Genomic DNA, 139,468 nt, shown 5'->3' with positions numbered 1-139,468 from the left:
AGTTGACTGTTAATCGAAGGGTGATCTTCCTTTTTTTTTAAGCTTTAACTACATCCAGACCACTCGGCATAATGTAAGCGTGAAAAAATATTAGATTTACCTCAAGGAAATCCTTTTTCTGCAGAAAAACATTCTCATTGTATGCTGAAATGTAGATGTTTCTAATAGCAGTGCTCGACCTTTTGTACAAATGAAAAAATACGACGCCAAATTAAAACTACGAGTTTCACCCAGTATACCTTTATTTTTTTTATTCGCGCGAATACGATATAAAACATTAAAATTATTATCAACTTCATTAGTAAAAAATCATTTTCTACTCCTCTGCTTTCTGCTGAAAAAAAATACATTTTGTCTACGTTCGAAAAATTACACTTAAAAAACGGACTCAGTTCAACTGGTTTTGGTTTTGAATTTTAAGTGTTCGATTAAAAGAGAAACATGTGCGGGCATTTAAGCTGTAACGGTTAAAGCAACCTTCTATGTGAAATAGTTCAATATTCAAAGATAAAAACACTTATTTTCAATCTAATTTATTACTTCTCTAGAATGTTTGTTTCAATCGCTACGTGAGATCTTCGTCATTCTTTATCAAATTCCATGCTTTACGAATAATTTTAAATCGTATCATGCTGGTTAATGACAAAACATAGAAGCATGATCTTATTATTTTTTTTTTCGGCAAAAAGCTTTTTTGCGGTTTTTTACTACGCATTCCTTCAATGAATAGCTTTCGAAAAAGAAGGCGCAGTTGCTAGGTTTGTTGGGGTGTCAGGCTGTTAATCAGAATGGCGCCAATTCTAATCCGTGCCAATAAATATCTCTTTAATGTTTCTTTTTTTCCCGTCAGATGCTCACATGGGCAGGACTGTATTTGCCACAACCTGTTTTTTCACATGCACAGTTATTGCTTTTTCACGAGTCACTACTCAGCCCCTCTTTTAATGATATTTACGTTTGCATTAAAAATATGTACGACCAAAGTGAGCGATGATCAAATTATTATAACGTTGTATTCAACGAGGTTTTGTTGCTGATGTCTTCAAATTACATGCCTTCTCTTCTGCGCTTACTTTTTTCGGTTCTTCTTCATAATGTTCTTCCTTTGAAATTTTTAAAGAGCGAAATGCCTTATGAAACGATTCGAAGCACAGTTCGGAATTCCGCACGGGTCGACTAGTATATTTATTTATTTTAGAATATTATTATTTTTTTAATTTTCAGAAAATAATGCTCTACTAGAAGCGAAATTTACTAATACCACGATGAGTGGCAGCTGCCTCACGCGACTATACAGTGACTACAAAACCATAAAATATCTATGCATGTAAGTCAAATTATCAATTTTTAACTACTAAGTTTACTTTATTTTGTACTAAATATTTGATTTCTGGAAAAAAAAAATGACTATTTATTAAAACAAAAATGAAATAACTTGACAAGTAAAAAGTTAATAAAAACAGAAATACATTTTCCTATTGGTTTGACAAGGTGGAAAGGATTATACAGCATTCACAAAAGAAGAGATCAATACATTAATTAACAAAATTTTAGAAATGCTATAATTTTCACCTAAAAGAAAAAACTATAAAAGATAGCTTAAACGTTTTAAAATATTCAGCGTCGAAAATCTTATACACAAGACCGTTTCCCTCCTCCTCTGCTACCATTACCAAAGATTTCTTTTAAATTACCCTTTTCAGAATTCAATTTCGAAAGCTCTTTAGGGTCATCCCGAATCTCCTCCCTCTTAAGTAAGCCGAAAATAGATAAACATCTTCCTCTTCCTTTTTAAGTACAGATAGTCTAAATTTTCGATTTTCAGACTCGAGTTTCCGAACTTTTTCCGTGAAGTGCCCATTTCACTTAGCTTTACATCACCAATGACAGACAACAAGCTCAAACGCTTTTGAGGCTTTAAATTTGAAAGCACTTTCAAAGCAGTTCACACTCGCCTCCTTAATCCCAAGAAAGCCTAAAATACTATTCTTAATACTATAGCTTGGAAATTTTATCGATGGACACTGCTTAAACCTTTGCCTTTAAATTTACCAAAGATGGCATTGTTATCGAAATTGTCACCAATCACGGCAAACTTTCGTTTTTAAAATTATAATTTTGAAAACACTTCCAATAAGCATTCCCCTCGCCTCCCGTCCTCCCAATCAAAAGTTACTGGGAAATCAAACAAACGCTCTCATTCATCTTCAAACATTAGAAACATAAGTAGCAAACGTTGAACTAGTTTGGCATGTCTTCAATGTTATCATGCACAATGAAAATAGTGAAAGCCTGCACATTTTAATGACAGCTTGAATTAATTTTATTTACGAAATAAGTCAGGTAAGTGTTTAATCCTTGGGATTAAGAAAAAAAATCAACTATACAATGACAAATGAAATGAACGACAAATAAAGAATGCTTAAACTTTACCCTTAAACGACAACTCTCGCAATCAAACAGGCTTGAAAACTCAAACACGAGTTTCTGTTTCGGAAAAAAGATTTTGAATTTGAAAAATGCTAGTTATCTATCCAGTATTTTGCCACGATCTTTTCAACATCGATCCATAAAACATTGGTAGTATAATATCTGTAGAAAATTATCCGCAAGAGAAGAACTTTTCTACACTATCGTAGCAAACCAGTGAGAATGAAAAAAAAATACACTAAGATACTCATTGCACAAGGTTTATTTCAGCGTTTTTACAAACGTCAGTTAATGCGACTCTAAGTCTACTACTACTTTTTTTTCTCAACGTAGGTACTTAATTTAAAATAAATGAAAGAAAAAGAGAAATTTATGAGTTTTCCTTTTGGTGTGAATTGAAACTGGACTCGGGGCAGAAATATGACAAACCACAAGAAGTGACTTTTCGATCAAAATTTTGTTTATCATCATGACAGTGGATTATGTCATTTGGGAAAAAAACATATCTGGTTTTAATATTGCAGGAAATAGAAATATTTGTGTTTTTTAAAAGTTGGAAATTGGCCTACTAAAAAATGCACATCATGTGGCATATCAAATTCTTCTCCCAAGCCCTTCAACTATATTTATTACCTCCCATCTCCAGTTTTGTCGGTTTACACCTTTGAGGTTTTCACCAACTCGATTATCGTGGAACAAAGTGATCACGTGTTTCCCTATAGTTCTCTTATTCAGAATAGGGAAACGGCACCAGTATTTTTCTGTGTTTTTTCTTTAACTTTTCTACGTCTGGTGATTGAATATGCATCACTTAACAAAACTTTTACTTTCCAGATATACCGTCAACGCATCTAGTATTAGGTACAAAAGAAAATAAAAATTAAACTCATGGCCGACATATAGAGAGGAGCTAGGGGTTCCAGAGAAATGAGGCTTGAGTAAAGATAGGACTCGGTGGGGGGGGGGGGACCGAGACTGAAATGTATTGTAAAAATATATTGATGTTTCAAAGCTTGACAAAAATGGAAGAGAGCCCGCTGCCTGATGTGGCAAAAGGCCCTGTAGCAAATGTGGGGACCATGGTTAAATTGTTGATAACTTTACCTGTAGCTAACAGTTTGATTTTGTTCTTTTCATAGCTTATAATGCACTAATTAACAAAGGAATTCAAGTGGTTGTTTTAAAGGTTTGAACAATCTGAGCAAAGTTCAAGCCATGGGTAGGCTTTCATTAATTTTTTTCCTGTCTAAATCCTGCTTTGTAGCAGCACCCTCCAGATCTACTAAAACCAATCACGTACCACAAAATAAATTAGAGTTTCTCCTACCATTTGCATTAGTTATCTTCAAATTTTTCTTTTTGCCGCCTACACCTTTTTGCTTCTACGTTCTTCAACATTGTTTCGTTCATTTTTATTTAGTTAAGTAAAAGCCTATTTAATGACTGAAGAAACTCGGATGTTTCAATGAATGTTGTTATTATTCTAATGCCTCCAAACTGATTCGTCAAAATATTTTTGTGTTTCTTTTCATTTCACAATAGCGCTGTCTCTTAAAAATAATATTTCTCAGAAATCATAGTACACAGACGTTTGGAGTCCCCGGACATAGACAAAAGAGTTTCAAAAGAGTGACGCGGTTGAGACACCCTGCTCTATAATCCATATAAAGTTTCTCGTGCGAAATCTATGACCTTGAAGAAAATCTATGAGTTCCACTATCATTCCACTATTTTCATATTGATTGAGAGAAAACCTGAAAACTGATCAAGAATCTTGATGACGATCAGACAAAGTATCTGTAATATTTAATCAAATTTTTCCTCCTTTGCTCATTTTTTTTTTAAAATCATGATACGATAATTAAATGGCATATAGAGGAAAAGGGGGCTCATGTGAACACGGGGCACATGTGAACATGGTGTGTTTTACTAAGATCGCTTCAAGCAAAAAATCTGGAAAATTTTTCAAAATAAGGACAGTACCAGTTGTACCTCTTGGACAAACCTTCAGAGCAATGAACCATTTTATTAGTCTGTGGTGGCAACTTCTTAGTTTTAGTAGCTGCGGAAAAAAAATTTCACTGTTTTCTTCACGTAAAAACATTTTCAAAACTAACTACAGTGCTAAACTTAAGCATTACGAAACATTATATGAACATTCAGGTAAATTTATGGCAATGTTTGATTTTTTTTATTAAATTAAAAAGTCTTTATTTTTGCGAATTAGCTCTAAAGTAGACGATGGGGCACTTTTGAACACAACATATACGGGCACAAGTGAACAGTTCTTATAGCCGTTCTCCGTAATATTATTATTAGTACAGGATATTGTAAGTGTTGAAAAATATGTAAATATTTATAATTATTATTTTCCTATAATTAGTTTGTAAATTTATTGTTAACTGTTATTAATATTATTTAGTATTTATTTATTTATATTTATTATTTTTATTTTTGAATTTTTTTGCTAGTAAATTAATTAATTAAATTTTTAATTGAGTCAATAATTTAGTGTTTTTTAATACTTAAAGGAAATAAAAAGACACAAAATATTTTCATTTAATTAAAAACTAGAGTTCAAAATCATTTTAAAATACATTATCAAACAATGTATGAAGCTTAAAAGCAAAAAATATATATAGAATAACCCATACATAATAATAAGTTCTTTTTATTATGTAGTCATTTTCTAGTCTATTCAGTGATCAGAACACGCTACGCGGCTTTAGAATTTGACAGTGAGCAGTTACATGTTCCGAAAAAAATATTTTCTTAGTAAAACAATTACTGTACAATTGAAACTGATGCAGTATAGGTTACAAACCCTTCAACGTATTTGTTATTTAGGTATATGTTTCATATTGAAGAATTTTCCTTTAAAATGTTTTGCTTCTCCTGCATTTTTTACCCATGTTCATATGTGCCCTAAGCCTTATCACATGTGCCCCTCTAGAGGGGCACATGTGAACAACTGAAGACGTTTCTTAAAAATACCATAAAGTATAGAAATAATTTTTCAAAAAATCCCAAAAAAATCCATGACACAAAGAAAAGTTTATTCAATCATAAAAGCACTTTTGCTTTGAGAAATTGATAATATTTTTTGAAAAATAAAGAATTGAAAAAAAAATTGTTTACATGTGCCCCCTTTTACCCTATCTAAATCTTTTTTTTTAAATCGTAGTATCATTAGGATACACCTTCTACACAAAAAACAAATCTTTTTTCATTAGGCTTTTCAATTATATTCGAAATAAATCACTTACCAATGCTCCAATCAAAATTCTTCTTTCGTTATTCCTAATTAAAACAAACAAATAATCAACCGATGAAAAAATGCAATCACCACAACATGTCTCGACTATTAGTAAAAGCCGGCAAAACTGCAAACTTGTTCTCTCAGGAAAAATTGCTATTGAGTTAAGAAAACAAAACAGTAGGTCAAACCACCGAGATCGTCTGCGTTACTAAAAGACGTTTGGTCAGATGTAAGGAAAACGAGCGCGGCCCTGTTAGAATAAAAGATCGTCATGCAATGCCCTCTGGCTTTGATTTCCGGAAGTAGGGGAAAAATCTTTTTGATGATCTGACCATCTCACTTTCGTTTTTGTTTTCAATTCTGCTTAAAACGAGGGAATCGCAGACAGATTATTCTAATTCGTTTCTTTCAGCCGAGGAAAACGTGTTTGGGCTTTTTTTAAAAGGTTTTTGGGATTTCTCTGAGTAAAACTATAAAGAGAAGAGAACTTCTATTGCAAGCTGCGTAATTGTATTTTTCTTAAGATATATTTTGAAGAAAATGTTACTTTTCATTAATGTTTTTCTGGCAACAGTGAGCAGTTTTTCCACATGATCGTTGAATATGTAGGGTAACGGCACCAGTAACAGACAAGGGTCTAGTAACAGACAGTCGTAAATTTGGATTTAAATAACAAGAATTTTCGGAATTAAAACTGATGTTGCTGCGACCGATGAATACGGTGCAACCATCTATTGTTATCAGAGTGAATTTTATGAGCCAGTTGGTATTTACAAGGCAGTGGTGGAAGGTTATGAACAGCTACCACGAGGCTTCCCGGTGTTCCATGTTCATTTGAATTTAATAAGGTTTTAGGTCTAAAAATAAAAAACTTTTGCACATTTTATAAAGAAAAGGGTAATTCTGTTTATTACTCATCCTTTCCTTATCCTATCTGTTGCTGGGTATCATCAGATTTGTCGGTGTCTGTTACTGTGGTTCGGATCTTTTTTTCGAAATAGAGCAACTAAAAATAGAATTGTCTCATTCAGAGCATCCAGAAGCAGCCAAACCTTAGATGAGATGTAGTTGCATGAGAGGAAAATAGTTTAAAAAGTCTAAGCACATTAAAAGGCTCAGAAAACTGAGTTAACCTGAGAGCGATGTCTTAAGCATGTCTGTTACTGGTACCGTTACTGTATTTGTATCGGGGAGGAAGAGATAGAAATGACAAAGAATGAATATGTTCCTTACTCTGTGATTTGCATTCAGTTCTGCCATTGTTCAATGTTACGATGGTTATCTCAGTTCCAATGTGAGGGTGTTTATTAGGGTGGTTCAAAAAAACTTTTTTTCAGCTATAGTCTAGGACACCCCTATTTTTTTAGACTTACTAATAGCATTATGCAGTAAACGTTTTAGCTTCATACTCAAATTTTTAGAAAGTGCTCTATGACCCCTCAATTTAACATTAGCCGTAGCATTGAAAATGCCTCAAATTTAGAAACATTGATTTTCTCTTGCTGTTTTTTTTTTTTTTTTTTTGTAAATAATTATTTTATTTCAATGTATATGCATATTATTCGTGTATATTATAATATGCAGCATTGTTTTTTCAGTTCAAGGCATTTTTTTAACTCCCCTTCCTGTAGTTATGAAATTTGGGGGGGGGGGAGTTGAGCACCCTCTTTTAGTTGAAATAGGAAGCTAAAATTCTTCCAGCATATTACTGTCCACAAGTCTAAAAATATTGAGGGGTGTCCTGTTATCTAGGAGAAACTTTTTTTTCGTGTATTTTTGAATCACCCTAGTGTTTATATACGTATTCGGTTTTTCAGGAAATGAATTTTCTCCAATGAACAATCACATAAAAAAAAGACGATAACATAGTTCGAAACAAGTTGATCACTGATCAGCTTCTCCGATACTGTAAAAAAAAAAAAAAAAAAAAAAAAAAAAACGAATAAAGTCAATGTGTATGAGTTTTTATAGTTTTGTCATAAACTCGTTTTTTCTGAGTTATTGGATATAACGAGAAAATATCGATTATAATAGAAAATATAGCGGTTCCTCCACGCTCGCTTTAAGCGAGTGCTATTGCGTCTGGATTTTTTAGTTTTTCGAGAATTGTAGGCAAATAGGCTGTTGGGTATTTAATTGTAATTATGCTGTATTTTCCGCGAAATTTACTTCAGAAGCCTAAAATCGGGAAATTGCCAAGATATTGCTCCAAACATATCTAAATTTCTCTGAGAGTTCCCAATTAATATCAGAAATATAACTAGCATTTATTGGAAAAGTTTCTGAATTCGTCAAAAAGATTTCAGGTAAGTTTCAGAATATTTACTGACTTTTTGGGGAAACTTTCATGTGTTTTGCTTGATATGTTACTGGCAGAAAATAGGCATATTAACAGCTTATTATTTTCCAGAAACGCTTTTTTTTTTCTTTTTCTTTTTACTGTTAAGGAAAAACGACAGCAATTTATAATTTGTGGAATCGTTAACACCACGTTTTTTAACAATTCTTTTGCTCTTGCAGCATTTTCAACTTTTTCTAAAATCAAGTTAAATTGCCTTATCTTTACTAATAATAAAGCTGAAAGTCTGGATCTCTGTCTGGATGTCTGACGCGCATAGCGTCACCGTTCGGCCGATTTCAAAGAAAAGTGGCACAAAATTAGTTTGTTGCATGGAGGTGTGCACCTCGAAGCGATTTTTTGAAATTCAACTTTTTTCCTTTTCTATTCCAATTTTAAGAACACTTTATCGAGCAAATTATCATGACATGGACGAGCAAATTATCATAACATGGACGAGCAAATTACCATAACGTGGAAGAGCAAATTACCATAACGTAAATGAGCAAACTACCATAACATGGGCGAGAAATTAAACCTAACAAATTGACGACATCATCCATCATTTGTAAATTTCCAGGCGAACCAAATGACCTTTTAATTTACTACAACGGGCAAAGCCGTGCGGGTACCGCTAGTATTTTTTATATTTAAAGATATTTTGAAATGTAACAGCATCAAAATATTTAGGTCATTATATTGCTCAACTTGCTAAAAAAAAGTTTTGCAGGCGAACTCGATTGGCGAGATTACCCCCTCATCAGGGGCTGATTTCTTTTTTTCTTGCCATAGGTCACGAGTGGAGTTGGGGAAGACGGAAACAGAGGCAAAAATTCTACTGTATGAAACATTCCAAAAAGGTGGGTAAAAAAGATAGAACGATTACTGCGAACGAGTATTTCTCTCCTAGTTGCTTCTCATATTTAATGCTACTAAAATGCTAGATAATGTGAAAGGTGCGTAATTCTTGTTCTAAAATATCTTCATTGTTACAGGTTCAAATTCCATGAGCACAAAATATCATTTTTTTTTTTTAATTTAATCTACATGCACTGTAAATGATTTCTATAAAAATGCAGCAAAAAAAATTGAGAACCTCTTAAATTACGTAAGTACTCCTTCAAATGCAACGAATCAAATGTCTTGATAACTGTTTTACGGAAAAATTGTTCCCTTCCCTCACTTCGAAAAAGTACATAAAAACAGTAAGAATATGGAAAAAAGAGCATATTGACGTTACAGATTATTAAAAAAAAAAAAAACAGCAATAGTCCAGCATTTTGCTTAAAACTTGGAAGTATTCTTATCTCCATGCACAAGCACAGCCTAAATATGCCTCCTGGGAGGGGTTAACAAAAAGTTCCGTCCAGAACTAAATGAGCCTACTTTCCCGTAAAGCAGTATCGACTTTCTAATATCGAATCAATATTCTCAAAATTAGCTAAAATCGCAAATTGTTTCAAACGTGACTTACTAACTTGATTTCTAGAAATAAAATACTCCTTGCTCATCAGAAGAAATAGATGCGTAAAGAATAAATAAATAAACAAATAAAGTAGCAACCCCTTTTAAACAAAGCAGATAATCTATTTTTTCCATTAAAAAACATCTTTAATCGTTTTCAAAAAGAAAAAAAATAATGAAAAATAATAAGCTCATTAAAATAAATACACTGTCAAAAGTTTAAAAAAAATCGTTTGTTTCTCCTCTGTTGCCAATAAGTAATTAAAAGTGAATAAATGCACTTTCAAACTAAATAAAACAACAAAATGTCAACTTAAAGAAATGATTTTCATTATCAAAAAAACAATTGTCTGCTCATATCTTTATGTAGAAACATAAACGACTCCGAATTTCTCCGCCAAACACTAAATACATAAGTTAAAATAAAAACAAATCATATCAGCAATAACCATTTCAATATAAAAAACATGGCTGTTGATTCGGAGTCGGAATCAATCTCATTTTGGGCTAAAAGAGTCAGATTCGGGAGTAGAAGGTTTTTAATTCAAAGACTCGGAGTTGGAATCGATTAATTTCCCCTAAAATTCGCAACTCTGCAATGAGTGTGGGGTCGGAGTCGAACTTATTTTGGGAAAAAGATGTCGGAGTCTTTACATTTTTGAGAGTCGGAGTTAGTCATTTCCCCTCTGTGTCTAAATTTTTGCCGAAGCTACGAAGTTAGAGTCGGAGACCGACGAATTTTCGGGTACAGAAGTCGGAGTCAGATGCCCCAAAATTTTCGGTGTCGGAATCTGGAGTTATTCGTCAAGAGCTATTTCCAAAAAAATTTGTTTGAAGTAAATCCGCCTTAAGTTCAGAATCCATATTGACTTTCATTTTCCACGTAGGCGCTAATGTTAAGGGATTTGAACTGTTCAAAATTGAACGGAAATTTGTTCAAATCGAAAAGATATTTTCTATTATGGTCTTCATCAAGATCTTTTTCCTACAAAGTTTGTTTGTAGCAAATTCGCGTTTAAGTTTGGGATTTATATTTGTCTTGAAATTCCTCGTAGACGCTAATGTTAAGTTTTTTTGAACTGATCAAAATTGAACAAAAAGTTGATTTTAAAAAGGAAGTATGGGAATGTGGTGTCCTCGCCGAGATCTTTCGAACAAAAAAAAATTGTTCGAATTGGACTTTTCACACAAAAGTTCTTTTGCAGTCAGGCAGGCAGACAGACAGAAAGACATTCCGTCCCGTCTCAATACCGTATTTTCCAATTTTTAATTTTCGATATTTATTTAATCGTTTTATCTATTTTTGACATTTTTTTCTGAGCAATCACGATTGCTAATTGCTTTCATTTGACTGTCCGTGGCGTTGTGGTTCCTTTTTCAGCTTGGACCAGGGGCCTCTGCAGGTGCAGCTCCTCCCTGAATCCGCTTCTACTGAGTGGTTGCGTCCATGTCCTACACACGCACCCACACGCGCCTTCGTGCACACACTCACAGGTCTATCCGCACACACACACAAGCTTACACACGCACGCACGCCTACACACACATGCCTGCAGACACAGCTATAAACACGTAACTTTCCAAGAGGAAGGGCTGGCTTGAGGGGATAGGAGCCGTTTCTAGAAACATTTTAGGGTTCTGTAGTAACTCGTGATTGCGAAACACATTTCATCATTTAATAAATCACTTACGTAATCATTTGATAATTCATTCGTTCACATTCCTTCATTTAGTAATTCATGTATTTATTCATTTTTTTTTCTATTTTCTTGTTCATTCACTCTTTTCTTCACTCATTTATTATTCGTCATGTAATAATTAATTAATTTATTTAACTTTTCGTTTATTGTTCCATTATCTTTTCATTCATTCATTTAATCTTTTATTTACTGATTTATTTGGTCAAAAATAGTTTTTGTAGAAATTATTTCATTAGAAAAATATTTCATTTTTCACTTTCTTTGCCCCTTGGAAAAAAATTTCACTTTTCTTTGAAGACTCAAATTTACTGCGAAAAATTAAAAATACTGTTGTAATGCAAGTTTTAAACTACAATGTTCTTTCTTTATGTGCTGTAATTTTCAAAACAAATTTCCAGTTTGCTCACTTTGAAAAAGCTCAAATTTATTAACTATTTTACTTTGCCTCACATGTCCCTACTTTTACATACAAGATTATAAATAAGTCTCACTATGCATCGGCAGTCAGTTGTCGGTTGTGAAACAGGGAAGAACTGCGTTCTGTAGCTCTGGGATGAAAGGTTATTAGCGCTGTGATTTTCGCTGTGTAAATTGAAGTAAATACGTTATTAGACTTGTGTTTGCGCCGTTGAATGATATTTGAAAGATGTTCTAGGAATGATAATAAACATGTTTTCTTCTCTTATTCGTATCTTGTCTTTTTGGGTGATTTGTGTCGTCACTACCGCGCCAGGAAAGCGTTTCCGACCATGCATTACTATGTGGTTTCCCATCGTCTAGGTGTACTCTATGTGCCCTGAAAGTCTGTAAACGCTGTACTGATACACCCTGTAGAATAGGACCCGTGACTCTTAATGAAAAATCCACTTAAGTTTTACTCATACTCATGTGTTTTATTTATTTGTTATTTAAATAAAATTACATTATAAAAATATCAACTTTTTTTTAACGCTCATTCTTTTATCAACATACGTGAGTATTTTTTTTATAGAGATTGAAAGATTTCTGCATCAGATACAATTTACTGAAGAAATAAGTTGCAGCCCATGTAGTTTAGCGATCGGCCTTTTTTTTTTTTTTTTTTTGAAAAGTTTGTGGATTCTTATAACAAAAACCAGACTACAGATGAGGCAGTGAGAAGCAAAGAGGTGTAAGGGGTAAAATATAAAAAAAAATTTGGAGATAATTAGTACAAATGGTTGGTGAACCTGTCTTCTGTCTTGGGGCAAGATATAGTACTAGAAGCCCTGGTAGGTACTACTGTACAGCATGATTTAGAGAAACAAAATTGAACGAAAGTCTACTTAGGAGGTTATCTTTATACGCGTTTTACTTAAAACTTGAAAATGTCCTCTTACATCTCTTTGGTTCTCACTGCCTCATATGAGGAAAAAATGCATACGGTTACTTACCACCATAAAATATTACAGGCAACAAATTTTATCAAAATCTGAAGACAGAGATTAGTAAGCCTTTTTTTTCTCGGTCAATTGCGACTACGTTTTCGTATTACCAAACCATACTAGTTTTTATTCTTTATGAAAGGTGCCTAACTCCTGATCTGACTCCTAATTGCTATTTGAAATTGCCTTTATTTAAAAAACTTTTATTCGAATTCGTCAGAAACAAATTCAACTTAACAAGCATTTGCTGAGCAATCACATTGCTTATTGTTCTCACTTGATAGTTTCGATGTTCCTATGATTTTATTTTCCCTCCACTTCCCTCTGCAGCGGGTATACGCCCAAAATGTCGCGGGACAAAATGTCGCGGGACAAAATGTCGCGGCCAAAATGTCGCCGGCCCAAAATGTCGCCGGCCCAAAATGTCGCCAGTCCAAAATGTCGCCGGCCCAAAATGTCGCCAGTCCAAAATGTCGCCGGTCCAAAATGTCGCCGTCCCAAAATGTCGCCGGTCCAAAATGTCGCCGGTCCAAAATGTCGCCGGTCCAAAATGTCGCCGGCCTAAAATTCGCTAGTTCAATTTGTACGAAAAATTTAAATGTGCGTCGATACTTTCCAGCATAAAAGTTGCGAAAGAATATTAATTGCCTTTCAAAGTAAGTTCCTTCAAAAATTTCAAACGTTTTCTCCTGTCTTAATTCGTAAACATCAGATTAATTCCAGAAAATTAATAGTTTTCAGAAAAACATACGTTTTTCTGTATACTATTACAAACGTAAACTTGTGAAAGGCTGCTGCAACGGAATTCTCTTTCTCGTTTAATCTGATTAATAATAATACTCAAGATGTAACATAAAGGATCAAGATGTAACGCAAGGATTCAGACAAAAAATTGGTATGGAAGTAAAACTTAACTGTTCTAAACGCGAATGAAAGAATAGTGAGGTGCAATTTGAATATGGCAAGAGAATAGGCGGTTTGTATTTTTTGGCGTAATGAAGTAAAAACAAATAACTCCTTCACTCTAGCATATTATTACGGTAGCGACAGGTCAGTCATTTAGGGGATCAGGCGGAATGGCCCTCGACTTTGAATTTTTTTTTATATACAAGTGGGAGTGGTTTTTATAGCAATCCTTTGAAATTTGCATTGGTTATACATACGCCCGTTATCCTCCCTCTCCCCTTTCACTGGAAAAATTCGAAATCACGGGCCAGGGTGGAAATAAAGTAGAAAAGTATCTTAATGAAATTTAATTTTCTCATAGATTTATCAACATTACCCTAAGAACTGTAAAAAAAAAAAAAAAAAAAAAACTACGTTTTCAGTGAGATATACGTTGGTTAAAGTAAGATCAAAACTGCCGTGGGAACTCCCATCTCTTATGAGTAAAATTCTGAAATTACGTCGAAATGTTCACCGTCAAATGTTTTGAAATCAATGAAACCCGTAACTGCTAAAACAGGTGTCTTTCACTCAGATTTTTGAGAAACGACTCTACGTGATGACAAATATTTTCAATTCTCAACATTCATGAAATTTATATATTCGATAGAACATCAAGGGACAATTTCAGAACAGCTATTTTATTGCAGGTTTTCAAGAGGATACTTTCATGCATGCGAAGTAGCGCTTGTCAGCTAATCACATTTTCCAATTTTAAATAGAAAAGAAAAAATTTCATAATGTAGGGTGAAATAACTGATGTCAATGAGATTATTCAGATCAATTTTGACCTAGACTTATTTTTAAAATGAGTTTCAAAAAGTAATAGTTCCAGCTCAATATAGCTTGGTAATTCAGAAAGAAAAGAATATTGATAATAATAATAATAAACAAATAAGTTTTTCTCTCTCAGAAAAAAATGCTGTTTTAATTAGTGAATTTTTACTACGCAAATTATATAAGAATGCAAACTCAGTTTTTATTTAACACTCACGCTAGTTAAAGTGCTACAAAAATGAGAGGAATACACGGCTAATTTAGATTTTATTGATATCATGCTCAACCTCTCATATATAAATTCAGTATATTTTTCATTGTTTATTTAATTACACTGACTCACGTAAACGATTACGAAACTCAACTTAGAACGAAAATAAGGCTTGTTTTTCGTTTAATTTCACTTGTATACTACATTTTTGTATGAATCCTCGCATTACTTCTTGAGATATAGCAGTCACATAAAACGATAAAAATTATTCTGTGATCCATCCTTTTGGGATGACTGAAGCCAAAAATAAATGAGCAACTCGCCCTTTAAGATATACCTGTAGACCAAATTTTGTCTTAACCCTTGTACAGTAGACCCTCGTTTTACGCGGGGGTTATGTTCCACGGAAATACTGCGTAAATCGAAACCGCGTAAATTGAGACCTAATATTAGTGTCAAAATAGGAATTAGGTTCCGTAGATTAAAAAAAATACTTCATTCTAGTGATGACTAATTGTATAATAAGTTTAATGTGTACTTATATCAATTTTTATGCACAATATGCATAAAGAAAACAAACTAATTTCGTGTTCTGTTTATGAAGAAGAGCTGACTATGATAGTTTTTTGGTAGTCATTAAGAATTTTTCCTCCAATTCTTTGCTTAGCATTAACTCATCCATGATCACTTACGTCATTTCCATGATAGAATCTTCTTTCACTAACAAATCAGAAAGATCATTCCTGTTCGCATTGCCGCAACTGCGTAAAACCGAAACTCATCTGCGTAAATAAAATAAAGGTGTCAAATCTTCAACCGCGTATAATCGAAACCGCGTAAAATAAACCCGCTGAAAACGAGGATCTACTGTATTACTTTTTGAGATATATCAATCACAGATAATAAAAAAGAAAGGAAAAAACATTCGATTGCTCTACCCTCTGGTGTTATTGAGCCCAAAATCTGTCCCCCTGCTGCTTCCTAACATTTTATTTGATTCCATTCATCATTTTTTGAGCAATGACAGTCACGCATATCGATGAAAACGTTCAGTTACTCCACTATCTTGAACGAACTGACGCAAAACACCACGCAGCCCTAAATCATATATGGGTACTTGCGGGTATCGTTCGAATTCTTACTACAGGTTTTGACGTAGAATGTCCCCAAAAAATCGGTCACATACAAACGCACACTATTCTTGAAGAAAAGTTTAAAATAATTTATCGAACGTCAGAACTGAACGCCGTCAGAACGTTTTACAGTTGGCAGATAGCGAGTCACAAGAAATAAGATAACGTAACGCTTGTATTCTATTTGTTTGCTGAAAAACAGCCGAGAGTTGCGAATCAAAACGGAATAATCTTTTTAGAATTTATCATGAAACGCAGTTAGTCCAGTCCCATTTTTAACGAAGACATTCATTAAAGGCAGTAACCATTTATTCTGCAAATTTGGTGTTAACCATCATTTTTGTACATTTAAATTTTTCTTACCAACTGAATAAACGAATTTTGGATCTACGACATTTTGGCCCGACGACATTTTGGACAGGCGACGTTTTAGCCCGGCGACATTTTGGACCGGCGACATTTTTGATCGGCGACATTTTGGATCGGCAATATTTTGGACCGGCGACATTTTGGGCCGGCGACATTTTGGACCGACGGCATTTTGGACCGGCGACATTTTGGACAGGAGACATTTTGGATCGGCAATATTTTGGTCCGGCGACATTTTGGACCGGCGACATTTTGAACCGGCGACATTTCGGGTCGGCGACATTTTGGGCCGGCGACATTTTGGGCCGGCGACATTTTGGACAGGCGACATTTTGGACCAGCGACATTTTGAACAGGCGACATTTCGGCCCGGCGACATTTTGGCCCGGCGACATTTTGGCCCGGCGACATTTTGGAACGGCGACATTTTGGCCGCGACATTTTGTCCCGCGACATTTCGGTGGCGACATTTTGACCCCAAACCTCTGCAGCGCCACCGTCCCGATGCTACTCCTCTAGCGAAAACCGTCACCAGGTTGAGTCCATATCCCACACGCATACATACACACACCTACACATACACAACCTACACATACACACACACGCATGCACACAGACACAAACACACGCATACATACACACACCTACACACACACACACTCATTGCATGCACACCTACATACACACACACTCATGCCTGCACAAACACAAATACACACGCGTACATACACATACCTATACACACATACCCACACACTCATGCCTGCACACAGACACACACGCACACTCGTGATTGCGAAAAACATAATTTGAATTTAAGCAGTTAAAATTGAAATTATTATTGTTATTTTTTTTATTTTATTTACTTGTTTTTATTTATTTATTTATTTATTTTTCAGTTATCGCTTTTAGACGACAATGAGTTCGCAGGTATCTTCTTTTAAATTTTACCACCTGCAAAGCCGTGGCAGAAAACGCTTATTTTTCATATTTTTAGTATTGAAACATTCCCCGTTAAATCAACACAACGATTGAATGCAGTTGTTTCCATCAGTCAAAAGTACTACGTTTAGTCACTAAAGTTGATAGAATGAGCGAAAAAAAAAAAAGAAACATAGAGCAAGGAAAATTTGTTACTTTCAAAATGTTTAAGTTTTAATTATTTTTTTAAATGTACAATTTTTCAAATAAAGTTCGGTCTTTATGACGTCACAAGTGATGAACTTTGGCACGCTACTCCACTTGCGCACTGAATCCTTACTCTTGCTGTCTACCGCGTTTCCACGATATGATAGCTAAGAAGCGAATTAAACATTGCGCTCTACGCTTGTTATCAACCATATCGTTGCCAGTAAATGCAAGTAAAAGGAGTGAATTAAATATTGCGCGCGCTCTGAGCTAATGGCATCAGTAAATGGCACTTCATCAATTTTTATGTCATGTGCAGAAGCGTAAAAAATGAAATAGAATCTGAGCACCGATTAAAATATTTGATAAATGACCGGTAAATTTGTGAATCAATCCTACCCGCTCAGCTTTTATTGATTTTTCAAATGTACCGGTCATTTTGGCGATCTTACAGACTTTGCTTTCTTTTATACCTTTTAAAATACTTGCAGCGCCATCTGCTGAGGAACATTGTAACTTTTTTTGAAACTTTGTCTGAAAATTAACTGTTGTACCAAGCATAATGTAACAAACGGTATATTTCTATCGCTACCCGTTTAGTTTTATTGATTTTTCAAATATATCAGTCATTTTTGGATCACCCTGTATAAACTTTATTTAAACTTGGGTGTTCTGCCGTGCTGAGCACAAAATCGCATCAGAACTTATTTTCAAAACTGAGTTACAGTCACCAGGCGGTTCTTTGTCACATATTTCACCAAAATGCAATGTTTTATGGTCATTTGTGAATGGGAAATATTTATTTTAAATTTTTTGAAAAAGTTTTATCTGAATCAAGTACATGGAGTCACAAAATTTAAACGGCAATTTTTCATTTCAAACTCAGATACGACTTTTGCGCTTAGCATTGTAGTATTTGTGTTTACATATAAACTGTACAAATTTGTGGAAAAAAAAGTAATTCTACTGTTAAGATTCAAAAAACATTTGGGTTAATACAAGTACTGATTTTTGCTTCAAATGAACTTAATCCACAAGTTCTTCCAATAAATCATTTAATAACGTATTTTGTTGAGTGAAGCAAATGCACAAATATTTGCTATTTTTACAGAAAACTGTTTTAGGGTTAAAATTACAATTCACAAGAATTTGAAACAAAAATTCGTAAGTCATGACAGAAAAATTTATTTCAAAAATGTATTTACATTGTGTTATGCTTTGAATATACATTCTACATTTTTCACTATTACTTGTCAGTATGACGTAGTCACCCAAAAAGCTGAATTTAAATAAATACTAATAAAACGCTTAGTTAAAATAAAGACTAATACGAAAAAAGTAACTTTTTGAGTAATTATTTCAAAACAAGATAATGTGATATATGCGAGTATACATTTGCATAAAAATGATTTTGTGAAGTAAGTTAAATAATGATGAAGAACAAAATTTCATCATGTATTCATGAACATTGGTCACCCGCCCTGTCTAGTGGTCAGAAAAGTCTAACTCTGATGGGGAGGTCCCGGGTTTGAATCCCGGTTTTGGCATGATGTACTTTCTCTCTCTTGTCCATGTGCTTTCTCTATTTGAATGTGTTGTTATGCTGAGAATGGTTGCCTACCCTATAAACGGGTCTTTATGGCATTTATGTACTATGGAAGTCGGACTTCATACCAAATTACGGTACAGTTGGAAAAGTGAAGCAGCGCATCCCATATTGCTAGCCTAAATGGCACAATACAACAACAACAACAACAATTCATGAACATTAAACCTACTTTTGAATAAGGAAAAATATTTACAGGCTTATATTCACTAAAATACCAAAAAAAAAAGTTTGGAATTAACATCACAATAATAGATACAGCGAAACCCGGATTTTACGTTACAAGAGACTGGAGTAAAAAACGTAAAGTACGGGAATACTTAAACTACGGGATATACACTGAAAGCAAAAAGCCAATAGGAGAAAAGTAATGTCAATAAAGATGACTCTTTCAAAAGGTATAACATCTATGTTTTAACTTTGTTAATTTGATCCGAACCCTTGCTAACATCAGACGGCGACTGAGTAACGAAAGCCTTTTTGCAATTTTATACCATTTCTGAACAAAGCAAAAGGTTTTAAAATGTTTAGGTCAAAAATGTGTCCTCAAAAAAAAAAGTAGAAAGAAGAAATCAGTTTTAAAAGAGAGCAGTCAGCGGGATGCAGTTTTATGTTTTTATAGATTAACTTTCAACAAGGGGCCGTGGTAGCCTGATCGATAGAGTGTCGGACTCGGGGCCGGAGGGTCCTTAGTTCGAACCTCGATGGTCGAAGATCCACCGTCGTCATTAAAGGGGACTGGGCGACGTTAAATATGCTCGTGGTCTCAATGTCCTCCAAGTGAAACGATACCTCTGGGGTGCTAGCACCAGGTAGCTATTAGTTCCTGGACTAGTTCTAAATTCTCATTAACTGTTCGATCCGGTGATGGTGCTGCCATCTATCGGTATAAAAAATAATGGAGGCAAGGCACTTAGTATGCAGTCCTCGACATAAATACAGTTGCGTCAGTTGTGACTCGGAATCGGAAATCGGAAACTTTCAACAACATGGATTAGCTTTAAAAACAAGCACAAAAGGAAAAAAATGCTTATTTAAGAACTTTTTTGTTTTACTTATCGGGGGTATACAGGAAATTCCATTAATAACAAACTTACAATCTGGGTTAAATTAACATCATTAGTCTACGAGAAAACAGGGATCTGATGAAAAAAAGTTTTAATGGGGGGAAACGTAAAATCGAGGGACGTTGAATCGGGGTTTCACTGCGTTAAAATTTTCTTTCCCTCATCAGCTCATGACATTGGGAATCAATCATCTGAAATTTTTTCAGAAAAGGGCAAACATCAGGCAGAATTAACATCTCTGTGCTTCACTTAATTTATCAATACTCCTGGAGAACAGCGATTTTGTTGTTTTAGAACTCATTCGTTTTTGATCAACTTTGAGACTAAAAATGATCTCAATTTTCGTGCATCACGCGAAGGCTTTAAGCTACATAGGTCTTAAAGAGACAAATTTACAAAATATAAATATTTTAAAGAAAAGTAGAGCAAAATAAAAAAAAAATATGTAAGCAACAATTACCTGCATTGCTATAACAATAAAAAAAAAAAAAAGAAAAGAAAAGAAGAAAAAAAAAACCTTGTATTACTGATGAAGGCGGAATTATTTTGCATTGATCACTGAAAATTTTATTTATTTTTTGCTGTGATAATAAAATTAATCGAAACACGAAGAGTTTTGGGTATAATGGACGCTTTAGAAAATAATAAAAGTAAGCAAAAAAAAAAACATCGTATACTTTCGCTTAATAACTCTGGCGCTCCGATGTCCAGATTGGTACCCAATCCGAATACCTATTAATAACACATCTCATTCTTAAATTTGATCAATTTCTTTGTCGCCGAAACCATTTAGAAAATACTCTTAGCAAGGCTTGTGGGCTTTACTCCAAATTCTCATACAAATACAAAATTCATAACATAAATAAGCAGAATTCGCTTTAACAGAAATCTACAGATCAGTACTTGGGCCAGTAGTCGTCAAGGGGAACACCGGTGGTTTTACTGATCCAGTCAAGGTATTTCTGAATTTTTACGTACACTCCAGGCACACCAGGTTGTCCGCAGTCAATACCCCAGGACACAATGCCAGCTAATGCATAGCTCTTGTCTTTACGATAGCAAACGAGAGGTCCTCCGCCGTCACCCTGGAATGAAACAAAAAGAGAACAAGTTTTAAAACTGAATTTAATTTTCTTTTCATCATTTCATTTCACCTACTCTCCCTCCATGATCACTTCAACAGATCTTTAAGGGATCCTCTACAAATGATGTCACACTTGAAGGGGGGATTCGTGAAATCGGGCCAGTTCATGACAAGAGGGAGGGAAGAGGTAGCAACAAGAGTGACATATCACGTGTTTGTTCAATTAAAAACTTTTTTTCACAATATGTTTATGTGACATGTGACAAGAGAAGGGGAAGGAGTAAAAGATCAAGTATGACAATTTGTGACAAGAAAAAGAGGGGGGAAATAGAGTGACACCTAACATTTTTCTTTAATCAGAAACTTTTTTTGATAACAATTTTTTTAGCTGACAGGTGATAAGAGGAAAGGGGCGAGTATAAGATGAAGTGTGGCACTTTATGTCAAAGGGAGACAGGCGGTCAAATATGTTGCAAAAATATGCCACTTCATTTACGAACAAGCCGTAAGTAGAAATAGAGCTACCTTTATTTCCTCTCAGTTTGTCAAGTACCAATTCTGATCAATCAGTTGTGGCAGAAAAAAGCTGTCGGAGCGCTTATCGTTTATTCCGTCAGCTCTTAGTGCGAGGAATGTGTTTAGCACAAGACTCTTAAAGTCTTGCTTATTTGTGTGTCATCGACTCTGCCCTCTTGGTGTCTCGCTCTTTTGGGTCTATAATCAGGGGCGGACTGGGTCCCCCAAGAGGGCATCAACCTTGACTCCCAAAAGGTGCCAAAAAAATAAATAAATAAAAACAAAGGTGCACAGGTTTCTGGGTGAAAAAAAAAAGAGAGAGAGAAAGAAAGAAAGGAAAGTGAAAGCGCACACTTTCAAGGACGCAAATTAAGTAAAATAAAATGAAATCAAAACAAAACGAAAGCGCACAGGTTCGAGGGTACAAGGAAAAACCAGAGGAGCTCAGGTTTGAGGGCGCAAAAAGCGAAAAAAACAGCACACAGGTTCGAGGGCGCAAAAAAAAAAAAAAAAAAAAAGTGGCACAAGGATGGCGCGATGAAACGAAGATGCACATTGCACAAGTTTGAGGGTACGAAAAATTAATAAAAAAATAAATGAATAAAAAAACCGAAAGTACAACGTTCAAAGGAACAAATAAAATAAAACGAAAAAGAAAAACGTTCAAGAGGGGAGGGGCATTAAAAAAAAACAGAATGCGCACAGGTTTAAGGGAACAAAAAAAAGGGCGTTGCGGTTTGAGGGCGCAAAGGAAAAAAACGAAGGTGCACAAGTTCAAGGATGCAAAAAAAAAAAACGGCGAGGGCACACAGATTTGGGGGCGCAATAAAAAACGAAGACGCGCAGGTTCGAGGACGTACGAAAAAACAAAGGCACACAGGTTTAAGATCGCGAAAAAAAAGGAAGTCTACAGGTTTGACAGAGCAAAAGAAAAAAAAAGGTGGTGCGAAGAGGGCGTTCGAGGACTCACAGGTGAGAGGGCGCATCGGCTCGCGGGTCGATGGTCCGGCGGGCCAGTCTGCCCTCGTCTATAACGTAGACACATCTATTGAAAGGAGTCAATGTTCAACAAATAAGTCACAAGACCACCACCTCAACTCAAAGAGTCTCGAGATTGATTGGTAAAGCACGAAGACTTAACCCCAGTAAGCAAAATATCTTGCCTCAGTATTGCATAAAGGTTGACATGCAAGAAAAATCATATTGCATTAATGCTGCCTCAATGTTGTTATGTTACTCCATTTATGCTGTCAGCAGGCTGCCACAATACTGACTGACAAGGTGTATGCAGCATAATATCAGGAAAATATCAAGGTAGGCTGCTTTTGTAATATTGCATACGTATTGATATGACAGGATAATATCAAGATGTTGTCATGACAGCATGAAATCAAGGTCTAGGCAAGATGATCTTGCTTTTGTAATCTTGCATACGTATTGATATGACAGGATAATATCAAGATGTTGTCATGACAGCATGAAATCAAGGTCTAGGCAAGATGATCTTGCTTTTGTAATATTGCATACGTATTGATATGACAGGAAAATGTCAGGATACATTGACATGACAGTATGAAATCAGCACGTTTGCAAGGTGTTTTATCTATTTATTTATTTGTGTTATTTTCACTTTAAACTCGAGAATTAAATTTCATTCTTTAATTATTTCTGTTATTCTTCAAGATAGTTTTCTAGCCTAAGAATATTTTCTTAAAACATCTGATTGGAAATTCATATAAAGGTATTAATAGTACTCGCAATTCAATGTAAAAAATGAAAGTTTCTTCGTTTTGCATACTTGACTAATTTTTTAAATTCATGCTTCTAATTGTATTATGAAGACATAAAATGCCTAGTTAGGAATCATTGCGGAAGTTTTTATAACGCATTTAGGAGTAAAGAAAGCAAAATAATAAATAAGTTAAATAAATACAATAAAGTACATTTCCAAATGGATGTCAGCATTGAAAATATCCCATTGACAAAACACATGAATTTATCTTAAAGAATAACATAAATAACCATTGAATAAAATTAATCTTACTCATGAGATTGAAGTGATAATACGAAATTCTGGGCTTCATGTCCTTTGTTTCAAAGTCTAGGGACGAAAAAAGTTATTTTCGGCCATTTTTAACATTGATCGCACATCGTTTGCGATATGACTTGTTTAGTACTCGCATTCAAAAGTTATTCCTAAAACAATACGATTCCACACTAATAACTAAGCAACCAACTTAACGAAGCCTAAAGAAATGCAACGCCACGTGCAACTCCTAACCGACTGAATCGGAGGTCGAAGGAGAAAGATGTGCCAGCAAAGTGAGGGACGCTGGGTAGAAAGAACTGTGCGCATGCGCAAGTATCAACGAAGGTCCACCTGTTCTATTGTGTACTAATTACCTTGACGGCGACAGCATGAAATCAATACCATCTTGACGGCGTCAACATGTATGCAATGTTGTTATTGTAAGGTAATATCAATATTGATATTTTAAGATGAATGCAATGTTGCATACGTGTTGTTATTGTAATATTGCTTTTTAATCTTTATGCAAGCTTTATGCAGTATGAAACACGTCAATATTGACGCCGTCAGTATAATATCAAGATCTGTCAAGGTTGATGCAAGAAATTTTGCTAGTAGGGACATCTTCAGCATAGGCGGTTCGTACAGGGGGCAACGGCTCCCTCACTTTTAAAAGTAAAGGGGCCTTGCCCCCTTTTCAGAGTTAAAAATTAATGATTGATTAAAAAATGATTTTTGATAGGGTGGATTGATTTATTTTACTAACATAAAAACTAAAATTTCCAAATGAATGATTTTTTTCTCGTGTTATTGCAAAGGAATAGAACTTTAAAGTGGGTGGTCATCCTTCCCAATTTTTGATATTGTATTCCACATTTTTAGAAGTTAATTAATCAGTCATATTAAAAGTCAGCAGTAATGCAGCCAAATTTTACAAAAAAAAAAAAAAAAAAATCAGCTTCAGAGGCCATGCCCCCTGACCCCCACACTTTTTGGACCCCCCACTTTGTTTGTACACCAGCCGCGCCTATGACTGACCTGAAGCTTCAAAATTAGTCCAAATTTTCTGTCCTGCTTTTTACACGCAGATATAGTGACAGCATAGATCACAGAAAGAGATATCAGCGGCCCCAAATGTGTAGAAGATGACTTAACTCCGAGGCTTTCAAACAAAGTTTCGCCCCCCCCCCCCCCTCACCCTGCCGCCCGCACATAACCTCCTGATTTTTTCCAATTCTACCTGCGCTGTCCTGTGAGAAGTCCCCCCCCCCCCCCGCCGCCTTGCTTCATGATTTGCCCAGGCTTATTTTATGACCGACAGTTGCTGCGATTATGACACAGCGTGTTGCCAAACTTTTTTACACATTTCAGGAATTGGACAAACAGTACATCCCATTCTGAGAATTCCCAAAACAAATATACAGAAGAGAAAAAGGAAAACAATAAAGCGCGAAATGTATTTAATAATATTTTTTTAACGAAAAAATAATACTTGTATTTTTATCATGCAACAAATTGAAGGGTTGCAAAATTTGGTTTGCATTGAGACTTCATCAGCATCTAACACGTATGACGAAACAAAATGATAAAACTCTGTGTTCTTAATTTTGGACAGGGCAACGATTCATTTCGTTGTTCAAAGAACGTTCAAAGAGAATTGGAATTATTATGTTATTTTACAATGAAATGTGACTTTTTTTTTGTGTGTGTGTGGATCATTCATTTGCACTCATTTATTTAACTTATTGTGGACTTCCATTGAAATTATACCTACGACATTTTCACGAGGGATTTGAAGCCATGAGGTATTAAATTTTGCAGTCCAAACCCCATTTTGAACGCGAACTCTGAGTATGCCAATTAATTTTCAAAACCTCGGGCCAAGACTTCCAAAATTACCAAGAATACAAAAGGAACGTATTTACTAAAATGTATGAGCTTCATGTGAAGAGTAGCACTCATTAACGTATTTGCTTACTTACAAATCTATGAAAATCGATTTATTACGCAAATTTAAATTGAAATGCAACTTTTCTTTCTTCTTTTCCTTTGCCCTCTGATAATAAACTCGGAAATCGTGTTCAAAAAAATACAATAATTGCAAAATTTTCATAATGCAGTTTCAGCTGATTACTTTTCCTATGCCTGAAAATTGTTTTTTTCTTTTTTCTCTCTCTCTTTTTTTGCAGCTGCAGTTTTGCTCGATTTTATATCTTAGATATGATTGAAGTGGTGTGAGATGATTTTTTTTTTTAATCTTCTTTTCTTGGGGAAAAAAAGAGAAGGCATATTGAGCTACAACCTAGTGGTGAGCTACAGGCTTACTTACCGATGTGAGAAAATTTAAAATTGTATATCATTTATTCGTTTTCGAAATGTGTTTTCATTCAGTGACCATCTTTAATACTGTTGAGTACAAACTGTCTAACAGATGGCGCCACTGCATAACCAGAGACTGACGGATGGGTACTTCGGCAGCGATTCGCTACCGGTCCGGTATGTCGGACGGCCGGAAAACTTTTAGTGGTACTCAGAGATTTTAAGCTGTATGTACTTTAAAACAAATAAACAAAAATCCTGTCCAAAAAATGAATAAGTGATTTTTAAAATTCAATTCAAAAAACAAAACCTCCATCAAAGCTCCCAGATCCTGATTTTCTACACCAAATGCTTCTATTGGTCCTGAATTGTAGGGTGAACTATTGCCGGCAAACAAAGAAAATTCAATAATAATTTTTTTACTTTTGTCATCCTCAAAAATAAAAAATAAAAATATTTCTTCTCCCTTACAAACAAAATATCATGAATCGAAAACTCGGCTTCCTATTGGACTTTTTGTCACAACACATGGGCGCTTATATGCAAAATTTTAAGAGGGGGGGGGGCTCAGATATTTTCCCCATGGTTTAACAGGATATTTTCCCCATAGAAACCTATTTCAGTACAGATTAGTTATTAAAGTTTGACATTTTTAATAAATTAATCATTAATGGCTGGCGGAGAAATGTTTTTACATTTTTGCAAAGAAAAAGGTAACTAAAAGCAAGGGAGTTACAATTTCTACTGGGGGGGAGTGCGTGAGTCCCCACTTGCCCCCTATATGGATCATGGGTGCCCTTGTCGCAACACGCCTAAATTCAGCACGCCAGAAAAAAGCAAAAGATCGAAAGAAAAATAGACTGTGAAACTCAAACTAGGTGTAGGGATTGCAAAACCGGATCAAAAATTCAATACCGGTATGCGTTTTTTACTTCCTTTTACAAACGAGCTGATATATGTGCATCACATGACTTCCTTTTACTCCAATTTAATGTCATTTTCTCATTATTGGCAGTTTTAATGTGATTCAATAGTTTACTCTCTAAATATCACCAACAGTGGCCAAATTGAAACCAGATTCAAAAAAAAAAAATCGCCAAATTTGACGCCAATTTGGCGACAAAACTTGGCGACCAAAAGACTGGCGATATACCGCCAAGTCTTTTGGTCGCCAAGTTTTGTAAACAAAACTTACCAAATTATAACACCACATCGAAATTAACAATGATTTCCCCACAAAAAGGGGCAAAAGATCCTCTCTGGAGCATCCGAATGCAACCAAAAAAAGAGGTGCACAACTAGACTCTACTAGGAGTCTAAGTACCAAATTTCAACTTTCTAGGACCTTCCGTTCTTGAGTTATGCAACATACATAGACACATACGCACATACATACGTACATACAGACGTCACGAGAAAACTCATTGTAATTAACTCGGGGATCGTCTCAATGGATATTTCGGGTGTCTGTACGTTCCTAGGCTTATAACCACGTGTGGTCGGGTTGAAAAATAAACTCAACATTCATTCGGGGGTGAGCAAAATCGAAATTAAGGCCGATTTTTGAGTGAAAATTTTTTTGCGAATACAATACTTCCTTTTTTGTAAAAGGAAATAAAAAGGAAGTATTGTATTCGCGACAAAGTGCTCATTCAAAAATCGACCTTAATTTCCATTTTGCTCACCCTCGAATGGTTGTTGAGTTTTTTTTTGAATCGACCACTCGTGGATAAGTGCCTAAGAATGTATACACACGCGAAATATCCATTTTTACGATTCCCGAGTTGTTACAACGAGTTTTCTCGTGACGTCCTTATGTACGTATGTATGTATATGCAGATGTGCGTTTGTGCGGATGTATGTCGCATAACTCAAGAATGGTATGTCCTAGAAAGTTGACACTTGGTACGTAAACTTTTAGTGGGGTCTAGTTGTGCACCTCCCTTTTGGTTGCATTCGGGTGTTTTTAAGGAGTCTTTTGCCCCTTTTTGGGGGTCAAACCATTGTTAATTTTGATGCAAACTCAAGTGGTGTTACAATTTGGCGGACACTTGTCGACATATCGCCAGTCTCTTGGTCGCCAAGTCTTTTGGCGACCAAGTTTTTTGGCGACAAATTTGGCGGGTTTTTTTTTTTTTTTTTTTTTAACCTGGTTTCAATTTAGCCACTGTTGGTGATATTTAGAGAGTAAACTATTGAAACACATTAAAATTGTCAGTAATGGGGAAAAGACATTAAATTAGAGTAAAAGGATGTCATGTGATGCACACATCAGCTCGTTTTTTTAAACGTACTTACCGAAATACTGATATTGGAAATTTCTCAAAACATGGTAGAAAACATACTGTTTCGTTAACACATTTCATAATCTTGTGCAAAAATTGTATTATTTATGAAAGCATGTATGACAAATATGACATATGAAGGAAAAAATGAGGCAGTGAGAAGCAAAGGGATGTAAATGGCAAAATTAAAAATTTGTTGAAAACCAGTACACATGGTAGGTGAACCTCTCCTCTGTCTTGGGGCAAGAGATGGTACTAGTAGCCCTGGTAGTTGCTGCTATACAGCATGATTTAGAAAAAAAAATCAATGTAAGCACCTAGAATGTTGACTTTGAATGCGTTTTACTCAAAACTTGAAAATGTCCACTTACATCCATTTGACTCTCACTCCCTCAAATTTCAAAACAAAAACCAATAATATTAAGAAATATAATGCATCTATTTAATTAATTGTCTCTAAGCCAGAACTCATTTTAGTGCACAACTTTCTTGCAGTTGAAAATAATCTTTCTATATTCACGTAGGTGGATGGTACTGTTAACCATACCCGATACACCTCCTCTAATTGCATCGAAATACGATATCTTCAAATAATTCGGTCTCCTGCGTGTTAATTTGGGATAAATCCTTCTCTGTATATGTGTGTTTCTTCCGTATTGTGTGTATTGTTATTAATATTATTATTTATTTGTTTATTTTATTTTATTTATTTTTTGAATTTATAGCTATTTGTAATTTCTCTTCGAGAGACGATAATTTTCTAACATTTAAATCATCTTGAACAATTTTCTCTTTATCAGGATAGCCTTGTTTGCTTTCTATTGGCCCTTTGGTTTGAAATTTCGAATGAACTGAACTAAATTTGATCCTGTTACTTTCTTTAACTCGATTTTGTTTTCTTTTAAAAATTCCTTACAACTGTAATAAATATGAAATTATCTGTGAAAATATGTTCGATTGATTATCGCACTAAAATTCGGTTCATCTCACCTTCTAGTTATGAAAATATTGTTTTGCAATCTTTCCGCTAATTGTATTTAATAATATTATATTTGTTCGTACTTCTGTTGCTAAACTTTACATCAAAAGTTTGATCTTGATTCTCTTTCACGGAAAAAGAAAAGTACGTTTAAAATAAAAGTGGATGTTTAATATTTAAATTGAAAACTGTGTACTTATATTTCCAGTTAATACCGAAAATACCGGCATTTCCCCTCAGCAAATACCGGTATTACGAAATTGAAAAATCGCTCGCAATACCGGTATTTGGTATTGCAATCACAACTTCGCAGGAGAAAAAAAAGAAAACAAGACATATTTTTATCAGGCACTGCAACCATGGCTATTTAAAGTAAGAAAGTTGGTGCGAGCACGAACAGTTATTATGCCACATGAAGAAGACTTTTAAAAGGCTTTTTCATGTTAAAATTTTAAAAATAGTTAAAATTTAATTTACAGGTTAAAATTTTTTAGATAGAATTTTCAGGACCATTTTATGTTTTCGGCGGACCAGTAGCTGAGAATCCCTGACTGGCAAACAATAACGACTGGTTCATAACAACAAGAATCATACACTAAATACACCGCCAGCTCAGTCATTCCATCCAGGATGCAGTTTCGTGCTTTTTAGCACTCATCGACCCGGAATAGGAAGTAACTGAGCTGGAGGCGGAAAACCTCTTAAAGAAGGCAAGAGAGCCAAACAAACTGGAAGCTAATGTAGAATTAGCACACTAGCGGAGTGACCGCGGCAATGGTGCTGTTCAACTCAAAGATTGTGGGAAAAGATAAGTATTTTGCAGTAAGTTACCGCCCTAAGCCAGGACTAAGACAGAAATACATAATGTAACGGATTCGGTGCGACTTCCACTTTCTTGAAATGAAGACACAGTTCTTGATAAAAACACAGGAAATTTATTTACACTATGTACAGGAAAGATCTTCAACAACTGCTAAATTATTCATCAGCAATTAAGCAATTATCACACAACACCGTAAACTCAACGTTTACACACGTATTTACTTCCAAATACGAAAACAACACAGCGAAATGCCTCGCTATAAACAGAGCAAAAATCTTCTCAGTTCGAAATATCAATCGAAACTCTCATGTTTATCCATCGCTAACGGCTTTTATAAACATCGAAGAATTTTCCACAACATTCTTTCTGCTTCCAGAAATGCGTAGACCGTTTTACAACTACACTTCCATTGATAAAATCAGTGAATGAAATAAGAAAAAAAAGAATAGGGGGTTGTATACTTTAGCCATATGTTAAGGGGTTGTATATTCATTACGGGAAACTATTTACAGGTTACGTTACTACAATAATTACTATTTACAGAATTTGTAACATTGCCCCCTTCCTAAGGACTGCACGTCCCGGGCAGTACAATCCCCAGAAAGGGTGCCAAACTTCTATCTCAAGTTTACAAATATACACATTAATTAATAACTAACAGATACAGAAAACACAATAATAACAAGAAATATTACTAAACATTAAAAGCAAAAAAATTATCTACAACTTTTATGTTATCAACCATGGTTGTTTACGTAATACTCATGAACTATGGCCATAGTATGGGGCTAACCGATCATAATGTACAACCCTAGGTTTTGCATTAGGTGATTTTTGGATCCTCACTACGACGTCATTTAGTCGGTTAAGGACTTTGTAGGGTCCATCCCAATGCGACTGCAATTTGGGTGAAAGACCTTTCCGTCGGATGGGATTCCATAACCAAACCTTGTCGCCTTCGTTGAATTCATGTCCAGTAGACCTTGTGTCGTATCGGGTCTTCATCTTCTCCGCCGCGATGTTGATTCGCTCTCGTGCGAAGTTATGAACGTCTTCCAACCGGGCCTGGAGATCCTGGATGTACTCCTCAGGCGATGAAAGCGCATCCGGAGGACGACCGAAGACGAGATCACAAGGTAGCCGAAGCTCTCGTCCGAAGAGCATCTGAGATGGGGCAAATCCGGTAGTCTCGTGGACAGCACTGCGGTAGGCCAGCAGGAACAAAGGTAGCTTCTTGTCCCAATCCTGTTGATTTCTGGATACCATAAGTGAGAGATTGTTCAGGATTGTGCGGTTAAATCTCTCCACCATGCCGTCCGATTGTGGGTGTAGTGGTGTTGTCCTAGTTTTCTCAATTCCGAAAATTTGACATAGGCCCTTAAACACAGCAGAGATGAAATTCCTCCCTTGATCGGAATGAATCTGCAAAGGTGTTCCGTATCTCGAGATCCAATGTTGGACTAGAGTCTCTGCTACGGTGGTAGCCTCTTGATCTGGAATGGGATATGCTTCCGGCCATTTGGTGAAGTAGTCGATGGAAACAAGAATGTATTTGTTCCCATCAGCAGTTCTTGGTAGAGGACCCAGGATGTCGATCCCAATTCGTTCGAAAGGAGCTCCAACGTTGTACAGATGTAGCTTCCCTCTGCTTCTCTTCTTCGGTCCTTTACGAGCAGCACAGGCGTCACAAGAATGGCACCACTTCTCCACGTCATCCTTCGCCTTGCTCCAGAAGAAGCGCTCCCGAACTTTATTGAGGGTTTTCAAGACACCAAAATGTCCTCCAGTCGCACTACTATGTATTTCTTTCAAAACATCTGAAATCCTTGATCGGGGAAGTAGTAACTGCCACCTAGATGTTTTACCGTCGTCAGATTCCCATTTCCGGTGTAGCACGCCGTTCCGTAAATGGAGTGAGTTCCATAAAGTCCAGTATCTTTTTGTTGCAGGACTAAAGATGGAAACGTCCTGCCAGCTAGGTCGCCGACTGTCACTCTCCATGAACTCCAAAATTGGTTTTATGTCGGGGTCTTCAAGTTGATCTTTTCGAACTTGGTCGTCACTCCATGGATCAGGTTCTGATGATATTGGAGTCACTGTCACCTGATAGGCGGTAGGGCTAGTCGTTCCATACTGTTTCTCGATTCGGGAACAATAGTGGCAGTTCTCAGGACAGGGTCTCCTTGATAAAGCGTCAGCATTACCGTGAGATAACCCTTTTCGATGCTTGATCTCCATGTCATATTCCTGGAGCCGCTGTATCCATCTGGCTATCTGGCCTTCCGGATTTTTGAAGTTCAAAAGCCAAGTTAATGAGGCATGATCTGTCCGAAGCAGAAATTTTCGGCCGTAGAGGTAATGATGGAAGTGTTCTACAGCTTTCACTATGGCCAGTAACTCCTTTCTGGTGACGCAGTAATTTCGCTCCGACTTTGATAAGCATTTGCTCCAGTAAGCGATGACATGTTCATTTCCGTCAATTTCTTGGGATAAAACAGCTCCGATGCCCTCGTTGCTCGCATCAGTGTCCAGGATGAAGGATTTTTCAGGCTGAGGATAGGCGAGGATAGGCGTTGATGTTAAAGCCTCCTTCAGTCGTAGAAATGCATCTTCGCATTCTTTGGACCATTCGAACTTCTGCTTGCTCTCCGTCAGCTTATGCAAAGGTCGTGCAATGTTGGAAAAACCCTTTACAAACTTCCTGTAGTAGGTGCAGAGCCCCAGGAAACTTCGCAGCTGATGGATGTTTTCGGGACGACTCCAACTCTTGACAGCAGACACCTTTTCTGGATCGGTTTGTACACCCTCAGAAGAGATGATGTGACCAAGGTAGTTCACTTCCCGGCGGAACAAATTACATTTGGACGGGCTTAACTTCAGATTGGCTTCCTTAAGCTTTTGCAGCACCTTCCTAAGATTTGCCAGATGTTCTTCGAAACTGCGTCCCACGATGATGATATCGTCTAAGTAGACCAGACAAGATTCGTAGGAAAGTCCTCTTAACACTGTCTCCATAAGACGCTCGAAAGTAGCTGGTGCATTGCAGAGGCCGAAGGGCATCACTTTAAACTGCCATAAGCCTTGTCCAGTTGTAAACGCTGTCTTTTCTCGGTCATCAGGGTGTATCTCAACCTGCCAGTAGCCGCTCTTCAAGTCCAGGGTCGAAAACCACTTGTGTCCGGAAAGAGTGTCCAAGGTGTCGTCTATCCGTGGAAGAGGGTAACTGTCTTTCTTGGTGATTTCATTCAGCCGTCGGTAATCGACACAAAATCTGGTGGAGCCATCTTTCTTTCGGACCAAGACGATGGGAGAGGCCCAAGGACTGGATGACGGTTCGATTACATCATTCTCCTTCATCTCTTTCAGGAGGGTTTCAACCTCTTCCTTCTTAGCTAACGGTAGTCGTCTTGGATGCTGTTTAATAGGGGGGTGTTCTCCAGTGTAGATCCTATGCTGCGTTAAATTCGTACGGCCAACATCCTCCGATGTAGATGAAAACAGATGCTTGAAGTCGTCCACCAATTGTTCCGCAGCAGTTCTTTGATCTTTCGATAATGGCGCACTCCCAATTAACTTCGATGTCAAGGACTCAGAAGACACAGTTTCGGGGGAATTGATTCTTCTAATGATGCAGTTTACTGGAGTACAAGTTGCTAACACTTCACCTTTCCGAATATTCCTTGGCCTTTCACTCACGTTGGCGACTCTTACAGGAATTACATTCTTAGAAAGGTCCACAAGCGTAGATGCTACCAGCACTCCTTTTAGGTTATTGCTTAGGTTAGGGTATTCAATGATTCCAAATCGAAAACTATTGCTTTCTGCAAGGGAGCCAGGTATTAATGATTCTGACCTTGAGGGAATCGATATATCTGTTTGGGCTATTATTTGATGAGCGGATTTTACATTACTTTCTGCAGGGAAAACGGCTATGTCTTCTCTCATCGAGTGCAGCTCATTAGTCTTGAAGTCGAGAGTGAAGTCATATTTCTTCAAAAAGTCCAATCCGAGAATGAAGGGGTCCGTGATGTTAGCGACGAATACCGTATGATGGTAGGTGGCATTCCCAAACACTATTTCCAAGTCCACTTTACCGTCAATCTCGATCTTGTCACCTGTCACAGTCTGGAGACTTACGCGTGGCGATGTCCACAGCAGTTTCAATCCAAATTCACGAGCCACATCTGTCCTAATGATTGTCACATTGGCTCCAGTGTCAACAATCAGTCTGCAGGGGTTCCCATTTACATGTGCGTAAATGAAAAGTCCATCACTGCCACTACTAGAAGAGGAAATCTGCAGAGCTCTAGTGGTGGTGATTTCCTTCCCTCGCGTAGCTTGGCGAGCCGGACAACTCCTTCGCAGGTGTCCTTCACTACCGCATTTCCAGCACTTCTGCTCTTGTTTCTTTTGGGCTGTTATGCTGCTCAGATGTCTTGTCAAGTCACCGAGTTGTCTCTCAAGTTCAGCGAGGTGGGACGTCCTGGAATCAGACTCATCAGCTTCCTGAGTCCGGATTGAATGGCGATCCTTGCGGGTTGCTTGCTGGGCGGCCTCCAACTTCATCGCATACACAACAGCAGAACTCAGGTCTTTGACATCCGCCATCCGTAGAGCTTTCTGGATTTCCGGATCTCGAACCCCGTCGATGAAGTAGTTGAGTGCCAGGTTGTCTCGAACATCCGCAGGACAGTCGCAAAAAGCAAGATGAGACAGTCTCTCGACGTCCGCCGCTAGCTCTTGCAGGGTTTCCCCAGTTTTCTGGAAACGGGACTTCAACTGGAGTCGGCTGAAGTCTTTCTGGCACTTCTCACCGAAGCGAAGCTCCAACGCAGATGTGAGGGCGGCGAAATCCAGGCGCTGGCTGTCCGGAAGGGTCTGAAGAATGTCCGCTGCGTCACCTCTCAGGGATGCTGCAAGATGGCAGGCCTTGGTATCAGAGTCCCATCCGTTCGCTTCCGCCACTATCATGAATTGAGTTTTGTAAACCTGCCACGAAGTTTTCCCATCAAATGTGGCAAGTTTAATGGACGGTCGAGCAACCGATGTGGGAGCGCCAAACTGTACAGAGCTGCTTTCCGCGATCGCCAATCTCCTTTCCATGTTTTTAATTTTCTCATCCAGATGATTTTCAACTGTTGCGATACGGTTTTCTACTGTTTCAAGTTTTTCATCAAAAGCATCAACTCGACGCTCTATCTCATTAAATTTATTTTCCATCACAGTCTTTACCGAAGTAAGGTCGTTTTTAATTTCCTCTTGGTTAGAAGCTAAATCATTTTTCAGTACCATTAAATCACTTTTCAATTGTTCTTGATTAGCCGCAATGTCATTTTTTAATTGTTCTTGATTTGCAGTAAAACTTGCAGTCAAATCACTTTTCACAGCATTAATTGCTTCCAGAAGTTGTTTTAATTCGTCATCCATTGCGCGAGTAATCACCATAAAAACAGAGTCTATAAATTCAAACAGTCTTTATGAAAAAATGTCCAAAGTCACACTTACTCCAAGAAAGTCCAGAAGAAGCCCCACGTTGGGCGCCAAATTGTAACGGATTCGGTGCGACTTCCACTTTCTTGAAATGAAGACACAGTTCTTGATAAAAACACAGGAAATTTATTTACACTATGTACAGGAAAGATCTTCAACAACTGCTAAATTATTCATCAGCAATTAAGCAATTATCACACAACACCGTAAACTCAACGTTTACACACGTATTTACTTCCAAATACGAAAACAACACAGCGAAATGCCTCGCTATAAACAGAGCAAAAATCTTCTCAGTTCGAAATATCAATCGAAACTCTCCTGTTTATCCATCGCTAACGGCTTTTATAAACATCGAAGAATTTTCCACAACATTCTTTCTGCTTCCAGAAATGCGTAGACCGTTTTACAACTACACTTCCATTGATAAAATCAGTGAATGAAATAAGAAAAAAAAGAATAGGGGGTTGTATACTTTAGCCATATGTTAAGGGGTTGTATATTCATTACAGGAAACTATTTACAGGTTACGTTACTACAATAATTACTATTTACAGAATTTGTAACAATAAAATGCTCCACCAGCTCAGTTATTCCATCCGAGGACTAAAGTTTCGTGCTTTTGAGCACTTATCAGCCCGGAATAGGAAGTCTGGAGGTAGAAAACCTCTTAAAGCAGCCAAGAGAGCCAAACAAACTGGTAGCTAATACAGAATTAGCTCACTACATGATTCTCTGCGGCAATGGTGCGGTTCAACTCAAAGATTGAAGGCAAAGATAAGTATTTTGCAGTAAGTTACCGCCCTAAGTCAGGGCTAAGGCAGAAATACATAAACTGCAACGCCAGCTCAGTTATTCCATCCGAGGACTGCAATTTCGTGCTTTTTAGCACTTATCAGCCCGGAATAGGAAGTAGCTGATATTGAGGTGGAAAACATCTTAAAGGAGCCAAGAGAGCCAAACAAACTGGTAGCTAATACAGAATTAGCTTACTGTCCGCGGCAATGGTGCGGTTCAACTCAAAGATTGAAAGCAAAGATAAGTATTTTTCAGTGATTTAGCGTCTTAAACCAGGGCTGAGGCAGAAATCCATAAAATGTACCGCCATCTCAATTATTCCATCTGAGTACTGCAGTTTCGTGCCTTTTAGCACTTATCAGTCCGGATTAGGAAGTAGTTGAGATTGAGGTGGAAAATGTCTTAAAGGAGCCAAGAGAACCAAACAAACTGGTAACTAATGTAGAATTAGCACACAGACGAATGACCGCAGCAACACTGAACCGCAGCAATGGTGGTGAGCTTTTTATGTATTTCTGCCTTAGCTCTGGTTTAGGGCGGTAACATACTACAAAATAAGAGTCATACCTTGCAAGAATCCAACCCATATTCGCCTCCTGCACAGAGGAATCCTTCGTGTAGTTGGAAGAATCTCCCCAGTCTTGTTTTCCTGAGCATCTCTTCGCATTTGTAATTGTCGGTCACCTGCAGCACGACTTCCTTCATCACATTTGAAAATGTTCCACCCTCTAAAACGAAATAGAGGTCGAATATCAATCACATTGCAAGCAAGAATGGGGTTGTTTCCTTCAGCCAAAAGTACTACTTTTAGTCACTGAAATTGATAGAATAAGCAAAAAAAAAAAAAAATAATAATAACATGGAGCGAGAAAAAAACTCATTTTCCAAACGCTTAATTTTTGATTAATTTTTAAAAATATCCGATTTTAAAAATAAGGCGTGGTCTTTATGACGTCATAAATGCTGTACTTTGGGGAATCTGTCTACTGCCTTTCCACGTTATGATAATCAAGAAGCGAATTAAATATTGCGCTCTGCGCTTGCTATCAACCATATCGTTGCCAGTACATGTGAGTAAAGAAGGGAATTAAATATTGTACTCTGATGTCACCGGCAGAAGCGTAAACAATGAAAGCGCACCGGTTAAAATATTTTTTTTAAAAAATACTAAACTTGGTCAAATTTATTTGAAAATGGTCAGATCCTATGTTTTTAAGCATTTTCTTTCAGAAAAAAAAAAAAAACTTTTAAAATTTCGGAAATGAACCAATTGTTACCCAAATCAAGAATCCCCGCATCTTCCTGAGTTCAAGATGATAATTTTCGCTGATGAAAAATTTGGTGCATTGACTTTGGATTCGTATGTCGGCGATTCCAAAAATACACTTTTGTGCAAATTAATGGAATCAAGCTAATTTCTTTTTTTTTTAACAAAATTACCTTTATTTACATCATTTAATTATAAAATCAGAACCACCACTTAGTATGCCCCCCCCCTTTTTTTTTGTCCACCGTTTTCACTCTACTAGGCATAGAGTCAACTACACTGGAAAAACGATTCAGAAACGTTCCTAGAAAATAATAGGCAGCTGATGTGCCCAATTTCTTCCAGTAACATATCTTGGAAAAACCAGGAACGTTTTCCGCTAAAAGTCAGTAACCTTTCTGAAATTAACCTTGAAACTTTCTGAAAAAGTGCGAAATCTCTCCTGTTAAAGCCAGTCATGTCTCTAGAACCTCTAGAGAAATCAAGTAAGTTCAGGGTAATTGATTAGAACCTTCCTGATTTGCCAAGAAGGCTCCATAAAAATCAGAGCGTTCCACGGCCAAAGGTATGCAAGAAGAGAAAAGCATATCTCTTGCCTGCATGCAATACCAGCATTGCAAGGGTGTAGGTCCATTGACTTTTTTGCTCTCATCGGGAGCTTAGTCAATCTAGACAGGCCTTAAGCAATCTCAGGCCGATACACTTAATAAACAAGCTCATTCAATCTTTAAACTGATTGCTAAAAATATTTTCCACATCAGTGAAAAGCCTGCACGCGTGCAACTTATAGCGATTCAGAAAACATTTTTGTGAAGTTACTTGTTTTTACGGGGAAATAGAGGAAAACGTGTGAAACCCCGAGACGTTCCACGGAAATAACCAGTAAGGTTTCGGAATTTTTTTACAGTGTAGAGTTTTGCTCTTTGCTTTTAATTCTTGATCTCTAAACCATGCTTTTAGCAAAGCACAACTGATTTTTTCTTTTGTTGTGTAATCAGATTTTCACTTAATGTCACAATGGCCTGCCTCTTCCCTACTGTAGAAATATCCATGGCCAACAAAAAGATAAAAAGTGACCGGATTGAGAAAAGGCAAAAAAATGTAGAATTTTATAACACTTAAACAAAACACAATATTTATGACAAAAAAAAAACATGAGGTTATAGCGCCTAATCAATTGGTACTATATTCTCTGGTACTTTGAGACTTAAACTTCTGGTTTCAGTAATAAAATGGTCAATAAGCTCTTTGACATTTTAGAGAGCAAGTACAATCTTGCGTCGAACGAAAATTTTCAAAATAGATTTAATAAAACTCCCAACAGTTCAAAAGAGGCTGCATAGATATTAGCTAAGAACGGGGTTACACAGGTTGGGAAAATATCAAGTTGCGCGAGGGCTGGGGTTTTTTTATGTTCCTCTTATCCGAAAATAAAACATGTTAGAAAATAAATCTCTTTTTCTATAACTTTTTGTTATTTGTAGTTTTTATTGATCGCCTGTTATAAATATTTGTAAGTTACGCATTGATTTTTTTTTAGTTCGAGAATGTGGTCCGTCGATGGAAACTCGATGGTCCAACCATAGCAACCTGTTGCCATGAATGGACCACGCGTTAAAATATTTATTTTTAATTTTCATTCTTTATCATGTACATTTATCATGAAAGTGAGTATTATTACTTTGAGAGAAATGTACTGAGAAATTGTTTCTATAGTGAAATTTTAAGTTGGATTTCCTTTCTAAAAAAACGAAAACTGTTATTGCGTTCATTGCCGGCAACCTTCCCCTCACTCGACTAAGGGAACGAAAGGTAAGAAGCAAATTAGGTGTTGATTATTATTATAGCCCTACTAAGTAAGATCAATCTTTTATAATTAAATTTTTCTATCGGGTTGATCTAACGGCAATAAATTAAATTTACCACTCGTGTTTATCAAACTAAAACGCTTGCGTTCGAAGTGTGGATTACTCAAGCTACTATTTTGTTTTGTCCATCATAGATTTAAACAGAAAATATTAAAATAAAAAAAGTTTAAGAAACTGAAATCCGACTTCGGCAAAAAAACACTAAAATGTGAGAAACAAGGTAGGTGCTGTTTGAGATCATCGTCTTATTAAGTAAAAAAAGTCTTTTGATATGCTAGATATTCCTATTTATTTAGTTCTATTGAAATACTCTCACTTTCACATTAATAACATTATAAAAATTCAATGCCGTTGTCAACTGAAGTTTTTTTTCTTTTTTTTAATCAACACACGACTTTATCATTTGAGTTCTTACATTTTAGTGCTTTTCGCCGTAGTCGGGTTTCAGTTTCTTAAACTTTTTTTACATCCGTAGAGTTAAAAGAACATTATGCTCTAGGTAGTACGAAAATGATAGCAATAAATAGCAGCGCGATTGCAGTTCTCGCATTTTCGAACAGGCACAGGGTAAGCGCGACAGCTCTTCGTGGCAAATGAAAAATAAACCAAACATTGAAAATTAACCAAAATGTTTCAAACGTTCACATATGCTCCATGTAATGTTTTCCATAAGTTTAATTGAATCTTTCGATCTAGCTGAGAAAACCGAAGCATTCACGGTTTATATCCTTTCGTATAAATACACTGCGTTCAAACGTTGAATGACATTGAAAAACGAAATGAAATAAAAGATTCCAACTGTATTTTCAAGTACAAGCAAGCAAAGTATAAGGGTTGCCCAAATGAAAAGTGGGCAAGTGCAATAACGTCAGAATGAATGATTCGATTACAGCGCCACTGCACGAGTGTATAGAGGGTGATGTCGGAAAGTGGTATAAGAGTTCTACAAAATTATGTTAAAAAATTGTTGTTAAGGGGTCGTCTTCATATTAAAACGAACATCAACTTTAAATTTTTCAATGAGAATCCCCTTTTTTTATCACATGTTTGTGATCAGCATCCTCTTTTAACTTTATATACAAAATTTTGTTGAATTCGATCCAGCCGTTACTTCAGAATCGAGTTTTGAAAAATTCCTCTCGTAATGTTAAAACGTAATTTGATATTTTTGCTCATAACACAAAAACTGGATTAGGCACGGCAAAGATTGTTTTTTTATATCAAAATATGAATCGACCCAATAATAAAAAACATCCTTTTCAACAAGAGAAATGTAAATTTAATTTTTTTTATGAATTATTATAATATTTTTTGAAAAAAATATAATCTGAAACCATATTAAATTTTAACAGAGAAACAATCTAGAAGAGCTCTTATGAGGGAATCCAAAATTTGAGCTCAAAATATTCAGTAGTTTTCGCGCTATGCTTAAAAATTCATTTTTTCTCACTTTAGGGGACCGTATACTTTTTTAAAACAGAAATTATAAAAGTTAGTTACTACGTAAAAAAAAGAAAAAATTGTTCAACAAAATAAGCAAACCAATTATAACGTGGTTTTTCTGCATTAGAGTTACGTCTATGAATTTTTTAAATGTATAAATGTATTCGCTGTCTCTGCAGAAGAACAACACAATATTGCAACCTTCAGTTTTTTGAGGCTATCGTTCAAGCGTCAATGTGTAAATAATGCGAAACATTACTTCATTGAGCAATAAAAGAATATTTTATAGAACTTTTTAAATTAAAAGCTACACTTAAAATACTTCTGTTTTTTCTTTCTGCGTTTAGCCATTGCCTTTTGTAAGACAATAACTCAAAAAAAAATTATTTTGAATTTTGACATCTTGAATTCAAATAATGTTTTTCGCAATCACGAGTGTGTGTGTGTAGGTGTGTGTGTGTGTATGCGTGTGTGTGTGTGTATGCGTGTGTGTGTGTGTAGTTGTGTATGTATGCGCGTATGTGTAGGACATGGATGCAACCCGGAGGCGGCTTTCGCTATAGGAGCAGCATCGTGAGGACCCGGTCGACGGTGATGCTGCAGAAGGTGGCGGTGAGAAAATAAAATCAAAGGACATCAAAACAGTCAAATGAAAGCAATAAGCAATCGTGATTGCTCAAAAAAAAAAAAAATATATATATATATATATATATATATATATATATATATATATATATATATATATATATATATATATATATATATATATATATATATATATATATATATATATATATATATATTTGAATTTTTGGCATCTTGAATTTAAATAATGTTTTTCGCAATCACGAGCGTGTGTGTATAGGCGTTCGTGTGTGTATGCATGTAAGGCATGTGTGTAGGTGCGTGTATGTATGCGTGTGTATGTGTAGGATATTGACGCAACCTGGAGACGGTTTTCGCCAGAGGAGCAGCATCGTGAGGCGGCCGGCCGACGATGGTGCTGCAGAGGGTGCTGGTATGGAAAATAAAATGATAGCACATCAAAACAGTCAAATAAAAGCAATAAGCAATCATGATTGCTCAAAAAAAATTAACATGCACAACTTTTTCACAGAAACATACAACAAAACCTCATTGTCTTGCTAGTCATGTTGCAATAGACAGTGTAGAATTAATGGCTCTTACCGATGATAATTTGCTAAAAGGAAAAACTATTACCTCGTCTAAATCGGGAAAAAGCACTCGAAAAAGAGCCGACAGCGTGAAATTTCCTCTTTAACAGTATCCAGATGGGTCAATAGGTAATATTTTCTTTTTGATAAGTTTGCTGGTTTTTAGGATTTTTTTTTTTTTTTTTTTTTTTTTTTGTAAAATGTTTGAATAATTTTCAATGTGTTAAGATCTAGGAGAGGATATGTCAGTCGCAGTAGTAGGCCGTGTGCATTGAGCCCGTATTCAGCACTATTTGTGGCTAATTGTGAACTTTTTTTTTTTTTTTTTGACTTCGTCAAAGATTTAACAGAACATTAATTTGTGTGTCAGATTAAGTTGAGTTTTTGTCTATATTTAATTATAATTTAAATATTATTTTTCTACTTACTTTCTCTGTCATTGTCCGTGCATTTCACATTAAAATCATTCTCGCAAGACAAAGATAAAATTTCAAATTATTTTCTTCTTTTTTGAATAACATGGAAAAATATGGAAAAAGAAAGAAAGTTATAATAAATTATTGTTATCAACTACTAAATGCCTATCTTATATTAAATGCATGTTCTTCAGAATCCAATGTCTGAATATTCGTCTCCAACTTTATGACACTGGAACTAATTCTACCTTCTGATCTTATTCTTTAAGCAAACAACGGGCCACGTACACCAGCTTCGCGGGCTGGAATGTGGCCCGCGTCTTCACTGCGATATAATTGCGGTTTGGTTATCTCATTCGGAGGCTGCTCTTGGTCCGAATAACGAGCATAAACGCCTAGAACTAGGCTTAAACGAACAATGAAGCAAATGTCGTGTCATTGAAGCTGAGAGTTCCTAAAAACTGGTGGATGAAGAAACTTTATCTGACCAGTGAGAGGCCGTAAACATACAGCAGATAAATTTACTTTACCTACCAGTTTGTTCGCACTCTCAGCTTCAATGAGGTGACTTCTGCATCCCTCCCGATTGCATCGATTCCACAATTAGCGAGATCCTCAGCAAGATGGAAATCGTAACCTCTGGGTCGCTGAAATCGACTGTCGGGTATGCGTCGTGTAGTTTTGTTACAGGTGCGATAGTCTGAGGCCCGATACTATGGAAAATGTTTGTTTACAAGTATATGGTGCGCGATACAAAATAAAATAATGCTAGGCTTTGTTTGCAAGTGCAAAGTTACGCAATTAGAGAAATGACAAGAAGTCTAATTTTGGTTCACCTTGGTTTAAGATAAAATAACTTTTGTCTTTTTAAATTACGGGTTGGATCATCTCGAATCTCGTTGCTAGAAACAGCATTGGGAAATTACATTCCTAAATTACTTTTAAGAGCAATTACATGTTTAATTAAAACCGCCAATTGTGTTATGCTTTTTTGATAATACTATGCATTATGATCTTGCGCATCGAATTGAGATTTTAAACAAATTCTCGTTTTTTGATTACAAAAAAGCCGTTAAAACAATTACTGTGTTTGTTCACTGTTAATTCAAATAACCAAATTTTTCCCAAATAAAGTTCGAGTATGAACGGTTTGCTCATGAACGGGTATTTATATTCTCCTGTTTCTGTTTTATTTTTTAGGTTGATACTTTGTTCATTTTATGTATTTAGAGAAAATTTTCATGGAATAAATGAACCTTGCTTCGCTCGTGTCTCCAATCTATTTAATGCTGCGTCTTCCCATGTTATGCGGTATATTGTTTTATATTTTTGTGTGCGATGGCCCAAATTTCTGCCGATGTTCTACTAAACTAAAAACGCGCAACTTCATTTTACATCAAAGACTTTCCATTTATTCCAAAATAAACCTGTAACATAGATGAAATACATTTATCAAACATATTCACATCATGACTCTAAGGTTAGATATTTACATTTCTATGAGGTTTGAATGATTATATAAGCAATTTAATAGGTTCATATTAGAAAAGGTCAAAAAGTTCCATTACTTTTAATTTGTCATTGCTCGATTTATTAAACAACGATCTATACGATGGACCAACCAAACCCCATCCGTCTTTCTTAGGTTAATCCAGATAGACAAAAATCAGTAAATATTTTAATCTTTTTTTCAAAAAAAAATCGACCCTAAATCGCTCTGTGCGGCGCAACATTATCCGCCAAAAAGTATCGAATTACGGAAAAAAAGAGAACTTAAAAAAATCATGCATTGAGCTGGATAATCTCGAACTTTTTTTTGTTCACACTCCGTTACTTGATAAGCCGTGACCTTGAAAGAAGCGTTTTCAAAATGGTGACGGTCCCTAAAAAGTTTCTCGTTAATAACTCCTGTTCTACTGCACGGAATTCAATGAAATTTCGTACATTGGCTGCATTTTGCTGTCTAAACATAATTATGTAGCAAAAAATAGGGGTTCCTATTTGAAAATCAAGAGTTGGTGCTAATTTTGCTTTGTACATGGTCCCTTATCAAAATTTTACCTAAGTAGTTTTAAAGAAGACTTTAACCCAAGACGGATGACACCTTTTTTTTTCCTTTCTAGCATGTATAATGGCCGAATAATTAAAAGTGTTTCGTTTTTTTTTCTATGACTGTACAAAAGGAAAGTCGTGCTACGTCTGGATCGGAACAACAACGCGCGGTAGTACGGTTTAAGGTATCCGACTGCGTTCGAAGACATTTTTTTGATAAATAACTTGACCATTTTTATTTAAATTTTTTTTGTTTGTTTTTTTTTTAACTACATATGTTTCAAAACTATGAAAAACATGTAAAGACAAGCTTTCAAAATTTTATTTTTTTAAACGATACAAATTTGAAGAAAAATATCGAAAAAACGTGTCTTACGCTAACAGCTTTGGACAAAATTTGGTTCTAATCACACATAAATCCTTGTAGCAATACATTTGTGTGACACTTATGTGTGTTTTGCTCTCAAAGATTTCTTATTTTTCAAAATAGTTCTGAAATAAAGCTAAACAAAGTTCCTATGCTGATATTTTTTGAAAACAAATGATTTTGTTTGAACTCATACACATACAAATATTACTCAAACTTCCAGTATAAAGTTTAGTATATGACTCTGTAATAATACAGTTATAACCCCAGTTGTATTTCACATACAGTAAAAAGTAAGACAGTTTTGGAAAGCTAATGAACCCGACTACAAAACGGAATCATAAAACAATTTACGAATATTTCATCAAAAATGTCGATTTGAACGCAGTCGGATGCCTTAAGTAAGACTTCTATATATAAGAGCTGACGCATTAGCTTAAGATCAGTCATTTTGGATCGGAGTAGAGCCCCTTGAAAAAGACAGGCTGACTTATCCGACATTTTGGTTCCAAGACAGAATTGGATCCAACCTCGTTTCTAGTATTTATAAATACGTCATAATATTCGCTGGTTGCTAAGTCGTAAAATAATTGATGATAAGTTGAGTAAAATGTCACTTTAGGTAAATTTTGAAAGATAACTTCGTTTACAAATTCAGCTAAAATGTATCGGGAAATGTTTACGGTAATAAACCTCATTTTCATACCTTATTTGTTTTTAATTTGTATTAATTAAATTGTATTCATCCACAGAATAAAATAATCAAACATCAATCGGGCAACACACCTAAAGTTTGGACACCAGTTTTCTGCAATGAGGCTTTTGTACAAATGTTTATTTTTTTCGCCCGATAATTTTGGAACCAAAATGTCGGATAAGTCAGCTCCCCTTATATAGGAGCCTTAGATCGGAGCGCGTGTTTGAGTGTTTTTCTTTTGTGGTAAGTCATCGCGTTTGTTGAATTTTCACTGGAAACAGTTATTAGCTGCACGTGAGTTATTTATTAAATAAAACATTATTTTTGGCCAATTTGGCAAAACCCATAGACTAATAATAAGAATAGACCGAGCTATGGCAACCCTATTGCTGCTCATAAACCAAACCATGTGACTGGTGGATATCCTAGCATCAGCGGAGAATAATATAAATAGAATTGATGGAACACGGAAGAATGATCTTTTATAGAGTCCGACTTGTAAATTTGTTATTCTAAATTGTAAATATTTTGCTAATACAGTGAGTTTTTCGTTTAGATAGTATTGTGCATTTTCTTTATTCAATTTCAATAATTCTCTAAGCAATTAACGATGCAAGCGCCCAAAAAGAATCGGCAAACGGTAAGATTTTTACTTTTAATTTCAATTTAAGATACTGATTAGTACATTTTTGCGTTAACGCAAAACATTTACGCCATTACGTTTACGCCAACACAGACGTAGCAGTTCCGAATGAAATAAAAGTTACTGAAAACTGTGATCAAAAACTAATTACTAATGTCAAAATAATGCATAACTAAAAAAAACAGTTCAATCTCTGCACCTGGAAAATAAATTATAATAAAAACACATTACGTCTTAAAATACATGTCGAGTGCCAAACTATAGATAATCCTGCCATCTAGCAACCATGCTGCCAAAGTTTTCGCCAAGCCTCAGTTACATGATGTATTCCATGAACCAATTTTTTCATCAGCAAGTCTGGGAAAGTCTACTCGGTCTATTCTTATCATTAGTCTATGGCAAAACCCGAAACTTTTTCTCTGGTAATCCTAGCTGAACTTAAGCTGATGCGCCGGCCTATCTGTAGACGGGCTCTAGGTTTAAGATTGCGGAAGATGAGCGTAATGTGGGCATCTATTGGCGAATGGTAGGAGTTAATGGCGACCACTGTTTAGTTAGTAAGGCTGTAAACAAGTGGTGTTACAGTTTTCGAGAATGGCGGGTCAACGACATCGGATCTGCCGAGGCCGGGCCACGTAATCATCGCGATATTTCATCGCCATCGTTTATAAAATGAACCAAGCTGATCGGATTAAGACCCGTGAAATCAGTGACCAACTCAACCTGAGGAAAGGAACGGTTCACACTATCATCTACAAACATCCGTGGTACAATACCCTAACAGGTACCCGAAACGAATTCCTTTGGGAAGTTTTGATCACCCCCCGCACAGTTCGGACTTGGCACCCTGTGACTTCCACATTTTGGTGTTACTTAAGAAAGCATTACAAAGGAAACGTTTGTATTCGGACGATGAAGTGAAGGAAGCCGTGCAGGAAGGACTTCCTCGGGAATCAGCCCCGATCTTTCTGCAGCAAAGGCATCGACGCTGGGACCTGTGTTTCAAGGCCCATGGTGATTTCTGTTGATTTACATCAAAAGTATTCTTTTTATTCAACTTGTCCACTTTTCATTTGAGCAACCCTTACATAATACAGTCTTATTTCAAGGACTAAAGTGTGTTTTTGTGAAATACCGTTTGCCTCAAATAACTTCCTCCTTATCATTAAAACAAATGTACCAAAAAAGCAATCAAAATTAAAGAAGATACGTATGAGACTTTCGAAGAGTCCATTCATTGAAAAACTTAAGAACAAATTAGATACTTTCTTGAAACTTGAGTATGTTGCTAAAATAAAATTTTGCAAATCTTGAGCTATCATGTTTTCTTGGATGGTTTTAGGGTAAAAAAAAATTTTGGGCCGCAAGTTAACCTTTGCCACAGCTTTTATATCATTCTAGAAATGTCGTATATTCTCGTGTTAGAGTTTGAATGATGGTTGAGGTAGGCGAACACCCTAATTTTCGAAAAAAGCGATTTTGAGATTTTGAAAAGTTTAGAGAACCCCAGTTACCTTCTTTCTAAATCCGCAATTTTTTTTTTAGATCGGTGAGTTATTGGCAAAACCAGAAGAAATTTACTGAACTCAAATGCACTGCTTATAACAGAAATTTACTTTTTCTTTCTTGATTTTCTCATAATTAAATTTTCAAGTTTTTATTTACGCTAACAGCTCTTGCGAAAAAAATATTAACTCTTAAGAATTGACACTTTGCAAACATGGAAATGGAACCTATTACTGTGGTATAAACCTCGAAAAGTTAATGTACATTTGAAATAATGATCAATTAAACTTAATTGGCAAAAAGCACGTTTATCGGGGAAATTTTCCATTTTCCCATAAAACCTGTTTTTAGTTCATTATTTCCAAATTGGAGGATCGTATCCCTCTTTGGTATCTAACGAAGAGAGGGATATGAAAAGTTTTAAAAATTATGAAAAACTGAATGCATTGTAAGTGTTAACAGAAATGATAGTTTTTTGCAAAAAATATAACTTTTTTTTATTAAAAAGAAAGACTATCGAAATTTTTTTTCGACAAAAAAGTAGTCATAATGTGATATTTATGTCATATTTAATAATCGTATAAAGTTTTAGAAAGGTGCAATTAATGTTGAAGGAGGATAAAAATAGGATGTTTGCGAAACTTAATCTCTCAAAATCCTTGAAGTTCGAGGAAGAATTTTAAATATTTTGTGTTAAAAAGTAGAGCTGAACTTTAGGATAAAAGTTGCGTGATTACTTTTGTATTAGAATTTCAACGGAATAAGAAAGAACTACATAACATTTATCAACCAATCCCAACGTGGATAGGGACGATGATAACTTCAAAACAACCAGCGACATCAGGTTTTTATCACAGTGATATAAATGAGCAATCTTGATTGGTCTAAATTCTAAAACAAACTGAATTCCTTTTCTTTACATTTTGTGTATTGTTTTCACCTTAAAAGAAATTCCTTTAAATGTTTATTGTTTTTGCTGAAAAACATAAATTTGTGTCTTCAATTTGAACTTGGTATAAGCGGTTGTGAAAAACTTCAATAATGAAGAGGGATCACGAATGAAAAGGTAGTTGAGTAGGCGAACTTATGTTTGTAGTTACTGATTTAGCTTTAAGATGGCGCAACTGAAATTATCCTGCATTAGCTGCATGTTTTATTGCGTCATCTACAATCTAACCGATTAACTATAACCACGTTAGCTTAATAAACAAAGGTACAAAAATTATGTTTTCAAAATTTGTGTCGTTAAAGTTAATTCCTTTATAATTCAACCGTTAAAACTGAGCTTCTTTCACACCTGATTCAGAAAATGTTTGTCCTGTTTCACGGACGTATTAATCCCACCAGTTTTTTTAACTTAACGTTTTGGTACATTTATGAAAAATGAATTTAATCACCGATTCTCTCTTTAAAATGGTCTTCCTATTAAATACGTGGGTGAAAACGACTAAGTTGCGCCTGCATAAACTAAAAAATAAGGCGAGGAAGAAAATTTTGATAATCATGGAAAGATTTCATTATCAAATTCATTATCAAATCAATGTTTCTGAGAAGACTACGATTCTCCCTCTCTTTTTTTTTTTTTGAGCAATCATGATTGCTTATTGTTCTCATTTGACTGTTTTGATGTCCTATGATTTTATTTTCCCGCCGCCTCCCTCTGCAGCACCTCCATCGACCGGCCTCACAATGCTGCTCCTCTAGCGAAAATCGTCTCCAGGTTGCGCCTATATCCTACACACACACGCATACATGCACACACCTACACACATACACACACTCCTACGCACACACTCATGCCTGCACACAGACACAAACACACATGCCTACATACACACACACGGACGCCTACACGCACACGCGCGTACACACACAGCACTGCATACACAACACGCACACACATGCATACATACACACACGCACCCACACACATGCGCCTACACAAACACACACGCGCTCATGATTGCGAAAAACATAATTTGAATTCAATATGCCAAAAATTCAAATTAATATATATATTTTTTTTAATTTGGGGAAAGGGTTGGTATTTTTTAAAATGTATATTTCTTTACGTTAAATCGAATAAAACCATAACCAAATTTCAAGAGATTTTGCATTTTTATGCAAAAAACTCTTCGAATTTGAGCCATTCCACGTGCCTCTCAACCTGACCATAATCAATTCCTACAAATTTTACAGGTTTGGTTTCAACCCCGTATAACCTGTATTGAAAGAAAAAAATCTCATCGGAGACCTTACGGTCTCGGAAATTCAGATCGGGATGAAATTCAGCAGATTAGTAGTACCCTTTGAGAATATTCACATAAGTAATAAAGTGCACTAGCCAGAACATTACGAGAAAATAGCCTCTAAAGTTTTACACGCTGCTTATATATTAGTTGTAGAGATTTTTCTCCAGTAGCAGAAATGTGGCTGTGTGATCAGCGTACTGGATTTCCGTGCAATCCATCCCGGGTTCGATACCTTTTGAAGAATTCTTTTTTTCACCAAAGTGTACCTAACTTGTTCAACCTTACTACGTCTATTTTGATAGACAGGTAAAAAATCTAATAAAGCGTGTACAAAATTGCGCGTATCTCGTTGAAATTAATAGAAAAATAAATACCCGTGAAAACTGCATAAAAATACACACACACACACACACAATCAATAGTATAAAATGAAGCCTCCAAAAAGCGTCTGTGTGTGAACTTGCAAAACTCCAGAACTACCCGGCCGATTTTGCTGAGATTTTCACAATCTGTTCCTTTAAGTCCTGAAAAGGTTTGCAGACCAGTTCGAAAAAAAATTCATGAATAGTCTTTTTTTTTCTTCCAATTTAGGCCCAATTTTCACACAAATTCCAGAATATGGGGATGAAAAATTACTTGCATACATTAATATTATATATCGTTGGAAAGAGTAGAATTTCCCGCGTTCTACGGAATTTGTTTCAATCACCTTTGGAGTTATTTGCCTTTTTAGCTCGAATTTGTTCAGGCATAGCTAAAATTAAGGCACTACTTTTTTCATTACATCTATTAATAAAATGTGAAGGAATTGTCCCACAGTTTTCTTTTTGACACCATTGGGCAAAGGGTCATTTTTTATTCCAGATCTATGTCGACCGTTGGTCGAAAAACTTAGCTTCTGTCTCGAAAGGAAAAAAAGTTACAAGCTTTTTTTAAAATCAAGTTCAAAAAATCTCATTTCCATTCAAATTGTTAACCATTTTCTTTCGCATTTTAATTCCTTTAACTTATTTTATTTTGTGTTTCCATGGTCACTCTTTTTGAATTCATCTTTCTCGATTTAATTTCTTGAAAGTATTTTAATATCTGTCGTCATTGATTAGGAGGGAAATTTTGCATGATTTTATTTATTTATTTATTTAAGCCTGATTGTTGAATATACGTCACTTGACACATTTTTTTTTTAATTTCAAGGTGCACCGAGCAATGCAGCCAGCTTTTAATAAAATGATTTGGTATGCCAGGTATGCTTCCAAATTTTCTGACAAAAGAGAAATTTTCATGAATGTTAATGAAGTATGTTTTTCTATGAATCTTTTACAGAAAAGGTGCTCTTGCAAACAATTTTCCTTGATACATTGTGCAAGATTAAAAAACAATTTTTGTTTTCCATGTTTTTTGTTAAATTTTATTCATAAATTAACAAGTCCTACCCTAATTTTTTTGCCGTAGCAATTGAAATTATCATTTATAATCGATTGAGTTTACCTCTATTTTCTGTAGTAAAAATACATTATCCTCCCCCCCCCCCCCGTATTTAAAAATAAAGTATTGTCTTCAATTGAAATTCGAATGAGCTGAACAGTCGCGTTATAAATTTATATAAAAAAATTCTTCGAGAAGTATTGAACCCGGATCGACCGCACGGGAAAGCAGCTCAACTGACCACACAGCCACCAAGCTGTCGCTGATGAGAAATCTCTACTAGTATATATAAGCTGCGCGTAAAACTTTAGAGGCTGTTTTCTCGGAATGTTCTGGCTAGTACGCTTTTTTCAAGGAAATTTCAGTTGGAGGGTAAAAGCACCGAATGTTTGTTGGGTATCCATTGGCTTTAACAATTACAATAAACGTGATAAAGAAAAAACAAAATAATAATAATAGTAATAATAATAATGTGTGTGAAAAGAAAATATAGGAACCTGAGGGATTAGGATCATTTCAGTTTAAAAGTTTAAACAATTTTTTTAGCAATGAGTTTTATTTTTATCAAAAATTCGGAATTTTGACAACAACCTTTCAAAACGCTTAGCAGAATAAGAACCACTTTATAGAAAAAGGCTGCAAACTCGAAGTCGGAGTCGGGCTGAGTTTGGAGTAAAAGCTCGGAGTCCGGAATCAAAGGTTTGAAACTCCCAGAGTCGGAGTCGGTCAGTTTCCCTCAAAGGCTGCAATTCTGACAGTGCTAGCGGAGTTCACTGTAAAAAAAATCCGAAAAGTTATAGATTATTGCCGTGGAACATTTCGGGATTCCACAGGTTTCCTCTCCTTCCTGAGTAAATCAAGTATCTCTGTCGAAAAGTTTCCTGAATTGCTACAAGTTGCACAGGTGCAGACTACTCACTGTTGTGAAAAAGACTTTCAGCTGCTAGTATAAAGAGTAACTGAGCGTATAAAATTACCGCCCCAACCAAGCCAGGGCTACAGCAGAACTGCACGCAATATACTACACAGCTCGGTTATCGGACCGAGACATCATACAGAGACTGCAGTAAGTTTTAACTGTACAGGAGGTGATAACCGGTCTGCCTAGTCTATAGCATGAGCATGTAGCCTTAGACCTGGCGTAGGGGCGGCAAACTTACTGCTAAATATTACTAGTAATGTATAGTTCATTACGACTTATTCAAATAATTCATTATAGTATGTATCAAACGCGATTAGCGTAAGCTTTTTAGACTTAAAGTCTAAAAGGTGGGCGTGTTAGTAGACAAGTTGTTCAGACTTACTGTATGCATCTTTTCCCCAGCCAGTAACTACACAGTTCTGTCCAGCAAAGATCTCATCGTACTGTGGCAGACACACGGAATCTATGTGAGGTGCGAACAGTACGGGTTCCTCCAGTTTCAAGATGGCGATGTCGTTCCACAAACTGGTGTTCTTAAACTCGGGATGAACCAAGATCTTGGACACCTTGTAATCGGCATGGGCGAGAAATTCCGTCGTCATCTGCGTGTCCCACTCCCCAAGACGAACTTTGAGAGGGTACTCGTTGTATTGGCTGAAACGACAAATAATCGCAAACTTTATCAAAAGGCAATTAAAGTCTGACCGCGAAGAGCTGACCCTTAGCTCCGCCTTGATTCAGAAGTGTCTCATTTTCGTGAAGGGGCGATATGGTGAGGAAAATTGAAGAACGCAATTTGCAAGTGCGTCATTGGTTCTAGTGCTTGAATAAGTCACCTTGGAATTTAAAAAATTAGCCAAAGAGGTGAAACATTTTAATTTTGTGCGGTCAAGGCAGATGTCTCATTGGACAAGCCACATCCTACGTAAGTGGGTGGTCTTGGTTTTACTTTTTTCAGCAGCCATTGGTCAGAAATAACAACTCCTCAAAAAATTAATTTCAATTAAAAATTGGCGAAAGTAGGGTATCAATAAAGAGTGCGAAGCTTGTCATTTTTACTTTTTCGCCAACTCAATGTAGTTATTGCTGCAACTTAAACCTTTAAGGTCCAAATAATAGCATAACAAAAATATGCTAGGAGTGCATTTTTTTTTTCCCCCATATCGCCAAAATGTTGTGTCAAAAGTTTTCGAGATATTTGAAGAAACTCGTTTTGGATACAAATATCAGCAACAGGGGAATGTTGGACTCAGACATGTTTTTCGACAACAAAGCTAACGTACAACGGATCACGGATGATAAAAATGAAAAATGAAAAATTTGCAACCTTTACCTGCCCAGGGCAATATAGTAAACGCATTCTGGACAATATTTTTTTTAGAGAGAGGGGGATTACTAGAGTAATAGTGTTTTAAATACAACAGACTAGGCAATATGAAAAGGAAAAAATATATATTGTGTGCTTCCGTGTTTTTTAAATAGTGCATGCTCATTTTGTATCTCTACAATGGGCGCCGAAATGCAAAATTTTAAGGGGGGGGGGGCTCAGATATTTTCTCCATGATTTAGCAGGATATTTTCGCCATAGAAATCGATTTCAGTACAGATTAGAGTTATTAAAATTTGACATTTTTGTAACTTATTCATTAATGGCTGGAGAAGAAATATTTTTATATTTTTGCAAAGAAAAAAAGCAAGAAAGCTCTAATTTCTAAAGGGGGCTTGAGCCCCCACTCTCTTCCCTAAATGGGTACCTATGATCTCTACGCATGATATGTATTGACATTTCGTTCTTTCGATTTTTTCAGGAGTAGGATGGCAAAGGGTATATACACTCAATGTGTATTATACCGAAAAAAAGAATTAACTACTCCCACTTACATTTCAATACATTATTTTTTTCAAAGACAAATGAGGTTATTGATCGCTCTGACCTTCCTAAATGATGAACCTAAATAGACTAACCAGTAGTCCGTCCATTCCCCCCCCCCCCCCTCTAGAACAAAGAGCTAATTTTTGTTTTTATGTAAGTTTTTTTTTTTTTTTTAGATGAACCGATTTTAGATGAGTTTCCATATGTTAAGATCCGGAGGAGAAAGTTTAGTTTACTTCACTCATGACGGTTATTGGTGCCTTCTTCACTTCTCTTTCAACCCTAACATAAAAGAGCTCAGAGAAGGTCAGGTTTTCTTATTATTAGAGATATGCAGTAGTTTTTGATTTCATACACTCCGGAGTTAGTTTAAAAGGAAATAACTTCCAAAAATATCTCTGAATGACCAGAAAAGTTCCACTACGACCGGTCACCTTTTTTCACTGTCACGCGACAGGTCTTCACATTTTCCTCGCTGTTATTCGCAACTCCAGAGCTCGAATACGCTACCTTGTGGTGATTAACAATACTAAAGAAAAAGGTAAAACATTCCGTTCCACGTCTTTTCTTTGGGGAAAATTACAGGCTTCAGACAGTTTGTGGTGTAATGTAATTTCAGAGGAATAGAAAAGAAAGTTTCCCACAAACACGATGAAACATTACTGTCATTCATTAAGCTTCAAAGCAAAAGTTACGGCATCGGTTTGTTTTACCTTTTTCATCCGGCATTAGTCAGTGGCTGCAGCGCCCCCTTTATTGGAGTTGCGAATTATTCATTGGCAATCATTGTTATTCCCGGCTCATTTAAATCAGCTATTTCCGTAAAAGTTCTAGGCTAAACTCAATTCAAGCAAGGAACTAAAGCTCAAAATGCTACTTCAGACAATAAATTTGAAAACTACTCTTCAAGCTTACAAAACTGCCGTTTTGCTATGCTTGGGAACCCCTTGGCCCTGATCTTAGCTGTGTTAAGTTGGTTACAAGTTAGTCCTCAACCCAGGCAAATAATGCTCTTCAAAGTGTTTCATTTTATTTATTTTTTTAAATTAATTCTTTTTGCGTATTTTCATCAAGTTGTTTTTGTTTTCGGGTGGAAACGGGAGTTTACTTTTGTTCTAACTAAAAGGAACCCCTTATTTAAATTATATTTTCTATATGAGGAGCGGGGGAAATTTTCATTTTGTTCCAATCGTAATGCTTGTTTTAATCTGATTCTTCGTAATTGGCGGCTTTAAATCTTTGGACCAAACAAAATTGCGAAGCAATCTTCTGGGGTTGGTGAGCGGCAGCGAGCAGGAAGCGGAGTCCCCTAATGTTTAAAAACTTTACTTTAAAAATATAAATTTTATGTTCTGTTGATTAGTTTTTACGTATAAAAAATGAAAATTATCAGTTTTATGCCAGCATTCATCTGCTTGTCAGTTTCATCGCACATTAATAAAAGCATATATAATATTGAAACAAAATATTTTTGAATATTAGTGACGCAAGTGCAAGCGAGGAAATAAAAGACACCATACAACTAATTGAAATTTCCTGCACTGTATGATTAAACAATCAAGGGACGGTAATTGCGTTTTGCGGTTATAAGCTGCCATGTTTCATTGGTTAATGATTTATTTCTCACTGCTAGTTCTGTGGTTGAGAATCGCGTGCTAAAATTTGGAGATGCCCCATCGACCTTGAATAGGAATGCATTAATAATTCTCGGGAGATGAAAAACGTTTACAGTGGTCGAGTCCATTTCTTAAATAGCAGGAATAAAACACAATAAGTCATCTTTGAAAAAGAAAATTTTAGTTTTTTTTATGAAGAAGATTAGGTACTGATATTGGTGCTGCAATGAATGTTCGTAATTCCCTAAATGATACTTTATAGGTGCTTTAGATGTTCCATTGGGTAACCTTGAATATGAATATATCAATAAGTAATTTATTTAGTGAATAAACTTTCACAGCCACCAGATTTTTTTTTTTTTTTTCTGAAATCTGGAACTAAACTCCCGATTATCCACGAGCGGATTATTCGGAAGTCATTAAACAATCAAGAACATGTATTTTTGCAGTAAAAAGCAAATACCGATGACTGTGTTCTTGTCGAAACATCTTTATTTACTAATAATAAAGCTGAAAGTCTCTCTGTCCGGATCTCTGTCTGTCAGGATCTTTGTCTGTCAGGTTCTCTGTGACACGCATAGCGCCTAGACCGTTCGGCCGATTTTCATGAAATTTGGCACAGAATTAGTTTGTAGCATGAGAGCGTGCACCTCGAAGCGATTTTTCGAAAATTCGATTTTTTTTTCGATTCCGATTTTAAGAACATTTTCCCTAGCAAAATTATCATAAAATGGACGAGTAAATTACGAAGTTGTTATAACGTGGAACCGTAACATGGGCAAGCCAATTAGCGAGAAATTTATCATACATTATTTGTAAATATACAGGCGAACCAAAAGACCTTTTAATTTTCTACTACGGGCAAAGCCGTGCAGGTGCCACTAGTTCTAAATAAACTCGGTTGCTTTTATTTTATTTATTTATTGTGCTTTCTTCGGCGTACACACGCTTGTTCTTTATTGTTGTTAAGTTCTGTTGTGAAAAATTACAAAATATTTTTACTGTACTGTAAATATTTTCAGTCTTTGAAGAAAGTATTACGCATCAATACAGCTACGTGTTTGAAGAAGGACATTTTTTACTTTCTTCAAAAAATGTCTCTCTTTTCCCTTTATTGGATATTTGTAACTCATTTTAGCCTTTTTGCGGTTTATGCGCGATTTTTATTATCCGCGGCACTTGTGCCACCCAATTAGGGGTCACGAGAAGTCACCTTGACCTACCAAAATATTTTCCTTTTCAACAAATTTGGAGAAAATATTGCAGCATTATTTTTTTTTCTATCTTTTTAAATTTTTAACTTGTTTAAAGATGCCTAATGTTCCCTGGGGCTCCCCGATGGCAAGTCACGGGAGGCCATTGTGACCTTCAGAAAATTTCCTCATTCAGCAAACTTTGACTGTTGATTCGGCAAAATTATCGAAATTCGGCCAAATTTTGAGTTCTATTCGGCAAATTGAAAGTTTCCTCCCTCCCAAAAATTTAACTTCAGGGCGCCCTTGACTGCTAATTCTCATCAGATATTATGTATGTACGTATTGCATGTGTGCATGCTCATACTTTATCGTTCGGAAAAATTGGAATTTCATTTGGCAAATTTACCTCTCACTGAAATTGAGATTATGTGAGCCCCTGCATAGCAGAAGCAAGAAAATATTTTTGGACGCTTTTTGTTCTAGTTATATATAACTATTGCAGTGGAAAATTTTCTGTTCATTAGCACTATTGCTTTTTATCTTTCAAACTTAAATACATCATGTTTTATGAAGGGTACAATTTGTAATTCGTTTCAATAAAGAGCACTATTCAAATCAAAAAGATATTTTCTCTACAGGTTCTTCATTAAGAGCTTTTTCCAACTAAGTTTGGTTGAAGCATTAGTTTAAAGCTCATTTTTGAGTTTGGAATCTATATTTGTTTTAAATTTCCCTGTAGGCGCTAACGTTAAGTTTTTTTGAACTGTTCAAAATTGAACGAAAAATTGTTCAAAGCAAAAAATGAAGAATGGAAATGAGGTATCCTCACCGAGATCTTTTGAACAAAAAAAATTGTTCGAATCGGTCTATTCACTCAGAATTTTTGGGGGGCGGGGGGACAGACCGACCGACAGACACGCATTTTCCCTATCCCATAAACCTGCTTTGCAATATTTATTCAATTTGTTTTCTTTAGCAACATTTTCAAGATGTATTAAGCCTTTTTTCGTGGTTTTTTTGTTTCTTAATTTTACGGGAAAGTAGGTTAATAACTGATTTATTTAATCATCAAAGCTTTTTTTTTTCTTTTAAGAACTACGGCCAGAATAGGAGTTAAAAGATGAAAACCTCAATGCTCAGAAAATTCACAATAATTGTGGAAACGCTAACTGCGATGGTATTCAATTTATGAGAAATAAAAAGTTGATTCTGACGAAAAATTTAAAATTTCTTTGTCAACAGCAGCCACGCGTTCAAAATAAAATAGCATTATTGAAATTACATTGATAAAAAGTACAGTAAACGAAAATATCTGAAAGGTATCATTCATGTTGATGATGAAAAAATTTATGTAGCAAAAAATTTTCCAAATGCTGATAATAACGAAAATGCTCTTCCCTAATATGTGTTATACGCTTTCACTTTTAATTATAAAAGCATAAAATTGCTAAAAGGCTGTTACCTGTTATAAAATTATTATTATTATTATCTTGTATATCTAAAATTTTAAAGTACTTTTCTCAAGTTCGATTTTCTTGAGAGAAAAAAACTCAATATATTATATGCTCTGGATATTCAAGTGGGGGGGGGGAGGGGGTGCATAAATGTTCAAACTGTCTATGACGATAACCAGTATATAGCAATATTTTTTTCAATTAATACTATTAGTTCACACTCTCCCGTTATGTAATTATACATCTTGTTAAAATTTTCAATCGTTAATAAAATACTTTTTATTCATCCATCTTGATGTTGATACAGTTTTCTCAAGTATTAATTCATTAATTAAATTTAACTAATTATTTTTTTATATGAGAGAAAAAATGTCGCGTATATAAAATTTTTAGCAGGATATAAAAGTAGGAATTGGTTTTATTATTCATTTTTTACTTGTTCTAAGTTCGAACAGAATTAATAGAGTCAGATTTTTCTACAGTTAAATTTTATATGTGTTCTGATCCTTTCGAATATTTTTAATATGAGATGCGGCCAGTGGCAGATTTGATCCCCTACAAAAAAAAAAAAAAAAAAAAAAAAAAAAATGGTTCGAGGGTGGGGAAAAAAAAAGAAAAAGAAGGAAAGCTCACAGGTTCGAGGATTCAAACAAAAACCGAAGACGCTTAGGTGTGGTAGCACAAAGAAAAAAGAAAGAAAATAAACGAGGGCGCACAGGTTTTAAAAGCGCAAAAAAATTGAAAGAAAGAATTTAAAAAAAAAAAACCCAAAATCGCACTGGTTTGAGGGCGAAAATGAAATTAAAAAAAAAAGTTCGAGAGCGCAATAACAACAGCAGGCATACTGGTTAGAGGGCGTATTAAAAAAATTAATAAATAAAACAAAGTCGCACTGTTTTAAGACAGTCAAAAAGAAGAAAAGAAACAATGTGGTACAGGTTTGAGGGCACCGAGGGCGTTAGAGCGTGCGTCGGCCCCGGTCTCTCCTGGGTGCGGACCTCGGCTAAAAAAGTTTAGGCACCGCTGTTCTTAAATATGATTTAGTTGAAGCGATATTTTTCAAAATTTTTGATATTAGTTCTTGTACTTACTACAGGTGGAAAACGCAGTGAGCAACTGTGATCACATGGTATTTGTCAATCAGGACCCCACCACACTGGAATATGTTGACTTTTCCTTCCGCTTTCAATACTGCCGCCTGGAAGAAAACTGCAATCAAATCATCTTTTAAAAGGTACGGAAAAGATTTTTACATGTTTCGAAAAGTTTCAACATTATTAATTTTCAGACATGAGAATATAATTCGTAAAGTCGTGTCATAATTTAGATGAAAAGTTGTTATTAAAATACAGAGTTATAAGCAGAGTCGAGTGATGTCGTTCTTTTTAATGATCCGTTCATCAGAGAATCGTTCATGTTTTGGATCCGTACAACTGAATTCGTTCATTTGAATGTCTTCGTTAATTCAAAAAAGTTGCACATCATATCTCTACGAGACTTACTCACATACATTGAAAATGTTTCATTGGTTTTTACTCATATTCTTTAAAGAAAAAGCGACGAAAACTAACGCTTAAAGAGTATACCATTAAAAACTTTATCAAGAAATATTTTATTTAGTTTTAGAAATTTTAAGCAATTATAGTTTATTTTGTAAGTGTTTTCTCGGTAGCCGAGCAGTAAGACATGTTATTTCAAAAGTCGTGGGTTCGATTCCTGCATGTTGCAAAATTACAAAGTTAAATTTTATTTTTCAAAAATAAAAATAAATAAATGAAGTGGATATGACGTCAAACAAATCGTAAAATTGATCTTTGGAAACTAGATAAGCAAAAAATCGCAGAATACCGTTAAACATTTTGATGGAAAATGAAGCAAAAAAATTAATTTGAATGTGTAAAATTTAAGTAATATCAAAAATTTAAAAAATAGTAATCAATTAAGAAATTAAGTGAGACAGAAGTATATGAAATAAATATCATCGCTCAAAAGTACGGTCGTTCATTTTAAGGAGTGGGTCTTTTTGATCTGTTCATTCATCAATGACGCACACCTAGTTAAAAGCACTAAAAAAATTCGTAAAGTTCCTGGAAAATAATTGACATTATGTTTCTCACTTTTCTGCTGGTAACATATCTGGCAAAAAACAGGAAAGTTTCTCACTAAAAGTCAGTAACCTTCCTCACACTAACCTGGAATTTTCCTGAGAAATTTAGAATTCTTACCAATATAATGCCTAGTCACGTTTCTGGAATAAATCAGAAAATCTTTGTGAAAACCTAGATATGATTGTATTAATGGTTTGGAACCTTCCTGACTTACCAGGAAACCTCCCGACGAAAATATGATCGAAGCTTAGGCAGAATTGCAAGCAAATGCAAACAGCTTATTTGCCGGCATTCCTTGCAAAGCTATAATAGCCAGAAACTTGCTTTCATCCGCAAGTAGCACGTATATTGCTACATAGCGATACTGCTTCGACCACCGCATAACCACCACAACCTATACAGCACCCTCTCCAAACACGGAAGGTTTATATGCCCAACCCTGTGTTACAGCGAAACCTGTATATTTGAATACAGTGGTCGCCGGTTAATTGAATCAGTGGTTAATTGAATCAGCCGCTTTAACGAATCAAATTGTCGAAAACAGAATAAAAATCCAGCTTTATGGAGTCAAAACTGTTTAGAACAAATGTGATTCATATAAACGGCGGCTACTGTACCTGTTTAAATTGACCACTATTGCCAGGTGCAGAATTAGTCCTGGATGGTCATATCAACCTAAATAAGGTGATCACTAATGTACTGCACCGCAGGAGGTCAGCTAACACAGGTTTAACTGAATACAAATTAACAAGCCCGAATTATGTTTCTACGCCATTGCATGTACTCATACTGTCTTCAAATTTGTAGCAGTTTCTTACGTATTTATTATGTTTTCTATGTAAAAAATTAAAAAGCAACTCACTTGCCACGGCCATTCGCCAAAATCAGCTTCTCCTTTATTGGAAGGAGCCAATATACGACTGTTGACGCCAAATGGGTTACGAACGCCACATCTGTGCTGATAGGGCACCATTGTAGAGGTTTCCGGTGTATTGCAGCATACATGGAATGGGCCGCAAGATGGTAGCTTGCCGTCCTAAAATAATTAATACTATTTGAAATTCCAAAATAACAATAATAATTTAATCTATTAATAATTAATTTAATTATCTCTTAATTGAGTTGTTTAAATGACAAAATTAATTCTTTTAAACATCTTTGAAACAAGATTTCCTAGTTCAGAAATCGCTTAATTCTCAGTGTTTTGCTGGTTATCAGTAAAAATCCTTTATATATATTTTTGCCTGTGCCTTCATATATATTTTTCAGGATAAAGTGAACTTCATTACTTTTATTATTTGAAATATTCATCTTCAGTAATTATATTGTTTTCATCACTTTGCACAACCTATATACTAAAGGACCACTTCCCCTTACCACCTTTCGTTGAAGAAATTTGATCACTTCAGAGAAGTTTTTTGTATCTTCATGAATATCATTTTGAACTCCTAATTTCGTCATCGCTTCCATTTTCGGGCATACGTAATGTCTATCCTGTGTGTCATTCTCAAAATGCAACTTTCTTTTACACCATGAAAGGAATCTTCAAGGAATAAAAGGAAGTGGCGTTTGCGACCAAGAAAGATTTGTTGTTCGCTTCGATTTCACCGATATCAGGAAGGCAACAATGCCACGAAGATTACGGGCTGAGGCGGCATTTGGGACTAAAAAGGGGGGGGGGGACGGCTAAAAGCCATAGAACTTTTAGCAGCAACAAAAAAAGAGAGAGAACAACGAGTACAAAATTTTGCTACGCCTGGTTTTAAGAGCAGGTGAGTGGTAATTGATGTAAATCTACTGACTTAACTCACGTTTTAATTAAGATTTTGATGAATTAAGTGCACAATAACTTTCCCCGAAGAAACACCAAGACATGAATTAGGCTTATATTATTTATCCCAAAGTGTTTTGAGATGTCACTAACACTTGGAAATAATTTCATCGAACAAGTATGGCTTGTTTCTAAGTGAAACAATTGGTTTAATAATATCTAAACAATAAATACACAAACTAAAAGTTACTTTTTTTGCTAAATAGTGTTTCGTAAACAGATATGCAAAGTAAAACAAATAATTACGTTCTGAAAATTTTGACATTTCTGCTCATTTTTTAATTTCTAGTTTTGATTCCTAAATTTAAAAATAAAAGTAATAAATGAATCATAAAAAGTGGGGGGGGGGGAGTTGCCCTTCCTGCCCCTCCTCCAATCGCCGCCACTGATTACAGGCAAAATAGCGCCACACATATTTGCAACAATCATAGTCAAGGACGAAGTCCAATTCCAGGTTGTTCTGAAGGAAAAATTATTTCTGATATATTTATCAATAAAAGTCCAACACATCTGCATGTCGAACAGATAACAGCCAAAAAAGAATCTATCAAGAAGCTCAGTGATCAAGGTGCATGTTTCGAAACGATCAAATCTTCTTTCTATAAGTTTTTTCACTTTCAGAAATGAATCGCTCACTACCGAGGATTCTTCAATCATTGGACAAATTTCGTCATTTCGACAATTGATTCACCGCTAGGTCAAAAACTCATGCTCATATCTCCAGAAAATTTTTGGAAATTTTACCAAAAGTTTACTCTATTTGACGAAAATTTTAATTGGGACATTGTTCACGAAACCATTTTGTCAAATTCGATGAAAATAGTGTGACACATGATTATTAATTTCTGAGATAGGGTCCGCAACGAAAAAATTTGAATCCAGAACCTTCCTATTGTCTATGAAACTCCTATCGATAGAATAAAATTGACTCTGAGAATAATTTCTGTAAAAATATTCCAAAAATGGCAAAAATCCCTGTTAAATTACTTACCCAGAAACCATACGATAGTGTAATAATGAAAAAATTCTAAATAGGCAGCAATCAAAAGAGAATTGTTAAGCATATTAAAATTATTCTCACGTGTCAGAACGCATAAAAAATTTCAAAATGCTCCATTCTTTTCTAAATAACGTAAGAAAACATGGAAAAGGAAAGAAAATTACAAACCATAATTGTGGTTATCAATTACTTGAAACTTATTTTATTGAATGCATGCTTTCCAGAAATCGATTTCTGAATATTTGGCACCAAACTTGATATTGTTACTAATCGTTCCTTTCGATTTGAGACATTGACCCAAGCTACGAGCCGTGCGGATCAACTTCACTGGCCGGATGTGGCCCGCGGACTGCAGGTTGGGCACCACTGCTCTAATGAACCTATGAGGGATTAGTTATAAAGAAATTCATTATCCTACGTAAGATGTTTTAATAAAAAAGTTTCGATAAAACTTCATAGACATTCACCAGATGCTGAAGAGATCAACAATAAAGATTCCTATTTGCTATATAGAGTGGTCCAGAAAGGGCGCGCCTTCCCAGTCATTTTCAACATCATGTTCGTTTTGATTCAATGTTTGCTATACGAATTTACCAAGGCATAAATTTCGGCAGAACACCATCTATATCGTAACACATCCGAATTGTGCGGCTTGTTCTCGAAAATGCTTTGTCGAGTTTCGGAGAATCGGAGATGTTACTCCGCCATTCACACCAGCAGTTTGCCCCTTACAAGTCACACATGTCCTGTCCCAGTTGACACAACTCGGGTCACTTTCAAAGTAAAACTCGACATTTTGAGTTCATGAATGCTAATGGTGAAAATCCAGATTTAATAAAAATAACATTAGAATCCTCAAAAGAGCCGATAATGTCGAAAGCATTGACACGTTAATATTTAGTTATTGTTAGTTTTAACGTTTTACTTTACCACTTTATTGAAAATCATAGATTCCGGCTGTGAGGAGGCACAACTCAAATCACTTTCAACGTCATTTGAGTTTATGAATGCTAATGGTAAAAATCCAGATTCAATAAAATTAACATCAAAAACCTCAAAAGAGCCGATTATGTCGAAAGCATTGACACGTTAATATTTAGTTAGTTATAGTTAGTTTTAACGTTTTACTTTACTACTTTTTGTATTTACACCTCCTTTGAAACTTTTCTACGCCCACCTAGGGGGTAGGGTGCTTTCTAGGGTGACAACAACTGATATAAAAAAGTATATAAAAAATAAAGTTTTGAACTGGTAGACTGGTTATGTAAAACTGTAAAACGTAATGGTGTACTTCTGTAGAAAAGCAAAAACTGGTGACTGTCTGACTTGGCACCTTTTTTAAAAATGAAACATACTATTTATTTCACAGCTTTGAGCAATCAACTCAGTATCCAGCTTAAAATCGTTAAATTTACGGGTATTTTCATTTAGTGTATTGTAGTTTATGCTTCCGTAATTAATATATTTCTGGGATCACTGTACAAATATTTAAACAGGAAGCAATGGTTAAATAACATTAAAAATTCACTTACTGCTTGCGGCTCCGTATGAGGTTCTGGACGCTTACGAGCGTCAATAATGCCTCCGCCATCCGTAACGATCCGTCCCCCAGAACACTGGTAGTAAGGAACACAAATGCACTTGCCATCCTTTACTGCAGATATCCCGCGATCGTAATCATCCTCTTTTACATCATATCCTTCGTAGTCATCATAATCCTTTGTGTCGTAATATCCACCTAAATCTTCTCCTCTATCTGGCCGACGATACCGATCAGTGTCACCACCAACTGGTTTAGGAATGTAGTCATCAGCTGATGGATATCTGCTTCCATGTTCAGGTATTGGATAATATTCGTCTCTATCACTAGATGGCCTAGGCTTGTAACGACTGCTGTCCCTTCCACCTTCTCTCCCAGGTTTGGGAATAGGTCTCCGGATGTTATCCCGGCTTATTGGGACTGGGTCGTAATCGTCTCTGCTTACTGATGGCCTTCTGTTGCTTCCACGATTTCCACCCCTTGTAGGAGGTCTATAATCTTCATCGACCGGTGGTTTTGGAAAATACTCTTCTATGTTTCCTCTACTTGGTTTTGTATTGTAGTCATCACGATCTGATGAAGGTTTTCTGTTATAACCACTTCCTCCACTTATTATTACAGGTTTCACATCATAAACTTCCCTATCAGCGACTGGCTTGCTGTTGTAACCTCCATTTGATCCGCCACTACTTACAGGTCTCGTATCATAATCACCCCTAACAGCAGCTGGTTTAGAATCGTAGTTTCCACTGTCCCCATTTGGTTTCCTATTATAGCCTCCTGCTGCAACAGGTTCTCTATCGGCTACTGGTTTACTGTGATATCCCCCCCTAGTTCCACCACTGGTCAGATGTTTTGTATCATAATCACCTCTGTCAACAGCTGGCTTTGTATCGTAGTCTCTTCTGTCAGCGGTAGGTCTTCCACTGTAGGATCCTCCATCTTCTCTGCCAACATCAACAATTGGTTTACTCTCGTAACTTCCCCTTGTGTCACCCCTAATAACAGGTTTGGAACCATAACTATCTCTATCAGGACTATAGTTCCTACTTCCTTCAGCTCCTCCACTACCACTCACTATTTTGGGATTCGTGTTATATTCATCTCTATCTTCAGTAGGTTTTGGATTGTAGTCTCTACCGCCAGTATCACTAGCTATAGGCTTCGGATTGTAAGTGTCTCTGTCAGCAACTGGTTTTGGATTGTAATCTCTACCACTAGTATCGCTTACTATAGGCTTAGGATTATAAGTGTCTCTGTCAGCAACTGGTTTTGGTTTGTAATCTCTACCATCAGTATCACTAGCTATAGGCTTCGGATTGAAAGTGTCTCTGTCAGCAACTGGTTTCGGATTGTAATCTCTACCACTAGTATCACTAACTATAGGCTTAGGATTATAAGTGTCTCTGTCAGCGACTGGTTTTGGATTGTAATCTCTATTTCCACTACTGCTAAGGGTAGGTTTCAAAGAGGAACTATCTCTGTCAGCAACTGGTTTTGGATTGTAATCTCTATTACCACCAGAAACAACAGGTTTAGAAACGTGGCTATCTGCCTCACTGACAGGCTTCGTATCTTGCCCTCTTTCGGAGTCTTTAGAATCATAACTATCTGCAGAAACAGATCTGTACTCGCTTCCAAGTCCAGGTCTGCCGCCCCCTGTTGAGGGCCAACCATCCCTTGTCAATTCGCTAGGTCTTTCTTTATCACTCTTATAACTTTCATCTATTTCTTCAATATAGCCGTCTCCCAACGAACATCTACCTTGACGATCACATTTTTCAGCAGTTGATGGTCTGTAACGAACTCTGCTCTGGCAAAGGATACGGGTAATGAAGTGGCCGGTCAGAAATATTGTTAGCAGGAAAACAGCAGGTGAGTATTTCATTGCGTAGCTGAAAGAAAAAAATTCGTTTATTATTATTGAATTTAAACAACTTCAATATCAGCAAAATTAATACAGTCGAACTCGCTTGTAACGAGCCCTGATTTAACCAGGCCGGATTAGGTGAGCGCTGATCACGTTACTACAACGTTGGATTTAACAAGGTTTTGTTGCTGATGTCTTCAAATTGAATGTCCTCTTTTTTGCGTTTACTTTAATTCGTTAACTTTTTTTTTTTATTCTTCTTCATAATGTTCTTTCTTTGAAATTTTTAAAGAGCGAAATGCCACATGAAACGATTCGAAGCACAGTGCGGAGTTCCGCACGAGTCGACTAGTTATAATATAATAAAGCTCTTGCTATTAAGATTTTAAATACGAATTGAAACCGTCTAATATGCGGTGCAATACTTATTTAGTTAATATTGAGCTTAATTGCATTTTAAATATTTTGCTCAGGAAGCCGAGTACATGCGAGGCAAAGTGAAATAGCTTATTTCGTTTATCCACTCAATCATTTACTAAAACACTTACGTATTCATTTATTAAGTAATTCATTTACAATACTTCATTAAGTAATTAATTTATTCATTCATCCATTCACTTATCTTCTCATTCATTCACACTTTAACTCACTCATTTGTTTTTCTTCATACATTAATCAATCAATTAATTTATTTAATTATTCGTTTAGTGTTCCATTTATTTCTTTTCATTTATTCATTCAAAACTTTATCTACAGATTCATTTGATCAAAAAATTCTTTTCATAATCAAATAGAAAATATTTCACTAAGAAAAATATTTCATTTTTCACTTTGCCCCATAAAAAAAAGAAAAGAAAGTTTTCCACTTTTTTTTTCTTTTTTTTTTTTTTTTTTTTTTTTTTTTTTTGAAGACTCAAAATTACTGCCAAAAATAAAAATAATGTTTGAATGAAAATGTTTCATTATAAAATACATTGTTTTTTTCTTTCTGTACTTTAATTTTTGAAACAAATTTCCAATTTGTTCGTTTTGAAAAAGGTCATTCATCTTAGCCATTTCACGTTGCCCCACATTCTCCTATAGTATATTCTTCACAAAGGAGCATCAAAGTGATATGATTTAGTTGTTAAATTGATTACACTGAAAGATGCTGACGGTCTTTGCTTTTGCCGAGAAATCAAAAACCAAAGGATATAGATTTAAAACATTTAAATTACTATAGCACCTCGTTTATCCGGTCCCAGATTATCTGGATCTCCGGTTTATCCGGATGAAATTTGTAGAGTTCAAAAAAAATTGTATTCACTTAAATAATAATCCTAAATTATGATAACAAGAACGGAACTGTAAAAGCCAAATATTCGCTTCTTTTTTTTTTTTTTTTTTTAATTAAATACCCAACTTGTTCATAGGTCATCCAATAGAATATAGTAATTTAACATGGCGTATTTGAAGCGTCAGTCCGACGCCTCTGCAGCTAAACTATAAATGATAAAGTGTTTCCGATCAACAATCTTATGAAATTTTGTTACAAAGTCTTTTTTTTTTTTTTCTCTCTCTTTTGCTGTTGTCTTCTTTACTAATGATATAGCTGAAAGCCTGTATCTCTGGATATATCTGGATCTCTGTTTCTCTGGATCTCTGAATGTTTGTTACGCGCATAGCACCTAGACCGTTCGGCCGATTTTCATGAAACTTGGTGCAAAATTAGTTCGTAGCATGAGGGCGAGCACCTCGAAGCGATTTTTCGAAAATTCGATTTTGTTCTTTTTCTATTCCACTTTTAAGAACATTTTACCGTTCAAATTATTATAACATGGACGAGTAAACTACCAAATTATCATAACGTGGAACCGTAACATGGACGAGCAAGTGATCATAGCATATTGGCGAGAAATTCATCATCCATTTTTAGTAAATATACAGGCGAATCAAATGACCTTTTAATTTTCTACTTCAGTCAAAGCCGTGTGGGTACCGCTAGTAAAAGATAAGTCTGCCTATTTAAGAATGTATTATTTATTACCCGAATTGTCCTAATTTTTGTTTATCCGGATTGCCTTTGTTCTCAGTTGGTCCAGATAATACTGTCCGACATTGTACTGTATTTGACTAATGTAAAAGTGAGAAAAAATTATTATCCATGTAAGGATTTATTGCATAGATTTTAGGGCTGCTTCGTAGGAAATAATTTGGAAAAGTTTATTTAGGAGATCTTAACAGCGGACTGGGGTACCGGGTATAAAAGCACTTTTGCCATTTTTACTACATTAGTTTCGAAAACTTTGTTTTTTATGGTATGAGATGGCATGAAGTCCTAGCATGTCAAGGATTCTGAGATTTGTCTTAGTACGTCCAAGAGTACAAAAAGTGTTGAAGAATTGCTTGTTTCAAGCGGATGCTGTTCTTCTTCGGAGATTCATAGGCGCATAAAGACTATGCTCAGTTTAGAGATTGTTGCTGGTTGCCTCTTTTGCAATTCCAGTTATATTTGTGTTCCTTTTACACCTTCCCTCCCCAAAAAAGAATTTAGTTTAATGTATTTTGTCGGAGTACAACACAGTATTTTGACTACGTCAATTTTCAAGTGCTCTGTCTATCATTTCGCCCGATATTTTGATTGACGAAATTTAAACATTCAGTGGTGTTATTCCTTGATAATTTAGAAAATTTAAAATTAATTTGAATTATAAAATTGAGCTTTTTAGCATTCTCTGCAAAGAAGTACCTGTTAACCAATAAAAGTTTCCAAAAATTTTGGAAGCTTTTTTCCCCGCTTTTAACCGTCAAACAGCTGTTTCCGAACATTTCAAACTGGCTCCTGTTGCTCCTGCACAACGTGGTCCGAATGTGGGCGTTACCCCTCTGTATGTTCAACGGTAGATCAGTTATGGTTGAATATTTGTTATACACAGTCAGTTAACTTAAAGTCTTAAGAGTCATAAAAATTGGCAGAATACCATTCATGCCTTAACACAGCAGAAATCTGTTCCATGTTCTCGCAGATGTTTTGAGGCAAAACATTTGCGAGAACATTGACACACACGTGCTGAGAGAGCAACACATTGCGAGAACATACAGAACTTGTTGCGTGAACATGCACATCGGTAGAACACCATCCATATGACCATCCATGAATACCATCCAAAAAAAACACAGCTGGATTCTGCGCCATGTTCTCGTAAATGTCTTGCGGCAAAATATTTCCGAAATTCCGCAAAAAAATTGCAAGAATATACATGCATTTGTGCGGCGAGAACATACCGAACATGCTAAGAAAACATGCACATCGGTAGAACACCATTCATGTCGTGCCACAGCAGGATTCTGTCCCATGTTCTCGCAGATGCTTTGCGGCAAAACATTTTCAAAGTTCCTTGAAACATTTGCAAGAACATGCACACACATTTGCTGCGAGAACAGCACGCTGCAAGAACATACAGAACATGCGCATCAATAGACACCAGGTCGAACCATTGTTACGATATGGATAGCGTTTTACCGTTATCTATGACTCTTAAGACTTCAAAATAACTGTGTAAAACAAAATCAACCATAACTGACATAAAGTTGGAAATAAAAGGGAGGTAGGCACGCTTACTTCCGGACTGTTCTAAAAATAATACATCTGAAAGGCAAAGAAACATCAAGTCGTTTACAAAAATTTCTCCTCCGAGCTCACTTTCTAGAAAAAAAATTTCTTCTTTTCACAACCAGTCTAGCGTAACTGAAAACATCATCGAGCATTTCGTGCATGGATAATTCATTTAAAGGAAGTCTTTTGGAGCGATTCAAGGACTTTGGGAATCGTGGCTTAAAAGATTTTGCTCATTTTTTGACTTTTCATTCATTTTGGTACCTATCATGAACAAAAACAAAGGTATCAGAAAGAAAAATGAATTCGAAATCATTCTCTTAGAGAACAAAGGAGATCATTCTGTACAGAAGCAACTGCGCAAATATTTACTGGAAAAGCAGTAGAAAGCTGAAAATATAACAGTACAGTGGAAAGGAGGAGCATTTTTTTTTTTTTTTACATTTTCCTATTTCTCAAAAAATATCAATATCTCGGAGCAGAAATATCTTCAGAACAAGGACGGATACAAGGGAGGGGCGATGGGGTGATTGCCCCTTCCTTGAGCCAAGGCGAAGGAACTCTCCCTCGGCATATTTTCGATACTGAAGTCCCAAAACCATAATTTTAGATGATCTTCAATAATGTTACGAAAAAGAGTGATCATCCTTGGGATTGTTTCAAAATTGTAGTCTTGAAAATGCAACTGTTGCTGAAAATGCAATTGTTGAACATCTCTTAACAATTTAGTGATAGGGATCGAAACTTTGTTCGGGAAGTTCTAAAAACTCGATTTTTGACTCTATTAAATGATCTTTGATGGGTTTTGTGGGCTCTCCCTCGGAAAGTTTTTTCAATTGAAATCCCCCCCCCCCCCCAAAAAAAAAACAAGTATAGAATACCTTTGATGACGTTAACGAAAGGGATGGAGTTCAATACATTCCTGCGGAATTTTTTAGCAATGGAAATACGAAAAAAAACTTCATTTGAGACAATCTACAATAAAGATGGCGGAGGTTTAAGAATTCATAAAAGAGTTAAAATATCTGAAATCAACCGCCCTCTCCTTGAATATTTTCTGGATCCGTCCTTGCCTCCGAACTAAATTTCTTTCTTTGTGTCCTGCATTTTTTTCAGATTAAAAAAATATTTATTTATTTATTTCTTTACTTTATGAAATTTTTAAAAATGTCTTCAGTTGTTTTCATACGCCCCTTTAGAAAGCACTTGTGAACAAGACTAGGGCACACATGAAAACTCTATAACATGAAGCTTATACGCGTATACATTGAAGGGCTTTCAACCAAGTGTCAGTTGTTTGGGTTAGTTTAAATTGTACAGTATTTGTCGAAAAAGAAAATATTTTTCCGAATTATTTTACTCAGCCCATTGTCAAATTTTAAAGTTTAGTAGCATGTTCTAATCTCAGGATCGACAAGAAAAAGGCTTATCAGACTAAACAATACGAAGATTGTATAAGTATGTAAAGTGTATGCTTGTTTTTTTATTGCGTGTAAGTTTTATGCAGAATATGATAAGGAATTTCATAATTATTTTAAGCTTCAATTTTTAATTAAATCAAACATTTTGTCTTTTTATTTAATATCTAAACTCAAGTCCAACTATTAAGTTAAAAACAAATTTAAAAAATAAAATAGTAATGAAAATAAATAAAAGAATATTTAAGAATAATAATAACTAACAATAAATTTACAAAAAGATTGTTGAAAAATAATATTTACAAATATTTACACATTGTTTTAACACTTGTAATACCCCTACCGTAATATTAATGATACGCAGAGAATATGGGAGCTGTTCACATGTGCCCCTAGCTGTTGTGTTCAAAAGTGCCAGTTTCAACAGTTTTTTCGTATGCGCTGAATTTACGTTTTTTCGGATTGTTCAAAATTGAATGAGAAATTGTTCAAATCAAAACAAAGATATGGAAGTGTGGCGTTTTGACTTATGTCTCTCAGACCATTGTCTTGAAAAGTATTACTAAGGGAAAGATTGACATTCAGCTTCCTCCATCTCATAAGCATATGTTCAAGTTTTTTTAATTTTCTGTATTACAGTATGACCTCGGTTTAACGATTGTCAAGGGACTGTAAAAAGTTACCGTTAAATCAAGGATATCGTTATATCGAGGAGCACAGACATTTAATAGTCATCCAAAACAGTGAAATGTATCATTAAATTGAGGAAATTGTTAAAACGGGTATCTTTAGATCGAAGTTATACTGTAATATGATTAGTTAATTTATTTTTAAAAATTTTTAAACTAAAATTTTACTTTTACAGTAAACCTTCTTGCGGGCCCATTTTATGGGCAAAAAAAGGGGGGGGGAGACTGATTAATAGTTCAATTTTAATCATAAAATATTGATTAGTGTAGAATTTTGAGCCCCAAAACTTCTCTCTAAGAAGCCTTTACTGTTCTTGGTTTTACCCATTATACACAGATCGTGACTTAACCAAAAAAAAAAGCAATAGCAAGAATTTGTCGAAAGACTAATGAAACCATTTGCTGCTATTTTTCGTGCAAAAACATACGTAATGATCTCTTGCGTCAAAATGGCATGCTCCAAGTTCTTACAACGAATGGGATTTCATTAACTTTCGTGACATAGCCGATAAAAATTTGACGTCATAAAGGCGTTCCAATGTTTAGGAATATTCGCTGAACTTAATGCTCAAGAGTAAGTTGCTAAACTACTGATTTCAAATTCACAAGCAATGCCGTTTTTATTTTAATTTGATTAAATTAAATCTTTAGATTTAATCGAATATAATTAGGCGGTTGGAGCAGCTAGGACTCACGCTTTAAACTTTTCGGAGCTCATTTAGAAAGTGAAAATAATTTATTCTTTCTGCTCTAGGTTTCTCAGAAAAATATGAGTGCATTTTGTGAATAAATTTTATGGCACTATTTAAATTAATAACAGTGCTCGCGTGAATTCTGAAATCCCATTTTTTTTTCCTTATTTAAAAAAAAAGTATCAGTCAAATTTAATTGCATTAAAAAAATTGCTAATGATGGGGCAATTACGGATAACTACAATTAAAAATATTAATGTCTTGAAATATTTTCAAAATTTAAAATAATGACCATGACAATGTGACTGAGTATGAAGTAATGTAGACATCTTCATCTTCTTTATCTTCTTTACTAATAATGAAGCTGAAAGTCTGTTTCTAGATGTCTGGATTTCTGTATGTCTGTTACGAGTGTAGTACCTTGACCGCTCGGCCGATTTTCATGAATATTGGCACAAAATTAGTTCGTAGCATTGTGGTGAGCACCTAGAAGCGATTTTTCGAAAATTCTATTTTGTTCTTTTTCTATTCCAATTTTAGGAACATTTTATATAGCAAATTATCATAACGTGTACGAGCAAGTTACCATAATATGGGCGAGCAAATGAACGTAGCAAATTGGCGAGAAATAAATCATCCATTATTTGTAAATATACAGGCGAACCAAATGACCTTTTAATTTTCTACTACGGGCAAAGCCGTGCGCTAGTTATATATATATACTAATAGTGAAGCTGAAAGTCTGGAACTCTGGACATCTGTCGGGATCTCTGGATCTCTGTTACGTGCATAGCACCTACACCGTTTGACCGATTTTTTTAAAATTTAGCACAAAATTAATTCGTACTATAGGGGCGTGCACCTCGAAACGATTTTTCAAAAATTTGATTTTGTTTTTTATCTCACACAATTTTAAGCCTATTTATCACAATTTTAATAAAATGGAGGAAAATAATTCATTCACAGTTTTAAGTTTTAGATCATTCAAAAACATAATTTCTGCATAAGAAGAAGTTTGTTCGAAGTTTCTACGAGCATAAAAAGAGCTGTAGGAATTGTTTAAAGAAAACTCATTTCCAAGGGTTACCTTCAGCATGCCAAACGATTCTAAATGACTAAGTTCGAGAATAAAATCAAAATTTAATATAAATGGAAATTATTTTCGAAACGGAAATTAACTTTTGTACGTTACCATGGTTACGTCTTTTATTTGCTTTGTTTCATTACTTTCTTCTTTTTTTTTTTTTTTTTTGACTTTGTTTTAAACATACTTAAAAACATTGTTATTTTTTGCGATCAAAATTCTTTTCTTTTATTGAAAAAGGTAAAAATCCAAATATTTTAACTGTTGAGAAAAAGTCGTTTGTTTTTATTTTCTTTGCTTCTCTGGAATTATGTTTAGTAAATTATTAAAATATTGTTATTACAACGTTCTTTCGGTAGTGTTTAATTTTGGAAAAATGTGTTATTTTGCGTTTTAGTAAGGAAAGGAAACTTCTTTTCTCTTTTAAAATATGTCTAACGCTTCTGCTGGTTTCTGTTAAGCATGCTTAAGTTTTCAAACCAAACAAAAAATCTTTTTTAAAAAAATTTAAAAAAAACACTCATAGTAGACGTTAACTGTATGTTCAGAGGCGAACCAAATGACCTTTTAATATTCTACTACAAGCAAAGCCGCGCGGGAACCGCTAGTAGTTAATAAAAGCGCGTATCATGCTGGAAACAGTTAAACGTGTTAGTAAATCTTACCAAAAGAGATAGAGGAAAAGTAGATATCCTATTTGCTATGACGCCCAGAACAATACCAAAATTAGAAAAGCTAAAATAAAGTTAAAACTGCAACTCGATTGCAGAAGAACACTTCCAACGGTTATTTCCTTCCTTTCAGGAGCAGATCTAACTTCGTCTATCGAATTCTTCTAACTCTAAAAAGCGCAAGGGGTGTTATGTGTCCTCTTAGTCCAAACTTTATTTCATTCATTGCCGAATAAAAATAATTCATAAATTATAATTTTCCATGTTATTCATCAGAATCTGAAAATTGGCAACATAAAATAATAACAACAATCATAATAATAATAAAATAAAGAAATAAATAAGTAATAAGCTGTTTCAAAAATTTACTCGAACATGTTTTGAAATCATTTCAAATGAAATACACCTACATTGCATTCATTCTGAAACTTTCGGAAAACAGTTACAGTTTTTGATTTCTATAACTGTGAACCGAATTTGTCTCTCTAACTCACACACAATCTGCTGCACCAATTTTCACAAAATCTGACATACATGTCGTTCACGTCGCTATTTAATAGTTTTATGTTTCAAAAATGCTAAACCGCAAAGCTATATAGTCTTTACAGGGTTAATACAGCATCTCCAGAGCATTTTTAAAAAGTTCAAGATACCCACATACATACATACATACATACATACCTAATTCTAAAGTTTAAAACACCGCTATGTTTTTTTTATCATTCATGTTCCTCAGGACGTAGGGTAAGGTCATCAGTAATAGACAAGGGTTCAGTAACAAACTGATGAAACTGGTAAAACTGATGTTGCGTGGCCCATGAATGTGGTGCAACTATCCAGTGTTATCAGAGTGAATTTTATGAGTCAGTTGGTATTTACAAGACAGTGGTGGAAGGTTATGAGCAGCTACCATGAGATCAGCTGGTGTTTCATGTTCATTTGAATTTAATAAAGCTCCAACTCTAAAAACATAGAGCTTTTGCACATCTTGAAGGGAAAAAGGGTAGGTTATCTATTATTCTTCCTTTCATCTTCCTGTCTGCTACTGAATATCATCAGACTTTTCTGCGTCTGTTACTGGGGGGTCAGGGCCGTTTGAAGAGGAGGGGGGCAAGCGGGGCAATCGTCCCGGGCGCCACGAAATGAGGGGGCGCTGAGAGGCGTTTTGGTGTTTCAAAGCATTTGAGGAGGTCAAATGCTTTGAAATACCAAGTAACGGAGCAAAGTCTTACTTGAAAATAATCCTTCCAAAAATTTCAATAGAGCAATCTGAGCCGTATCTCTTCCCTTCGCGATGGGGCACCCATAAATCTAGCTACTTATAAAAGAAACTTAAAAAAATTGGATGCAAAAAAATGATAACTTTGTTTCTACAGGAATAAATACTAGTATTAAGTTGGAACAAGTAAAAGCAAAAAACTCTTGAACAAAATCAATGGATGAGTCCAGATCGAAACTTAATTTTGATGAAATTTTTTCGGAAAGCTCGTTTTCTATTGATAATCTACAAATTGTGTATTCGCGTCCTTAATTTGATCAATATGAGTAAGTAATTCAGTTTTAATCGTTTGTTTTTTATCTTGTGGGGTAATATTTTACAAGTAAAATCTTTCAAATTTTTAACATTTCCATTTTTTGAAAAGTTTTTGTGGTATTAAATAATAAATATTAGAAACAGATTCATTGCTTGCGCTATATTTTGTGATTGTTTTTTTCACTAATATTTAAAAAATGCAAGTATGACGCGTTCACGCGTATGATGCATGATGTAACTAACTTGGTTTTTCTCTCGGTATGGGGGGGGAGCGCCAGTTAACATTTGCTCCGGGCTCCGTCAGCTCTTCGGACGGCCCTACTGGGGGTCTGACGTTTTTTCGAAATTGAACTAATAAAAATAGAATTAACCAATTCAGAGGATCCAGAAGCAGCCAAACGTTAGATGAGATGTAGTTGCATGAGAGAAAAATAGTTTAAAAATTCTAAATACATTAAAAGGCTCAGAAATGTGAGTTTATCTGAGAGTGATATCTTAAGCATCTCTGCAACTGTGGCCATTACACTAGTGTTTTCCCAGAAAAAGGGTGATGTAGTATAAGCGCCTTATCAACCGAAAACAGTATTTTTACAATGGAACTTATATTTGCACTCTACTCGGAGTGCCAGAAAAAAAAAAAAAAAAAACTATCTAAGTTGGAATTTCAACAGTAAAATATTTACGCAGTGAAATGAGCTGCTGTGAAATATTCTCGTGAAAGGCAGTGAGGAATTAGATATGTCTCTAAAAATCGCGTGTAAACTGTGATCTCAGACTTAAATCATCTTGTTGTCAAGCAACAGTCTGCAAAAATACTGGTTTGAAGTATTCGAAAATTATTTCAAAGTTAAAGATTTATTGAATGTCAAACAGTTGGAATAAAGATTAGAGTTTCGCACGCATTCATTAATTAGATTTAGTGGTGTCAACTAAAAATGACAGTCAAAAACAGTTTTCGATTCGTAGTTAAAGCTTTTTGACATAAAAATGAAGCGTAACACCCAACTACCCATTAATATTTTCTAAACAGTAGGCAAGAAACCTGCAATGATCAAAACGGGTTAAATACCTTAAAAGTCAAGGGTTCCCAAAACAAAAACCAAATTTCTAATTTCCAAAAAACATAACACTGAATTCATTCACGCAACTCTTAACTCTTTATTTTTTCTTTTTGGTAGTTTGACAGTTTTGTGAAAGGGAAATCTTTACTAACAATAAAGCTCAAAGTTTGTGTGGATCTCTGTCGGGATATCTCTCTGTGACGTGCATAGCGCTTAAACTGTTCCGCTGATTTTCGTGAAATTTGGTACAAAATTAGTTTGTAGCATGAGGATGTGCACCTCGAAGCAATTTTTTGAAGATTCGATTCTGTTCTTTTTCTATTCCAATGTTAAGAACATTTTACCGAGCAAATTATCATAACGTGAACGAGTAAATTACCAGTGAGAAATTAATCCTGCATTATTTGCAAACATACAGGCGAACCAAATGACCTTTTAATTTTTTACTACGGGCAAAGCAGTGCGTGCTAAATGATTCATGTTCCTTGAGTTTATAATACAATTCATCCCTCAACCTTAGAAGAATTGTGGGTTTCTTCCAAATAAACACACAGAGCTCCATGCTAATTTTATCTCACTTTACTCTTTTTTTTTTTTCCGTCCCCCCCCCTCCCCCAACTTTTGTTTTTATTTCATTTGTTTCCGCCACCCAAATCCATGACATCTTTTAAGGAAACGATTGAATTTTGGTTTGTTTTCCCTAATACTCCAAAATTTTAGTCATTTTGGGGAATTTTCTTCTCCTTACACCCGTCAACCCTTCTCTTGTCACTTGATACAACACAAAAAACAGTGTAATCCAGATTTTGGTCATAAGAAAATTTCGTCGTGAAATGTTTACTCGTAATAAAATAATCCACAATCTTTCCTAACTTTATTTCCAGATTCTTTTTTTTTTTTTTTTTGTTAACTTGTAAGCATCAGACTGCAAAAGCTCTATCTAGTAGTCGCTCAAAGATAAACCAAACGAAGTCATATACTCCATCCGTCCCAAAATATTTGCCACAATTGCATACTTTTTTACTGATAATTGGTACGGATGATTTTATAATTTGGTGAAAACATTTTTATAGAGATTTCAATGTGCTATACGATCTCTGCAACCTGCATACAAGAAAGAGTAGTTTCTTTTTTAATAAAATTACGAATCATTAGATGGAATATATAGTAATTTTAAGATGGAACTGGTGAGTTCTAACAAAATGGAGCAAGTATTTACACGGAGTTAAATATTTGGGAAGGCGAAAACTCTCAATTTGTCAAGCGATGATAATTTTGCCGAATGGAACCAAAATTTTTCCGAAAGATGATAATTTTGCTGAATCATCAGACAAAATTTGCCGAATGATGATAATTTTGATGTATCGTCACACAAAATTTGCCGAATAATGATAATTATCCCGAATCGTCAGACAAAATTTGCCGAATAATGATAATTATTCCAAATCGTCACACGAAATTTGCCGAATGACGACAATTTTGTCGAATCGTCACACAAAATTTGCCGAATAATGATAATTATTCCGAATCGTCAGACAAAATTTGCCGAATGATGATAATTTTGTCGAATCGTCACACAAAATTTGCCAAATAAGGAAATCTTTGGAAGGTCACAGCGACCTCCCGTAACCTTCCATCGGAGAGCTTCTGAATGAGGCATGGCTTAAGAGTGTGCTTATCTAGAAATGTCGTTACTAATTTGGTACTGATCTAAAGAGGGTGTGCTTAGTACGTAAAAGTTGTTGATTGATAGCATAGCTCCCTGAAATATCTGAAAGCTTTTAAATAAAATCATAAAATCATCAGATTCACTACTTGGTAAAAAAAGTATTCAATTGCAGTAACTAATTTCGGATACAATTTTTGAACTAAACGTAGTGACTAATATGGGATGGAAGGAATATCACATTCTTTAACTAATTTAGCCAATTACCAGGTTCTTGCTACCTAGTCCGAAACTGTGCAATGTAGAAACGTGCTTAATCTATATTGAGAAGCGTGCGTCGTACAAAAAAGAAACATTTTAGAAGCATTTATCTTCTACTAATAAGCATAACTTATGCAATAACTTACTTCTTTACTGACTTACGTTGGTCTGGAAATACGTTTCTATCCTCCAATAATCCTTTTGAATGCAGAAGTTTCTACCGCGAGTATGTTTCAAAAACTCAGTGATGGGTTACTTTGTATGAATAAGCATGTCAACTTCTCTAACTTACTTTGACAACACAGTGCTTCTTATTCAGGAAATACGTTCGGTTTCATTGCTCGTTCTGTATGAAGCAGTCTGGAGCGCACAAATGCTGGGAAATTTTTTTTCAAGGCTAACAAGTTGATGAAACTGGTTGCCAAAGAGATGACCGGTTATCTTCAAAGCATTGTGGCTGTCGATAACGACCTTTGGAGGTTACAACGCATAGGAAGACTGAGACGAGGGGTAATTATAGAAACAAACAACAAAAAATGATTTCACTTTCTAGAGGTGGGAGTGGGTTTGTTTCCAATCAAATTCCATTTTTCATAGCCGGACTTCCCATGTTGCATTGCGGTCATCTCGGAGGAAATGTTGCAAGATGATGGAGGAACCCCCCAGGCAGTGTGATGGTAAATCAAGCGTGCAAAAAATTTCTTGTACTCGTGATAGAAAATAACATGTTAATTTGCTTCATATTTTGAAAACGCTGTTCATTTTTATGGAACTATAAATGTTCAGCTGGCGTGATGCGGCAGTATTTTTCTGGTGATAGTTTTTGCTTTAAGTCCTAAATAAAAAGACAATTTCGTCTAGTATTAAAATTTAACTCCAAATAATTTGAAAAACTAGCCATCAAAAACAAGGCAAATATTTTAATACAGGCGTTCCTCGTATAACACGGTTAATTCGTTCCGCGTAGTATCGAAACTGTGTTATACGAGACTTTTTTAAAAATAACTTATTAACTTATTTTTACACTACTTAATTATGTACATAATAAAAATCATGTCAGTATGAATCGTGTTGTATCGAAACCGTGTTTCGTGTTATATCGAAACCGTGTTATACGAGACTTAGAAATAATGTAAATCAAGGGATGCGTACCGTGTTATATCGAAACCAAGTTTCGTAAAAACTTATCAGAGTTATCAACCATTAACAGAATGTATTAAACAAAAATGAAACTCCATCTTTTTTTTAAAGATAATATTCGTGTTAAATCAAAACTATGAAGCATTAAATTCAAGTTTTATACCGTGTAGTATCGAAACCGTGTTGTTACAAGTACCGTGTTATACGACGTACCCCTGTACTTGTGAATAGTTGGGGCCGTCGAGAGCCAAGGCTGGTCTCTTGTCAAATAAATCATTAAGCTCCCTACCCCTATAAAACTAAAAAAGTTAATACTACTCCGATTCCGAACCGAACTACTCAAGAGGTCGGACCGGTAGTTTCCGATTTGGCTGACATAGCCTCTTGTCGGCCCTGTGTATGGTAAAAAGTAAAGTCAGTTCATTTGGGAATTTTGTAAGCTATTTTTGAAATTATTAGGAAAGTAGTTGCGATTATGTTTTAAAAAAGAACTTTTATATTATGAGATAATGCGCTTTTCAAAAACGTGTTCAGCGTACAAAATTGCTTTAAAATATTTTAAAATTAGCTTTGTTGCGTAAAACGTGTTTTTTTTTTTTTTTTTTTTTTTTTTTAAGAGTATGAGAGATTTATTATTAATTTTATTCAAAGAAACCTTGATCGTAAGTCATTTTTTAGGAAGGTGTATTCTTTGTAGGGCCATTGCACCGTCACGTGCGAAACAATCATGCTAAAAATATGCTGCTTTTGTTTTCTTAATTAAATTTATTTGCAACCAAACATTCATATATACAGGCCTATACACAAGCAGCTACATTATCTGTTGTATCAGTAGTAAAAATGAAGACTACAAAGTACCGACTGCACGGTTATGACTTCCAGTTTCGTCCTTCGAGACTGCAGTGAGACTCGTCCATATTGTGAATTCATCAGTCTGGAATAGACAATAACCTAGCTGGAGGTAGAGGTTCTCTCCATTGATGCTGAAATTTTCTACAAACTTGTAGCTAAAACGAATTTAACAAGTCAGCTATAGATCATTACAGACTTATGAGTTCATAAAAAAGACGAAACTGCAGTATCTGGATGTCATATCCTGGGTGTAGGTATTTGCCAAAGTATTGCGCCGAATGATTTTATGAAAAATTATATTGTAGTACTGTATTGTTTGGTATAAGTCCCTGAATATATTCCAAATATAACCTGGATGTCGTCTTCAATCATGTCACAAAAACTCAACTGTTTTGACTCATTGCAAATCAATTGTGAATAACATCATTAACCAGGTTGCACAGGAGGAAACCTCGCGCATATATTTATTTTGTTCTTGTTTAATTGCGTGTCTGCACTTCATTTACTTCCATTGTTTGAGTTGAGAATAAGTAACCTTGAAAAGGTATTTTGCTTTCAACTAAATATATTAAGAACTTATTTTAAACAAATATCATTCGATGCAAACTAAGATTATGATAATGGGGTCTTTCCAAAATTTTAAAAGTATTTTTTTCTGAAAGAGCATGCTTATAAACATAGGATCTGACCATTTTTTTATAAATTTGTTTACGTTTAACCTTTTTAAAAAATTACATAAATCGGAGCGCTTTCATTGTTTACGGCTTCTGCCGATGACATCACAAATGATGAAATACCATTCACTGTTGCCATTCACAGTGCAAAATATTTAATTCGCATCTTTACTCACGTGTATTGGTTGATAGCAAGCGCAGAGTGCAATATTTGATTCGCTGCTTGATTATCATAACGTGGAAACGTAGTAGAAAGATGCGGCAAAGTGCATGATTTGTGACGTCATCAAGACCACGCCTTATTTGAAAAATCGGACATTTTAAAAAAATAATTTAAAAAAAACTATTGGGAAAATTAAAGTATTTTCTGGGTCCATGCTATTTTTTTGCTCATTCTATCAATTTCAATGACTAAAACTAGTACTTTTGACTGAAGGAAACCACCCCATTGTGTTCTTACAGTTACTGAACGTGATATTATAGATGACCGAAAGTAATTTGGATTAAATATCCGAGAAGAATTAACCAGGTTTGAATACTTTATTTGCATAATGCAATTTGTTTGAAGTATTATTTTTTCTGAAAGGGAAATGTTTGAGGAAAATTTTATCTCAAATGCCTCTGAACAAAGTACTGTGATAAAAAAATGAAATAACTGTAATTCGTTATGTAAATAACGTAATATATATGATTCTGTTATCTCATACCTTTGCATCAACTTAATACTGGAGTTAAGCTTTGTGAAGAGGAGTATGTGGAAATTAATCAATTTTATTTTATGGCTTACATTCAAAACTGTTTTAGACATCACTTTGTTCGTAAATCTTTAGTTTTCTTTGTGATATTTCCTTTTTAATTAGTGAACTTGGTGGTTAACGTGTTTAAAAAAAATCACATTTCTGTTTTTGAATATTTTATCTTTCATTTCAATGGACTCTAGCAATATAACTTTGTTTACGTGTAGTTTAAATGTTTCCATTCATAGTCAATTGAGGTAGTGAGAAGCAAAGTCATGTAAGAGGACATTTTCAAGTTTTGAGTAAAACGCGTTTAAAGATAAGGTGTAGTTTAAATGTTTTCATGCATACTCAATTGTCCAAATAGTCAAATTTCACACATTTGTTTTGAATATTATATCCTTCATTTCAATGAACTCGAGCAGTATAACTTTATTTACGTGTAGTTTAAATGTTTCCATTCATAGTCAATTGAGGTAGTGAGAAGCAAAGTCATGTACGAGGACATTTTCAAGTTTTGAGTAAAACGCGTTTAAAGATAAGGTGTAGTTTAAATGTTTTCATGCATACTCAATTGTCCAAATAGTCAAATTTCACACATTTGTTTTGAATATTATATCCCTCACTTCAATGAACTCGAGCAGTATAACTTTATTTACGTGTAGTTTAAATGTTTCCATTCATAGTCAATTGAGGTAGTGAGAAGCAAAGTCATGTAAGAGGACATTTTCAAGTTTTGAGTAAAACGCGTTTAAAGATAAGGTGTAGTTTAAATGTTTTCATGCATACTCAAATGTCCAAATAGTCAAATTTCACACTTTTGTTTTGAACATTATATCTTTCCTTTTGATGAACTCTAGCAATATAACTTTATTTACGTGTAGTTTAAATGTTTTCATTCATAGTCAATTGTGAATAACATATTTTTGAATTTAGAGATAAACATTTTCTTCTAATTTTTGAGTCTCCCTCAACATATCTTGTAATTATTTTATTTGTTACGCACCTGCTTGTTGAGACGTTAACTGTATGTCCTCAAATCTTGACTCTGTCAGTACCGCGGAAAAATGATACACTGCTCAAAACAATTAGGGGAGCACATGGTTTTAACAAAATTACGCAAAGATGCATACTAATAAATAACATAAAATGTATGTACATATAAACATCCATAATTTTAAGCCTACCAGGAAACGGAAAAAGAAAACTTTATATGCCAATCAATGTTCATGACGTCAAAAACCAGAAAAAGGAGATAAGAGCAGAAATCGAGATGTTGCAGAAACGTCCGTTTTATTGCCGTAACTGTGAAATTCGATTGCACAGTATTTTTTCTTGAGACAAGGTTACTTGAGAATGTCTTAACAGAGTGATTTACCGGAATCCATGACATGACATCTTATAGGCAGACGCAAACATAACGTAGTGTCGCGGACGCTGTTTGAGTCTCCAAAAGTGTTGTTGCAAGGCTTTGGAATCAATTCCAAGAGACAGGAAATGTTAGACGTCGACCAGGGCAAGGTCGGCCACATGCCACTGAAGCAACTGATAACCAGTATATACTGTTAATAGCCCGTCGAAACAGAACAGAGAATGCTACGCAGCTGCAAAGACAGTTACTTTTGGCAACAGGACGAAGGATGTCCAGCCAAACAGTACGTAATCGGCTTCATGAGGGAGAGCTCTATGCACGTAGGCCAATGGTCCTCATTCCGTTGACCCCACGCCACCGTGCTGCCCGAAGATGATGGGATATTGAACATCGAGATTGGGAGCAACATGATTGGAGCCAAGTGTTGTTTACAGATGAGTCCCAAATCAGCCTGGAGTGTGACATCCGACGCTTTCTGGTATGGAGGGACAGGGGCACTCGAAATAACCTCACATTCATTCGTGAAAAGTCACAATACAGATGAGTTGGTTGGATGGTATGGGGTGGAATCAGCATGGGCGGACGTACGGACCTGCATAGCATTCGGAATGGCACTTTGACTGGCCGAAGGTATGCATACGAGATACTGCGACCTCATGTCATCCCTTACTCTGGAACCATTGGAGATTCCGTTGTTTTCCAGAATGATATTGCCCGACCGCATAGAGCTCGTCTGGTAGAGAACATGCTTGAAGCTGAAACAATACAGCGTATGGAATGACCAACGTGCTCTCCTGACCTGAATCTAGTCGAGCATGTTTGGGACATGCTCGGACGACGCATTGCTGCGCGATCAAGGCCGCCTGTTACTGTTCGAGACTTGGAAATTGCACTTCTTGGGGAGTGGAACAGTATTCCCCAAAGTCAGATAGATAACCTCATCGCATCCATGGCAAACAGGTGTGCAGCAGTCTTAGGTGTTCGAGGAGCCCACACGCCTTATTAAAACTTATGCATCATGTCTAAACAGTGTCTTTTTTCATCATTTACATGTAACCAAATTGTTGCCCTAAATCATCTTTTTACGTTTTTTCCATACTTTCAAAGCATTAAAACTTAATTCCAATTTTTTTACGTCTTTTTTTCTGTAGTGCGCATTGATACGCGTGTACTATCCATTGTATGCCAATACATAGCCGTCTCGCCCGGTTTTCTTCACGTTTTTGCTTGCTCCCCTAATTGTTTTGAGCAGTGTATTTTGGAAAACCTAATATATCTTTTATGTTATCTAATTCAAATCCTAAAAGAGATAAAACGTAATAAACTTGCTCATGAGTAAATATTAGATAATACGTGTTTTTCTGATTATGCAAATTAAATTTTAGAAATTTGGTTTAAAGCAGAAAAGAAGGATTAAGGCTGTTAAGCTGCACAAAGTCGAAATTCAAGGCCTCATTCGCTTTTGATAAAATAATACTTCCGTTTCTATGATTCTCACTTGCATATGCTATAGCTCTAAATAGGGGTGTGACTTCGATGTCGATGTTTTCAAAATATCGATACCTTTGTTAAAACATCGTTGTTTCAGGATCGGTGGTTTTTCTAACATCGATGTTTTGTGTTAGATGATTTGTAGATGTAGATGTTTTATGATTGAACCGAAAGTGTCTTTAATGAATATGTTTACAGTTATGATGAAGACTTCAGTATTAGTTCGGGATCGTAGCATCTATTATATCGGAAAGCTTTCTATAGCTGGTTGTCTATAGAAATATACTTACACTACAGAAAAGTTCACAATATTTTTTTTTTTCCAGCTGTTAGAATGTTGAGTTTTCCTAAAGTTTTCAACAAACTTGAAAATGTGTTTACATTTCTGTTTTCCTCCAAGATATATTTGAAACTGTAATGTAGTCCTCTACTCTAAACAAGTTGTTCATAGTTTTCTTTTAAGTACCATTCTATCACTAATATGTTTTTCAAGTCGCTACAAATATTTATAATCTTTGAATGTATTTTGCGTTTTAAGTATTATTTGTAAAATTCTTAAATGTAATAATGATGGAAATAAGTATACTAGAGCAATTATTTAGAAGTAATATTTCCTTTGCATTGCTTTTATTTTTTTATTTATTTCCTTTTCTTTTTCTTTCTACTCCTTCTTTTTGATGTGTGTGTGTTATCTAGTAGAAAAATATTGCAAATTTCTCTGAGTAATTCGCAATATTTATTATATGGTCTTCCTTTCAGTGTTTGTACTATTCATGTGGCTGGAACCCCTATAACTGGAAAGACCGACTCATCCGCCATGTTGGAGCAAGCAAGAACAAGCGTACTTATCGCACAACAGAGAAATACAGAATAAAAGCCATTCCGTAGAACACTGCAGCATGTTAGCAAAGATTACAGAGCATTTATAACGGCATGATATAGTAAAATCATGAGAAATAGATCGATATTAACTTCACACAAGCGAGCTCCATTTTTAGGCTGCCAGTCACTCGTCGGCTATTAATTATCCATTTATTTTTTCTTTCTGCATCTGCTGGAAATCTGATAAGCTGAAATCTTTTTTTTTTTTTTTTTTTTTTTTTTTTTTTTTTGGAGCTGTTTGCACAACTAGCAGCCAAACAACCACCCATTTGACTCAATTTAACATATACTAAAGAAATGTAAACATCAGCGGCAATGCTATCGCTGCGAAGCACTGGATCAAGTGTGCTCTGAAACGCCGGATGCGTCGGCTCCTCCACTACAGGGGCCTTACATGTGGCAAAAGGCGATATTCTTGTTACATTGTACTGATATTAAACTTTTTTTGTACATCACTAACTTTTCTTCAACAGTTCAAACAACTTTGTTATTAATTAATAAACATAGGCTGTAAATTCAACAGCACTAATACTGCTATTAAAGTATATTATACAGAAATATGCATGAAACATTCGATGTTTCAGGACATCGCTGCTTCAAAACATCGATGTTTGGGGGTCAATGCATCGATATCATCAATGTTTTAACTTTTCTTTTTCGGTTATTTGAAATTTTAGCAACTGATAGGTGCCCAAATTTCGGTGACCTGGGACTGTACCCCCTGTGGCCTTTGCTTAATCTAGACTTGTATGGTATGCTTCATTTTGCAATTCTATCATCATTCTTGCCTCTATAATTTCAGGAATATGAAGAAATTAGAAATAAAGAAGTTAGAGATTAAGCAATTTACTTACACATAATCTCGCTAACTTTTATATGCTTGGAATAGATCTTGCTTCTGTCATCTTAAGTGAAAGATAAACATATAAATGTGAAATAGTCACATAACACTCGAGAAGCATGAAATATACTCAAATAATAGATATTTAAACTTCAAGACAGGTAAAACTGAAAATTTTAAACTTGCGCCTCATGATTCGATAGTGCAATCGCTAGAGAAGAACTGTGGTTGGAAATGAAATGCAACATTTTATCAATAAATCGATAGTGTTGTTTGTAGTTTGTTGTTGTTCTTTTTTTCCCCTTGGGTTTCGCACGTGGACCATAGCTTCATTTTGGTTCCACGCTGATCACGATATTGATGAAATATTTTCCCAACATTTCTACGTACGTCGTGTTAACATTCGCATGCTGATTGGCCTTTATTTTTTCTGTCATTAAAGGTTCATTTTATCTCACGTGTTGTGTTTTGTAAATTACTTTATGACATCAATTGGAACACAAAAGCTCAAGCTCAAATTAGCTGTAGCTCAGCAAAAATTTTCCCCTGGAAGTATCACAAAAAGCAGATCTTTATCCTGTGAGTGCCGGTCATAACTGCTGTTAGCATTAACACACTAGAAAGTCGCCAATCAAGGTATGACGGGTGAAAATTCCTTCTACTCTTCTACACTCCTACAATTGCCTGTTTGGTGATATTTTGATAGGTGAAATTTTACCTCTAACACCAGTGGATTAACCCTTAACTCCAGTAGATAGCGTTCATTCTTTGCGTTTCTTCATTCCCCTGAAATGACACAGTCTTACCAGTAAAACAGTTTAGTTACGGGATCGAGTTTAGCCTTGTCACAACAAAGCCTTTCCCTGCATGTTAATCATTACTAAAACACATTATGAAATTGTCATGCCGTGGCGCGAGTTTCATTGTTGAAACACGCATGTTACTCGATCATCGGCTATCATTTATATGAGAACTAGAAAATCGCCCGTCAATGTATGACGAGTGAAAATTGCTTCTACATTTGAGCGAAGCCATCGCCTGATTGGAGATATTTTGATAGTTGAAACTTATACCCTAACTCCAGTGGACTAACCCTAAACTCCAGTAGGTAGCGTTCATTGTTGACCACTTTCTCGTTTCTTCATTCCCCTGAAATGACATAATCTTACCAGTAGAACAGTAAAGTTACCGGATCAAGTTCAGCCTGGTCACAATAAAGCCTTTCCCTGCATGTTAAACATTACCAAAACATATTATCAATAAAATCATGCCGTGGCGCGAATTTCCTTGTTGAATCACGTGCGTTACTCGATCATCGGCAATTATAGACATGAGGATGCTGGAATTGGAAATATAGCTTAAAACTAAAAATTTAATTAGTGCTTAATTCTTTCCCTCGCTAAACCCTATCGTAAAACCATAATAACATTCCATGCAAACATAAACATCAACTTATTATGTGGTTTTTGCGGCAGGTAAGAAACCGGCATTACTGCTCCAATTTTTTGAAGCACCTCCCCTATTAGCAGCAATTGCTGTGCAAAACAAGAAGAGAAACCGGTAGTTGCGACAAATCATCTAATCCTCAATTCAGTTACCGGATTTGAGATTTCTTGGTATGCTCAATGAGCTTGTTCGGTACAGGTACTTTCAACTTTCTCTCTTGGGGAAAAAGGTTTTAATTCAAAATTTCACTCAACTTTTCTCTATCTCCTTCTTGTTAACAGGCTGCTAAAACAAAATTCACAAGAGAGCAGTAAAACTACTTTGATTGATCATTTGGCATTAACTTCAAAACCAGGATTACATCTTCTTATTGGTGGTTTTGAAAGAAAACCTCTCATGTTCTGATGTTTTTATTATTATTTATTTATATATTTTTTGCCATGGCGACTGCGAAATATACTTTGGGACGCAATGTTAATGCCAACCATTCTCATCCGGCAGAAGAGGAGATCTAGGCTTTTGTTAGAAAAAGTATCGGCATAAAATAGTAAAATAATTCAAAAATTCTTACATCTGTGCTTTGATATATTCGTGTTCTAATGCTAGCAAAAGCTGTGTTATTAAACCTGCAGTCACTCCCTCTAACTAATACCACTAAGAATCTCGTGGATGTATTCATAGCAAAAGAAAGAGAGAGAGAGAGATTTGTAGGGATTTTGTTTGTAACTTTTAAGAGTTTTTTTTTTCCTCCCTTTGTTAATCTCCTTTTATGAAATCACGGTTATGTACAAGTATGGCTATGGCTCGCCATTTAAATCGATCGATGTTCAATGATAAAATCAAGATTCGTGAAAAGTCAAGACAATAAGTTGAAAGAATCACTGACACCAGAATGAAATTAACAGTTGAAAAAAAAATATAATTTGCATTAACAACTTTCCTATACTATCCGTAAAACGTTGTGCAGTGAAAACATCGATTGCGTTAAGCTAAAAAAAAAAAGGAAAAAACCCAAAATGTTAAACCTGTTTAATCTCTCAGATTTATTCATCGCATAACATATTCTTCCACCAAATTCTTCAATTTCATTCAAAGGGATAACATATTTTGTAGTGCATTAAAAACAATAAAATGAATAGACAGTACTGATGCAAAATGTTTTTTAATTAAATAAATTACAATGATTAGAATGCATACAATATAAAAATGACAAAACTTGGGACAATTGAAAAAAAATAATTATAGCTTTTTTCTCTTTATAATCACAATCGCTTTTCCTTATTCTGCACCTGCATCGAGAAAAAAGGTATCTATATGCGAAACCCAGTTTCTGTATTTTTTGTATTACCAATTTGGCATACGGCAATTTTTCTCGTTGCATGTGTCAGAAAAGGTGACAAAATGGCGCAGATATTAGAATACATCGGTATGAGAATGTACATTTAATCTCTTAAATTGAGCAGACAAAATGGCATTATAAATCGATTTCAATTTTTAAAACATATTATTCATGAGCTTCAGAAAAAAAAGCTTCATTTATGCATATGTGGTAAATAGATTTTAAGTGAAATATTTTTTGGTTCTATAGTTATTTCTTATTTATCTTAATAATGGAAAATAGACGTGGTTTACAATTTTTTCGCCTAAAATATGCTCTATTAAAGTTAATACTTCTGAAGTTACTTGTATTGAAGTTACTACTAGTATTGATTAGTTTTAGTCAATAACTTTTCAAAAATCATTTCTCTTTTTTACATTATTTCAAAAATTAATATTACACTCTGAAAGTCATCACGTCTAAAATCTTTCTTTGAATAATACGAGTGCTAGAAAGTATTATTCAACAATTTAAAAATACTTAGTTGCTGATTTAAATTACTTTTATTTAAAACTACTTCTTCTGAAGTTGATTTCTGGTTTTCTTCAGATATTTAAAATACAATGCTGAGGAAATTACTTTACTCATAAAGAGCCAGCTAGTTTTATAAAATTAAATAATGCTTGTGCTTAAAAAATATAATTCTACTTTTCTTGTCACTGAATGGAAAATTATTTCCTCTCATGACATTGTTTTTCTTGTTATGTGATAGTCTTTAAGTTAAGTATTTCACTTGTTGACAAAAATTTTAACGAACACGATCAACACATAAATGTAAAAAATATTATACTTAAATTTGTCTACCAGTAGACAAAAAGGAAAAATATCTACAATATCAGTTGACGGATTTGGCATCAATCAGCTCTTATCCGTATCGGTAAATCACAGTATCAATCCAGCTTCTGTACTTGGCAATATTGACGTAAATTCCTGGGACTCCAGGTTGGCCGCAGCCGATACCCCAAGAAACTAAACCAGCAACTTTCCAAGTACCATCTTTATCACAAACCAATGGGCTGCCTCCGTCACCCTGAATTTTGCAAAAAATAAATCATTAATTCAAGAAAAAGTAAAAGTACTTAAACTAAGAAATAGATTGACAAGTCACATATTTGTGCCACAAATCTACAAATTGTTTGGCAAAAAAATTGAGAAAAAGAGTTGTATGTGTGGCATGGGCGGATCCAGAAATTGCTCAAGTAGGGTGCGGCTGATTTTTTAGTTTACCTCCACTACGTTTAACTAATTTACACAAGCTTTGGGGAGGGGGGGGGGCACCACATCATTTTTATCTGACACAACTTAAATAGAGAGATTAATCCAAGGAGGTCCCCGTAACTGTTCTTTTCCTATTCCGTTGAAATTAGCCCTCTTAACTTCAACAATAAAAGTTTTCGGGAGAGAGATTTGAACCCCATTCCTTTCTTTAATGTCGTCAAAGATGGCTTCCACTTGCGTTTTAGAACATCAATTCGGAAAAATTGCCAATGCAGGGTCCTTCATGGGAGGGGCTATCGTCCCCATTGCCCCACCCTTGTATCCGTCCTTGATGTGTGGGGAAGTAATTTTTTTACAAAATTTAAAACGATCCGACAAAAGATTGAAATGACGCTGTCGAAGACTTGGCAGGACTAATGAAGTTCTCAGGCAATGCCTACACTCTGCCTCAATAAAATAAGCAACAACCAGTTAAATAGCAAGACACGAGAAGAAGAAAGTTAGCAGGGGGGGGAAATTCCATATGTATGCCGTTGAACTGTTAAAGCAGTTCCGCATTAAAATATTTATATAACTATGCATTGGTTGTATAATGTTATAAATAAATAAAACGGGCTCATTTTAGCAGCTGTTATTTCTTTCGTTGCATTGGATAATACGTTTATATGATTCTCAATTCTTCATTTTTTTGTTTCAAATTTCTGAAAACGAGTCTACATCTCCAGTAGAGTAAGCATTTCAAATTTTATATGTTTAGTATGAATTGAGGATATTAAAGTTTATTCTTCTTATTTGAAATTTGAGTTGCTTTTCTGTGTTATTTTTCGTGGCACTCCCAAATGTTCTGTTGAACAATCTATGAAAATCCAATGCATTACAATAAATTGCTTTCATTTTATAACTATTTTTCTGTTTGTTACTTTTTTTTTTTTTTTTTTTGAGAAAGAGTTAAGAAGTTTCAGGGTGTGGTTACTATTTGTCAAAATTGGAAAGAACAACATCCGAAATGAATTAAAGATAAAGGTTGACAGCGAATGCTAAGCTTTATTATAAATTCTAAAATATGCAGAAAAAATATATTTGTTTTGTCCGAGTCGTATCTCTCCCAAATCGTACAACTTCTGATTTTTTTTTTTTTTAATTTTAATTATCGAGTTTAAACTACCATATTGGAAAAACAAGGAAGCTTCTTTCATTTTTTTACGGAAGACTCAACTCGTTGCGCAAGTGCCTCATTTAGTACTTGTCATAACCCACTTTTTCAAGTTTCATGTGAGGCAGTGAGAAACCAAGGGATGTAAGTGGACATCGTAAAGTTTTGAGTAAAACGTGTTTAAAGTTCCGTTCCTAGTTTTTCTAAATCATACTGTATAACAGCTACTACCAGGGCTACTGGTACTGTCTCTTGTCCCAAAACAGAGGAGAGGTTCACCTACGATTTGCACTAATTATCTCCAAATTTTTAACTTTAGCACTTACATCCCTTTAACTATCTCTGCCTCACATGTAGTTTTTGATCATATTATGTAAGGATATATCAAGAACTAAGTTGTGTGCAAGTTACCTATTAAATTACAAAGTGGTTAGTTATTTTATTCTCTTAAATTATCCACGCTTTTAGGTAGGTATCTTTTGTTTGAGATTAGAAATAACATTTTTAAAACGATATGTAACTGCCTGAATCATATCTCGCTTGGGCTTCGATGTAACACCAAAAGGACACTGGATGATGTCCTCAATAAAATCCTACCTGATCTTGGTGAATGGTTTTTGCTCTGTGCACATGAAGAAAATTAGATGATAGATATTCCGTGATGCTTCGCGTGTGAAACTAAAGCGTTTAAAGGTTTTGGCCGTTCAAAGTTAAAAAGTCAAAATTCATATTGGGCTAACTAAATCATAATTAAGTGGGGATCGAGGAAGGAGTTTTTTTTTTTTTTTTCATCTGTATCCATCTTCTAGCATGACGCCTTAGATTTTACTACGCAAAAATTTTCGCCAAATCTCCTCCGATACTGATAGCCTCTAATCCTATTCGTATTCAAGGGATTGAAGACCATCAAGGAAAGAAGTACTGATTGCCGTAAGATCTTGAGACAAATTATTTAATATTTCAATGTGTATAACCAAGTTTCGATTTGCGATAAAATTTTCTCTACAATTTGGGGAAATCTCTTACCTTGAAAAAAATTGAAAAACTACACCATTCAAAGGCTAATTTAGAATTTAATCTTACCGTGCAAGCGTCTTTTCCTGGTTCACCACCGGCACATAAGAATCCTGGATGCAGCTGATAGCTTCTTCCAAGACGAGTTTGCTTCAACCTATGCTCACAGTCCCTGTGACTTAACATCGGGATGTCGACTTCTTTCAAGACACTTTGATACTCCCCTTGTTCACCTGTAAGGAAAAATCACATAATTTTTAAACTCAATAATGTAATAAAACTTTAATAATACCAATAAAAGTAATGGAATCATATTACCATAATCAGATGTCAAAAAAATACATGAATGCTAAGAATGCACATAAATCTTGAGAATATCTTGCTTATTTTTTAAGATTGGGCAATACTTTTAGATCACTCATTTCTAATACATTCTTATAGCAAAAGATACTTAAAGGAACTTTTATTTTTTCTGTCACAAAGTGCGACGTAGAAAACAAATATAGAGGAGAGAACTCTTTCCAAAGTAAAAATAATCAAAGTGAAAGAGAGAAGCAAAAGGGGAAACAAATCAGAAATCATCATTAGGGGCGTGAAAACCTTGCGTTTTTCTCTCTCAATGAGTCTGATATTCCGGGAAATGTTGCTGTGAATACGTCAAAACATTACAGTACAAGAAGCAAGAAGTTTACCTTTCAAGGAACAACTAATTTGAAAAGTCCGCCTATTTGAAACTTAATTATAAAAAAGCAAATGCAGCTATTTGCAAAATTTTGCAGACATGTATTTCAAATCTACAAAGAATACCGTTTGGCGACAGATTTTCTAACATAGAAACGATGAATTTCTGAAGTAGCTCTTATCTGTAAACGTTCACATAACTAACTTCATCATCCAAAAAATCTGTTCTAGGCATTCAAACTTCATTGAAATGGAATGACACTAATTTCATCCAAGGCAGAAAATACCTTTCTTGTATCATAATGACTACTTACTAACGCAAAAAATGACTCGTAAAATCTATACCTCACAGCCAAAAGGACTAAGTCCAAAAACTACGGTTGTCTGTTTATTAGTGCTTTGTATGTAGAAGCCTTTCCTGCATCGAGCTATGTGAACGTACTTCTTAAAAAAAATCCTTTTCAATTTTTTATCAGGGTTAAAAGAGCGCGCTTCCCATCCTTTGCATGCGCCATAAAAGAGTTTTCCCTCTCTACAAGTAAAATTATAATGTGACTTACGTTCCTCAGGCTCTGAGGTACAGAAATGTATTATGCATTTAATAACTTATTTAACCGCACACAATTTAAGCAGTTGAATATTGTGTTGAACCTTGTTTCAGATTTCGAGAAGTGCTTTAAAAAGAAATATTACGCTTGTTCTACAAAAACTTAAAAGATTTTTCATCTTTTAAAGTTTCTCATACGCTTTAATGTACTGTACAGTCAAAAAAGCACAAAGTTTCCCTGATTTTTCATTCTCAAACTAAAAATTTTAAATGAAACTAAAACATTCAGTTTTTAGAAAAACTTCCCTTTAAAGTAGATTACATTCTATTCCAGGGTACCTGCTTCATGTATTTTGAAATTCTTGATCTAATCCTCTAGCAACCGACTCACACACATACATTCAGAGAGAAGCTATTAGGTAGGGGTTGTGCCTCACAAATAGATACATAGTATTCGTCAACCAATAAATCAAATGTAAAAATTTTAATCACTACTTTGATAATTGATTTTCTTCTTACCAAAAGCATTCTTTCCCCATCCAGTCACCCAACATCTAAGGTTGTCGAATCTTTCGTTTAATTCAGGCAGACAAGCTGGCGAGATGTGGGGCGATGTGGGGTCCACGGGAGATTCCAGTCTCAAGAGAGCCAAGTCATTTTGCAAGTTACCCGGGTAGAAATCAGGATGAACCACAGCTTCTACAACGTACTTTTCAACGTAAGGGTAAAATTCATCGTCTCTGTGCACGTCCCAGTCTCCAAGACGAACTTTCAACTCGTCAGCGTTATGCCTGAAGAATAAATTAATAAATAAAGGGAATGTTTTCAGAACAGAATATCAAATAATAATGCTACTATTGTGATTCAACATCATTATTCCATATTATAACTCTTAAAATTTTAAAATTCGTTTGAAGATAAATAAATCAACGTTAGTAACGAACAACTTCTCCCCTCCCCTCAAAGAAACATGTTTAGAGGTGGAAAGAAACTATTCTTTCAATGAAGAAAAGTTTCAGTCGCATATTCTTAGAATTTGATTTAGTTCAGATTAAAAATGAACTTCAGATAACGTATTTAACTTGTAAGACAGACTTTTTACAATTAAAAAGTCAGTCGCATATTCTTAAAATTTGATTTAGTTCAGATTAAAAATGAACTTCAGATAACGTATTTAACTTGTAAGACAGACTTTTTACAATTAAAACGATATTTAAGAATAAATTTAGGACATTCATAAATTTCCAACAAGTGATTGAGATCTAAACCCAAACCATACTTACTTTTTCAAACAATGAGCAGCGGTTGCAACCCACTGGCTCGAAATGAGAGTACCTCCGCAAACAAACAAATTATTGCCAGGGCCAACTTTCAATAAAATGGCAGCCTGAAATGTAAAACATGCTCTTATTATTTGAATAGGCAAAGAATTTTATCATTAATTTCGATAACAGGATATTTTATCTTCGAGACTATCTTTCACTTTCTTGAGTGATTTAGCAAAAATTAATCATTTCAACAAATCATGAAAAAGGGGGTTAAAGTCAGAGCAATTGCTAGACATACTTTTCCAATCTATTCATGCAGTTTTTTTGTAGACAAGTGAGAACTTGTTTGAAAAAACGAAAGTATAAAATTGAGTTCATTCTTGTTAACGATTATAAACTCTCAAAAATGTGTATAGTTTTGCAGATAATTATCTTAAGCATGTTCTCAGCACTGTATTTTTGTAGATAAGTATCTTAAGTATGTTCTCAACATTGAATTTTTGTAAATAATTATCCAAGTATGTTCTCGACATTGCAATTTTGTAGATAATTATCTTATATGTGTTCTCAACATTGTATTACGCGGATTACTGCATTGTTGAAACAACCTTCCATACTCCCTAACTAGTTCATTAGTGCAGATAGATCAATATAACCATTTTCTACTAACCTGCAGTGTGGGTTGCATCAATATTCGGTGCTATTAGAAGTTCAAGACATACGATTTTTGCAAATTGAAATATTAAGTACATTCAAAGAATTGGAACAAGTTTTTAAACTTGTTTTTCCATTTCTTGAAGACAAGTACTAAAGGATAAAATGATTTCTCCGGAAGAAAATCTATATTACAATTGATTTGACTACTAAGTAACTGCGAACAAAATTACAAATGAACAAAATAATCAGTTGAAAAACGTACATGGCATAAAACATCACAGTATGAAGGAGAAAAAATCTATTTCTTGCCAATAAAATGCATTTGAATATTTTCTACTAAATGATTTGCGAAGTCTTTTGGACTGAACCGATCTATAGGTTGTCTTGTTATCTATAACTATTGGTATCAAGTAAATCATCTGTGATTGTGAACGAGGCAGAATAAGTGTTACACTTACTTGCCAAGGATATTCTCCGAACTCCGAAGCATCATCATGATATTGCAAATTGTTCACTCGTCCATGGACTCCCAATCCATTTCTTGCTCCACACTGACCTTGCTGCAGTTGGGGTTGTGGTTCTGTGAAGTCCCCATGAGGGTACAGAGGCTTAGGTGGCCTTAATGTAGGTGGTGGATAAACGGGCTTTGGTTGGGGGTGATAACTTGGCTGAGGTTGGTACACTGCTTCCTGTGGCTGGTACACTGGCTGAAGAGACTGGACGGGCTTTTTCTGTGGATATATGGGCCTAATGGAACGGTTAGGGTTCACGGGTCGTTGTTGCTGGGGAGGGCGGTAAGCTGGCTTCGGTGGTCTTTGGAAAGAAGGCTGTTGTGGGTGTGGGTAGTTGGGTGGCCTGGGACGTCTTTGAGGTTGAGGTACTTCTTGGGGAACTAACACAATTTGTTGTTCTTGTGGGTGTCCTGTAAAGGAATTAATATTGAGGTAAAGAAAAATTAAAATATACTTACATGTTATTGCTACTTTTTTTATTTTTGAATTCTTGTAATATGTTTTTTTTTTTTTTTTTCAATCTACAGAGCATTGCTTTTCTACATACCATGTGAAAATGTGTTTTCGGACAAATTTCTTCACCCATAACTCAAAAGAGTTGTGGCCTATCAATTTACATAAGTTTCCTAGATTTCAAAAACTATTCATTTTTGTAATTCTTTAATCATGGTAAAGCTTCTGATTGTTTTGGCTTTGCAGATTACTGATTTCCTACTTACCAGGACAAAGTTTTTTTTTTTCTTTTGAATGAATTGTTGGTTGTCAACTAAACTGTAGGATATATCAATGTATGCGAGTAGTTTTCAGGACTTGAACATAAATATTTTTTGCCGTTGAATTAGGATTAATTTAAAAAGATGTATTTCAAATATGTGTTAGCTTTGCTTCCTTTTTAAAAGCATGTTAAAGAAGAACATTTTAGCAAAACAGAAGGTTACAATTACACAACATTTTAACAAATCACCTTGTTGTTGGTAGTAGTCTTGATTAACGATAAAGGCTTGAGGTTGTTCCTGGTTACCTTGGATCTGATGAATATTGATTCCTTGCAGACCAGGAGGAAGGATGCCAGGTGGGAGCTGGCTCAAGTCAATTTCTGGATGCGGAATGGGGTAGTTGTCAGGGCTGAATGGCAACAGACCACCGGGAGCAGACCTCCTGGGAACACGGCAGCACCTCCTCAAGAGACCACAACTGTCCTTTACGTTGTTGAGTCCAATCATTCTCGCCATGATGTCTTCAGTGTAAGGTGGAAGGGATTCAGCTTCTGAGAGGGTGGAGTCAGTCTGTAATAGAATTACATACTTTAGAATTACAGTGAAACCTGTGTAAGTTGATCACTTGCGGTGCACTACTTTAGTGGTCAACTTAAACAGGTGGTCAACTTATAGAGGTTGAATTATATGATATAAGACCTAATTCTGCGCCTGAAAATAGCGGTCAACTTAGACAGGTGGTCAACTTAGGGTTGTCAACTTCACAGGTTTTACTGTACTTTCCGAGTAGCATATGGTAAAAAATGCTTAAAATTTCATTTTTGAGAATCCGATGTAGCTATGTGTGGTCGAGAATGGACATTATACAGAATGGAAGGTAATTTTACTATTAAGAGTGGTATATGAGTATGCAGTTTAAATTTGCAAAAAAGTAATAATTATGTTTATTTTTGCTCTCACATCATTAGTGTGAATTTGGTTGAAATAAAAAACTATTTTCCTTATATTCTTTGACACATAACTATGTTGATGTATTCATAAGTTGTAATAATTGTGCAGGAGTTTATATTAATATAATACAATAGTAAAATAAGTAAAAAATCAAGTAAAATGACACTAAAACATTATTCTGCGGCCACGTGTCTTAGTTTCAAAATCAAAAAATTACGTAAGCAAACCTTTGGAAAAAGATGTTTTGGAAAGCATGTGTATTATTAGATTTGAAAATTAGTAATGAGATTGTTTCATGTCGTCGTATATTCTGAAACAAAAATGTTTTAGTAAACTTATATATTTGTATTTATGTCAAAAAAAAAAAAAAGAAGAAATGTCTTCCAAGTGAAACTCTTGCCTTCAGCTCTTTTCCAAGCAACAATTATATCCCTGTTAAACACCCTTGAAGATGTGCCCTGTGATATTTGGTTTTAAATGTTTTCTGGCTTGAATTTCAAAAAATACACCATGTTAAGAAAAATTGTGTAAAACTTTATAAAAGCTTTTAGAGCTGCATTTTCTGTCTAAAACAAATGGTTAAGAAAAAATAAAGTATTAAAGATATTAAATTTAATGAACAATATAAAAATCAATCAAACCTTGTGAACTGAATTTCCTGATATTATTTTCATTTCTTTTTGCCAGTGCAATAGAATAATCATTTTTTATAAGTTTATTTTTAATCAATGTTAATTATTCATCGTTTATTCTCATGAATTCATAATTACATTCTTTTCAAACTCCCGAGTTATATAAGTGATTTTAGGAACCAAGATTTTAATTACTTATGTTTAAAAAGAATTTTGGATTCTTAAATTCTTTTCCGCTCGTTCCAAAAAGGAAATGTCGAAATTAAATTTCCTTTGCCAACGTTAATTATAATGAATGTACTGTAATCATAATAAATGTACTACCGCAAAACCAGGGAACATTGCTCCTCTAGGCATAACATTGCTCAAGTTTTTTTTACTGATTTTCGATCTCGAATTGGTAACTTGTCCACCTGTTTACTATTGTCTTCTACCGAGTTGAAAGAGATTCCGCATAGTCAACCACTTCGTCACTGAAGTCCTAGAAAATCAGTAAAAGCTTTTTGGAGCAATGTTATCCCTAGATGAGCAATGTTCCCCCGCTTTACAGTCTACGTTTACTTATAATGAACGAAGCAATGATAAAATCGATATAACTTACTTGATTACCAGCACTTCGCTTAGATACTTTTCTAGCTGACCTCTCATCAATATCATCCCTCTCTAAAGATCTGGCGTTGGTCAAATATCCATTCCTGCACAAATAGAAGGGTACACAGACACACTTGTCTTCTCCACCGTCGCTGTTGATGATATAATTTCCATTTGGTAGTTCATAGATGGCTTCCTGGTCAAACTGTTTGCTTCCTGGTCTGAACTGTTTCGCTGTTGTTTCACTTGTTGGATACTGATCCTTCGATGGCAGTGGTTGAGGAGGATAAGGTCCAGCTGGTGCGTATTCAACATCCTCATCCGTCGATGGTTTAGAAGATACAATGAAATGTCCTCTTTGGGTTTCGGATTTCTTTTCATCTTGAATGTAGTACTCTTTTGGCTTACTTGATTGATATTCTGGTTGTTTATTGGTTTGGTAAGAATCTTGATAAGTTGGCCGTTTGTGGTACTCATCTTCAGAAAGATACCTCACAGCTTCCTTCTCAAGGACTATACCAATTTTTTGCTTGTCCTGCTCTTTAGTTGGTGGTATGTAAAAATCAAGGTTTGATTGTTTGTTGTCTTGTATTCTGCTTCCGTACCGGTCCTGTTTACCGTCAACGGCCTTCTGGTAGCCTTGCCTTTGAACTTTGGAAGACTCTGGTGATGGAATATAGTAGTTCTGAGATTTTGTCTGTTCTTCTTGGTCAATGGAAATCGGAGGGTATGGGCCTCCTTGATAATACAAGTCATCTTCTTCCTGGATGCGCTTAGGGCTCTTTTGCAGAGCTTTTCCCACTCCTTCTTCAGCTTCTTTACCAGCAAGAGCCACAATGGGGATGAAACCCTGCAAAGTCAAACGGCGATTACCAGGATCATCGTTCATTATTCTTCCTTCTCTTTCATTCCCAAGAAAATCGAGATTCATTGCTTTGGAGCTACGACCTCTGGTGATATTTGCTGGTGCAAACGTATCTGAGAAAAGTTCCCTCAAGTAGGCGGCATTCCTTCCACTTGTTTCGTTAGCTGGAGCAAAATCGCCAAAACCAGTAGGGGTGATTACTGCCGAATCATTCTTCGTAGCATTCACAAGAGCATCGAGGACAAGAGCTTCAATTGCTTCTTCAGGAGAAAGTGTTGTCGTGGAGCCTAACTTCTTAGAAGATTCTGACGTGTTCGATGATGCGGTTGCTGCTGTAGTTGAGTTCCAGAACCACGGTGCATCTTGCTGCGTACCTAATAATTTGAGAAAGAAACGTTGAACAGTTGTATTATTGTCTCAATTTAACGGATTCTACTGTGATACGAAATCATAATAATCATGACATGATGCTTAAGATAGATCTTGCTCTTGGTTATTCAATCTAAAACAACTAAATAATTGATTAAAAATAGTCAAGTTATTGTTTTCTTGTTTTAATGAATAATACGGCATAAAATTAGCCATGACATAATTGTTTTAAAAAAAAACATATAAAAATAAAAGAAATAAAAAAATTATCCATTGCTATGCAAACTTTGGATTTGATAATAGTCCATAAAATGCATTTATAATAATTTGTTCATGTAAATAACATTTTATTTTTCATCTCAATATAGGAACGAAAATGAAGTTTGAAAAGTAACTGAACGCAGCTGACAAGGATTTCTACGATTCATTCCTATCGTCGATTAATTACTACAAAATGAATATAATCAGGTAAGAGCGTTAAACAATTTGTCAAAAGGGATAAAAGCATCAAAATATGTGATCATTTTACTGCGTTTGGTCGTTATATTCATCAACATTTGTTTACCCGTTACATTCATCAACATTTGTTTACCCATGCAAAAGGATGTTACCTCAATTTGGAAGAGGATGACCTTCAGGAACTATTTACCGCTGTTTACTCAGTCATTGAGTAATGACTAGAATACGCACTGAATAGCTACCACATTTATCAAGGAAAACCAATTGACCGCCCTATAGTTTTAATTTTGGGCAATAACAACGAGCACACGTCCCCTCACTCCTGCTTTTGTTGTGGTGGCTAAGGACCAAGGACGGATCCATGACTTCTTCCAAGAAGGTGCGAAGTTTCGTTTTTAAAACTTTAAATTTGAAAAAAAAAATTAGTTTGCGGACCCTCTCCCCCTGAAATTATCGAGTATCGTTTAAAATTACATTTCCGGAACTACAGTTTCTAAAAATTAGCAGAGGAAAGAGCTTGAACCCCGATTCTTCCTCTAATGTCACCAAAGATGGTTAAAAGTCACGTTTCTAAGACCTCAAGCTTGAGATAGTCCGAAACATTTTCGGTTGAGAGCTCTCTTCAATTCTTTGCAGACTGTCTAAAAAGCATTTTTGGTACTTCAATGTCGAAAAAATGCCATTAGGGCCTCCCAGGGGAGGGGCAATCGCCCATATCACCCCTCCCTTGTATCCATCCATGATAAGGTCCGTTAATGATAGGTTTAAACTAGGTTAAACTTTAAATTTTAAGCTATGAATTTCATTACACCAAGGGAGGGTATCATCTCTCGTGCTGGTTTTATCAGTGGTATAGAGAATTTCAATTTAGACTTCTTACAGACTTTTAAAATTGATATTTCTCAATGATGCCTGAGATTTGTGTGCATTTTAGCAAAAATGTCCTCATACCTTCTTTCCTATGATTTTGACGTCATTATTACTCAAAATGTAATTACCGGTAAAAATCTTGTTTCAGTAACAAAATGTATGAGCTTATGGATGAAACGAAAACCGACATTTCCCGCATACACTCTAGTCTTCTTTGTATCAATTATTGATTAATAGTTGATTTATTTATTTATCAGAATAAAAAGCAGAACAAATTTGAAAGTTTCAAATTGTTAATATTTACTACATTAGTTTTAAATCACAATGAAAGTATTTTCCGAAAAAATATTTTTTGTTTTTTTTAATTTTTTAAGAAACCTTTCGTAAAGAATTAAATTAAAGGGATGTCACAACGTGCGATTTATCACTTTTATTTGCTTGATTGGAAGCCATATGGCACTCCCATAAACTAGTAATCAAAGTAAGCACTTTGTTGAGAAGGTCGTTTTTCGAAAAAAAGCTAAAGCACAAAATAGTACAGCGAAGTTTGATACATTTTTCTCTGAGTTACAAAGGACTCCTTTTTTAATACAAAAGACTAACGCGTATGCATTCAATGTCAGATGTCTTTTCACTCACAAACTCACATCTTTTTGCATTAAAAAAGCAGTTCCTTATTAACTCAAAATACATGTATGCAATCTTTGTATTTCAATGTGGAGTTATTCATGCTACTTTTATTTAAAAACTATTCGCTGATTATAGGGCGCCATGCAGTGCAAAACAAAGTAACTAAAAGTGGTAGACCGCACACTGCGAAGTCACAGAAAATCATCATATGATTTCAGTTGAAATTTACTAGTACTACCCATATTACTCTATAAAACCATTTCTTGACGTCATTAAATTTTTAACTTGACATTAATAATTTTCACTAATATTTAAGAAATATGGACAAAATATTTATGAAAACTTTAACTTTTAATCTTTAATGCTAAATCCTGTCTAAATATTTAGGAAAAATAATCACCTGTTTCAAATTGTGCGGCAACCAGCGACACACAAACCACCAAACAGCACAACGTTATTTCTCGAAATTTCATTCTCTTTGGTATTCCTGAAAAATAAAAACGCAAAACTTTGTTAAAAGAAAGATTTAAAAATGCATTAGAAACCAAAACAAATTCTGAATAAAAATTTCTGAGCCATAAGAAACTGAACTAATAAACAATGAATTTTTCATACCCTCAATTAAAATATTTTTAAAGATGATTTTACTGGTTACTCAGTTTAAGCTACAGAAGCTAAAACAGAAGCTAAATAAAGTTATGTATTAATTGCTCACATATAGCTTTTGTAGTTTTTGAAACATTTAATTTTAGAGAAAAGAGAATTTTTTTTTTTTATTTTTTAGATTTGATTTGTTTTTAAGCAGATGATGATTACATTTCTCCTTGCCACTTTTGATGTTTGAATAGCCGTACTTTTATGTAACCAGATATTAATAGAGAGGAAAGTTTTGGGTGCACGTGTTAAAAAAATACAAATGAGTCGTTTCTATCATCTAGTTATAGCTTTAAACTTTATGAGTGGGAAAACCTTTTTAGAACGTTCGAAACAGCTTTCGCTCCAGTTTGTCTTTGTCTTGTTCCTATTTTTAGCTCATCTTTATGACATCGTAACATCGTTACCTATATTTCCCAAATTTTTCACCTACGGAATTTCATCCACTGCAACTTTGATCGAGTTTTCCCTGCAGATTCTGTCTAAAAAGAGGAGCCCATGAAGAGAAGAAGACATGTCAACAAACTTTCCTACACAAGTCTCTGACCCATTTCATTTAGCAAACTTTTGGGTCAAAGCGAGGGACGAGATAGCTCAGAGGGTTGATAGCGCGTGGTGATTTTTTTTTCCCTCGTGAATCTCAGTTTGCAAATGCAAATTAAAGTCTTACTTTTCTTAAAAAATCGAATTATAGTTGAACATTGAAAATCGCAACATCGAATTATCCGAACACCGAAAATTCGGAACGTTGAAAATCCGAACGCACTCCCTCGCAGGTTTAATAAATTTTCTTTTGTACTTAGTAAAACATGGGAGTTAATGTTTATTTGTTTTGTTAATGTACAGTTCAACCTCGTTTATTCAGACCTCGAAAATCCGAACGCACTCCTCCCTCGCACCTTTAATATTTTTTTTTTTTTTTGCACTTAGTAAAAAATGAGAGTTAATGTGTTTTTTTTTTTTTTTTTTTTTTTTTTCGATGTGCTTTACAACCTCGTTTATCTGTGTTAACTAGAACCAAAAGCAACGCTGATATTGCAGGTAATAAGTGAAACGCATTCGTAAACAAGCCGACTTATCTTATATAGCAGCTAAAACAAAGGTGAATCAAAATGAATTAAAATAATCAGCCAGAATTTATTATTTAAAATCTCGTGATTCTAATACTGTAATATCTCTTGATACTGGGTAGGAGATATTGGTTAAGTCGATATCCAAGCAATAAAAAACATTTTAGAAAAAATTGTGAATTTTAGCTTTTTGATTATTCTGTTTCTTTATTAAAATTCCTTACATTTTTAAAACATAAAATACAACTTTCATTGTAAAGTTACATCGTGTTTGATTATTTTTTCCGATTACTTAAGCAGTGTTTAAATAATTTCACATTATAGAATTTTCTTTTCTTTGATTCTTAATTGCAATTTCAGTTCTGCTTTTTGAAATGTTGCTTACTGAGAAACGAGTAAAATGATTAAATAAAAACATATTCTTACTTTTTTCAATGAAATCTAAATACTTTAAGAAATGCAACGAAAAATAGTTTGTAATAATAACTGGTGCATATTCTTCCCCAACAGTTTTCATTTCAATTTCCTAATAACATCATCAATCCATTTTAAGTCTTTTAATGCAAAGGAAATTGAATTAAAATGCTTCTTTAAAAAGACTAATATTATTTGTTTTTAAAATTACCCGTTTCGTTGCAGATCTAAATAATATTTTTAAAACATGACGCTTCCGAACTTTCAGCCTTTTACAATTCGTCGCTAAAAAGACGAATGGGCGTATCTCAAAAAAAAAAAAAAAAAAAAAAATCGAAAAATGAGTTGTGACCACCACCGAAATGTCCAAAATCAATTTTATAATATGACCAATGGGCGTATCTCTACAGTAAATAGTAAAAAAGTTACAGTCCCTCACATTGTTGGCGGTTCTCAAGCAATACATTAAACTAGAAGTCTTTAAATCAGTTTTCTGCAAAATGCTTGAAAGTAAGAACGCCCATTCGTCTTTTTAGCGACAAATTATGTGTCTCTATCACACGTTTGATTCAATTTATTGATTTTGTTTAGAGTTATTATTTGAATTTTATTTTATGGAAAAAGGAAAAAAAATAAATCAAAAGGCTCAAATAATTAAAATTTGTTTTTTAATTTTAAATATATACCGGTCATTGACATAAATAATAGAAGTTATGTGTTGATAGATTATTTGGAAGATCTTCTTTAAGTAATTTTTAACTGCAATTATTTTCACTTTCAACTTCCGTATTGAAGTTATAACTATTGTTTCAAGTTCCATTTTGGAAAGGAATAAATAGGAAATAGTAAACGAAAAATGCCATGAAAGAATCCTTCTTAAGTTCTAAAAAAATCGTCTGAAAATTCAAGAAAAGAAAGAGAAATTTATTTTTAATATCGGTTAACTAATTTCTCCTCACCATTTTAAAACTTTTATTTCCACTTGTTGGTTTAATCCCTTTTTTTTTAGAAACTTAAAATAAGCTGGAAAAAATTTAAAAAAAAAACTCTTCAGAATAAATTACAAATGACTAATCCGCCTGATTCATTTGTCGCCTCAAAACCTAAATGCTAAAAGTTATTTAAAGAAAGGTGACGACAGTTACTACGTTTATTGTCTAAAGTGCAGCAGTTGACCCTCAAAAGCTGTGTTGCGATTTAAAAGAAGAGGAATAAAGGCAAATCTAAAGCGTCTTCTCGTTAATTATTCTATCGGAACAACGATAAGAACTGTTTAAACATAGAATTCTCTATGGTTATGCATGAATCACAATTTTTTGCTTCAAACAGAAATTAGTTGAGCGAGTGATTCATTACGAAATTTGCGTTTAAGACATATAAAGTAGATAATACTGAACTACATTTAAAAACAGCTTAACAGCAGGATTTTTACCTTGTTGAAAAGTTAGAGAAATAATATGGCTGTATGCACAAATAATAATAATATTAACTATCATCGATATTTTTACTGTTATAATTATTATTATTACTACTATTGTTATTGTTGTTATTGCTATTATTGTTATTTTTGTAATCATTATTATTATTGTTATTCTTATTATTACTATTATTGTTGTTATTATTATACCTATTATTATTTTTCACCATTATTATAACTATTGATATTATTATTGTTGTTATTATTATTATTAATATTGTTAATATTATTATTAGTTACTGTTATTATTATTATTCAGAAATATTTGTAAAATTTTGATGTTTTTATAATCTTTCATAAAATTAATTGTTGCTTGGGTGATAATTATATGACATATACTTTAGCACTTCAGAATACTCGTTTGTTGTTATTAATATTGTTCCATTTCATCTAAACGGAGGTTAATGCTGCGAATGCTAATTTTCACTTCACGTCATATAAACACCAAATTTAAAACATTGCTTGTTACGTGAAAAGTCTTTTTGGGGGGGAGGGGAGTTATCTTTCTGGGAAAACTTCTAAGCTATTTAGTGTAACATTTACGTGCTAAATAGAAGAAAACGAAAGCGTTTCAAGGTATGGTGACGTTCAGTTATCTCACGACTTTCTCGTTGTGTATTGACTTTTTTTCACTGATGCATAGGCTCCATTATGGCCTTGAAATAGCTATATGCTGTATTTTTGTGTTCACTTGTGCTTTATTTACGTTGGTTTTTCAATTTAATCATATTGTAGCACAAAGCTTATTTGATCTTTTTTCCTTCAAAATACTAATTGTGAATAATAATCAAATATCGAAATTCCTTAAATTGAGTGCATGAGTATTTGCTAAATACTATTTTAAAGCAACTCTATACTGAAAGTACAATAATGAAAATACGATTTCTAAAAACTCAACTAATAAACCATACGAAACAGTACTTTTCTGTTTTGAGCATTGATTAATCAACTACCTGATGACTAGCTGGGTAATATCTAGCGAATCAAAAGTTGTATCGGTAAGTACGTTGTCAACAGTTTGTAAAAGATAATATTTGAACTTTGAAATTTAAAAATATTAAGGCTGATTTGAAACAGTTATTAGTCATCTGGATTATTTTTAATTAGGTAATTATTGTAGCTAAAAGTAATCTAATTTCATCAGTCGTCGTTTTTGCAAAGATTATTAAATCCAGACGTATTTAAATGTTATCTCATAATTATTTCATGGTTGATGCATTTGTGTGTTATGAAGAGTACTAAAATTGGAGTATAATTAGTCAAGTGAAAAAGCGTCTAAAAATAAGTCTATAAGTCACATCCGAATTCGTTTTTTATTTGTCATAATGCAAAACAGTGAGTAATTAGACACAGATGTTGCTAAATGGCGGTTAAAATGTAATAAATTCATAAATCATTGCAAATTTTTACTTAAAATGTTTCCAATAAACTGGATGGAAGTAAATAATTTTTGTATTGGAGAGACTTTGCCAAGTTGTTGAAATAGAAAAAGGGATAAAATTACTTTGTACGTTATATGTACTCAATATTACAATCATGTTTTTACAAGAAAAAAGAATTTCATTTTTAAAATCTTAAATTTTACACATTAAAAGCGTTGTATTTGTAAAAAGCTGAACAATACATTCTCCTAGCAAGTGAAAATAGTTTATGTGAAAGATATAGAGTGCGTGTGTATTGTGTGTGCTTGCCTTATAAACGGGTTGTTTAAAAAATACAAATTATATTTTAATCACGATTTTGGGCTCTATTGCTTTTAAAAGAAATATTTGACGTTTTTTAAATATTTCAATACTATTAAAAAATTACTATTCATTTTTATAGGGTACACATTGAATGTTTTTTTTTTGAGCATAAAAGTATTAGTGTACAAAAAGAGAGAGAGAAACGTCAATGTACAACACAAGCTAACGAATTTCATTTTAGTTTGATACGTGAATTTTCCTTTAGAATTAGAGAAAAGTGTCATTTGCGGATTTTTATTTTACAGCTCGTTTGTCAAATTTTGTGTAAAGAAACATTTTTTTAAGTTTCAAAATTAACATCGTTTTCAGTTATTTAAATTCTCGCAGTACTTTAGTTTTGAAAATTTTATGTATTAAAGCTTTTAAAGCATAGAAAAAAATCTCAATCTTAAAAACCAAAAATAATTGCATCATTTTACGAAATACGAAGTACACTCTTCATCACGAATTAGCGCAGTCACAAATTGCTAGTCAATATTTTTTTACAAGTATTTAAAAATATCGCTAGTAAATAACAAAATAATTTACATTCAAACTATTTGGATCTTAATAGATAAATATGTAAAATGTATGAAAAATGGAAATCTTTGAACGGATGAGCCCTAAATCTCCTTTAAGAGTATTTATACTGTTATACTTCTTACTAACCTGTAAAAAAAAGTTGTGCTTTTACTGATGAGACAAGTCCCGTAAACATTGAAGAAGTAAAATTTAAGGCCACTGACACAAGAAAGAAATTGACAACGGTAAAAATTCTAGCTCATATCCTCACATGACGACTAAAACATCGCACAGGGAAAGATCCTATCAAGTAAAGCAGTGAAAACAACTGTAAGGCGAAACTTCAAAGCTTGTTTACTTATTTTTATTCCCTTACTTAGCGCATCCACCACTAAGCTAGACAATCGTTCGCATTAACTGATAGCCTAAACGCAATCAATACACAATTACGTTCATGAGTGAAATGTTTAAAGCTTTTTTCTAAACATAATAAAAGGTATCAACAACACTAAAATTCTAGTCGCAGATTTCAGAAACGTAGTACAGGAAAAACTTTCATCATGTGCAGCAGTGAAAAAAACTGTCAGGCAAAAAGTTTAACTCTATTCTATTCATTTAGCTCCATTCATTTGATACAAAATTTCTTAATACACTAAGCTCTAAATTGCTCGAATTTACCGGCATCTTCCAAACAATTAACACATAATTACATTAATGAATTAAATGTTTAAAAACAATTCTGAACATAATAAAAGTTATTTCTGACATAGAGAGAAATGAGTTCAAGCACCGTTTTAAGTAATATGACATTGAGGGGGGGGGGGTTCTGTGATACGATAGAAGTTTTCATTACAGTTAGAAAATAACTAAAGCAGTGAGTTCAAATTCTGTTTTAGTTAGCACAATTACACATTTCAGAGAAATAATCATGTTTTTCAATAAAATATTATTTACCCATTTGATTTTCCTAGCCAAGAATTGAGATAAAAAAGTTTCACAGTTTATGCGTTTAAATCTTTTGACATTAAATCAGCTTACTAGCATTCACCATAAAACTAATAAACTTCAAAACAATTATTAAACTCAAATATGTTGCATAAAATTAAACTCAAAAATATTTAGCACATAATTTGTTTCAGTCAACCCAACGTATATCGTCAGTAAATTTTATGTAACAAAATAATAAAATAGTACTGCAATAGTTACTGCTTATCTAATAAATCAGAGACGGTAAAAGATACATACAGTGCATGATAAATACATATTTCCAGAAATTAGAAGATTTTTATCAATAGAAATAATAATAAAATTTCTAAGAAATCATAAACCTTGACAATAAAATGAATTAGTCCTTTCCATCCAAAAAGAGAAATCCATAACATTTATGCTACATGTATAGATTATATACCATCGGTTTGGTGCACGAACCGAGAACTGTAGAATGTATTTGCAATTTCTTCGTAAAATTGAGTAATAGATTTGGGTAAAAAAAAAAGAGAATCATAAGAATTAAACATTTTAAGCATAAGTATTTTTTTAATTATTATTAATTTATTGAAAAATTAATAAATTGATTAAAATCACCAGTAATATCACTCTGAATTTTTGAAAAAATCTTAAAAGGTAACTAATATACTAATATTTTAGTAGCAAGATTTTTTTTTTTTTTTTTTTTTTTTTTTTTTTTTTTTTTTTTTTGTTCCCGAAAGAAATCAAAACAGTGAAGAAAAATCTTAAACAAAGATATGTTTGGAACGATTATCTTAGATACAACTAACATTGAATAATAATTTAACATCTTAATTAATTTATAAATTTTTAAAATAAGACGTGAAGTGAAGAGAATAACACTTACCTCCACTTAAGTAATGATATCACTGATGTATCAAATAGACCCTCCGCTTCTAACTTAAACCCTTGTAAGAAAATTCATTTCTCTTATGTTCCTAGTCTCTTCGGGATTAATGCTAAGTGATGGCCTAGAAAACTTCTTTTATACGGCAAGGTAAACTTCGGAAACAGGTCAACGCACCGGCTCAGGGGGGAAAAACGGAAAGGTGTTTTGAATGGAGAAATAATCTTTGGGGCCCTTTCCATGACGTCATTGTTACTTGCTCGGCCTAATTTTAAGGCGGGAAAACCCATCGACGTTTAGATTCGGTAGCTTGAAATGGTCTGCAGCAAGTGAAAGCTTGTGAATCTAAAATCGAAAAGAAGTCGTTTTCACTAGGTTTTTGATGTTCTATGATTGTTTGTATTGTCAATTTTCTTTTTTTTTTTTTCCTTTTCTTTTTTTTTTATTGATTTGGTATGACTCAAAGTTGTTACATTTCGTATTGTTTTTGATGCTTAGTGAAGAATAACTAATAATTGAAATTGATTCCGGAACTCATGCATCTTTATTGCTTTTTTCTTTATCTTGAGAAGTGTCATTCACCTGAGTGAAGCCAGTTTTTAAATTAAAACTATTCTTTACCAGGAAATGTTACTCTACTCGTCCTTAATGTGCGATATTTCCGCCAAGTCCGTGAAACATGAACATCAAGTGTTGTTCCATCCAACCTTAGGTGGCTCGTTCTAGGAGGCAAGGGGGTAACTGCTTCCTCACTTTCAAAAGTAAAAAGTCCATGAGCCCCTCGCTTCTCAGAGCTAAAAATTGGCAACTGACTGAAAAAAAAGGTTTTTTACAGTGCGAACTGTGGATTTATTGATTTCATGATAACAAAACTGAAAAATTTAAATTAATGGCATTTATTATGTTACTAATGGTACCCGCACGGCTTTGCCCGTAGTAGAAAATTAAAAGATCATTTGGTTCTTCGGTATATTTACAAATAATGGATGATGAATTTCTCGCCAATTTGCTATTTTAATTTGCTCGCCCTCGGTCACATTTGATAGTTTTCTCGTCCACGTAGGGTAATTGACCAGACCACGTTGTGGTAATTTGTTCGTCCACATTATGATAATTTGCTCAGTAAAATGTTCTTAAAATTGGAATAGAAAAAGAAATAATTTGAATTTTCGAAAAATCGCTTCGAGGTGCACACCCCCATGCTACAAACTAATTTTGTGGCAAATTTCATGAAAATCGGCCGAACGGTTTAGGCGCTATGTGCGTAATACAGATCCAGACACACAGAATTTAAGTTTTATTATTAGTAGAAATTTCAGAAGGATGGAAATTTGAATCGGAAGAGGGAGTCAACGGTGGCCACAACTGTCCCGATTTTTGAGGCCATATTCCATTTTTTGAGATAAATTTGAAAAGTAATGTTAAAATCTAGTAATATGGTCCAGTTTGAATCAAAAAAGGAAAAAAAAGAACGAAAGAAAAAGGGGAGGAAAATCAGCTTAAGGACCGCTGTTCGTGCACCCCCTCCTGCCCCGCTTCTGTTTTCACCCCCCCCCCCTTTTTTTGGTGCACCAGCCGTCTATGCATCTAACATTAAAGTTATCTTGGTTTCTTTAACTTAACTTTAACTTGGTACCTTAGCTAACCTGAGAAAGTAACACTAAAGTTATCTTTCCCAGTAGACAGGCCTCTCATCAGGGGCGTCCTGATGTTAAATATTTGAGGTCGAAATTCTCAATTTACCAAATAAAACTCCCAATTTTACTGAGTGATAAAAATCGGGGACAGCACATTGCACGCAAACAAACTTTTATTGAGAAGATACATTAGAAATTATTTTTAAAATGCTATAATGTCTCCAAATTCTCCGAGTCGTCACTCAAAATTTCCAGAATAAGCAAGTGTTTTAAGAAGTCAGAGTAAACTCTTATGACCTGTCATCAGGGCTCCCCTGCCCGTAATTTGGTGGATCAGGGTAAATTTCAAGAAACAATGTATTTGTTCGTTTGTGGAATTATTTCGTTACTTTTACCTTTAATATGGACTGAGTGTGTACCCAGCCACCTGGAAGAATTCTAAATGACACTTTTGTCAGCACCATCGTTCATCTTTAAGCATCTTTCTAATTTTTGTGCAGTAGGTGGGTCGATTTAACTTTTTTTTTAATTCGAAATCGCCAATAGAAAAAAAATTTGGAAATCAAAATATATTTAGATTCCCCGCCAGATGTATAAATTGATATTTTTTGCAAAAATTTAAAACTTTTTCCTATGTATAATTTTTTTAATAGCCAATAGTGGGAAAAGTTTGGTACTGACATCTTATGTTCGTTTAAAAAAAAAATAGATAATCAAAACATATTTATATCCTTAGTCCGGCCCTTAAAAGTCCGCTAAATATGTGAAAAATTGCATTTATTTCTTATTTTTCAAATTTCTTACGCATAATATTTTATTATTATCATGTGTGAAAAAAATGGTTGCCTAGTAAGATTCTTTGCTCATGAAAGAAAATATATTGATATCCTTCGATATTCACCCCCCTCCCCTTTCCCTTAAAGAGCAAAATTTGCGGTATTTGCAGAGTTTTTATTATTTTAAAGCAAAAAAAAAACACTTTTTTTTATAATTAAAGTGCTTTTTACATTTTCTTTTCCTATAATAACACTATATATATTTTTGGAAATAAATTAAAGTGTAAAAGATGAAAACACCAGAATTAAATTAAATAATGCTACGTACACGATAGTTTTATATTGAAGAAAAAAAAGTTTCAATTTAAGCTGAATAATCGTTTTGACGCATTAAAAGATAATGAATTTGAAATTTCCTATCTAAACAGAATTCGAAAACTACTATTTTGAAAAACAGTTGAAGAAAAAAGCATAAACGACTAAGAAAATTATAAAATGTTCAAGCGAAAGGAGGATCAAGAGAAGTTCATTCCGAAGGAGAGTGGAGTAAGAAGATTTCATCCGAGTAAGAAATACCTCGTTTCTAAGATCAAGTGTGTCAACCTATGTCATACAATCTGCAAGCGAATAGCGTAAGACACAAGGAAATACATATTTTATTAAAAGTGAAAGTCTTGCAATTGAATAAAAAGAGAGAGTTTTGCTTTTAAAGAAAAAGAGCATAATAACTGTTATTAATTTAATTTTATTTAAACCCCACCAATCACCACCGTACCAACCGTGGTGAGGGTTTAACCGGAAGTGCTAATTGGGGGGGGAGGGACAGAACAGTTCACGAACGACACTCACTGGAAAATTTTTGATACATACAGAAACCAATATAAAATCATAAAACAATAAAATGAACAAAGTATACAAGTGAAGAAGTTAAATAAGACTGGGATGACTGGTAAATACAATGTAAACGGCAATTTTGAACGTTTTTAGGCTGGATATTTCAAGTTTATAATAAGAATATTCCCCAAGATCTAGAAATTTTAATCCAGACCCAGGGCCTGATCAAGCCAAACTGGTGCCCAGGTCCTGAGTAGATGTTGGTACCCCCCCCCCCCCCCACCACCACATGAGAAAAACCGCGCAATTTCAAAGTCAATGTTTCATACTAGAAACCTAATTACTAGAAACTACATTTTAAAGGATCATTACTACATTTGAAAGGAAATCTGGGATTTAAATACCAAACACTTGATAGTCACCAAACTAATCACAGTTAAAATTGCCTCTTAAGGCGAAAAAGAGGTAAAAAACAATTTAAAACTGCAAAAAAAAAAAAATCTTACTAATTCTGACATCAAGCTTTAAAAAAGCTTCTTTCCGGCTTTAACAGAGGCAAATGTGTCGATCAAATAATTGAAATCTATGTTTGATTTCACAGAATTTTCAATGGTCAATAAGGAAAATACCTGTAAATTATCCTGAGAAACGCAGCTTCTCAAATGATTTTTATTCTTTTCAAAAATGAAAAGGAACGTTCACTGGAACAGCTGCTGATAGGCAAAGTAAGAAGAAGCTGCAGGGGTGAATCCACATTCGGAAATGTATGTGTAATGTTTAGTGATTTTATCCTTTTAAAACATTTTCCAGGAGAAGGGTTACCTTTTGCAAAAATTTGAAAGTATGTTAATTCTTCTGGAAAATGTTCATCTATGTCATCCGAGTAATTATTTTGAAATTCCAGAGCTAAGGGACAACGACTTCTTTATGCGAAATGTTTTTAACTTTATAAAGTTTTGAGCTGATTTTTAAATAAATTTGAGCCTCCTCTCCCTTAAAGTTCAGAAAAAGTAAAATGAGCTTTAAATATAAAAAAAGGAAGTAACTGAATTTAGGCTAGGCTATTTTGGTGCCCCTAAATTTGTTGTGCCCAGGTCCGCGGACCCACCGGACCGTGCGTTAATCAGGCCCTGTGCAGACCTTGTGTTCTTGTGATTTTGTTCGAAATTCTTGGGCTTTAGGTTTGCTCTAGAAAAAAATATACTTATTAAATATTTTACCAACAAAACATATTTTCACTGAAATATAGTTATTTGGCGAAGCAAACTAAAATGCACAATACACATGCTTAAAATTTTTGAAAAAGTCTCGTAGGTAAAAAAAAAAAGGAAGTTAGAAAAAAAGAAAGAAAGAAAAAAAAGAACTGAGTTATTTTTCGCTTTTATTGTACAACTTTCCTACCTATCTAGTAGAATCTGTATAAATGTATCCAAGTTAAGACAGTTATAAAAAATATTTTAACTTTTTGAAGTAGACTTTTTCTAACACCTTTATTTAAAGAAATTATTCCGATGAAATAACTATTGAGCGATCAGTTTTAGAGTTTATCATCGCGTTTTTTACTTTTATCATTTTTAAGATTAATAATTTACCAACTGCAATAGAATCAATGATACAAAGTGAATAAGAGTTCTTATTTGAATGATTGTTGGCTTTCTTTCTCGATCTTGGAAATTGTATGAGCTCAATCTTGAGTTTGCAAAAAAAATCCCAATGACAGTCCTGGTCCCTGAAGCTAGAAATCCATTAATTGAAAAAAATGCCTAGCAAATCTTCATATTGACTTATTTGCTCCATTAATGTACGGAATCAAGCACTTTCCACATTTTATCTAGGTAATATTAACGACTTTCGTATCGTCTAAGTTCAAAGGATTTTTCTAAGAAGTTCAAGTTTTTAAAAAACCTTATGTAATTCAAAATGTCACCAATTTTTCAATCGCACCAAAACGTAAATATTTTTCTTTCATACTTTTGGCAAGTTTATTTCCTTAATTTTCATATTATCTTTAATCGTTTGATTCATTTTATAGCTTTTTTTATTGATTATTAATTGATTCTGTCAACTAGTTTCTTGATAGTTTGTGTTACCATGATTATTTAGAAATCCAAAAAATAAATGAGGTATTTTAACTAGTTGACGCTTGTGAAGTATTAGGGTTTGAAAACACTACAAGCACACAACGTGTACTTGGAGTATGGGTGACATTGATGTAAATGTAGTAAGGAGTATAGAATAGATGCGAGTTTAAACCAAAGGTCGTTTAATTTTTTAGAAGTGACGAAAGCATACAAAAAAAGTACATTGAGTGTTTTGACATTTGTTGGACATACTTTTCAGCACTTCTTAAAAAACAAAATCGATACACTGCCCTGCAGTGAAATTACTTTTACCATTATTGCTCCTTCCTAGGTGGATGGATCCTGCATATAAAATACTGCTAACGCGTTTTTTTTTTTTTTTTAATTCACTTTTTTTTTTCTTCCCCACTTTACGGCAGGGGCAGATCTAGCTCTGGTTTTGGAAGAGGGGCACTGTCAGAAAGATCATAAATGTAATGTTCGGTCTCAAATAGGGGATTCGAAGTGAATTCTTCGCATTGTACATCCTCAACATGCAGCTTTAGCCCATCTTTGGTAACTTAAAAGGTGTTCACAACCCCATGTCCACCCTCCTTCCTCTGCATCAGTGATTTAGGGTCATTTCTTTGCCCCACGGAATATAAAACTTACCACGAAGCTATAACTGTCTGATTTTTTGAACTATGTCAGCCTCTAATGATCGCATAATGTCGCACCATACATTTATTTTGACGCAAGACAATTCTGTGTCATTGCCATTCCGTGATCAACCAATTAGTAAATTATGCTTGGATTTTACCAGCGTTGCCAAATAAAAGAAGGATTTTTTTTTAAAGACCCTGTATCGTTATCCGCCCTTTTTTGTCTTTGAAAAGTCTTCTTTACATGTTTCGAAAGAGGTTATGGGTGTTCAGCGCATTTCTACTTTTCTTAGAATTCTTTAACTTGCGGTGAGTGTAGCTTTTGAGGTCACGTTGCACGGAGAAGTGAAAGTGCAAGTAAATGAAAAAGGTTAAACGAAAAAGGAAATTGCGTTTTTAGTTTCGGGTGATATTGTTTTTAACAATCGTTTTCTCCACATCTTGTTGTTTACCCTCTAAAAAGAAAACTATATCACTTATTTTTGAAACAAAGAAAAAATGGAAAGTGTCCAAATTTGGCCTTCAGATTTTATTTACAATAAAACAGCCACACCTACACAATTTGGGGTTAGAGTGACCCGGTGGGATTTCTGATCACTAAATGTCTGGCGTAAATAATGATCACCTGTTTTTTACTGAAAAAAAATGGAAGTTTTAATGAAATATGAAATATTGCCTGGGATTCTAAAACACTTTACTTCGGTTCGGAATGACTACTCTTACTCAATTGTAATATACTCTTTAGCTTTAGAATTTTTTAGACTGCTTACTAAACTTGTTTTCAAAAGGAGTTCCCAAAGTGTGTATATACTATTTACACATTCTCCTCCCTCACTCAAATTCAATTATTTGTTTTACTTTTTTTCTATTTATGTAAAGAGGGTGTTAGCTTTTTTACAATTGCTTCCACATTTGTCGTAAATATAAAAATTAATTACGGTGAGGTATATCAAATGTTGCCTCTTGTGCATGGAACAAATATTGATTACTGGAGTAAGCGTAAAAGAGTGATTGCCTGATATGACCAATACATGTTCTGAAAAAGATAATAAATACATATATTCAGTTCTTTTAGGTGGCGATTTGTATTCATTAACTACAAGCATTGTATAAACACAAAGGTTTTTAAAACTCGAAAAAAGGAAACACAAGATTTAATGAACAGGATTCAAAGGTATTTAGAGGTTTTAAAGTTTTTTTTTGTTTTTGTTTTTTTTTCGCAAAACAAAATCATTTTGTATGGTGCTTAACTGAAATTTTTGGGTAATTTATTTTATCTAATGTACAATTATTTATAATTTTCTCCTTTATAACTATTTTTTAAGGCATTATCTCCAAAAAATAAAGGAGATCTTTTATTACCCCCAGGAAACAACCCGGTCCAGGGGTGATTCCCGATCACTAGAAGTTTGAAATATTTTACATTTTATTTTAATTTTCAAGAAAAAGTAAATTGCATTGGACTTATGGGTCCAGATTTCCAGAAAATGGATGTTCACAACTGACCTCTTAGCTTTTTACTTCCTTTTACAAAAAAGGAAGTATTGTATTCGCGAAAAAATTTTCACTCAAAAATCGCCCTTAATTTCCATTTTGCTCACCCCCAAATGAATGTTGAGTTTTTTTTTCGATTCGACCACATGCGGAAAAGTGCCTAAGAATGTATAGACACGCGAAATATCCATTTCGACCATCACCGAGGTAATTACAACGACTTTTCTCGTGACGTCTGTATGTATGTGCGTATGTGTGTATGTGCGTATGTGCGTATGTGCGTATGTATCTCGCATAACTCAAAAATGGTATGTCCTAGAAAGTTGAAATTTGGTACATAGACTCGTAGTGGGGTCTAGTTGTGCACCTCCCCTTTTGGTTGCTTTCGGATGTTCCTAAGGGGGTCTTTTGCACCTTTTTGGGGGGAAATCATTGTTAATTTCGATGTAAACTCAAGTGGCGTTATAATTTGTCGGACACTTGGCGATATATCGCCAGTCTTTTGGTCGCCAAGTTTTGTCGCCAACTTGGCCACAAATTTGGCGGAGTTTTTTTTTTTTTTTTTTTTGGTTTCAATTTGGCCATTGTTGGTGATATTTAGAGAATAAATATTGAATCACATTAAAATAGCAAATAATGGGGAAATGACATTAAATTGGAGTAAAAGGAAGTCATGTGATGCACACATCAGCTCGTTAATGTTAATGAATTACGATGATTGTTTAACATCTGATATTTTCTGGCTTTCATCAACACCAGCTTTTACCGCAGCAACGTTTTCTTGCCAGTGCTGTTAGTTGTGGAAGGAGAGGAAGCGCGGGGGGAGTCCGTCTTTCACATTTTTGGTGCTTATTGTAAAAATAATGCAAATGTAATATAAATTAGTCTCGAAACACCTTTACTTTAGTTGAGTTCTCCAATAATATTTTTTCTAACCACGGCAGAGTTTCTTCCAATCAAACACACATTATAGCAAAAGTCAGCTGTCTTATAATCTTTCTCTCTCTCTCTCTCTCTCTTTTTGAAAAGAGGTTCTTTGTAACTCCGAAACACGTATTTGCAATTCGTACTGCTAATTGGACATTTTTTACATAATTTTAAAGTTTTTAAATTTTCGAACAAAAATAAACATTCTAATCATGCGTCATCATATCTTCTGTTGATACGGAATGTTAATTTTTTTTTCATAAATCGTTCAATAATTATAAAAGATGGTGCCAAATTTCTCCCAAAGTAGCATCTTTTGGCAGCGCCAGCAAAGTATTCTCTTTTTTGGCAATAGGCTTTCACTGCTAGTATGCGTCTCTCTAGTAACAATCGCTGCATGACAGGATCAACAGGCCACAAAAAATTGCAAATTTTACCCTGACATCTGTCATTTTGGAAAATCTCAATGCAGAGTGAAAGAAATGGATGACACTGACGCAGCGAGGAGGATCAGCTCCTCAGAAGACTTAATTTTAACGCATAGTGCCAATCCTTATATGGCAGTTTATGTACATCTAAGGACTTTTATGGCCAATCCCCCCCCCCCCCCACCTCCACAGAGACGGTAAATTCTGCCTGAGCTAGTGATGGTGGTCACTTGGAATCAAAGCTCCAGTTACGACATTCTTTGTTTCTTAGTTTTTAAAAAAAAGAGAAATATTAAATAATCATGAAAATATTATTTGATCTTCTGACTCCAAAAAATAAAAATACTAAATAATTTGCCATTTTAAATTTAATAGCAGGAACATTAAACAATAAAATACATTCTAATAATTCTTCGCATAAAGCATGTTGAAAGTGAATCTCGTATTTTGACCTTTTGAGGCTCTGATAGGAAAATTTCCCTTTCAAGCACTTTCGCCGTCCTTGACTGTGTTCTTATCTCAAAGCAAGGTCATCAAACCCCTCATACGAACCCCTCTCTAAATCTTTCACGATGCATACCTTGAATTCCCCTCTAATGTTTTTGTCTGCTTGCGTTATCCATCATCACAATTCATTTTTCTAGGGTTTTTTTTTTTTTTCAACTTACTTTAAACGAAATTTTTTGATTTACTCGAGAAGAATTTTTAGCCTCATTAACTGTTAAATAAATATCAATCAAAGAAATATGCGTGCTAAAATGATTGAAATGAAAAAAACAACGAAAATTATGCTTGAATTGTCAAGAAGATACTGAAGCTCCTTTATTTGATTCGCTCTGGGAAAATGTCTGACCACATTAGTTATTAAATGAAAATTAATCAAAAATTATTTGTAGTAAAATATGAATACAATGAAAAAGCAATGTAAATTAAGCACAAATTATTAAAAGATGCTGCAGCGGGTTTATTTGATTAACTCGGGGGAAACGTCTGATCACATCAATTTTTATTAAATGGAAACTGATCAAGAGTTATTTGTGCTAAAATATGAATACAATGAGAAAGCAACGTAAATTAAGCAGAAATTGTTTAGAAGCTACCTCTGGAGCGCCTTCATTTGATTCACCCGGGAAAATGTCTGGTCTCATTAATTCTTATTAATTGAAAATTGATGTTGGTGCTAAATTATAATTAAAATGAGAAAGATACGTAAATAAAGCACAAATTGTCGAGAAGATGCTGGAACTTCTTTATTCGATTTACTCCGGAAAGATATCTGGCCCCATTAATTATTAAATGAAAATTGATCAATAATTATTTGTGCTAAAATGTAATTAAAATGAGAAAGCAATGTAAATAAAAAACGAACTGTCAAGAAGATAACGGAACCCCTTCATCTGTGTTTAAAGTGCTAAACAGCAAAAAAGTTGTGAGTGAACAGACATCAACCAAAAGGCACTAGTATTTCTACCAAATAGGTCGAATGGTAAATACATTCACCTCAAGTTATTTTACGCTTTATAGTTGGTGCAGTTCATTACTCGTTTCATCAATTTTGATGTTTTAGTTTCCATTATTATTGAAAATTTATAGTTCGTATCGAAGCATAGATTTTAAGGGAGCACGGGGTGATCCTGCTTATGCAAACACTTTTCAGTATTTTCCTCCTCTGCTTATCATATTTTAATCAACTTCTCTTGTTGGTGAGTTTGTTCCACCTACTGTTGGAAACAGGTTGCGGAGTCGGAGGGAAGATGACCGACTGCGGCTCCAACTCTTGAAATTTTAGAACATTCGACCCCAACTCCTTTACCCCAAAATCAGTCCGACGCCAGAAATTTAGAACATTCGACTCTAACTCCTTTACCCCCAAAATTAGTCCAAGTTCGACTCTTTCTCCGCAGCTCTGGCAGAGTAAGACTCGGAGGAAAAATGACCCGACTCTCTTGGAATTAAAGATTTCGTTTCCGACTCCTTTACCCCAAAATCAGTCCAACTCCAGGAATTTAGAACATTCGACTCTAACTCCTTTACCCCAAAATTAGTCCAAGTTCGACTTTTACTCTGCGGTCCTGGCAGAGTAAGACTCGAAGGAAAAATGACCCTACTCTCTTGGTAATAAAGCTTTCGTTTCCAACTCCTTTACCCCAAGATCAGTCCGACTCGGTCTCTATGGCCCTGGTTGGGAAATACCACATACTATCATCATCCCAATTATATTCTTAAATCGTCTGAAGAAAATGTCAACTAATAGCATTTCTTCCAGTAGATTTCTGAATTCTAATAATGATTTTCTACAATAGTTTTGAAATTCAAAGCTCAGAGCAGTAAATTTTTGAATTTTGGAACTTAACAGTCGGAAAGTACCACATTGTCATTACACGAAAAAAAATCTTACATTTTCAGAAGAAAATGTCAAATAATGGAGTTTCCTCCTTAAACATAATTCTAAACTCTACAAACTAATTCCAATTTTACAATTTATAATACTTAATTCCGGAGTTCCAAAGCAATAAATTATTGAGCATTGAAATTCTGCCGTCGAAGATTAACATTGTCATTTTCATTTACCCAAATGAAGTCATAGGTCCTTACAACAAAATGTCATCCAAAATAACATTTCATTTTCAAACCGAACATCGAATCGTCCTATCAGTCCCAATTCTGGAGTTAAACGTAACACATTGTGGGATTTAATAATTCCGCTGTTATATCAATGCAAAACAATCTCGGCTGCATTTTGAAATATTTTACTTGCTTAAAATCCTAACTTTCAGGATATGGTTAAAATAATGTAATATTCTGTTAATCATGCGTATCACTGTCATTAACATATTCATCATGTTGGAAATTCCCTTTTATCAAAGCGGAACTTGAATTATTTCTGAAAGAATTCATCCGTGCTAAGAACAGAAGTAACCTGGACGGTGAAAGTTTCGAGTCAATGAAGAGTGAAAGTTTCTCTTAATCTACAAACACAGTCAGGTTTCTGAAGTTGGGAATTCCCCACCAAAACAGCTCGTCAATGAAAGGTAAACTGTCTGAAGAAATTCTGAACGGAACTTGTAGTGCTTGGGCAAAATAGGTCAGTTGAGTTTCTACGCAACTAACGCTCGGTTGCACTGCTGAGGGAAAATCCGTGACAGTTTACCCCCCTCGGGGGCACTTTCCCTCTCGTAGGGTTTGAGTTCTGGGTTGCGACCTTAGGAACACAGGAATCCGTAATGAAATTAAACTCTACAGAGAAGCTGAATTGACAAGACCTTGAATATATAGGGTTCTTTTGCTGCTTGCTCTGGAAACTTTTAAATATTGTGTCACGCTGAGTTCATTAGCAATGTAAGCACTTTTAAAGACATTTGATTTTTTTCTGCATTTAGTTGGGGAAAAATACATCCGGTATCTTGAACAATAAATTAGAACGGGCTGCTCCGATATCCTGTAACACTAGTAAAGTTACTGAGGCAAATTTATAGCTATGGAGGCGATGGAAATGTGATGTTCTAATGCCGTGCTTTGAACTCTTTTAATATTGCTTATTTATCGCTTCTAAAGAAAAAGTGCCACTTCGGCTCGAACAGAAACCCACCCACTGAACTTGTCAGTAAAAAAAAATCTGTACTTTTTAAAATCTTGGATATCTAAACGACGCTGTTTAGCAAGTTCACTTATTGACTAAAGAGCAACAGCTTAACAAACTGTCTAGTGGGTCTTAGAACAGCATATGAGAACGGATTTTGGAGAAGAAAAAGAATAACTAAACAAATCCACTGGATAGTGGAGAGAGTCGCTCAGTAAGATCGCTCATAAATGGACTTATCCTGTAAATATAGTCAATGGTCCGCAAGAAAAGTTTTATTTTAAGAAAGCTTAGTGAAATGAACTGCTTGGTAAACTAGTTTACTTACGTAATCATTCCCTCAATAAGTTGAATTGTGATTGTGATCAACATTTTAGTAAACATAATGTTTACTGGGATATTCCTCCTGTAGGTGAATTAGGTGGCTAGAGGTAGCATCTATTTAATAAATTTCAATAGAGTAGGGCTTCAGCTTTTAATAAAGTCGGCAGTTATGCAGAGGAGCCATCAGTTTGTATAAAATACAGTGCGGCCCTGGTTACTTCAGTTATGACCTTGACAATGGTTACCGCTTTTTGGGGTGCTCAGGTAAAAAGGAGCGTGTTATTGGAGCGGAGTTGGGTTGGAATACTTTATCAAAACTTCTATAAAAGTAACCTAGCTCAACTGAGCTTCAATTACACGAAAAAGAGGTAAACATTGTCAAGGTCATTGCTCAACTCATCTGAGTCACACTATAGAATGAAGCATTAAAACGAAATCATCTTCTTGATTTGTGGAACAGTGTTCTTTATAAACTTAATTCGAACTGCGATTAGCCTCTTAAGAAGCCTAACAGTTATTAAAATCACTGTAGAAGTGGACTCAATTGTTAATAGAATCACTCGTTCAGAAAGAACGAAATGATTCATGGAATTTGTATTTAAAAAAACTCCAGTCGTTTGTAGAATCTCACGTTTGGTAAATTGAATGACTAGTGAAATCAAGCTCTTACTTGATTCACTGGAAAGCGAAAACATTATGAAGTGAGTAAAATACCAGTATGTGAAATCTGGTACTTAATAAAAATCAATGGTAAATGAAGCAATTGATTATAAGTGCAGCCGTTGCCATGTGGACTCTATTGTTAGTCTTCTCAGTAAATCCAATGGTATGTGGAAACATTCATTAATTTGTAAACCAATCCAACGCTTTCATCTGTTTTGAATAAGGAAAAAGTAAACACAGTTCAGCACTCCAATTATTTGAACTCTGACTATCCGAATCAGATTATCCGAACCGCTTTCAGAATTCAGAAAAACAATAATAAAAATGAGAAAACGTACTGCGATTGGCAAAATAATGATTACGTCCATTCTGCGCTGTAGTCAAACAGCTTTCTTTGAACGAAATGTTCAACAAGCAACGACTTTCATAAACAGTACGGTATATACATTAGGGTGGGCCGAAAAAACTCATTTTTTTATTTCGAAGTTGTTGTAATAGCGCGGAAAAGTTGCGAATTATAAAGACAAACAAAGGAAAAAAAGAATTATGGAAATCGATTGACATCTTCCGTCCCCGCATGGGGCCTAAATTTTAACAAAATATGAAAAAAAAAAAACATTTGATATTTTTTTTTATTGTTTTAATTAGATGTTTTCTTAATGTAATAGTTTGTAACGTCTTTAAACAGAGCCTCAAAACATTGTGTTTAAATTTGGTTTCGATCAGCTAATATCTTTTGGTCGCGCATGGGCCCCAAAATTTTCCAAAATAATGAAAAGGTTATATTTTTATGGGTTTCCGGTATTTGATGAATAATCAGTATTTAAATATAATAGGCGAAGTATTTTTTCAGTCGAACTGAAAATGAGATAGAAAAAAAAACTGTCAGGTTCAGTCAATGTTTTCCGGTAGCGTAAAGTCTTAGAAACTCTCCTGCGCAGACTTCGGACCGCGATCCGGACAACGTCACTCGCCTGGCTGGGGGCGCTCCCCTTTGCGCCATCCTAGAACCACGTTAACTGTCTCCCAACATTATTTTTTCAGTCTGCATCTGTCAGTAGTGATCTCAGTAAACTATTATTTAGTTCGATCTAGCTGTTTTCATTCTGTAACTCTTGTAGTTTTCTGTCATGATATATGATTGTGCAATGAGAAGTTTGTCTCCTCCATTTCAATGAGTTGCCATTTCTTCACAAGTTTAAGCTTTCGGATGGCAAGACAACGGAGCCCAATACCTCTAAAAGGCCAATTGGTCTTGGTGAAAAGTTTGTTGGTTGTCTGGAACATTACTTTCAAACAACTCCCAGTGCACACGCAAACTATTGAACGCTGCATAAAACTCGTCACGGTAGTATCAGGAAAAGTTTGTGGAGCTGAATCTCGAGACGGATCTATAAGAACCACCCTACTGTCCAGATCATCCATGCCTAACTTCACCAGCAAACAGATCTTCAAAGTCAGGGATTGAGTCACTGTCGATGTGTGATTCGATGTCGTCGTCGTCATTGATTTGTACCAACAGTGGGAAAGAAGATAATTCACAGTACATCCAGTTTACCATTTCTGAGTATTCTTGCACATAGAAGTTGACTTTTGCATGAATGTTCTAACCGTTTTCCTTCTTGGATCTGTCTGTCTTGACTTCAGAATTCATCGAACCCCGAACATTTATGTAATTATTGTCATCTTGAGTCATGGCTAAACAGTAAATTTTCTGGGTGAGCGAAAAAACCATCCCGTTCGATCGCAGGGTTGACAACATAAAGCAAATGTTTTGACAAGTACCTGATAAATTGTATTTCTTGGTGAACAAGTTTTTGGCTGTTTGATAGGAAACCAAATTGGCATGAAGGATTTCAATATAAACTACACTAATTCTTGAAGTTGAGATGCGAGGCTTTCTTCACTTATATACACAATCTGAGAGTTCTATTAGCCTTTGTCAACCACCTCGAATGTGATAAACGCCGAGGATTTCGTACAGTCAAATCTTCTTTACAGGTTCCTGATTCAATTGCCTTTGAAATATCAAATTAATGATGCTGATCTTTGCTGAAAGCGTTTTGGTCCATCTCTGGGACCAGGCAATCATTACTCTGAACGTTAACTATCGGAAGGTTCTGGCAGTCAACTAATTTTTGCCCAATTGACCCTTTTGAGGTACTAGACCCAATTGTCTTGCCATCCAAGAGCTGAAACATGTGGTGGAATAGCAACTCACTGAGATGGAAGAGACAAACTGCTCATTGCACAATCATATTACAAATACAAATAAAAATGTGACGACCAGCAACAGGCTCTTGGACCAGCTAGGCTGGTCCTAGTCAATTTATTAGTCCTCAATGAAGATCAATGGCCCTCTTAAAGCTATCCACCCCTTGCTCATTACTACCTCTTCTGGTAAGCTGTTCCAAGTGCCCACAACCCTACTAAAGGAGTAGTTTTTCCTTATTTCCAGGTTAGCCTGAGATTTGAATAGCTTAAAATAATGACCCCTCGTCCTGCTTTCGATGCAAAAATTTAATCCATTAATATCATTCATTTTGATAAATTTAAACAACTGAATCATGTCCCCTCTGATCCTCCTTTGCTCCAGGCTATACATATTCAGCCTATCATGACAGAAAACTACAAGAGTTGCAAAACTAAAACAGCTAGCTCGAACTAAATAATAGTTTACTGAGATCACTACTGACAGATGCAGACTGAAAAAATAATATTGCGAGACAGCCAACATGGTTCTAGGATGACGTGGAGGGGAGCGCCCCCAGCCAGGCGAGTGACGTTGTTTGGATTGCTGTCCGGCGTCTGCACAGGAGAGTTTCTACCGGAAAACATCGACTGAACATGACAGCTTTTTTTTTTTCTTTTTCTATCTCATTTTCAATTCGACTGAAAAAATACTTCGTCTATTATATTTAAATACTGATTATTCATCAAATACCGAAAACCCGTAAAAATGTAACTTATTCATTATTTTGGAAAATTTTGGGCGAATCAAATTATCTAACCAAAACCAAATTTAAACGCAATGTTTTGAGGTTCTGTTTAAAGACGTTACAAACTATTACATTAAGAAAACGGCTAATTAAAAATTTATAAGAAAATCTCAAAAATGATGGGGTTTTTTTTTCATATTTTGTCAAACTTTAGGCCCCATGCACAAACGGAAGATGTCAATCGATTTCTACAATTCTTATTTTTCCTTTGTTTGTCCTTATAATTCGCAACTTTTCCGCACTATTACAACTTCGAAATAAAAAAATGAGTTTTTTCGGCCCACCCTAATGTACATAGTACACTCTGCAGCACTTGTAAGTACGCTTAGCATGAAACTACTATTACCTTTCCATTTCATTAATTAAAAACTCTTTCTCTTCAAGTATAATTTTTTTTCTATCGCTCTCATTTTCAATATACATGCAGTAATACATGAAACACATCGCCAGCTAAGTCAATTCCAGCCGAGGACTGCAGTTTCGTGCTTATTAGCACTCATCAGTCCTGCATAGAATTGACTGAGCTGGAGGGGGGAACCTCTTAAGGAAGCCAAGAGTGCCAAACAAACTTACGTAATATACATGCAGTAATTGATTAAAATATACCCTCTTTTCAAAAATATCCAATTATTTGAATTTTTGATTATCCGAATGGGGGGGTTCCGGCCTCAATTGATCCGGATAATTGGATGTCTAATGTATGTATTACTTTCGCCCTGAAAATCATGATTCTTCGATTGCCATTTGGAACTGCTAAATCATCTCTCGTGGACATCCATATCAACACCGTTACGACGGAACTACTTAGCTGCCGTCACAATGAGCAATAAATTCACCACCATGAATTTTTCTGCAGAACATCAACAAAATTTATTCGGCATACAAGTCACTTTCTACAAACTAAATCGCAAACCCAACGACTTCATTGCGACTTTCAAAGACGATCTGCTATCATTTTCGGGACAATTGACTTTTCCCCAATCGTCCTCTAGAAGGACAACTTAGCAAACAAAGCCGCCCACTTTTCCTTTTCAAAGACAACTCCTGATCGCCTGTGTGATGATCCGGGTCGGTCGAATCTGGCGAACCGGATGTCTCTGACCCAGATCCCCACTGGGGCCGATCGGCGTGGGACTCAGTGGCACTATTTTTACCGAGATCCGCCACTATCCACCTTTCTTTCTCTGTTTCTTTTGTGCCGCGTCTTCCTCCGCCATGCTTCAGTAGCCAACGAAATTTAAAAGCTGCCTTTGCCGAGGGGATAAAACATAAATTGCACGATTTAGCACTCAAAGACGATACATGTGTAAATATTTGCAACTTAAAGCGGTCAAACAGAGGCGATTACCACCCCCGGGCCCAATGGCTTTGCCAAGAAGGAATTTCTGAGGGTGGATATGATAACGTTTTGTCCTTTTCAATGATCAAAAAAGAAATTTTCTGAGTTTTGGAGAGGAATATATCCTGAAATCCACCCCCTGGATACGCCATGACCCCCTCCCATATTTTTACAATTATGACTGACAATCAATCAATCTGAATTCATTGGACACCAAGGAGCTTGAAGAGATGCAAAAATAGCTTTTCGTGTTTAACTATCTAGCCTAATGACCATGCTTGATTATCCGGGCATGAAACACTCCCAAGAGTTAAGCAAGTGATAATTTTCCTCTCTTAATTCCAGAAACAAATTTACGACAAAATGTGAAAAATAACATTTCAATGAACGGTCTGATATAAAATACTATGAAATAGATCATTATTCTATCTAAATGTACTTAGTTTTAAAATAGAATTTCCAGTTTTTTAATTCTGAAGAAATGTAGGGATTATATCTATTTCCCTTCTCCCCATATTCATCTTTTACCTCAACTAATTGATGAAGTTTCTTGCTCTTGATTCACTAATTTAAATTTCTTTGATTTTCTCTTCCAACTTTTAATTTAAACTTTTTGAACTCAAGTCTATTCCTCTTTAACGTTCATTTTTGTCAATGAATGAAAAAGTTTTTCTTTCTGGTATGCTCTTGATTCATTAAACTGACAAAAATTTGATAAGATGCAGTCTCTTTAGTGATAGTTTATGCTGACTAATTTTTAGAGTAGCAATGTCTTTTTTTTTTCAATTCAGGTTAAATCTGTTAATTTGTTGCAATTCAGATTAAATTTATTAATTTGATGAAATAGTGATTTCCTTTTTGTTGACTCTTCTCAATTAAACGATCTTTTATCCATTGCTCAGTTGCAATTCTTGATCAATTATCTGTAGCAGGCTGGCAAACACGACCTGAAATACGTGCAATATACAGTCAGCCTGGTTATTCCATCCAGAGACTGCAGTTTCGTCCTTGTTATGGCAAGGTAACCACTCCCCTAAAGGCAAGGGCGCACCCCCTCAATATCGCGAAGACCCCCCTAAAAGCAAAAGCCTTGGAAAAATGAAAAAAGACCCCTCAAATCACCCCTCCCCTCAAAATGTCAATGGCGCAGTCTGCGCCATGACCCCTCCCTCCCCCCTAGGTGGGCACCCATGGTTATGGACTCATCAGTCTGGAATAGGGAAGAAGCAAGCTAGAGGCAGATGCCATCTCATTGGAGCTGAGATTGCCAGCAAAGTGTTTGTTGCAAAGTGTTTGTTTAGATGACATCTGCCTTCCAGCCAGGGCTGCGGAGTCGGAAGGAAAATTTCCGACTCCGACTCCTGGATTTTTTAACGCCCGACTCCGACTCCAACTCCGACTCCGACTCCGGATTTAAAAAAAAAAATTGTATTTTTTCAATTCCCTCTCCCTTCAGGGGAAGGGGGAAAACCTCTAAGCAAAGATTGAAATATTAATTCCTTTTTATAAAAATTTTTTGTTTTTTATTGTGAACCCAAGACGCATACTACGTTAGAATTTCAATTTAAAAATCACATTTTCCAATAGTTACGAGTTAAAAAGTGAGATGACTTAAAAATCCCTTTAAAAAATTTGAAAAGAATTATCTGTAATTTGCCCCCCTTTAATGTTTAACAAATAGATATTGATCAAATCGTGTGCTTTCAATTTTTGAAAACTGTAGTTTGAGAGAAAAAAAGCTTTTTTTTTTCTAAATCCAAGTTCTTGAGAGGGGGTGGTTTGTCCCGGGTGACACCCATCTGGTAGATGACACCCAAAGTTAATTTCAGAGTTTATAAAAAATATAAGCATTTTAATTCTGAAAATTTTCGTGAATATATTTTAAATTATATTTTATCAATAAAATTTCAACGAAAATAGGGCACATATACGTCAGGAGCTAATTTTACGCGAAATGCGGCGGTATACAAATTTGTACGAATAGCTTTTACTATACCTATATTTCCACTTCGCTAAATTTTTAATTTAAACTTTATTGGCTGCATTAGAATTAACCTTAATATGAAGATTTTAAGATTAACTGCAATTATTGAGTGTTGTAATCAAGAAATCATTTACACTTATTTTGTTCCATACTTTTTAGTGAGAACCAAGCTTATAGAAAGTCTTAATAAAGAAAAAAACATTAGAATATTTCATCGAATCTTTTGGATTCGTGCTTTCGCACTAGAACTTCTTTGAATTTGTCGATCACCCTTAAACGTTTCAATCTTAGCTACGGGCCTCGACTTACTAATTTGTTACGTTTCTTTTACTATTTTATAACTGAGATCGAACAAAACACTATATTTCTATTTTTATTTGAAAGTGATTACTTGAAATTGTTAGGCAACAAAACCGTTTGCTGACAATTGCTATTAGTTCCGTTAAAAAGCAAGCAAAATAGGGGACGGCTACAGAAAGTTCGGTAAGCACTCAAGCTGGCTGATTGCCATAATGGCAGTTATTTTCTCATTAGTATCTTTTTATACATGTAATCTAACCAATTGGTAGTCAGTTTTTGAAAAATGTAAGGAGAGTCAGTGAAAAGGAAAGAAAAAAAGAAGCCCGGAGTCGGAGTCGGAGTCGGCATGTTTTCTAACGACTCCGATTCCAACTCCTTTACCCCAAAATCAGTCCGACTCCGACTCTTCGACTCCGACTCCGACTCCGACTCCGACTCCACAGCCCTGCTTCCAGCTCGTTATCCCCTATTGCAGCCTGATGATTCCATAACAAGGACGAAACTGCACTCTGGATAGAATAACCGGACTGTCGGTATGTTGCGTGTAGCCCTGGCTTGGGGGTGGTAATTTACCGTTTAACGACCTGAAGTGTTATGAATAGAGTTTAGTTCAGAGTCCAACTCAAGCACCAATGCTTCAGCTTTCTAAAACATGTTTACAAAAATGAACTACTACAGCTCTTAACTCTCTAAAATCAAAATTCAACTATTCCTATACATCTAGAAAACCGATCAACAGTGACCGGCAACAGCTCAAGAGATCCCTAAGTTCCTGATTCAAGTATGAATCAATTGTTTAAAACAGGGCTTCTCAACCAAAGGGGCACGTCTCCTTAGCGGAGCGTAGAAGAATTTCAAGGGAGGCATGAGATACTATAAAGCAGGGCAGCGGAGCCGGAGTCGGGAGTCAAAATTTTACAGCTCCAAAAGTCGGAGCCGGTCATTTTTCCTTAAATTCCGCAACTCTGCCAGTGCTTGCAGACGACCTCCCTAGGGAAGGGGGGGGGGTCGTCTGCAAGCACTGGCAGTGCTGGTCTGCAAGCTCTGGCAGTGCTTGCAGACTTGCATAGTCGGAGTCGGACTGATTTTTGGGTAAAGGAGTCGGAGTCGAAGGTTCTAAAATTTATGGAGTCTCTCATTTTCCCTCCCAGGGGTGCCCCAGCTGGTTATGGTGCACCTCTGGTGTGCGCACTCAAGGTGCCCATCTGGGTTATGGCGCAGAAAGCGCCATTGAAATTCTTACTGGGGATGTTTTGAAGGGTATTTTTTTCATTTTTATGGGGCTCTTGCTTTTGGGGGAGGGGTCTTTGCGATACTTTGGGGGATGCGCCCTTGCTCTTAGGGCATGTAGACACCCCTGTTCCCTCCTAATCCGCAGCTCTGATGAAAAGCAAAATAATAAAGTAAAACAAACTATGACTTCACATCTGCGTTCGAAGGGAGAAGTAGAACCTGAAAGGTTGAGAATCCCTGTTTTAAAATATGCTTCAAAAATCTGCGTTTTAAACACTTATTCAAACTTGAAAATTCCATAAGCTTCCCGTTTCGATAAAGCTTTTCTCGAAGCACTGATACAGATCAATCACTAATTAATTCACATAGAATCTCCGTATACTTCTAGTTCTTCGAAAACGTATGATGCACATGATTCATACTAATGAGTCAACCTCAATCTATCGGTAATATCTGTCACCGATTAGTTTATTAGTAATTAACCACTAACTTTATTCTAACATGAAGCTTTTCAGCAACAAGCATATGAGCGCAACAGTAATTTTTAAATGGTGAAAGTTGCATTGCTGAGGACATTTTCTGTTTCTTTTACTGAGTCATCTACCTCAGTATAGGCTAAGAATCGAGTCCAGATTATAGGCTAATGCATGTGTTGGGTTTCCTTTGACGATAGGATGTGTAAATGCATATAAATTGAGATCTTTTGTAGTAATTATATTTTTGCAAATTTTTTTGCGCTTTTTATTTGTTCAAAGCTTTTAGAAAATTAAAACTAACATATTTTATTCTTCACGCAAAACGAAATATCGGGCGACTGATGAAACGTCGGGCAGAGTTGGACAAATTTTAATTGCATTGACAATAAAGATTAACAATTGATTGATTGGTAAACGTAACCACAACAACTAACAATTGATCAATTGTAATTGTGGAAAATTACAATTAACAATTAGTTAATTGATAATTGTAGTTTACTACAGTTAACAATAATTGTTGATTAATTGTTAGTTGTAGTTTACCACAGTTAACAATTAATTGTTCATTGTAGTTTACTACAATTAACAATTGTCGATTGTTCTGTGAATTTTAATTAAAACTAACTCATAAAAAAATTACTGGTTTTGTACAATATATTCTACAGACGACAGGTCTACCTGGGACGTGGACGCTAAATGGGTACCATATTACTATCTAGCTATTTAAATACATATGTTAGCAACAAATAAAATATAAATAAAATATCAGTAACTTTCAGTAAATTACCGCCCAATAGCCAGGGCTAAAGCAGAAATACATGAAATACTCGAGCTGAACCGAACCATTGCTTCGGTCACTCGTCTGGTCTGCACTAATTCTATATTAGCTACCAGTTTCTTTGGCACTCGTGACTTCGTTTAGAGATTTTCCATCTCCAGCTCAGTCACTTTATTGCCGGAATAATAAGTAATAATGAGTGCTAATAAATCCCCGGCTGGATATGATTGCGCTGGCAGTGCAATTCATGTATCGGTTACTTTATTACAAGCAATAAATTAATTACTCCAGAATATGACTTTTCTCAAAAAAAAATCATGTGGCTCCAGCAAAATATCTTTAAAAAATGTTTATTGCAATTAAATTTTTAATCCATTCTAGTAAAACATTTGTCTGAAGAACATCTGATTAAAATTATAGAAATGCATCTTAATTAAAATGTAAAAAAAAAAAATAAAATAAACAGAACGGTCTCAGATCTTACGTCCCCTGTTATGCCCTTCTTTCTGATTTCCCCTGTTACAGGTTAAAATATAATACAATGATTTGCACAATTTTAAAACACTTAATTAAAACACAAATATTTACGTGTGGAAAAAACTTGCCAACACGAGAATAGCTCACGCGGCGAGCGAAAAATCAGCACTGAACGAAAATATGAATTCGAATAACTCTGCACTCTGCGCTGTACCTATTGATACATGAAGTTAATTGTTAGTTTTAATTGTTTCATAAAACAATTTTAAAAATTAATTGCAATTATTTTAATTGTGAAAATCGATTAACGTACATTAATCTAATTAAATTAATTGCAATGTACAGTTAATAGTTTAATTGCAATTAATTTAATTGCAATTACTTTTTTAATCAATTAACAAGGCAATTGGAAAAATAATTGATTAATGCCCAACACTGACGTCGGGGCCATTTCGTGGAAAGGAATGCGCCCAATAAGAAAAGAAAAAATGTTTCCAAGGGAGGGGTATCGACCCACCTTGAACTCAGAGTACTTGTTTAGGAAACATTTAAAGGCCATTCCACTAAAAAGTTAACCTATGTCTTGCACGTGACGGTTCATATATTTCATTGAAAAGTAATCATTTTGAAGGGTAATGACGAATTGTTTTGCGAAAGAAATCACACATAAGTTCGTAATTTGTTGCAGAAAAAAAATTGTTAAAATTAACAGTTTAAAGTATTATTTTTAATGAAATATACGAGGCCTCACGTGCGTGACAAAATAGCCGTTTTCCGCGGAATGGCCCTCAATGGGTCTGAGCGACAGAAATTTTTGAATTGCTAACCCACAAATCTATATTATTCATTGTGTAATGAATCACACACGACCTACTTTTTTACATTTTTAAAGTTTAGAGACTGTTTTTTTAACTAAAAATTTCTTGAAACTGTTAGGATAGCTCTGCAACTTCAGCCATATACAAAGGGCACGACCAAGGGACACGGTCATTAAATCTGAAAAGTCCCAAAACCGCTATCGGTAAAACTAATAAAATGTTTTGTTAACAAAAGCTGAAACGCGCCGTTGAAACGCTATTCTAAATAATGCTATTTTGCAGCAACTACCGGGGATATTAGTGCAGTATCTTTTCCCAAAACAGAGAAGAGCTCTCTCTACCATTTGTCCTGGTTGTCCTCAAATTTTAAATTTTGGAACTTACATCCCTTTGTAATAGAACCCATTGAAAAGGATAGGCAGGTTTATTCGATATTTTGGTTTCAAGAAAACTTTGGATTCAACCCTTTGTCTAGTATTTATCAATATGTTATAATATTCGTTGGTTTCTATGTTGTAAAACAATTGATGATAAGTTGAGTGAAATGTCAGTTAAGATAAATTTAGAAAGATAATTTAGTTAACAAATTCGACAAAAATGTATCGGGGAATATTTACTGTAATGAACCTCATTTTCACACCTTGTTTTTAATTTGTATTAATTAAATCTTCTTCATTTACAGAATAAAATTATAAACATGAATCAGACCACTCCAATAAATCTTGGCCACCAGTTTTCTGCAACAAGGCTTTTGTACAAATACTAATTTTGTCCCCTCCTCCCGACTAATTGGGAACCAAAATGAGTCGAATGAGTCAGCTTTGTGGTAAGGGATGTAAGTTCATTTGAGGCAGTTTCTCAAGGTACCCTAGTCTATCCCTATTGTATATTCTGTCACATCGTGCACACATCGCGGCACCCTTTGCCCCTCCCTGTAGCAACCAAGGTACAGCGGGAACCAAGTTTGGGAAATACTGTTATACGCAACAAAATTATATGTCATGCGAAAAATATGCATCAAATTTCAGTATCAATGTCAATATCAAATATAAAATCAAAATGCTCTCACTGCCTCAAATTTTAACTCAGGAAATAATTTTTGTAACACGCAAATAAGTGAGCAAAAAATATAATAAACAAACCAGAAGCCCCTATGAATTTGGAAGGGGGAGCTGAAAGCAAGTTCAGACCTAGAACATAAGTTTATCATAGCCGGACACTGCGCAAGGGGCATGTTTGAGTTCATACTTGACACCTTTACATTAAGATTACATCGCAAATGCATTAAAGGGATCAATAAGACATTGAAGAAAAAAGATGCTCTTACAGAAAATTAGATGTTCCCATCATTTTTTGCAAAACGAAACCAGAAATGAGTTGAGATTTATCAATTTATTCAGTTATCCCTAATCGGCAAAAAAGTTCATGTTAATACCTACCCACAGCATGGTTACTATCAGATGTCCATTTATTTCAAATTTTGCCTTTTCAAAAAATCTTTCCTTACAAGGCCATAGTAATAATTTCTTGTGACGTATTTATCTAAACACACAGTATTGAATAAATTGAAATATACAATCTTAGGGATGTTCATAAATGCTCTCACATTTTTCCCAGCATATTTGACTCCCCCTCGCCCCCTTTGATGAGAAGTGTCCCATTTCAATTTACTCCCCCCCCCCCCCTCCCTCCTCTTGTCACATATCACACTATATTACGCAAACATATTGTTATAAAAATGCTCATATTTCAACAAAAAGATTTAACCACTCTTCTTGTCATCCTCTTCCCTTGTCACAATTTCACGAACTCCATCCACTCCGCCCCTCCCCCTTCAAAACGTGGCATCTTTTACGTTTGGCACCTTGGTTGAAAAATTCTCACATACATAATAGCCAATGATCGAATAACGGTCCTAACGTCACCAACAATGAAACTCGCGCCACGGCATGATAATTTGATAATATGTTTTGGTAATGTTTGACATGCAGGGAAATGTTTTATTGTGAGAAGGCTGAACTGGATCTGATAACTTAACTGTTTTACCGGTAAGACTCATTTTAGGAGAATGAAGAAACGAAAAAGGGTGAACAACAATGAACAATCTCTACTGGAGTTTAAGGTTCATTCACTGGAGTTGGGGTTACAATTTCAGCTATCAAAATACATCACCAAACAGGCAATTGCTTCGTTCAAATGAAGAAGGAATTTTCACCCGCCATACTTTGACGGGCGACTTTCAAGTCATTGAAATATCAATAGATCATGCTCAAAAGCTGGTTATACACAACTAAAATTAATGGAGAAGTTTGTTGCATTTAGAATGTAACCGGTTCCTAAACAGGGGGGCCGCTGTACTCTGAGTGCCACAGGGAAAGGTGAGAGGCGCCGCGATGTCAAAGATATCAATACAAAATATATAATAAGGATAGGCTAGGATACCGTGAGAAAACTCTAATTCTTTAAAGGGTACACGAATTGAAAAAATATGAAAATCCCATTGAATATAAGAAATGCATCTTCACTCGGAGATTTCTCAAACGATTAAATCAAATGTATTTGAGAATGAAAAAAAAAGTAATATATGAATGCCCCCCGAAGTAATTTGACTGTGGGAACAGTCTTCCCATTAGACTTGCACTTTATTGGGGAAAGCGAAATTAATGAGCTGTACTCTCTGACCCAGAGAGCAAAGGAAATGTAATTTAAGGTTTCCATTATTTTATTTTATTTATTTATTTTTTTGTAACGAAAGCCGCTGATTTAGTTTGGAATGACACACTTTTTAGATTACGTTTTTTTTACCATTGTCTACAAATAATTACCGTGGAGCTAAAACTAGGGGATTAAATTTGATGATCTAAGAGTTATTATGGTCCTACGGAACTGTAGATTACCACAATGATAAAACTCGATCTGAATAGAAATAATTGAAGTCGAGTGATTAACTTTTATAGTAACTAGGCGCGATATTTTTGCTATAAAAGAATTCTGTGGCTTTAAGGGAAACCTATTATTATTTTCATGTAGCAAACAATAAGTTTCGTAGTAAGAGCAATTGTCATTTATTATACTTTTGTTGAAGTTCATATTCTTTTTCAGTTCTTTTTCTTTTCATAGCAAAAATAAGTTTTTTAGTTTAAAAGTTGCAAATAAAGTCGAAACATTTTCTTTTATTGCTTGGATGATCTGTATTGTATCAGCAATAAGGTCGTATTTTTGTTTTGACACTACTATGCTCTATGTATTTTTTACATAATTTTTTGTGAACCTTTGCGGAGTTGCCCCGTCACGGGATGGGGTAAGTTTGTGAACAGTATGGGGTAAGTTAGCGAATTCGGAAAAACACGGAAAATCTGACATCGAGAGTCAGGGATACTTCAAGTAAGCAAGTAAAACTTACCGATGAGAAAAATAAAACGCAATTAGCATTAAAATTGCTTTAAAATTAGGTATTTTACACCATAAAAAAAGTTTAATTTCGATTTTAAAAGTAGTAGATGGTAAAAAACGCAACTACTATGTGAATTGAACAACGTTATATTTACTTTTACACATCAATAATTTGAAAAAAGGTTTTGAAAAAATTCTTTAAGTAGTATGTTACAATGTAAAATCACAATAGGTCTTATATACCGGGTGATTTTTCAAAACGTTGTAAAAATAAAACCACTGGTCAGAATGACGTCAAACTTCAACGGAATATTATCGAAGGGGGGAACTTGATGGCAGAAGAAAAATAAATAGTTGGAATTTTTAGCAATAGATGGCGCTGTAAGCATCATACTTTAATAGTGGTCGACTACAAATGACAAATAAATCATAAAATATTACCTAAGGTGTAAACTATACGTTAAAATACCTTACTACGCAGCGTGCTCGAGGGTGTTTGTGTGATACTGTTAGTTAAGTAAGCCCATCCACACTGGCGCAAAAGATGCTCAATATAATGTACCCCGTTTTCTGTAACAAGTTGAAATCGAGAAACAGCATATTGCACGACTAAATGAAGTTTCCGGGGTCACGTTTAGAATGTGTTGCGCAATGCATGCCTTCAGCTCAGCAAAGTTTGTAATCGGAGCACTGAACACAACAGCTTTCAGGTACCCCCCTATCCAGAAGTCACACGGGTTAAGATCAGGTGAGTGGGACGGCCAGGTCTTTCATTGAGACAGTCATAGTGAACTTCTCAGATGCGAAATGAGGAAAAAAAACGTGTATTTGATGGCGTTTTTATAACAACCTCAATGAGTCGGGCGCATGACAGGTGTTTTGATTTACATATTCTGACACTTGCAGCGCCATCTATTGCTAAAAATTCTAACTATTTATTTTTCTTTTGCCATACGTTTTCCCCCTTCTTCGATAATATTCCGTTGAAATTTGAGGTCATTCTGACCAGTGGTTTTATTTTTACAGCGTTTTGAAAGTGGAACTTTAATTATAATCACCCTGTACATTGCATTAGAGATTAGATTATGCTATCTCATATCGTCACTGGAATTGCATTTTTCGCATTCAAAGAAAATGGGCGCTCCTAGAACCACACTCCTCGCAAACCCTCATATGACATATTATATATATATATTTTTTTTTTCTCGAGATTTTTGGTTTTCTTTCATCTTTAATACAAGCCAATTCTACAAAAAGAAAAAAAAAAGCTTCAAGGGCT

At 34.9% G+C, this 139,468-nt stretch overlaps 1 protein-coding gene across 1 annotated transcript; it reads right to left on the bottom strand.

Annotated features, from left to right (window-relative positions):
• Positions 1–18,261: 18,261 nt before the first annotated feature.
• On the bottom strand, positions 18,262–103,533 carry LOC129228011 (uncharacterized). The gene is made up of 14 exons (XM_054862639.1): positions 103,530–103,533; positions 100,109–101,337; positions 98,230–98,494; positions 97,155–97,618; positions 96,055–96,158; positions 95,291–95,562; positions 93,613–93,776; positions 91,025–91,188; positions 64,797–66,699; positions 61,296–61,469; positions 59,417–59,523; positions 52,569–52,840; positions 36,721–36,881; positions 18,262–20,915 (listed from the first exon to the last, which is right to left on the bottom strand). Exons 1-14 carry the CDS (start codon positions 103,531–103,533, stop codon positions 20,727–20,729), a joined length of 5,472 nt encoding a protein of 1,823 aa, XP_054718614.1. The 3' UTR covers positions 18,262–20,726.
• Between the last annotated feature and the right edge of the window lie 35,935 nt (positions 103,534–139,468).

This window comes from Uloborus diversus, chromosome 8 (assembly GCF_026930045.1).
Source record: "Uloborus diversus isolate 005 chromosome 8, Udiv.v.3.1, whole genome shotgun sequence".
Lineage (NCBI taxonomy): Eukaryota > Metazoa > Arthropoda > Arachnida > Araneae > Uloboridae > Uloborus > Uloborus diversus.
The sequence above is the reverse complement of the archived record's forward strand: the minus strand, read 5'-3'. Positions and strand labels throughout refer to the sequence as shown.

Coding starts and splice junctions, on each gene's coding strand:
- LOC129228011 (XM_054862639.1), bottom strand. Junction 61,470..64,796: donor CTCATACGGAGCCGCAAGCA/GTAAGTGAATTT, acceptor TAATTATTTTAG/GACGGCAAGCTACCATCTTG. Junction 59,524..61,295: donor TTGGCGAATGGCCGTGGCAA/GTGAGTTGCTTT, acceptor GTTTTCTTCCAG/GCGGCAGTATTGAAAGCGGA.